At 47.7% G+C, this 140,600-nt stretch overlaps 5 protein-coding genes across 6 annotated transcripts; 4 read left to right on the top strand and 1 right to left on the bottom strand.

Annotated features, from left to right (window-relative positions):
- Positions 1-7,395: 7,395 nt before the first annotated feature.
- Positions 7,396-17,560, top strand: LOC136662394 (prenylcysteine oxidase 1-like). The gene is made up of 6 exons (XM_066639623.1): positions 7,396-7,498; positions 11,264-11,470; positions 12,292-12,466; positions 12,813-13,024; positions 14,383-14,538; positions 16,908-17,560. The coding sequence occupies exons 1-6, from the start codon at positions 7,396-7,398 to the stop codon at positions 17,558-17,560; spliced, it is 1,506 nt and encodes a 501-aa protein (XP_066495720.1).
- Positions 17,561-21,995: 4,435 nt separating this feature from the next.
- On the top strand, positions 21,996-35,321 carry LOC136662262 (prenylcysteine oxidase 1-like). The gene is made up of 6 exons (XM_066639408.1): positions 21,996-22,107; positions 28,082-28,288; positions 28,780-28,954; positions 29,547-29,758; positions 31,222-31,377; positions 32,145-35,321. The coding sequence occupies exons 1-6, from the start codon at positions 21,999-22,001 to the stop codon at positions 32,795-32,797; spliced, it is 1,512 nt and encodes a 503-aa protein (XP_066495505.1). The 5' UTR covers positions 21,996-21,998; the 3' UTR covers positions 32,798-35,321.
- Positions 35,322-35,940: 619 nt separating this feature from the next.
- On the bottom strand, positions 35,941-42,391 carry SNRPG (small nuclear ribonucleoprotein polypeptide G). The gene is made up of 4 exons (XM_066639604.1): positions 42,271-42,391; positions 38,873-38,895; positions 37,732-37,856; positions 35,941-36,095 (listed from the first exon to the last, which is right to left on the bottom strand). Exons 1-4 carry the CDS (start codon positions 42,300-42,302, stop codon positions 36,045-36,047), a joined length of 231 nt encoding a protein of 76 aa, XP_066495701.1. The 5' UTR covers positions 42,303-42,391; the 3' UTR covers positions 35,941-36,044.
- A 3,601-nt stretch (positions 42,392-45,992) lies between these two features.
- GMCL1 (germ cell-less 1, spermatogenesis associated) lies at positions 45,993-73,217 on the top strand. Of its 2 annotated transcripts, none has more exons than XM_066639388.1 (14): positions 45,993-46,126; positions 49,496-49,619; positions 54,010-54,106; positions 55,517-55,614; positions 57,705-57,817; positions 58,619-58,684; positions 58,815-58,899; positions 59,121-59,211; positions 61,655-61,795; positions 62,833-62,902; positions 68,166-68,241; positions 69,444-69,589; positions 70,155-70,242; positions 71,619-73,217. In XM_066639388.1, exons 3-14 carry the CDS (start codon positions 54,028-54,030, stop codon positions 71,745-71,747), a joined length of 1,182 nt encoding a protein of 393 aa, XP_066495485.1. In that variant the 5' UTR covers positions 45,993-46,126; positions 49,496-49,619; positions 54,010-54,027; the 3' UTR covers positions 71,748-73,217. The 2 variants fall into 2 exon arrangements, with proteins under 2 accessions (XP_066495485.1, XP_066495484.1); XM_066639387.1 differs by lacking the exon at positions 45,993-46,126 and adding an exon at positions 53,135-53,276 and having other exon boundaries at positions 49,537-49,619.
- Positions 73,218-74,424: 1,207 nt separating this feature from the next.
- PROM2 (prominin 2) lies at positions 74,425-125,478 on the top strand. The gene is made up of 25 exons (XM_066639622.1): positions 74,425-74,470; positions 83,461-83,694; positions 84,953-85,147; positions 87,553-87,602; positions 88,182-88,384; positions 88,978-89,098; positions 102,206-102,269; positions 102,888-102,977; positions 103,360-103,559; positions 105,114-105,188; positions 105,297-105,360; positions 106,402-106,561; positions 107,579-107,731; positions 108,030-108,153; positions 112,482-112,573; positions 113,260-113,344; positions 114,646-114,792; positions 115,127-115,198; positions 116,060-116,152; positions 116,870-116,923; positions 118,096-118,176; positions 119,030-119,098; positions 120,909-120,998; positions 124,381-124,487; positions 125,415-125,478. The coding sequence occupies exons 1-25, from the start codon at positions 74,425-74,427 to the stop codon at positions 125,476-125,478; spliced, it is 2,733 nt and encodes a 910-aa protein (XP_066495719.1).
- Positions 125,479-140,600: the final 15,122 nt, after the last annotated feature.

Raw genomic sequence — 140,600 nt, 5'->3', positions numbered from 1 at the left:
GCATGACAAGCAGAAACACTCTATGAAGGTCAGTTGATTGTGAGTTGCCATTTAGTTTGGTTGTGTTTTCTGTAGAGTGCTGAAAAAATGCTAAGTTTAGAAGTTAAACAACGTGTCAATTTGAAATTTTTAGTAAAATTGCACAAAACACCAACAGAATGTTTTCAAATGCTTACTACAGCCTATGGCAATGACTGCCTGTCTCGTGCGCGTTTGTTTGAGTGGCACAAAAGAGTCAGCGAGGGACATGAGAATGTCGAAGATGATGAACACCCTGAACAACCTTTCACTTCAAGAACCGAAGAAAATGTAGAAAAAAATCAGTCAGATTGTTTGATATCAAGGGTGTAATTTTGGAAGAAGGGGTTCCAGAAGGCACAACCAGCATTAATACAAGGAAGTTTTGAAAAAGCTGAGAGAAAGAGTTGGAAAAAAATGGCCGCAACTGTGGAAAAATTGTTTCGTTCTTCACCAGGACAATGCGCCTGCTCACACAGCACTTTCTGTGAAGCAGTTTTTGACTGATAATCACTTTAGTACACTTGAACATCCTCCATATTTTCCCGATTTAGCACCATGCAACTTTTATCTTTTCCCAAAAGTTAAATCAGTGCTTAAATGGACACATTTTGAGTCAGTTGATGCTGTAAAGAAGAAAACACAAGATATGTTGAAACAACTGACAGAAATTGATTTGCTCCATGCCTTCGACCAGTGGAAAACAATACTACAGTGATGTATTAGTGAAAATGGGGAGTATATTGAAGGGGACAAACATTAAATTTGTAATACCAATAAATAAAGGTGAGTTACTTAATCGGCCTCATAAGAACAGCCCAACTGGATCAGGCCATAGGCCCATCTAGTCCAGCTTCCTGTATCTCACAGCGGCCCACCAAATGCCCCAGGGAGCGCACCAGATAACAAGAGACCTGCAAGGCTTCCTGGGAATTGTAGTTAAGAACATAAGAACAGCCCCACTGGATCAGGCCATAGGCCCATCTAGTCCAGCTTCCTGTATCTCACAGCGGCCCACCAAATGCCCCAGGGAGCACACCCGATAACAAGAGACCTCATTCTGGTGCCCTCCCTTGCATCTGGCATTCTGACATAGCTCATTTCTAAAATCAGGAAGTTGCACATACACATCATGGCTTGTAACCCGTAATGGATTTTTCCTGCAGAAACTTGTCCAATCCCCTTTTAAAGGCGTCCAGGCTAGACGCCATCACCACATCCTGTGGCAAGGAGTTCCACAGACCAACCACACGCTGAGTAAAGAAATATTTTCTTTTGTCTGTTCTAACTCCCAACACTCAATTTTAGTGCATGTCCCCTGGTTCTGGTGTGATGTGAGATTGTAGAGAGCTTCTCTCTATCCACTCTGTTCATCCCCTGCATAATTTTGTATGTCTCAATCATGTCCCCCCTCAGGCGCCTCTTTTCTAGGCTTAAGAGGCCCAAAAGCCTTAGCCATTCCTCATAAGGAAGGTGCCCCAGCCGTATGTTCAAAGCCTGAATGCCCAATCCTATCTAGTTTCCAGTGCCTATGCCAGTGATGGCTAACCTATGGCACACATGCCACAGAGGGCACGCAGAACGTTTTTGGTGCGCACTCGAAGCCATCGCCCCAGCTGCCAGGCTCAAGCTTCTGCCTGCCGCTCCTGGAAGGCAAGGAGGGAGGGGCTAGGCCAAGCTTGGAAAAAGAACAGATAGCAGGGGGAAGAGCCAGGCCCCCAGGGAGGAGTCACCCCCAGCAACCCAATGGGAGCGCTTCCTTCCTCCCTCTGTCTGGGGTAAGGCGGGGCATGGGGTAAGGCAGGCTCAGCAAAGCTGCTGCTGCTGCTGCAGGCTTTGAGGCACCAGCCCTGCATGAAGAAGGTCTCATTAAAGTCATTGGGGCTTGCTCCAAGGAAAGCGTGGCTGGGGTTGCAGCCTCAGAGCCCAATCCTACTGTAGGATTGCATGTCTACTCAGAAGGAAGTCCCATTAGAGTCATTGGGGCTTGCTCCCAGGAAAGCTCCTTGCTTAACTGAGGAGTTAAGTCAGAGAGAATTTGTTTCAGAGAATTTCAGAATTCAGAGAATTGTTTCAGTTAAGTCAGAGAATTTGTTTCAGACCTCATTGATAAATTAAAGATCAATAAGTCACCAGGCCCTGATGGCATCCACCCAAGAGTTAATAAGGAATTGAAGAATGAAGTTGCATTTCTCTTGACTAAGGTATGCAACTTGTCCCTCAAAATGGCCACGGTGCCAGAAGATTGGAGGATAGCAAATGTCACGCCTATCTTTAAAAAGGGAAAGAGGGGGGACCCAGGAAACTATAGGCCGGTCAGCCTAACATCCATACCGGGTAAGATGGTGGAATGCCTCATCAAAGATAGGATCTCAAAACACATAGACGAACAGGCCTTGCTGAGGGAGAGTCAGCATGGCTTCTGTAAGGGTAAGTCTTGCCTCACGAACCTTATAGAATTCTTTGAAAAGGTCAACAGGTATGTGGATGTGGGAGAACCCATGGACATTATATATCTGGACTTTGACACGGTCCCTCACCAAAGGCTACTGAAAAAAACTCCACAGTCAGGGAAATAGAGGACAGGTCCTCTCGTGGATTGAGAACTGGTTGGAGGCCAGGAAGCAGAGAGTGGGTGTCAATGGGCAATTTTCACAATGGAGAGAGGTGAAAAGCGGTGTGCCCCAAGGATCTGTCCTGGGACCGGTGCTTTTCAACCTCTTCATAAATGACCTGGAGACAGGGGTGAGCAGTGAGGTTGCAAAGTTTGCAGACGACACCAAACTTTTCCGAGTGGTGAAGACCAGAAGTGATTGTGAGGAACTCCAGAAGGATCTCTCCAGACCAGCAGAATGGGCAGCAAAATGGCAGATGCGCTTCAATGTCAGTAAGTGTAAAGTCATGCACACTGGGGCAAAAAATCAAAACTTTAGATGTAGGCTGATGGGTTCTGAGCTGTCTGTGACAGATCAGGAGAGAGATCTTGGGGTGGTGGTGGACAGGTCGATGAAAGTGTCGACCCAATGTGCGGCGGCAGTGAAGAAGACCAATTCTATGCTTGGGATCATTAGGAAGGGTATTGAGAACAAAACGGCTAATATTATAATGCCGTTGTACAAATTGATGGTAAGGCCACACCTGGAGTATTGTGTCCAGTTCTGGTCGCCGCATCTCAAAAAAGACATAGTGGAAATGGAAAAGGTGCAAAAGAGAGCAAGTAAGATGATTACTGGGCTGGGGCACCTTCCTTATGAGGAAAGGCTAGTGCGTTTGGGCCTCTTCAGCCTAGAAAAGAGACGCCTCGGGGGGACATGATTGAGACATACAAAATTATGCAGGGGATGGACAGAGTGGATAGGGAGATGCTCTTTACACTCTCACATAATGCCAGAACCAGGGGACATCCACTAAAATTGAGTGTTGGGAGAGTTAGAACAGACAAAAGAAAATATTTCTTTACTCAGCGTGTGGTTGGTCTGTGGAACTCCTTGCCACAGGATGTGGTGATGGCGTCTCTCCTGGACGCCTTTAAAAGGGGATTGGACAAGTTTCTGGAGGAAAAATCCATTATGGGGTACAAGCCATGATGTGCATGCGCAACCTCCTGATTTTAGAAATGAGCTATGTCAGAATGCCAATGCAAGGGAGGGCACCAGAATGCAGGTCTCTTGTTACCTGCTGTGCACCCTGGGGCATTTGGTGGGCTGCTGTGAGATACAGGAAGCTGGACTAGATGGGCCTATGGCCTGATCCAGTGGGGCTGTTCTTATGTTCTTAAGTGTGGCATGGATTACAGCCTGAGAGCCCACTTCTGTGCATGTCTACTCAGGAGTCAGTCTTATTAAAGTCATTGGGGCTTGCTCCCAGGAAAGCATGGCTGGGATTGCAGCCTCAGAGCCCAAGCCCATGCATGTCTACTCAGAAGGCAGTCCCATTAGAGTCATTGGGGCTTGCTCCCAGGAAAGCATGGCTGGGATTGCAGCCTCAGAGCCCAAGCCCATGCATGTCTACTCAGAAGGCAGTCCCATTAGAGTCATTGGGGCTTGCTCCCAGGAAAGTGTGGCTTGGATTGCAGCCTGAGAGCCCACTTCTATGCATGTCTACTCAGGAGTCCCAGAGTTTCAACTCTGCGTTTGAAGCCCCAGAAAGCCTTGCGAGGCAGCTCTGGAGGCCTGGCGGGGTGTTGACTGCGAGGGGCAGCGGCGGGCGGCTCTCTGTGGGGGTTGCCTCTGCGCCCGGCCCCCTCCTGTGCCCCCAGGCTTCCTCGGCCAGAGCGGGGATGAACTGACAGCGCCAGGGCTTGGCGTGTGCTGGCTGCGGGCTGAGTGGTCGGCTGTTGGGGGCTGCCTTGGTCTTGGTGGGTCTTCGGGCGGGGTGGTCACGGGAGCGCCTGTCCCCACCATGAACTAGCAGCAGCAGCAGCAGCAGTTGGCCATCCGGGCAGAGATCCAGTGCTTAGATCTGGGAGCATCAAAGCTGGGTCGCTGCTCCTCAGTCGCTCTTGGTCTCTCTGTCCTGGACATGTTCACTGGCTGCCTGGAGGCTTTATCCCCGAAAACTGGGCATCAGGTGGAAGCTTCAGGCTGCAGTCCTGTCCACACTTGCCTGGGAGTAAACCCCACTGACTATAATGGGGCATACTTCTGAGTAGACAGGCCCTGAGAGCCCAATCCTACCCAACCTTCCAGCACCAGTGCATCCCAAGGTGATGGACCAAATGTTCCCATACATTAAGGAGGCTTCTGTGACTGCCCCCCCCCCACAGGAAGCAGTGCATACTTCATTGGCACAGCAGCAGCAGCACTGAAAAATTGGATAGGATTGGGCCCCAAGTCTGTAGTTGTCCTCATTCCACCCCCACCTCTCTTTCACTTGGGCATGAATCTGGTGCAGGCTTTCTCAGAAGTAAGCCTTTTTTCAATGTAAACTGAATTCTGAGTAAAGTGTCACAGGATCCCTCTGCACATTCCCTGTTCAGTTGTGCCTGCTGCCCTATTCCTTTGCTGTTGTATTTATACAGGGGTTGGTAATAAGTATTAATAAGTATTTATGCAGCACTTCAAAAATGCTGCCCTGGCATTGTCTTGTCCATACCTGCAGTAACTCTCAGGTAGGTCAGTATTATTATCCTCCTGTTGCAGATAGTTGACATCTCTTAGCCACTACACTACACTTGCTAAGGTTCATTTCTCTCTAGTGAGTGGAAATGCCTTTCTTATTCAGTGTAACTTTGGTAACTTCCTTATTTTTAACCTTGTCTAATTGGATCCTGGGCAATCCAGTCATCTTTTAAAGTAGGGGAGAGCAACTGTGTGTTGGAGGAATCTCTTAAACCTGGTTTCCTCCGTTGGGGGGGGGGAGCAGAGTCGCTTCAGTAGCAGAACCCCCCTTTGCTGGGAACCAACCCCAGGGAGCCTCCCACACTGACTCCCTGGCTGACTGCTAGTCAAGAAAAACACAAACAACATTGGCTGGTTGAAGTTGCAAGAACAGATTCATTTACTCACGGTTCATTGGAAGTAAGGTTACAGCATCTGATTTAAGAATCAGAGGTACACTGACTTAGATAACAAGGCCCTATAGCTGCCTCGTCCTGCATGCCATGTGGTCAAGATGGCGGCGCCAGCAGATCCCTGCTGCATGCCATCTTGTCTGTTCAGTTGTGGTGAGGAAGAGGTAAGAGGGGGGAGGAGAGTGTGCTCAGGGGTTATATAGGGTCTGGATCACGCCCCTCCCACATAGGTCATCCAAGGTGGACAGGTAAACTGCAAAGGACACTGGGCTATGGCTTAACCCTTTTTAGGATGGTCTCCTGCCACCCCTTTAGAGCATACAGAGTTGCACCAATTCCAACACTGTGTACCCTCTTTACCTTCATGAAACACTTGAGAAGATAGAAGGGATGACAAAGGACAGCACAGTTAGTTCTGAAAATGAAATCCTTAAAGTGTGGCATTCTCTGCCAAATAATTTTAAGTCAATGAAAGCACTTGGGATTGCTTTGTTTGGATCATCTTATGCTTGTGAGCAGCTGTTTTCAGCTTTGAATGATATCAAATCTGACACCAGAAACAGACTAACAGAAGACCTGAGTGGTGCTGCATATGTTGCTCTCAAACTTACAAAGTATGAGCCAAGGTTGGACGAATTATCAGCATGCATACAACTGCAAAAATCACATTAATGGTTCAAAAGCAGGCCAAATGCAAACTCTGACCTTTCAATAAAAAGTTGTATCATTAAAAGCTCTGTTATTGTGTTTTTCTTTAAAGACAAAAGATGTTAATGTATGAGTTGTTTTTTCTAAAGTAAAATCTCAGTATTCAGGTTAAATTGCCCTGTTGGCACTTCACAATACATAAGTGGGTTTTGGGTTGAAGTTTGGGCACTCGGTCTCTAAAAGGTTCGCCATCACTGGCATATGCAGTGCATCCTGTGGTGGGGAGGCACTCACGGAAGCCTCCTGAAGGTATGGGAACATTTGTTCCCTTACCTCAGGGCTGCACTGAGGCTACACCATTGCTGAAAAGTTGACCAGGACTGGGTCCTGAATTCAAATTCCGTACAAGAGACAGCTGGGAAGAGTCTGAAAATTCTGGCCAAGCAGGTCATGCCTGGGAGCTCGTCTTGTGCAGAGAAACTGTGAGCTTGGGAATAAGATACCCAGATGTGCGACTTCATCAGCTTCGAGGGCCCTCCAGGCTTCAGCAAACGCACATGCGGGACGAAGCTCACTTTGAAGTTCAGTCTAAGGCTGCAGGACAGATTGAGAAAACGCACAAGCCTCGAATTAGGCAGGCTTCAGCGGCTCAGCTTCTGGCATCCCCCGAGGGCCGAGCGGGCTGATTCCCTTGGCACCCCAGACAGTCACCGCAGGCTTCACGCCGTGGCTGCCCTGAGCTGCCCTGCACCCTCCTGGGGAGCTCCAGCAGAAGTGGGGCGGAGAGGACGCAGAGCTCCAGAGCAGCTGCCGAAGGGGCTTCGTGCTCCGCAGCAGGCAGAAGCATCGGAGGCAGCAAAGCCCCGAGAGGCAGCTGGAGCCGGCTCGACATCTGGTCCCCACCATCCCTCTGCCGTTTCCACACGTTCACCCAGGACAAGATTCAGAGACGGCTCCGTCCCTTGGACGTGTTCTTCCGCCTGCACACTGTCCCGGGGGCAGGTGAGGCAGAGCCTCCCTCTGGAGTCCTTTGAGAAGCGCCGCGGCGCCTGCTCGGGCGCCCCGCATGCAGCCAGTGGCGCTTGTGAAGGACGAGGGCGGGGAGGCTCTGCCTCGCCTGCCTCCACGCCCCCCGCACGGCCCTGCACGGAGCGGCTTCCTGCCCGCCCCGGGGCCCCTCCCTCCGCCTCCCAGGACAGCCCTCGCCCAGACACGCCATGCCCGCCCAGACGCCCGCCGCGCTGTTGCTGCTGCTGCTGGCCGTGCGCGAAGGCGGCGCGCCGGGGGCCGAGGAGCCGCTGCGCCCGCCCGCCCGCATCGGTAGGGGCGCGCGGGGCGGGGCTGCTGCTGCTGCTGCCTCCGGGAGGGCCGTCCAGGGACTGGGGCGCGGCAGGGCGCGGGGCCGGAGCATCGCCAGGAAGGGGCCCCGCCCGGCGCCTCCCGCTCCCGCCTGCCCAGCGCGCAGGGCTCCTGTCCCGGCCGCACCGTCTCCGCCCACCCGCGCAGCACTTCAGGAGCCCCCCACATGCAGGTGGCCGGCACAGGCTGACGCCTCCGCTGGAAACACCAGGAGAGCCCCGCGGGACCAGGCCAGAGGCCCAGCCAGTCTCGCAGCGGCCCACCAAATGCCCAGCGGGCGCACAAGGCAGCAGGCACGACCTGCCTCCCGGTGCCCTCAGGTGCGGCTGGCAATCAGAGGCAGCCTGCCTCTCAAACCAGGAGCTTCCGTGACTTGCAACCCGTCATGATCTGCTCCTCCAGAAGTTTGTCCAGTCCCCTTTTAAAGGCATCCAGGCCAAATGCCATCATCACTTCCTGTGGCAAGGAGTTCCACAGACCAACCACACGCTGAGTAAAGAAATATTTTCTTCTCTCTGTCCTAACTCTCCCAACACTCAACTTTTGTGGCTGTCCCCTGGTTCTGGTGTTGTGTGAGAGGGAAAAGAGCATCACTCTAGCCACCCCCTGCATAATTTTGTACATCTTAATCATGTCCTCCCTCAGGTGCTTCTTTTCTAGACTGAAGAGCCCAAACGCTGCAACCTTTCCTCATAAGGAAGGTGCCCCAGCCCAGTAATCATCTTACTTGCTCTCTTTTGCACCTTTTCCATTTCCACTATGTCTTTTTTGAGATGTGGCGACCAGAACTGGACACAATACTCCAGGTGTGGCCTGACCATCAATTTGTACAACAGCATTACAGTATTAGCTGTCTTATTCTCAATGCCTTTCCTAATGATCCCAAGCATGGAATTAGCCCTCTTCACTGCCATCACACATTGGATCAACACTTTCATCAAGCTGTCCACCAGCACCCCAAGATCCCTATCCTAATCCATCACAGACAGCTCAGAACCCATTAGCCTATATGTGAAGTTTTGACTCATTGCCCCAAAGTGCATTACTTTACACTTACTTACACTGAAACGCATCTGCCATTTTGCTGCCCAGTCTCCCAGTTTGGAGAGATCCTTCTGGAGCTCCTCAAAATTTCTTCTGGACACCACCACTCAGAAAAGTTTGGACTCGTCCACAAACTTGGCCACCTCACCCTGTCACCAGGTCATTTATGAACAGGTTGAAAAGCACCAGTCCCAGGACAGATCCTTGGGGCACACCGCTTTTCACCTCTCTCCATTGTGAAAATTGCCCATTGACATCCACTCTCTGCTTCCTGGACCTCAACCAGTTCCTAATCCAGGAGAGGACTTGCCCTCTAATTCCCTGACTGTGGAGTTTTCTCAGTAGCCTTTGGTGAGGGACTGTGTCGAACACCTTCTGAAAGTCCAGATATATAATGTCCACAGGTTCTCCCACATCCACATGCCTTTTCAAAGAATTTTAAAAGTTTTGTGAGGCAAGACTTACCCTTATAGAAGCCAGGCTGATTCTCCCTCAACAAGGCCTGTTCCTCTATGTGTTTTGAGATTCTATCTTTGATGAGGCATTCCACCATCTTACCTGGAACAGATGTTAGGCTGACTGGCCTATAGTTTCCCGGGTCCCCCCTCCTTCCCTTTTTAAAGATCAGTGTGATCTTTTGCTATCCTCCAGTCCTCTGGCACTGTGGCAGTTTCAAGGGATAAGTTTCATATTTGAGGCTACAATCCTATCCACACTTTCCTGGCAGTAAGTCCCATTGACTATAATGGGACTTATTTCTGAGTAGACATGCATAGCCTTGGGCTCTCAGTCAAGAGATTGGCAACTTCAGTCTTCAGTTCCCTAATAACTCTTGGGTGGATGCCATCAGGGCCTTGTGACTTACTGATTTTTAATTTGTCAATTAGGTCTGTGATGTCTTCTCTTTTAACCTCTATTCAACTTAATTCCTTGGTCAGGATGGGCCGTTCAGGCAGTGGTATCTGCCTGAGGTCTTCTGCCATGAAGACAGATGCAAAGAACTCATTTAATTTTTCTGCCATCTCTAAGTCTCCTCCTGTCTCCCTTCTCCCTCCCTCACTGTCCAGAAGGCCAACTGCTTCTCTGGTGGGTTTCCTGCTTCTAATATATTTGAAGAAGCTTTTATTATTTCCCTTAAAGTTGCTGGCCATGAGTTCCTCATAGTCTGTCTTGGCCTCCCGTATCACCCTCTGACATTTCTTTTGCCACAGTTTATGTTCCTTTTTATTCTCCTCATTTGGGCAAGACTTCCATTTATGGAAGGAAGCTTCCTTGCCCTGAACAGCCTCTCTAACTTAGCTTGTTAGCCTTGCTGGCATCCTCCTAGACTTAGTCGAACCCTTCCTCCTTTGTGGTACACACTTCCGCTGGGCCTCTATTGCCATTTTAAACAGCTTCCACGCTCTCTGGAGAGACTGGACCCTCTTTACCTTCCCTTTCAACTTATTTCTAGCTTGCCTCCTCATTTGAGGGAAACAGGAACATTTGAGCAGGAGTATTTGCTGTTAGTTGGTGCTTTGGGGGTGAGAAGTGTAGAGTCTGCGCTGAGAGCTGCATCTGACCTGTTGAGACAGGTGCGAGTCCAACTTCCCTGTGAAATCTTCCAAGGTGCAGTCTTCCAATCCACACACACACACACACACACACACACACACACACTGGGTAATTTAATGCAGAATGCAATGAAACAAACTGCATTGAAATAGCTGTATTCTATCAAACATATAGTGAAATAAGCAGAAAAGGAAAACTGCCTTATGTCACAAAAAGTGGATTTTCAAAACTCACCACTCAGACTGATTGTTCTGAGAGCCAGTGAGGTGTTCTTATGACACAGCAAGGAACCCATAAGGTGTTAGGAGTCAGCTCTCATTTCCATGTATCAGAGCTAATGCTAGAACTCTTATGCAGGTCCATCATAGGGTTGGCGCAATGAGCTCTTGCACAAGGTGACGCAAACCCTAGTGGCGCTTTTGCACGTAAGGCTGTTTGTGGTTTCCCCCATAGAATGGCACCACATCAGGAATTGCATGGAGGAACTTAATGAGAACTGAGTCACATGCAGATGTAGCTGTTTCCCTGAATGCTTAGGAAAAAGTGATTACCCTGGAAATGGCTCCTGGTGGGTGTGGATTGGATCATTCTTTGTGAAGTGCAGGTGTCTCTGCTCCTCTTCTGCCTCCATGTCATGGGTAGCACAGATAGCTGTACAAAAACTCCACTGCTCGGTTGTTTCTCCTTTCTGTCCTCCTTGCTGTATGTTTCTGTGTTTTAGATCCATATTCTTTTCCCACACAAAACTGTTTGTTACTTAAGAGCCTCATCAGAGGCACATCTTCAAATATCTCTCCTCCCACTTGTGAGTAAGGGTGGTGACAACTGGAGAAATGGCCTTGTCAGCGATGGCTCCCAAATTGTCTCTCAAGGCATGGTCACTCACTTAGACACACCAAGTTCCCATTTATTATTGAGGCTATTCAACCTCTCAGCATGTTGGGTGAGGTTTTGGCCCTCTTGCAAAACCCCTGACAGCTACTGGGAAAAGTCAGTTTTTGTCAAGAGAGTGGGACTGGCATCTGTTCAGAGTTTGATCAAGAAAGCGAAGTGCCAGCTGGCACCTTCTGAGTCTTCCTGCAGAAGTTGAAGTGGTGAAAGGAACCTTTTTGTGCCCATTTGTTGCAGGTGTGATCGGAGCTGGCATCGGGGGCACGGCTGCAGCCTATTTTCTGCGACAGAAGTTTGGCAGGGACGTCCTTATTGATGTGTTTGAAAGAGGAGAGGTGGGGGGCCGCTTGGCCACTTTAAATGTGGATGGACAAGACTATGAAGCAGGTGGAGACGTCATCCACCCTCAGAACCTGCACATGAAGCATTTTGCTAAAGATCTCGGTGAGGTCACAGAGGAGTGTATCGTATCAAATTGAATCCTGCTTTAATATTTTCTTCCTGGCTTGTTCTCTCATAGTTTTTGTACTTGGATTCTTTCTCATGCTACAGTTTATTTGCTGCTCACCACAAATGCATTGCTGTTTTGGAGTTGTTGCTGCTGGCTATTGGGGCACCTTGGAAAGGCTGATTATTATTATTTCTCGTATCACAACTGCCAGTTCTTTAGATGGACTAGTCGGGCCCCACCCGGGGGCCTTGGACGTCATAATAAATAACGTGCAAATAACGTGTGCTGAACCAAGCAGGTGGTTTTTTGAATTTGACCGATAGTCATTTTGTCAATATTCATATGTTTTTGGCTTTGTTTCAGGCGTTTTTGGGACTGCACCTAATATGCCAGTCACCACTGGGATGACGACTGCTGGTGGTGGTGGTTGTTACTGTTATCTAAATTACATGAAACTCAGTTGTAAACTGGTGTTGAGCAATTGATACAAGTCTCAGCCTAAGACCTCAGTATCAACTAGGTGTCGGCACAATATGTATGATGTTCCTACAAGTGCCGTTTTTTTGCAGATCTGATAGTGTTATTTCAGTGCTTTGAAGTTGTTTAAAGTAATTTGCAAAACTTTTCAAGATTGTTCCAAGTTTATTATTGACTTTCCCAGCCGCATTCAGAATGTACAAATTTAAATTTTTAGTTCCGATTTCTTTCTAATAGTCATCAGTGAAACATGTCCGAAAATCAGATCTCTTTCCTCCCTCTCTCTTTCTCTTCTGTCAGCTATCCTTGGTGCTCAGGCTGTGGTCTGTGTTTGCAGGGCTTTCCACTCTTCAGAGACAATTTAGTCCTCTGGGTATTTACAATGGAGATGAGTTTGTCTTTGAGGAGAGCAGCTACTACCTTTGGAATTTAATCAAGCTTTTCTGGAATTATGGACTGAACCCCCTGCGAATGTACATATGGGTACAGGAGATCCTGGACAAGTTTATGAGGTAATGTAGCACACACATTAATAGACAATGCAGCTCAGATTTGAATGCTGTGAGTTCTGAAGACTAAACTGGCAGCCGTTTGCTGAAAATGAATAAGATTTCTTAGAATCTCATAGGATGGAACATTTCAAAAAATGCCAATGCTATAATTAAGAAAATAAAAAGAGCCAGATAGTTCTTAGAGCTTAAAAAGATAAGCTTGGTGATACAAACTACAATCAGGAACTCCAGATCCTCTTTTATTAAATGGGAGTTGCATCAAATATGAGGTATAATATTCATTTTGAGTATATTAACCATGTCCCAAAGGGACAAATTTAAAGATTCTCCTCCCTTTTGGACCAAGGATCTATCACTATCAGTCCCATGACTACGCCTTCAGCACCAACGAAGGTTTGCTTCATGCCCTTGGAGGAGCCAGTTTCATGCAGCTGCTGAATCAGACCATTGAGGAGGCCATGCAGGAGGCTGGATTTTCACAGAAGTTCATCAATGAAACAGTTACTGCCATCATGCGATTCAACTATGGGCAAGGAGCCAGTGTCAGTGGCTTTGTAGGTATGTGATGGGAGTTCCTTTTTTAAAGTTCTTTAAAAGTTCTTTTTTTCTATCTTTGCCCTGTGCTGAATCTTGTATTGGCAACCTTCAGTCTCGAAAGACTATGGTATCGCGCTCTGAAAGGTGGTTCTGGCACAGCGTCTAGTGTGGCTGAAAAGGCCAATCCGGGAGTGACAATCCCTTCCACACCGGGAGCAAGTGCAGTCTGTCCCTGGTCTGTCTCCCTGGCTATGGGCCTTCCTTCTTTACCTCTTAGCCTCAGACTGTTGGCAAAGTGTCTCTTCAAACTGGAAAAGGCCATGCTGCACAGCCTGCCTCCAAGCGGGCCGCTCAGAGGCCAGGGTTTCCCACTTGTTGAGGTCCATCCCTAAGGCCTTCAGATCCCTCTTGCAGATATAGAGTCTCTTGGAGACATCCAAGATCAAAGCACTGGCACCAGCTCGACCTGATCCTCACCAGACGCTCCAGCCTTCCCAGCACCAAGATCACACGCAGTTATCATGGTGCTGCCTGCGACACTGACCACTCCCTGGTGTGCAGCAGAGTGAAACTGCAAACATAGCGACTGTATCACACGAAAAAGGAAGGAAGACCTCGCATTGATACCAGCTGAATCTACGGGAATAGATTATAATATGAAACATATGAAAATACTCTCCCGGTGTAAAAGAGATCAGCCAAACTTGCTTTGGACTTTAAACTAGAGGTGCTTAGCCCAACCATAGTCAGTAGCTACCAAACCTTATCTCTTTCTGTTCTGTGTGAAAGCATCCAGTGTCTCTCTCCAAGTAGCTGCTATCCACATTGTCATTAAAATGGGGTGCAATGTCAATCACTTGTTGCTCATCTGGAGTAACCTACTTATTTATATAGCACAAGTCCATGTAGCGCTGTACATTAAGGAAGGTCTCTGTCCCCATGCAGTCTAGATAATTATATTGCACCTTTCTCTTCTCCATTGGGAAGTGCCCAAGGCAACTTATAGTGGGCTTTTTTTGTGTATTATTGTACTCCAAAAAGAGCTTGAGGGAGTGGGGTCATCCCTCCCGGCTTCTTTTTCTCCTCTTCCTCACAAGGCAGCAGGTGCTTTGTGACTGAGAGGGGAATCACCACTCTGCTGTCTAAGATGATTTCTTGAACACCTGTCCATCCTATTCCAGTAACTGGTTACACTTTAAAATGCTTTTTGCCATCATAGGCTGCAATCCTAACCACACTTTCCTAAGAGTAAGCCCCACTGAACAAAATAGGACTTACTTATGAGTAGACCTGGTTAGAATTGTGCCTACATTCAGTTACCTATGGACTTTTTTCTTTCTTGGATTTTAATTATTTCCATCTTCCTCCCTCCCTGACAGGTGTAATATCTTTACTAGGTGTTGATCCTGGACTTTGGTCAGTAGAAGGTGGGAACAAACTGGTCTGCAGTGGACTTCTTTCTGCCTCTAAAGCACAGCTTATTTCTGGGTCTGTTCTGTCTCTAGAGGAGAAAACACGGCAAAAGGGACGCTCAGGTGAGGTTTCCTTAATCGTCTTTCATCACTCACAGAATTGTAAGATGTGTGTTTAGATCTGCAGGTCTCAGGAATGCTGTGGGTTGTCTTGAAATGTGATAGACATAAGAACAATGAACATGAGTCTGACTTTTCTCTAATTTTGAAAAGCATCAGTAAGAACTTAGCACTAGGAAAACAAAATTGGAGGCCCAAATTCTTGTAGGCATGAATTACGAGAAGTCCTCAAGTCATAGCAGCTGACTTGAAAGTTTTGGGGTCTGAGCGCCCAATCCTATCCGATTTTCCAGTGCCTGTGCAACCATGCCAATGGGGCATTGCATACTGCGGTGGGGAGGCAGTCACAGAGACCTCCTCAAAGTATGGGAACATTTGTTCCCTTATTTCGAGGCTCATTGCAGCTAAGTGCTAAAACATATGCACTCTTTCCAGGAGCAAGTCTCGGTGAACTCCTGGGTGGCTAACATACTGGGGCAATAACATGTCAGTAATTAAAAATAATAATTACTGAAAAGAAACTGCAATGCAAAACAGAGTAAGAGAATCCTGCCGAAGAATGAGACAGACCAACTACAGCGCATGAAGGGCCACCATGTGAAAAAGGGAGCAGATTTATTGTTGTCTGGTCCAGAGGGCAGGACCAGGACAAATGAGTCTAAATAGCAAAGGCGATTTTGAATGAATATTAGAAGAGCTTCTGGATGGTTAGGCAGTGGAACAGTCTGCTGGGGGGGGGGGCTAGACTCCTCATTGCTGGAAGTCTTTAAGAAGAGGCTGGAGACTCACCTCTCAGGGATGATCTAATGAGGATTGTGGGCTTTGACAGGGATGGATTTACTGATCTTGTAGGACTGATTGTAGGACTGATTTTGTGACTCAGCAGGCACCTTAGGGAGGACACCAGGATGAGGTCTCTTGTTATCTGGTGTGCTCCCTGGGGCATTTGGTGGGCCGCTGTGAGATACAGGAAGCTGGACTAGATGGGCCTATGGCCTGATCCAGTGGGGCTGTTCTTATGTTCTTATGTTCTTACCTTCCCACTTCCCAGGCTGCATGTTACATGTCCTTTCCTCATGAGTAGAGGTGTGATTTTTCATTGATAATGAAATAAAAACACATAACAGATTCCTGCATGTCTGTTTTGTTAAAAAAACACACACCCTGAAATCTGCAAAAAATAAATAAATAAAATAAACTGGGAAATATGTAAAAAAAATAAATGCAGTTCGAGTACTCCTTACCTGGAATTCCAAAATACAGAATATTCTGAAATACAGATTTTTTTTAGCACCAACATGACTTTTTTGCCTAAAGAAATAAAATCTCAAACTGTGTTTTATTCACAAAATTTAAAAAATATTCTATAAAATTACCATCCAGCTATGTGTATAAGGAGTATATGGAACATAAATGAATTTTGTGTTTAGACTTGGGCCCTATCCCCAAGTTATGTTTATGCAAGTATTCCAAAATACAGAAAAGTCTGAAATTCAAAGCACTTCTGGTCCCAAGCACTTTGGATAAGAGATGTCCAACTTGTAATGGGGTGCCTGGGTAATGACTGTGGCTGCATCTGCTGACACTATACTACCTAGTACACTTTTAAAATCATTATAATTTATTATTATAATTTATAAAAATGAGCCCGTGGGATGAAAACACATAACACGACTTTCTGCCCTTTTCCTCCTTGGGGGGGGGGGGGGGAAGGAAACGAAATCTGAAAAAAATAAAGAAGTTTAACACCTCTATCCTTGAGGGATGCACACTCAGGCACAGCTGGAAATCTTCCAGTCAGATTGCTAGTTCACTTCTTTGCACTGCAGAGCACAGATCTGAAACCCTAGTCCTGCAAGTTATGTACTTATTCAAGAAAGAGAGGATCTTTTTGGCTGTTAAATCCCAAATTCTATCAGATAACAAACCCAAATCAGAGTGAGACTCCTTTAGCATTATGAACAAAATCAAAACCTGTTATACTAAGCTGGACCATTTTAGGGCCCAGTCCTTTCCAACTTTCCAACACTGTGCTGCTGCAGTGTAGCCTGGAGGTAAGAGAACAAATGTTCCCTTACCTTGAGGAGACCTCTGTGACTGCCTCCCCACCAGAGGATGCGGTGACATCCCACTGACACAGCTGCACTGGTCCTGGAAAACTGGATAGGATTGGGCCCTTAGTCAGTTACATACAGTGACGGGGACGAGTCCTCCAGGCTCCCAAAGAGGGGTTTTCCCCAGTCCAACCTGCTATGCTGCCTTGATGGAAACTGAGACCTTATGCCCTCAGAGCACCTGCTCCATCCTTTTGCAGTGGCTAAAGTGGCAATGCAAGAATTCCTTTTTTATAACATTGCTTTTTTTTTTTCCAGGAGATCCAGTAAAGCAGTATGACGTGACCTACCATTCAAAATCTGGATTAACCACAGAACTATATGACATTGTTCTGATTGCAACCCCCCTGCAACCTGAGATTGCACACATCGCTTTCCACAATTTCAGCCCACCCATCCAAGAGTTCTCCAGGCACTATCACCAGACCGTGACAACCCTTGTCCATGGGCACATTAATGCAACTTTTTTTGGCTACCGGGATCCTTCCCAATTTGAACCGAGCAGCATCTTCACAATGGAGAACCCCAAATTATTCATCAATGGCATCATTATCGTCTTCCCAGTTAAAAAGTCTGCACGGAAGCCACCTTTGGGTCCTCCTGTTTGGAGAGTGTTCTCACACAATTCTCTGACCAAGGAGCAGTTAAATTTGCTTTTCTCCTCTTATGACTTCATAGAAGAGAAGAACTGGCTGGCCTACCCCAAGTACAACTCCCAAGAAAGCGTTCCTCCCATCATTCTTCATGATCAAATGTACTACCTCAATGGCATAGAGTGGCTTGCCAGCGCTATGGAAATGAGTGCGATTGCAGCCAAGAATGCTGTCCTTCTGGCTCACCACCACTGGTACAAAAACCTGGACAGAGTAGATCAGGAAGGTCTGCATGACAGACTCCAAGCAGAGCTCTAGAGTTGGAATTTATGTTTCTGTGAACTATTGGGGGCGGCATTAAAGGAAAACTTATAATGGTGTCAGTGGTCGTATCTGTGTCCTTGAAGTAACAAGCAACAATTTAAAAAGAATAGTGGCGGCAGCCAGAACACTTTTCTGGATGTTTGCTTGTAACCCTTAATGGAGAGTCCCCATATTGAGTGTAGGAATAAATGAGGCAAAGCTTGAGTATGTCCTATATGCTGCCTGCCAGCTTCTTTCTAAATTAATGACTTGCCATAGTAAAGCCTGGCTGATTCAGGCAAAAGAGGATTCTTCAAGTCCAGCATTCTGCTTCCCAAAATGGCCCATTAGACAGGACAGAAAGGCACACCCCTCTCCCCTCTTCGTTCTGCTGAAACCTTTACACCGAGGCAGGCTGTGGCTTAACCTAGAGGTAGCAAGCAGTTATCATTACGAGTAACCCCTGTTAGACCTACCCTGTGATAATTTATCCAATCCCCTTTGAAAGTCATAGCCACTCTTTGTGATGACCAGTTCCAGAGACTCACTATGCACTATGTGAAGAACTACAAGAGCCAGTTTGGAGCCAGAAAACAAGTTTCCTCTCATGGACTCAAGGAGTCCATGTTTTTCAGTTTTCTTTCAAAGAAACCCAGGCCTCTCTTGGTTGTTTGCTTTCTTACATTGCCCCAGAACGGGGGTGTCCAAACATTTTGGCAGGAGGACCACATCAGCTCTCTGACACTGTGTTGGGGGCCAAGGAAAAAAAGACTTAATTTACATTTGAAATTTGAATAAATTTACATAATTTTTACATATTAGAGATACAACTTATATGAACGAATGAAGGTCTTGCAGTAGCTCAAGGCCTATAAAAGGCCTTGCACAAAGCAAGGCCGGCCTTTCCTTCACTGCCACTGCTGCGTCACAGACGTGAGACAGCAAGTAGTGGAGGGAGCCCTCGTCCCACAGCTTAGGTGAGAGGTCGAACAGTCATCCTCACACTGAGAGCAGTTGGGTCTGGCCAGCACGGGCTTCAGCAAATCTCTGGAGGGCCAGAGGCTCATTGGAGATTGGGGGCTCCCCGCGGGCCGGATTGGAAGCCCCCAAGGGCTGCAAATTACCCCCGGGCCAGGGTTTGGGCACCCCTGCCCCAGAGCAATGTCTTTCTTGCTCATCTGTTCTTACAGTCAGTCCAGGCATGTCCAGCCAGCATGCCATGGCCCACTGGTGTGCTGTGAATGGTTCATAAGGCATGGTGACCTTTGACCCCAGAATGTAACGCACATATAAAGGCCACTGGATAGCCCAGTACAAAGCATAGCAACACATAAGATGGTAAAAAGCTGCTTGGTGTTAAGAAAGAATCATTTTTGCGAGTCTGACTGAAAGAAGCTGGCTGAAGCCTCAGCTCAGAGTGTTTACACTTTGTAGCTCAAGGGATAGCAGGTGCTAGGCAGCTACTGAAGAGGAATGAGCTCACTCCTTGGCAAGGGATAAAGGCATTCACTGATTTATACATGTACCTACTAGGAAAATTCTGTAGCTTTCATACTTTATGCTTTTAGAGCAAAAGCACACATATATGAGACCAAGTGACCCTTGATACCAAACCGTACCCAAAGTAAAAGGTCACAATAGTCATATAAAATTAAGCCATAGAAACCAAATTGCTTATTTTTAGTAAAGTTTTTAAAACCCTCTTTAATAAAAGGAATCAAAAGCTGCTTTGCTGTGTTACAGAAAAACTTGGCTTTGCAAACTGGGCCCCACGATGTTTACTTTAAGCAACAGGTGTAAAGGTGACAGGAGACTAGGCCACTTGTACCAGGCCTCTCTAATGAGGGATGAGTAAGTGCCTAATATTCATGCCAAGAACCAACTTGTGACTTATCTTGCTTTCTACCTAAGCTTGAATATTTGTATCATACTGCACTCTACCAGCGTCCAGAAACTTTTTACTTGTCTGAGTTTAAAGATGAAATCCCACCTATTTCCATCTTTAATGCAAAGTGTAACCTGAAATAATACCTATGAAGTGAATTGTACCTTATCTGTGACCTCTTAGGTGTTAGCCCCATCTCTGATGTAAAATTTCAGCCAATGGGAAGTCTAGATTTGGGACAAAGGACCAGAAATTGTATAAAAGTTGAAATCACTATTGAGAGGTGCCCATGCTTTGAGACAAAAAAGTCCTGTGGGCCCATTGCTTGCAATGCAATAAAAACCTGCAAACTATCACTCCTGAGTACCGAGTCTTTTGAGTTGCTTTCTTTCAACCTTGCAACAATTCACAGGTGTGCTGCAGTTTTGCAGAGGATGATTTATTATTTCCAGTAGGCCTCCTTGCAAGGATTCAGCACCCATGGCTTTGACTCAGCATGGGTGCCCACTTGGTGCTGGAGGGCCTCACTTGTCCTCCCAGACATGACCAGCCATGTCCGGGACTGGAGGTCAAGTGAGGCCCTCCAGCAGGGTTGGTACTGCATTCAGTCCCATTTGACCAAGTGAACCTTTCCTTGTGCAAGGAAGAAAGGAGCCTCAAGGGGGAGAGTCTGGAGATGCTCCTGGGAAATCAGGTCCTGCCCTCTCTTTGAGAAGAAGCCAACACAAGGGGGGGCCTGATGGGTCTCTGGACACCACCAGGTGTGAAGTCCTCAGACCAGAGGAAAGTGCTGCATTGCTGTCCTGCTGTCCCTCCCCTGAGGAGGCTCCGAGGCAGGAATATCTTCCTGGGCTCTCCAGCAAAAAAAATGGGAGCCTGGAGAAGCAGAGTGTGGTTCTTAAGGCCTCTGCAGAAGGGCAGACCTGGTGTCCCATGAAGGGGTAAAGGCTGATTTCAGAGATGAGCTCTGGCCTGTGGCTGCAGCCAGGGCTTAGGAGAAGGGGGTAATTTGCACCCAGACCCAGGGTTAAAAAAGGGGCCCAGGAGACAAAGGAGAGGCCCAGAAATTCCCTGGGATCTGACATTTTCCTGTCTGCCCAGACCTGTTGCCAGCATGGGATGCTGGGGACACGACCACGATTGTGGGGCTGCAGTTACTGGCAAGCCATGTGTGCTGGGCCCAGAAATGTAGACATGACACCCCTTAACACTGTGTCAGATCTGGGAGGAGACTGGCCTGCCACAGAAGCTCCTTGACTTGTGGATCTGCTTCCCATGAAGGAGTGTGGAGGAGCCCTGGGACACAGCTGCAGGGCTACAGCTGCTGCAGAGACACGTTTTGGTGCAAACAGGACACTTTCCATTCAAGTCTGAGCCTAAATATGATGTTGCTCATTTTCTGCATGATTTTCTATATTTCAAATATTTTGGAGACTGTTTGGTTTTCCGTATTACTGTCTCCAGCTGCCGATGGGTGGGCAGACCAGGCTCCAAAGGCTTTTCCAGCTGCCTCCCCCCTCCCCACCCCCATTCTGCTCACCCTCCTCCACTTTGTTTCACCACCCCTGTGCAGAGGGTCCCAAAAGAAGCCTCGTGCCCCCTGATCAAACCCCTCTCGGAACTGGAGGCTTTCAGGCAGGCCATTGGGGCAATCTGGGCCCCGCGATGCCCTTCATGGTGCCAGGCAAGCAGCAGCCTGCACGCCTCGTAGACGGGCGGCGATGGGCCAAAGCTGGGGAGCCAACTGCACCTGTCAGGGTCCCCTTCTGCGGTGGCGTAGCTGGAGGGGGGCGAAGCACTCAGCCTGGCAGGGAGCCAGCAGGGTGGGCGAGCGGCCCCTCCCTTCGGAGCCATTGCCGGCGGGGGGGGGGCAAAACGGAGCCGTACGGGGGAATGGCTCCGAAGGGAGGGGTCGCTCGCCCACCCTGCTGGCTCCCTGCCAGGCTGAGTGCTCCGCCCCCTCCAGCTACGCCACCGCCTTCTGGGCAGCCCCCTCCAGCTGCACAGAAGCCACACGTGCTTCTTTCCTGCTGCGGCTCCATCCAGGCGAAGAGGCGACCCGCAGCCGGCCAGCTGCAGCCCAGGCGTCCCTTCCGGGGAGCGAGCCGGCCGGCCGGCCGGCACAGCGGCACTTGCTTCCGCGGCTGGGACTGCGCCGCCCCTCCCCGAGGCTGAGCCGGACACCCCGGCGCTGCGCAGCGCGCTCCTCCCCGGGCTGGCTCGGAGGGGTCGGTGCGCTCCTCCCGGCAGGGCTGCAGCGGCGCCGGAGCGGGACCTCTTGCGCACCCACAGGCCGCTCGCAGCCCAAGCCTCTGCCTGTCTACTCAGAAGTAAGTCCCATTAGAGTCAATGGGGCTTCCTCCCGGGAAAGTGTGGCCAGGACTGGGTGGGCTGTCACGGGAGCCGCCTGGGGGGCCCCTGCCGGGTCCGTCTGGGAGGCGAGCCTCTCTGCTCAGGGGCAGTCTATCTGCGGGCGGGACGGCCCTCCCCCTGCCGCCCCGGCAGCCGGGCCCACCCCCAGCGGGGCTCGGGAGGCGGTGCTCGGCGCTCCTCCGCCCAGACGCCGCCATGCCCGCGAAGGCGCTCCGTCTGCTGCTGGCGCCGCTGCTGCTGCTGGCCGTGCGCGGAGGCGGCGCGCCGGGGCCCGAGGAGCTGCTGCGCCCGCCCGCCCGCATAGGTAGGTGGGCCGGGGCTGGGCGCCCCCCGCCGCCTCCTCCTCCTCCTCTCCGGGGCGGCTCCTGCTGCGGGGCCTCCTCCGCCTTCCGTGGCCTGCGCCGGAGGGAGGCGGGCGGGCTCTGCTGGGACCCCTGCCTCGCTGCCCCTCCGGAGCCCTGGAGCAGGCGGCCCCCCAGTGCTGCCCGTCCCGGCGGGTACACCTGGGCACCCCAGCGGTGGCGTAGCTGGAGGGGGGCGGAGCACTCAGCCTGGCAGAGAGCAGGGTGGGCGACCGGCCCCTCCCTTCGGAGCCATTCCCGGCGAGGTGGGGCAGAACGGAGCCGTACGGCTCCGAAGGGAGGGGCCGTTCGCCCACCTCCCTGCCAGGCGGAGTGCCCCGCCCCCCTCCAGCTGCGCCGCTGCTCTCCAGTTGACTTCTGGCCCCCGTGGCCAAGCTCTGCTGGGCGGGTAGACCTGGGCTCCCGTTCCAGTCAGTGGCTCCAAGGACAGGCAGGAGCCCAGCTCCACCAGCTGGGTAGACCTGGACTCCCATTCCAGCCTATTTCACCCACATCCTGCCCAGTAGGCGTCTCCTGGTACCCAGTTTTGCCCCCCAGCCCAGCGGGTTCCATTCTTTGCTGGCAGACAATTTGGGTGGGCACACACCCATGACACCCCCTTGGATCCACCCCTGGCTGGAGCAGTCCTCCAAAGGAGACCCTGCAGCAGGCACCTGGCACTCCTTCCATCTCTGACCTGCTGCTGGGGAAAGGCCTGCCTGCCTGCCTGGGGAGTCTCTGCTTCTGGGCACGCTTCAGATCCTTTTGGCTGGAACGGCTCCAGTGCACCGAGGCCCTTGAACACTCCGACTCCTGGGTGGCACATCTGCTGTCTCCCTCTTTCAAGCCCTGATCCCACACTAACGTCTTTGGGAGTTGACCCAGTGGAAAACACGTGCCAGTAGCCCTGTGTAGGGTGTTCTGCACATGCACATACATACACCTGAGGCAGCATTTCAGTTGTGCGTGATTTTAAGAACCCTCGTCATGAATGTGCCCATCTTGTGGCCCATCACACGCTCACATCTCTGCTGTGGCAGGAGCATTTGCTGCTAGGTGCACTTTGGGGGTGAGAAGTCTGTGCTGAGAGCTGCATCTGACCTGTTGAGACAGGTCCAAGTCCAGCTTCCCTGTGAAAACTTCCAAGGACGTTGCTTCCATGTTCCTGCCTGGCAACTGACAGCTTTAGGCAAGTACATACATGTGAGGCAGTTTGTGGTTTTCCCCATAGGATGTTGCCTACGTTAGGAGTTGCATGGAGAAATTCAGTAAGAACTGAGCCACATGTAGATGGAGCCACTTCCCTGAACTGATTAGAAGTGACTACCCTGAAATGGTGGAAATGGCTGCTGGTGGATATGGGTTCTTTGAAAAGCACAGGTGTCTCTGCCTGTCATTTCGTTCTTCATGGAGTGGGTAGCACGGAGGGATTACTGTATATACTGATGTGTAAGTCAAATTCATACCTTAAAATGGTCTCTGAAACAATGGGTTGACTTATACGCACGTCAGTGCAGTAAGGCCTACTTCAGTACAATCTGGCTTATCTCCTCAAAAAAGTCATCTAAAAAGGCTGTTTTGCAAGAGCCTTCGCCAAGGGAGGTGTGAGAGGTGGCAGCAAGAAATAGGGCCTTCTTAGTAGTGGTATCAACTATGGAACTCCCTCTCTCTTGATTTATGAACTGCTTCCTCCATGGTGACCTTCTAGTGAGGCCTGAAGACTTGGTTTAGGGAAGCTTCTGAGCTTCTGAGCCTTTTAAGTGACATCACACTTTCTATAGGCTTGGTCTTTCTTTTATAAGGTGGTGGCCGCTGCTCTTATGTTCTATTGTAATAGTGTTTTATTTTACAGTTATTATTTAAGATTATTCACTGCAGGCACTCACCTTTAAGTCAACCCCACAGATAAGTTGAGGGCAGGTTTTGAGCCAACAATCATGGAATTTTCTATGACGCTCGGATAAGTCAGGGGTTAAACTTAGGGGGGGTGTCTGACTATAGTTTTGTCTGATTTTACCCAAGGCCAGATCCTGAAAAATAACCTACCACTAATTGTTACCTAAGAACTGTAGTCTCTGATTTATTAAAAACATAGTTAAAGATCATAAGATACATTTTTATTCTTTTTAAAATTCTGGTCTTCACCACCTTTTTGTAAACACTATCAGAGTAAGTGCACTGTAAACAACATACCAGTAAAACAGTGGTTCCCAACCTGGTATTCATGTACTCCCAGGGACACTCAACAGGACCTTTAGGGGTAATTGTAAAAGAATGAAATAATGGCAGAAAAAGGCAGGCCGTGCTCCAGAATGCCTTGCAAGGACCAGCAAGGCAGGAAGGGAGGTAGCTAGTTGGCTGTGAAAGCCCCACCAATGGCTAGTTTTTGGTCATCAATTCATCTATGAACTAGTGATTGAAAACCAGCACAGTAAAAAAAGCTGAAACATAATATGAAAAGTGATCAATCATCCAGAATTTTTCAGCACACTTCTGGTACAAAACAGTGCAAAGGCAGAGTCTTCTGTTCTTCAGACAGATGGAAAGAGAAAATATGTGATGAATACATGGTCTGGGCTTTCATATGGAGGAGATGAGGGCTTGTCTTACTAATTACAAACATTTTGCTAATAAGAAGGATACAGTTTATGGAAATGGGCTGCCAAGGGATATGCCAGTGAAAACCTTGGGAACCACTGCAGGAGATCCATGAATCAAATCCACCTTTAAGGTGTCTGGTGTGTTAAGCCAGAAGCTCTACATACAGCATATAACACATAACTGTGAGAGTGCAATTCAGTTCACAGCGGAGAGATGAGATATTTGCAACGCTTTTTACTCAGAAGCAGACCCACTGCTTTCCATGGGTGTTATTCTTAAGTAACGGTGCACTGAATTGTAGCCTAGAAAGGAGGGTCCCATCCTGGTGTTTTCAAAAACAGACCTGCTTTGCAAGCATTTGCCAAGCAGAACCAGAACCAGGCTGCAGCAGAAGGAAAGAGAATAGAAGGTTAACTTTGGCTGGAATGTCCCTGGAAAGGAACTATAGCAACTAAGGAGGGGCCTGCTTGAGCTGAGCAACAGCTCAGCTGAGAAAGGAAACTGTTCAGAGTTGAAAGGCTCTGCCCTCTGATTGACCTGGAGATCAGGGGAAGTGAGAATTGGAGCTTGATTACTTGGCAAAAATTTCACAAACTATATGTGAGTATCTACGGTAAGTTATACTTACCGTATAAGATTAAGTTAAGATTCTTTTAATTGTTTGATAGTCTTTCATTTATTGCCTAATTTGCTTTCTTAATTGTGCTTTTATGTTCTTCACTTTTGCATCTTTAAGCCACTTTGAGTACCTTTGGGGAGAAAGGCAAGACAAAAGTACCATAACCCAGTGGTTCTTAAACTTTTTAGCACCCGGACCCACTTTTTAGATTAACAGTCTGTTGGAACCCAGTGGAAGTGATGTGATGGCTGGAAGTGACATCATCCAGCAGGAAAATTTTCATGGAATCATAGAGTTGGAAGGGGTCAAATAGGTCCCTGCCTTAGGCAGGAAATCTTCTTAGAGCAAAATACCCCATACAGAGTATCAAATTACATTAAGTAAATTAAAAGCTTACAATAAGTTTAAAAATTACTTAAAAATTTTAAAACCCTGTGAATGCTCCCAAGCAGCTACTGATCTGTTTAAAAACAAATTCCCAAACATCCCAATGACTGCAATCCTTTCCATACTTACCCATAGAATATTCTAGATATTATAGCCATAGAATATTATAGTCATAGAATATTGACTATTGTTGTTAAAAGCATATCCATAGTAGCCTGTTAAAAGTGCAGACCTGTAATGTTTCTCCAAATGCAGTCACATGCCATGGTAGCATTAAGTCTAACACAGTATATTAAAAATAAAATACACATTGCCATGAATGGTATTGTCGTACCCCTGCCCCGAAGGGCAGAGCCAGTTGGTAGACAGGGGTGCGTTCTGTCCAGTGCGGCTGAGACCAAATAAGCAAAACACTGAAAGGTGGAAGGCTATGAAGGCTGTTTATTCTTCCAGCAAGGCATGCCTTCGGCTCCTGGGAGCTGCAGCTCAAATCCAAAAGGCACCCTTCAGTCGGGTGGGACACATTTTTATACATTCCAGTTGTAATTCAAACAAAGCGTCTCCAAAAAGGGAAGTTCTCTGGTACTTTTCCACTTTGTCCTTCTCATGCTCTTGCCCCCCTCCTCACTTTCTCAAGGGAAGTAGCCTTGTCTCCTTTTGACGGTTCCAACTATGTTTGCTTTTCTAATTTTATCTAGTGTCTGCTGTCATCTAAAGTTCACCTCTTACATATGTCTGGCTTGTGGTTAGCTAGGCACTTTGTTAACTTGTCAGCAAAAGATTTGCCATTGATAAGATTACTTTGACATTCTAGCATAGCAGTAAGTTTTAAGCTTTCCCCTAAATTCATGCTTTCCCTCTCTTTATGTCTTTCTACACCCCCCTCTCTCCATTACTCTGTATTGATGGTTGCTACAGGTTCTTTCTTTGAAAGGAGAGAGGGGTCTGAGACAGGCATCAGTATAAAGATATATGACCAGGACAAGGGAGATGGAAGAGTAGTAAGTTTTTTCTAGGATTGGGGCCCTTTCCTTGTGTTGTTGTTTAGTGTTTTGGAAGGTGATTGATACCTCCTGAAGCCTTAGTTGAGTCATGGGTGAAAAAAAGCTTTCAGGAGAAAAGGAGGGATGCAAAAGGGAGGGCTTGTGAGTTAATGTTTGCCCTTTGGATTTTCATCCTACCCTCTGAACTTTTGGAGTGACAAGGGCTGCAGATTTGGCTGACTTTTGACCAGGGGTTTTGCAGTAACTGGCAAGTAGGAGTTAGTTTTAAGAAATTCCTTTTACTGGTTCTGTGCCTGTTTCAATGTTCTGTTATGAAACCTTTTTCTCCTCTGTAGAACAGGGATGTGCAGTGGGTGGGGAGGCAGGTGAGGCAGTACCTCCTGGAGTCCTTTGAAAAGTGACACTGCTGTGGGAGGTACTCAAGCACTCCCACCCCATGTGCTTTGCAAGCAGGGTGCTTTGATTTTTTAAAAAATTGTTTTTGAGTGCAGTATATTGCTGGAACTCTCAGGGTTACGCTCAGCTTATATCAGTAACTTAGAATATATTTGGTCATAAAGACGCTTGGATGTGGTTTCAGTTACCAAGGGGCACTCACAGTTTGAGAAGCGCTGCTCTAGACAGACAAATAGAACAGGCCTCTTTGGCTTCTAACGACTGCTAGGTGAAGTAGGGGAGGGGGATGGAGACTGGGCTGAGAAGTGGGAGGTGCCATGTGGGAGCCCCAGCAAGAAAGGCAGCTGTTTACCTTCTTCTGAAGCACTGGACACTGAATTTTTCCCTGCTGTGACCCACCTCACTTTCCCACGCCAGGCCTGGGACACGCTCCCTAGGCCTCCACAGGCCTCCTTCCGCTTGTGAATTAGGGTCATGGCAACTGGAGAAAGGACCTTGTCAGTGGTGGCTCCCAAATTGTGGAGCTCTCTCCCAAACCTCGCTCACTCATTGAGGCACACCAGGTTAACATTTACCAGTGAGGCCATTCACCCTCTCAGCACATTGGGTGAGAATTGAAGACTCAAGCTGCAATTCTATTCACACTTTCCTGGGAGTAAGACCCATTGACTCTAATGGAACTTACCTCTGAATAGACATGCATAGGGTTGGGCTTCAAGTCAGTTTCTTTCAAAACCCCTGACAGGTACTGGGGAAAAAATCAGTCATTGAAAGACTGGGCCTGGGAAGGAGAGGGCATCTGTCCGTATTCTGATGGAGAAACTTGGAGCTCTAGTCATTAGTGTAAGCAAAGAGCCAACTGGCACCTTCTGAGTCTTCCTGCAGAAGTTAAAGTGGTGAAAGGAACTTTTTTGTGCCCATTTGTTGCAGGTGTGATCGGAGCTGGCATCGGGGGCACGGCTGCAGCCTATTTTCTGCGACAGAGGTTTGGCAAGGATGTCCTCATTGATGTGTTTGAAAGAGGAGAGGTGGGGGGCCGCTTGGCCACTTTAAACCTGGAAGGACAAGACTATGAAGCAGGGGGGTCCATCCTCCACCCCCTGAACCTGCACATGAAGCATTTTGTCAAAGATCTAGGTAAGGTCCTGGCTTGCCTAGCCACAGAGGAGTGTATCAAATCAAATTCTGCTTTACTGTTTTCTTCCCTGCCTGTACTCTGGTAGTTCTTGTGCTTTGATTATTTTTCATGCAACAGTTTATTTTCTGTTGGTGTTCTGGAGTTGTTCCTGCTGGCTGTTGGGGCTCTGCAAATTCTAAGTATCATCATTATTATCTTTTGCATATCACAACTGCCTGTTCTTTAGCTGGACTTGGCGTTAATTACTATCTGGTGTATTATGCATCAGAACTTTATCAGTTTATTATTTTGTTATTAAATACAAACGTTATCAGTTTATTATTATCATAATTGACTTTCACAACCATGCTTGGAATTTGGAAATTTAATTTTATATTTCAGAACTCTCTCTAATACTCTTCAGTGGAACATGTCAGAAAATCGGATCCCTTTCCTCCCCATTTCTTTCTCTTCTGTCAGCTGTTCTCACGCTGTCTTCTTGTGTTTTCAGGCCTTTCCACTCCTCAGGGCCAAGGTGGTCTCCTGGGCATTTATAATGGAGATGAGTTTGTCTATGAGGAGAGTGGCTGGTACATTTGGAATTGGCTCAAGCTTCTCTGGAATTACGGACTGAACCCTCTGCGAATGTACATGTGGGTAGAGGAGAGCCTGGACAAGTTTATGAGGTAAGAAAGCACACACACAAACAGACATCGCAGCTGGAATTTGAATGCTTTGAGTGTCTGGGGCTGGTAAGGTCTAAATTGGCAGGCATTTGCGAAATAGAAACTTTGAAATGTTCCATCACATGGTACTCCTAGAAACTTTATTACTATGGCATGGAAAATTTAAAAATTCTCATTGAGCATGTGAGGTGACTGGGTGAAAATATTTGTAATGTAATCTCCAAGCTTAGCCTGCAATCTTTTTTAGGGCAGAGCTCTCAGAAGTGGTTCGTGACTTTGCTGTCACCACCTTGTACAGTACAAGGTGTGTGTGTGTGTGTGTGTGTGTGTGTGTGTGTATAACGAACTAGAATCAGGAACTCCAAATCCTCTTTCACCAAATGGTAGTTGAATTTCTTTAAAAACAATTTTAGGTGAGGAAGAATCCTACAGAAACGTCTAAAACATGTAATGTTTACATATACATCCATTTCTTATATATAAAGGAATAGCAAATAGGACATTTAGAACACAAGGTATAATATTCATTTTGAGTATATTAACCTTGCCCCGAAGGGACAAATTTAAAGATTCTCCTCCCTTTTGGACCAAGGATCTATCGCTATCAGTCCCATGACTATGCCTTCAGCACCAACGAAGGTTTGCTTCATGCCCTTGGAGGAGCCAGTTTCATGCAGCTGCTGAATCAGACCATTGAGGAGGCCATGCAGAAGGCTGGATTCTCTCAGAAGTTCATCAATGAACTAGTTATTCCAGTCATGAGAGTCAACTATGGGCAAGGAGCCAACGTCAATGGCTTTGTAGGTATGTGCTGGGAGTTAAAGTTCTTTTTTTCTATCTTTGCCCTGTGCTGAATCTATAGGAATAAATTATAATGTTAAATATATGGAAATAGCCTCCCAGTGTTATGGATATCAGTGAAACCTGCTTTGAGCTTTAGACTAGGGGTGTAAGACCCAGTGTGGGAGATGAGAAGATGAAGAGGGTGAATTTCCAACCTAGCAGGAGGTGGTGGTGGTGACCTTTTGCCTTGCTGGCTTTTCCACATTGACAAGGGATTCAGCTGGGGGAAGAAAGTGGATGAAGACAGAGGAAGCACATGCAATTGTTCATGCATGTGCAACTTAGGGGAGAGAAATTGGGCAGAGAAACTGGGGGGAGAAACTGAACAGGTTGCCAAAGCTTTGCCAAAAAGATGGGTTTGAAGGAGGGCTTGGAGGAAGCATCTTTCAAGGGTTCCGGGGCAACAAGGGAAAAAAGTCTTGCCAAGTCTTGACAGTCTTGCCAAGACTGTCAGAGAGCTGCCTCCTACCCATTGTCAGCTCAGTCAATAGAACAGTGGTCCCCAATCTTTAGGAGACTGCGGAGCATTGAAGCAAAAATTGAAATTGTTGTGGACCACACCAGCCCTTATCCCATCCTTCTGTCCCCCACAATACATTTGTAATTTAGAGAAGTTTAATGGGCTTCCGTGGGCTGAGAGCCATACTGGAACTGCCCTGCCGTGCCTGCTTCGGCGAGTCAGCAAGAGAGCGTGTGCTCTTGCACCTGCCGACTGGCTCGTTCTGCGTTCATCTGGCCCCTGTGCTGCTTAGAGCTTGTGCACTTCCATCCAGGGAGGCCCCTCTTCCCCCTCCCTGGATAGCCTTGCACAGAGTCTGAGCAACGCTGCAGTGTGGGGCCAGCTTTGCAGCCGGACGAACCTGGAAGCGCCGACCGGCAACTGCAGAAATGCACACATCTCGGCAAGGGAGCACACCAGCAGTCCGTGCGCTCCTGCAGCTACTGGCTGGCTCTTTTGCAGCATGCCAACCAAGGCCTCCTTCGCTGCCAATCCACCCGAGATTGCGCTGGAGCTGTTGCAGGTGGACTGGGTGGCCCTGGAAGTGATTGGCATGCAGGCATGGCAGAAGGGGGCAGGCTGGGCCATGTTGTGACACCATGCCCTGGGGGTGACGATCACTTCAGGTGTCACACACCCCCTTGTGATGCCTCTGATCAGAAGCACTTATTAAAATTGACGAAGGCTGATCTTTTTGTGTGTGAGAAAGACCTTGCTGACCATCTGTTGTCTGCAAACCAGTGGTTGGGAACCACTGCTATAGAAATTATCACTTTGCTGTTTACCGTTTTGCCTTGAACACCTGTGCATAATATTCCAGCAACCAGTTAACAACTTAAAATGCTTTTCTCAGGCTGTTCATTCAAGCATGGACTTTTTTCTTTCTTGGACTTTAATTATTTCCATTTTCCTCCCTCCCTAACAGGTGCAGTATCTTTAGCAGGTGCTGATCGTGGACTTTGGTCAATAGAAGGTGGGAACAAACTGGTCTGCAATGGCCTTCTTTATGCCTCTAAAGCACAGCTTATTTCTGGGTCTGTTCTGTCTCTAGAGGAGAAAACACGGCAAAAGGGACGCTCAGGTGAGGTTTCCTTAATCCTCTCCCTCTTGCATCACTCATAGAACTGTGAGATGCTTGTTGAGATCTGCAGGTCCCAGTATGGGCTGAGAGTTGTCTTGACAGGAAAAAGGAGCAGATTTCTTTTTGGTCTACCCAGAGGGCAAGACTAGGCCAGATGAGTGTATTTGGCAGTGGAGATTTTGACTGAATGTTAGAAGAGCTTTCTGATGTTTTGGTAGTGGAACAGGCTGAAGGTCTTTAAGAGGCTGGGCACCCCTGTAGCGGTGATTCAGCAGGCACCTCCCAAGGATGCAAATTATAGAGCCTTCCCCCAAGCGGGAAGCGCTCCCAGGTGCAGCTAGAAACTCCTCCAGTCTAATTGCCTGTTCAATTGAAGTGCCCACTCAGACTGCAGGTCATTGATCTGACACTCTTGCAAGTGACTTGCCCATTCAAGAGAGGATCTTTTTGGTGGTTAAATTCCATCTTCTATCAGAACCAAACCAAAGTAAGATCCCTTTAGCTATATGAACAAATCATACATACATATTTATGTAAATCAAACTCCTTTATACCAATCTGGACCATTTAACTCAGTAATTTGTGCAATGAGGGCCACCAGCACTGCAGGCTCTCAGAGAGGGGTCTTTTCCAGCCCAACTTTGCAGTGGTGCCTGGACAGAACCAGAGACCTTGCGCCTTCAGAGCACCTGCTCCATCCTTCCTTAGGGGGCTAAAGTAGCAATGCCAGAATTCCTTCTTTCTAATGCCCCCTTTTTTTCTTTAAGGAGAACCTGCAAAGCACTATGAGGTGACCTACCATTCAAAATCTGGATTAACCACAGATTTGTATGATATTGTTCTTATTGCTACCCCCTTGCAACGTAAAATTGCAAACATAACGTTCCAGAATTTCAACCCACCTATCCCAGAGTTCTCCAGGCACTATCACCAGACTGTGACGACCCTTGTCCATGGACGCCTCAATGCAACCTTTTTTGGCTACCAAGACCCTTCCCAGTTTGAGCTGAGCAGCATCTTCACAATGGAGAACCCCAAATTATTCATCAACAGCATCGGTGTGGTCTCCCCAGTTAAAAGGACTGCGTCGAAGACAGCTTTGGGTCCTTCTGTTTGGAAAGTGTTCTCGCCTGAGTCTCTCACCAAGGAGGAGTTGCGTTTGCTTTTCTCCTCCTATGATTCTGTATTAGAGAAGAAGTGGCTGGCCTACCCACGGTACAGCCCCCCAGAAAAGAGCCCTCCCATCATTCTTCATGATCGAATGTACTACCTCAATGGCATAGAGTGGACTGCTAGCGCTATGGAAATGAGTGTGATTGCAGCCAAGAATGCTGTCCTTCTGGCTCACCACCGCTGGTACAGAAAACTGGACAAAGTAGATCAGGAAGGTCTGCATGACAGACTCAAAACAGAGCTCTAGAGTTCCATGTGTCTGAAGATGTTGCTGAGATTGGGGATAGTATTAAAGAAGAACTTGTAATGGTGTGAGGTGTTGTATTTGTGTCCTTAAAGTAAAAACAGTGGCAGCAGCTGGAGCATGTTTCTGGCTGTGTGTTTGTAATTTTTAATGCAATTCCCCATAAATGAAGTGTAAACCTAGCTCATTTCAGGCCAAAAAAGTTCACTGAGTTCAGCATCCTACTTCCCCAAGCTGCCACTGAAAAGCCCAAACAGGGACAAAGGCATACCCCTCTTCTGCCATTGTTTTCCTGAAATATCTATGCAGAGGCAGGCTGCTGTTTAACGGAGAGGAAGCAGGTAGCCATCACGAGGGGTAGCCCCTGCTTGACATGCCCTGTGTGAATTGGATAAATTCAAAGTCATCACCAGATCTTGTGGCAACCAGTTCCAGAGACTAACTATGCACTGTGTGAAGAATTACCTCTGTAACCCCTCCTAAATCTCCATCACTGGGCTGGAGTGATCTTTCCTGGTTCTGGTATCACAAGGCATTTCTCCCCCCCCCCCCCCCACGATGCTCAATATAGTCCTCTGTCACACTTTTCCCTAAACCAGTGGTCTTCAACCTTTTTGTGCAGCAACCCTAACATAAAATATGAGACTGGACCCACTTTTGATGCTGCCCCCTCCTGGGACACAATTGGCCCACTTCCATCCCATCACCACCCTGTCCCCTCCCAGCACTGTTTATTGTAACAAAATACAGTCAGTTCTCTTTATATGCAAATTTGCTATCTGCAAAGGACAGAATTGCCACCTCCTCATTATCTGCAAGTCTATTATTATCTTTGAATACTATGGTGGTGCACTTGGTGTGAAGGAAGGGGCTTAGAACAGCTATGAACAAGCAGGCAGGCCTCATGAGCAGGAGACAATGCCAAGCAGGAGAGAGAGGAAGAGAGAGTATAGCCAATGAGGAGTTGGTAATTGTGTCCAGCCAATTATACTCCTCTGTTTTTAGAAAGTTGTCTGAATTGGCCAATTTTCCACATTTGAAAGGGCTTTGGGATTGGCCTGTGGAGAATCATCGGATACATTTGTCCACTTCCAGACTTGTCCTATCACGTTGGGCACCATCTCAGGAACTCCAGCTGAACCTTCACAACCCTGGCAATCATGAGTGGCTGATAAGTCTTTGGAAAGCTACCTGAGGGCTGCTGTGGTTCTGGGGCAAGCCCAGGGAAGGAGCCAAGAGATGGGGGAAGGATAGGTGAAGCCTATCAGCCTCCCCACTGCTGAACTTAAAAGCCTCATTGTTGGGTCAGCAACCTTCAACAAGGGATAGTCAGCACAGAAGAGGATGCATCATGTGTTGGAGACGTTGATGAGCCCTCACTATCACCCAGTCCCATAGACTTCACATTAAGATTCAGGTAGAGTGTATGGTGAAGGGCCCCTGGAACGTAAACTCATTTTTCCCATAGACTCAATGATTTGGTATCTGCTAATTCAGCACCCACTAGATTTTCCAGGAACCAAACCCTAGCAGATATTCAGAATTGACTATTCTTTTTATAGAGAACAAAAAAGTTGCCATGAAGTCTGGCACTAGTAGAAGCTATTTTAGCACAATTGCTAAGAACCTGAGCAGGACTGGGACACAAGATCCTGGGACCTGAAGGGGGATACCAGACTCTCCCCCTTTACCTGCTGGTGCTCTAGTCCAGTGGTCTTTAAAGTTTTTCATTCCCTTCAGTTGCCATGACTCCACAACTGAGGTTTTGTTACCCCAATGGGGTCCCAACCCAGAAGCTGAAGAATACTGTCTTCAGCTAGTCCCAGTGTAGCCGTTCCTCATGTGAAAGTATGCCAGCCCCTCTTTTTGGCTTTTCACCTTCCCTTCTTCAAATATGACCAGAACTGTCCCTACATTACAGTTTTAAATTCTTCAAATGTTGTCAACATTTTTTATTGAGCTGCCCTCCATGGCCCAGGATCTTTCCACATTCATCACCAACTGCTCTTGTTGTTTGGAAGCAGAAGATAATTTTTCTTTCAAGGAGTCAGTGATTTCCCAGTTGTCCTGCTGCCATTCCAGGCCTCTAGCAGCTGTTTTGCTTTCTAACCTGACTCCTCCAGAACATAGTTTAGAGATACTGGCAAGGCAAGGCCATGATGGAGAAGTTCTCTTTGTAACAAGATTAGCTACCTCAGTGACCAGCAGAGGGAGGAGGTTTTTGTGAGAAGCAAGCTCCCGAGCCTTCTAGAATCTGCTTTGTGTATAGGTGTATGACCCCCACAAAGACAACATGCTTTGGATTCTACAGATGGTTGAGGAATTGGCCAGGCATTCCCTGGTACCTGCCCCCAGTGCGGCAGGTACCATCTGCTGGCAAGAGCACTGAAGGTGTTTAAGCTTTCTTTTGTCAACGCTTCACTTGTATAGACCCCATTCATTTACCTAATGCACAAACGGTACATTAACAGGATTTTACTCATTTCTTCTTTGGTTTATCAATAAATCCAATTCTTTCTAAGACACATATTAGTCTCTCTCCTTAACTACCAGGTTCTGCTGTTGAGATGTTTTATATCTTAATGTGAATCAGTAAAAAGGCATCCAACCGTATGTGCTGATACCCCCTCCGGCAGATACCTAAATTATGGATAAAAGTGAACCTTATACTTACTGTGGTGCTGGGTATTGTTTCTCCCTTCTCTTCCTCTGCAGTGCTCTTTGTTTGCAGCCTTTCCTGTTACAGAATCCGAGAAGCAGTCAGCCAGAACACTAACAGGAAGTAGAGTGCTTCCTGCTTCCTGTTAGTATTCCAGCTGACTGCTTTTTGTGTTCCTCCTCTGTAACAGGAAAGGCTGCAAACAAAGAGCACTGTAAAGGAGACGGATAAGTAATGGGTGGGTGGGGAAAACTGTAGGGAAGTGAAAGGACAGATACAGGATCTGTGGATACAGGGAGATGTCATACTTATTGACACTGGACCACATTTTCCACTTCACCCAGTTCGTAGTAAGTGAACAAATAACTGTGCAGTGAAGCATATGGGATAGGTACTTCATTGCCAAACAACTGTCTGAAAGAGTTCTGCAATGAAAAGTCAACTGTAGAAACAAAATGCTATGTTGAAATAACTTCCAAAAGCAATATACACAAATTTTACACGTTTATTTTTTAGAAAACATTATGCAAGGAACATACACCAGTAGAAACCATAACAAGACATCCACACTGTAGCAGGATCACACTCTGTTTATACTCGTTCCAAGGCTTCCAGCATAATGATGCTGTTTCCTCGTATTACCTAGAAATTAAAATACTGAATTTAACATGCAATCACTTATTACTAAGAGACCCAAAGAGGAATTGGCAGTGGGGATGCTACATGGTCACCATTTCCAAGATCATGAAAAACACCAACCACACTCAGTGTTAAGTATTATCCACAAGACATTCTCAAAACTTGTCCCGGGGAAATGGAACACCACAATGCTCAAGACATAAAGACAAGGAATATAGGCCACTGATTCCTGTCATAAGGCTTCAAATAAGAACCATTGTAGCACTGTAGTTTCCAAATCCAATGCCTCTTTGCCTTCTGGACTCATTCCCTACTCTCCACCCTTGAAGCAGTACAGAAAATAAAAAGAGCCTGGAATATAATCTACAGAGAAATGGGAAGCAGCACACGGGATCAGAATCTCTATGAAAGGCTTCCGCACAGATCACAGAGAGATAAGATTAGCAAGGGGAATGTTTCTGCTTTGCCACATAGCATCTGTTGGCTCTTCCTTGGGGCAACCCCAGTTTATGATACTATAAAATCAAGGAAGCCATCGCTTGTGAAAGAGGAAACATAAGAACTTCAACTTGTTTGTGTCTTTGGTAAGAAACATTTCTGTCCATCTTAAATCTCTGCTTTAATGCATCAGCCTGCAGTGTGATACTTTGTGGGTCCAAGTCTGTAAATCCACACTTGTCTTCTGAAAGCTCACTGGACTGAACAGGACTTACTTCTGAATAGGCATGCATAAGATTGAGTGTACCCACACAGTGCAATGTACCAAAAAGGGCCCAATCCTATCCAACTTTCCAGCGTTGATGCAGTCACAATGCCGCCCTGAGAAAAGGGAACAAATGTTCCCTTACACTAAGGAGGCCTCCATGACTCCCCTCCAGGAAGATTCAGCATGCGTTCCATTGGCATGGCTGCATCAGCAGTGGAAAGTTGGATAGGATTGGGCCCTTAGTATGTAGACCAGAACACCTTTTAGAGTTCTACATTTTGTAGTTTTACCATGGTATAAAAGGATGTTCACAGCCTGAGTGCAAGGGACATCTAACACCACCCAAGAGACAGGTGCTAACAGTTTAAAAGTTCTGGACAATTGGGTCATGCCTGTGAGCTCACCATTAACCATAGAAACTGTGAGCTTGGGAATAAGACATTCAGTTGTACCACAAGTCACTGCCCTTCCTTAGCTTAGTGGACCCTCTGGGATTGAACAAAATGTGTACCTACAACAAAGCTAATTTTGAAATACAGTTTAATACTGCAGTACAGATTTTTTAAGACACCTAGAATTAGTCAGGGTTAAGCAAGTCAGATTCTGGCATCCCCAGAGGGCCCAAGCTGGCTTAAGTCCATTGGAATCACCAGACTCTGTTCCCTGATGTAATCAATCTATGTAATGTAATCATTCTATGGCTGCCCTTAGTAACTATCTTGTGCCCTTGTTGTAACTACACCCTCCTAATTAACTTCAACAGAAATGAGGTGGAAGAGAATGCTAGCCAGGGATATATCTTTTAATCTAGCTTGTGCAGGAGCTTAGTGCTATGAGAAAGGAGATGCTGTAGCAGACAAAGCATCAGAGCCCCAAGCAACAAAGCACTGAGGAAGATAGCTTGAGTCATTCTAAAAATTAAACTCTGCTTACCACCATCCCTATGTTGTTCTGCTGTCCACCGGGTGCCATTTCCACACATTCATCTATTACAAGATTCATAAATGGGTCAAAGCCTCTTAATATCCCTTGGACGTGTCGGCCACCATTCAATTTTACTGTAAGACACAGTAAGCAAGTCAGTTTGTTGGCTCTCACTAGAATTAAAGCATTAAGATACTAAATTAAATTAAAACTTCAGTTCTGCAAAGTATTGCAATATTGATCACGGTCATTAAACTAAATTCCCATAAACATTGTAATCACTGGAGATACATCACTGGTATGTTTTCCTGCTGCTTCTTAATGCACCTCTTTCCCAATTGGACAAACTCCTACAAAGGAACAGATTCACACCCCACTTTGGATCAATCTCCAAGATATCTAAATATCTAAAACCATCCACAAGAGATTCCACTTGCAAAAACAACCAGTATGTTATTCAAGTGGACAACTCTGCTCTTCAGCATGTGAACAGGATACCAACCAATTTCCAAAAAGGAGGATCTTGTTTATTGAAGTCATGAAAATATTCCAGTGTTCTCCTGTACAGAAACTTAGCATCTTCTTTATACAGAGGAACTCACAAGAGGGAGTGGAAGGGATGCTACTCTATGAGGTCTTGCAGCAACAGCCCTGAACTATTTGTTTGTACATTTCAGGTTTTTCTTGCAAGAACAAACATGAATACAGTATAGTGCAATCTAACATATGCTGCATTTCACATTATGTATATTTTCTCTACGCTCCAATTTTTTCATGTCACAAAGTGTTCAACTTCACAAAGAATGGTACTCAGCAATTTAGGCCATCATTAAAGCAGCAGCAAGTTATCTAGGGAACAACTCACATTCGTTCTGCTTTCATGCTACTCAACCCACTCAAAAACATTCTAACATGAGGAGAAAGACTGTGCACATGAAGTACATAATGTAGGGGGAAATGGGCTGCATTTTCTTAATTCAAGTATTTGTTGCAGTAGCAGAGAATGGGGGTTGGGTAGGGAGCAACAAGCAGTCTGCCACTTGACTACTCACCTGGGTCAACAGGTATTTGCAAAAGTCAAATTGCATAGTGCCAATAAAACGTTCACACCAATATTAACAATGAAGAGAAAAATAACTGCTTTACTTACATGACAGCTTCTTGTCCATAAATCTGAAAATTAAGAGAGAAAAACATGCCGCTAGGCATTACTATATATACAAAGTGAATCTTTTCAAAAGTGAGAAAAAATGTGCCTCAACTACTAGAATTTGGAAATACAAACAGGGCCAAGCACTGCCTACAATCTGCAAAGAAATCAAACACAAGATACTAGACTTGGTGAGTCTCTAATGCATCATAAGAACATAAGAGGTCTACTAAATCAGGTCAAAGGCCCATCTAGTCCAGCTTCCTGCATTTCACAGCAGCACACCATCTTGGTGAGCATACAAGACAACAAGATACCTGCATCCTGTTGCCACTCTATTGTGTTTGGTATTCTGACATGGGTTACATCTAAAACCAGGAGGCTGCACATATCCATTATGGCTTGCAACTTGTGATGGACTTTTCTTCTAGAAATCTGTCCAATCTCCTTTTAAAGAAATCTAGGTCAGGTACCATCACCACATCATGTGGCAAGAGTGAAGGAGTTCCACAGACTGATTACAGGTTGGCTAAAGAAGTATTTCCTTTTGTCTTTCTAACACTCCTGTCTTCCAGGGCACCTGCCACAAAAAATCACAGGAAGAACTGAAGCATTTGTAGTACACTATCCCTACCCAAAGAGGGGTGCAAACACAAGAATTCCATGCCTTTCAAATGTACATCTTGTGTAAGAAGCAATGTCATGCTGAAATCTTTTTTTTTTAAATTCTTGCTTCCTTCACTAGGAAGGATGCTTTCTAAGTCCAATATCTTTTCCCCTTACTGATGGAGGAAGTTGGAAAATATCCTACGGACATCGAAAGAGGGCAGAAGGGGTGAAGAAGAGGTCAAAGGTTACAACTGTCTTGTAGCATGGGATCTAGTGCAGGGATCTTCAACCTGTTAGTCGGGGCCCCAAAAGGGACACAAAGCCTCATTTTGGGAGAGGGATCACAGCATCCATTCAATGTCTGTACAATAGTGGAATTGGATCCAATCCAATTATGGTCCTGCCTTATCAAAACTGAGTTCTCTATGTAATCCTGCACAGCCTCTTCTTACTGTCTTGCCCCGCAGCTGCTAAGGCCAGCCCTGCTCAGGTTGCTACCTCACAGGGTTGTTGTGAATACACAGGAGGTATGGAGGGAAAACAGGGCAGGTGATGACAGGGGGTGGGCAGCAATGGGGGGCAGATCAGGTTCCAGAAGGGGAATAGGATTGGTCGTGAGTTCCCAACCTCATACTTCTATTACTTATTTACTGGGGTTGTGAATCATAGAGTTGGGACCTAATAGGCCATGTAATCCAAACCCCTGCCTTAGGCAGGAAATCCTCATAGAACATCTCCAACAGGTGCTTGTCAAGCCTCTGCTTGAATATCTCCAGTGAGGGAGAGTCCACCACCTCTCAGCAATCCGTTCCACTGCCGAACTGCCCTGATCGCTAGGAATGTTTTCCTGATGTCTAATCAAAATCTCCTCTCTTGCAGTTTGTAACCTTTGGTTCTAGTTCTACTTTCAGAGACAGCTGAGAATAAATTATTCCCTTCTTCCATATGACAGCCCTTTAGGTTTTTGAAGAGAGCTCTCATATCCCCTCTCAGCCTTCTCTTCTCCAGGCTGAACATGCCAAGTTTTGGTGGGTCACTGAGAGATACAGGAAGCTGGACTGGATGGGCCTTGGCCTGATCCAGCAGGGTTCTTCTTGTGTTCTTATGATGTATGGTGGGTGGGGAGGCAGATGAGGTAGAGTCTCCCTACTGGAGCACTTCAAAAAGCACCGCCACCATGTTAGGAGTCCTTCCAAGCAAGGCAGTGGAGCTTCTCGAAGGACTTTCGTGGGGAGGCTTAGCCTTCCCTCCCTCACCCCACATGGTGTTGTTGCCTTTCGAAGGACTCCAGTGGGGAGGCTCTGCCTCACCTCCCTCACCCCACATGGGGGTGTTGCCTTTTGAAAGACTCCAGTGGGGAGGCTCAGTCTCCCTTCCCTCACCCCTCATGGGGGTAGTGCCTCCCGAAGTCTCAGAGCAAAGATGGGAGAACTGGAATGTTTGGTGACAAGGGAAAACATTGACCTAGTGGGCATAACGAAAACCTGGTGGAATGCAGAATCAGTGGGATACTGCAATCCTGGGCTATAAACTCTACAGGAGGGACAGGCAGGGGCGTGTTGGAGATGGGGTGGCCATTTATGTTAAGGAAGGGAAAGAATCCAGCAAAGTAGAGATTGAAGGTGGGTCCAACTCCACCGTAGAATCTCTGTGAGCTAAATTACCAGGCCTGTGGAACGATGTAATACTGGGGGTGTACTATCGTCCTCCAGACCAGAAACCGGAAGGGGACCTTGAAATGAGGTAACAGATCAGGGAGGTGACAAGGAGGGGCAGGGTTGTAATCATGGGGGACTTCAATTATCCTCATACAGACTGGGTCAATTTGTGTTCCAGTCACGAAAAGGAGACCGGACCCCTTGACATGCTAAATGACTGCACCTTAGAGCAGCTAATCATGGAGCCCACCAGAGGACAGATGACTCTGGATTTAATATTGTGCGGTACACAGGACCTGGTTAGAGATGTCAATGTTACGGAGCCATTGGGGAACAGCGATCATGCTGCGATCCGTTTCGACATGCACATCGGGGGAAGAATACCAGGCAAATCTCTCACAAAAACCCTTGACTTCCGATGGGCGGACTTCCCTCAAATGAGGAGGGTGGTTAGAAGGAGGTTGAAAGGGTGTGTAAAAAGAGTCCAATCTCTCCAGAGTGCATGGAGGCTGCTTAAAACAACAGTAATAGAGGCCCAGCAGAAGTGTATACCACAAAGAAAGACGGGTTCCACTAAATCCAGGAGGGTGCCTGCATGGCTAACCAGCCAAGTTAGAGAGGCTGTAAAGAGCAATACCCTGATTTTAGAATGGGCTATGTCAGAATGCCAGATGCAAGGGAGGGCACCAGGATGCAGGTCTCTTGTTATCTGGTGTGCTCCCTGGGGCATTTGGTGGGCCGCTGTGAGATACAGGAAGCTGGACTAGATGGGCCTATGGCCTGACCTAGCTGGACTATTCTTATGTTCTTATGAAGGACTCTAGTGGGGAGGCTTAGCCTCACCTCCCTCACCCCACATGGGGGTGGTGCCTTTCGAAGGAGGCTCTGCCTCACCTGCCCCCCCACCGCATGTCCCTGCTACAACCACCCCTGCAGTATGGGCCAGGGCCAGTGCGTGCGCACTCAGGAGTGCAGCGCCCTCCTCCCGTTCTATCTCACGCGCAGTGCATGACGGGAGCGGAGAGCCCTCACGGCGGTTGGATACCCAGGCCGCGCTCCCCCCATTGCGGGTCCAGGCTGCGCTGCGCTTCGCTCTCCCCTCCGAGGCCCTGCCCTGCCGGGCCCACTCACTTCTTCAGCTCCGGGGGGTGCGCCTTGCTCATGGCGTCGCCTCACAAGCCCAACAGCAGCAGCCTCGCGCCCAGCACCTCGCTCTCGTTAGCGGCGTCGCCCCGATATGGCGTCCTCCCTTCGCGACCCGCTCCTGCCAATCAGGAGGCGCGCCAGGCGCATGCGCAGTTGAAGGCGCGCGCTTGTTCGCCTAACGGGGTTCGCCCCACAGGCGCGAGATCGCTATGGTAACGGCGGTTGTCCTGAGACGCATGCGCAGTATGGCGCTTTTGGGAATGCTGCCCAGCTCCCTAGTGGTGTCTACCGCGCATGCGCATTAGCTCAGTCGCCTGCAGTTTGTGTTGGATTGGGTTTAGGAGGGATGTGAGGTGGGGGTAGGCCCTTCCCACTGGAGTCCTTTGAGGGTTCACCCTAACACCCCACCTCACATCCCTGGAGCTTACTCCCAGGAAACTGCACATAGGACCTTAGGCTACATTCCTTTGCACACTGACTTGGGAGTAAGCCCCATTGACTATAATGAGACTTACTTCTGAGTAGACATGCATGAGGCTGAGGCTGTTAAACAATTTTAAGGCCATCATCCCATACATACACCTGGGAGTAAATTCTACACATTGGACAGACTACTCCAGACTTGTTCTCTTCATTGAGTTCTGAGTCGGAAGATATTTTGAACAGCTGTGAAGTGCAGTGCTGGCTGTTTTAATATGCGATGTTTGATTGAGGGCTCAGTCCCTGCACAGCTTTCCAGCACCAATGCAAGGAAAGGGAACAAACACCCCCTTACCTCGAAGAGGCTTCCATGACTGCTCTCTCCCACCTCAGGAGGCAGTGTACACCCCAATGACATGAACATGAACATAAGAAGATCCCTGCTTTGTCCCTATCAGGACAAAGGCCCATCTAGTCCAGCTTCCTGTATCTCACAGTGGCCCACCAAATGCCCCAGGGAGCACACAAGACAACAGACACAATCTGCGACCTGGTGCCCTCCCCTGCACCTGGCAATCAGAGGGAGCCTGCCTCCAAAACCAAGAGCTTGCACATAGCTACTATGACTTGTAACCCATAATGAATTTTTCCTCCAGAAATTTTCCTCCAGAAACATGGTTGCAGCAGCACTGGAAACTTGGATAGGATAGGTCTTTAATGTTTTGTCATCTATGAGATGTAAAGCTGTACCTGTTGAAATTCCCTCTTGTACACAATTGTTAAAGTTCCAGAGGCCCTAGGCTGGCCAGCTCTGGTCCAAGCCTATACCTGTCACCTTGGAAATAAGCCCTGCTAGACTGAAGTGGGCCTTCCTTCCAGGGAAGTGCATGCAGAGTCATAGGTGGAAATGTCAACATGTTTGCATCCAGGTGCCCCTAACCCTGGGTTAAGACAGTGTCTTGTGGCATATATACATCCACTTGCTATGGTGACGTCCTCAATTAGACCCCAATCCTATACCTGTCTACTCAGAAGTAACTCCCATGGAGCCCATGGAGCTTACTCCCAGGAAAGTGTGCATAGTATTGCAGCCTCAGTAATTTGCTTTGTGGTTCAAAAAAAGAATCCCCCCCCCAAACCCATTTAAAACCTGAATTCGCAACCATTAAGGACAGATATGCATTACAGTGGTGTCACTAAGGGGGGCTGTGTGGTGTACCAGGTGACACCACACTGGCCATAAATTTTAAAATTTTGGTATTTTGAATAATGTTTGAAAAAAAATTGATATTCATTTTTCACTATGTAATGTTAAAGTTAAAGTTAAAGTGGCAGCAACTGTTACCCTGCACATGCCCAATCTCGTCTGATCTCAGAAGCTAAGCAGGGTCAGGCCTGGTTAGAACTTGGATGGGAGACTGCTTGGGAATACCGGGTGCTGTAGGCTTATACCATAGTCTTTCGAGACTGAAGGTTGCCAACCAACCAATGTTAAAGTTAATGTCTTAGGCCCAATCCTTTCCAACTTTCCAGCACCGGTGCAGCAGCAATGCAGGGAACAAATGTTCCCATACCTTGAGGAGGCCTCTGTGACTGCCTCCCCACCACAGGATGCAGTGCACGCCCCATTGGCGCAGCTGCACCAGCTCTGGAAAATTGTATAGAATTGGGCTATTAATCCCTTGTTTGACTTTTTTACCTGTTACAATACTTTGTACTTGATTATAAAGCTTTGTAAGTTGCCTTGGGCATTTGCTTCGGCATGGGAAGGTGATGTATAAAGTTCTTAATTAAATAAAATAAATAATACCATCATGTTATATATAATTCAATGCGTAATTTCATGCAGAATGCAGTGGAACAAACCACATTGCAATATCTCTCTCCAAAGTTCTATTCCAGTGTTTCTCATACTGTGGGTCAGGAAATGCTACAGGTCTGTACTTTTAACAGGCTACTATTTGTATGCTTTCAACAATGATATTCAATGGGGCTTACTCTCAGGTAAGTGTGGATAGACCGCAGCTTTTGGGAGGTTTGGGAAACTTTTCTAAAACAGATCAGCAACAGCTTGGGAGGGTTGGAGGTTTGGGAGGAGTCTTTATAATAGTAGAATAAATATTATTTATATATAGATAAATATAATAAAAATTTAATAAATATAATAAAACTAACATTTTTAAACTTATGCTTATTGTAAACTTTTACTTAGTTTATTTGATTTTGTTGTAGGGGTGCTAAACATTTCCTGCTTGATGATGGAAAAGGTGCAAAAGAGGGCGACTAAGATGATTACGGGGCTGGGGCACCTTCCTTATGAGGAAAGGCTATGGAGTTTGGGCCTCTTCAGCCTAGAAAAGAGACGCCTGAGGGGGGACATGATTGAGACATACAAATTTATGCAGGGGATGGACAGAGTGGATAGGGAGATGCTCTTTACACTCTCACATAATACCAGAACCAGGGGACATCCACTAAAATTGAGTGTTGGGCGGGTTAGGACAGACAAAAGAAAATATTTCTTTACTCAGCGTGTGGTTGGTCTGTGGAACTCCTTGCCACAGGATGTGGTGCTGGCGTCTAGCCTAGACGCCTTTAAAAGGGGATTGGACAAGTTTCTGGAGGAAAAATCCATTATGGGGTACAAGCCATGATATGTATGTGCAACCTCTTGATTTTAGAAATGGGTTAAGTCAGAATGCCAGATGCAAGGGAGGGCACCAGGATGAGGTCTCTTGTTATCTGGTGAGCTCCCTGGGACATTTGGTGGGCCGCTGTGAGATACAGGAAGCTGGACTAGATGGGCCTATGGCCTGATCCAGTGGGGCTGTTCTTATGATCTCACACCCAGGCCATGACATCACTCCGAGGTTAATGACATCACTTCCGGTGCATGTACAAAGTTTGAGAAAGTTTTGTTCTACTCCCTCAAGCGCTGCGGGCGGGGCGAAAGTACACGGCCCCGCCCACTGCATGGGAGGAGGTCTATCGCCTTGGGGGTGACGCAGGCGCAGGGACGCCGTCGCTGCTTTGTTCGGCGCCTCCTTCGCTGGCCGCTGCGCGAGTCGACTCCGTCACGTGACTTTCCAACGGGCTCTCGCGGCGCATGCGCGTTCGCCCGCCCGAGTGTGGCGATGGCGGCGCCGTCCTTCTCAGCGGCGTCTGCGGGTCCCTCATGAGTCGGCGGCCCGGCGGCCATGGGGGGCCTGCTGAGCAGCGGCCGGGCGTGGGCGGGAGGCGCCCCCCGCGGGGCGGCGGCGACGACGACACCGTCGGGCGGTGGGGGCCCGGCGACGGCGGTGGTGGCGCTGAGGGGCGGCGGGGCGGCGAAGAGGAAGCGGGTTGGCGAGTGCGGGAGCGACAGCGACAGCGAGGACGCCGAGGGCGAGCGGGAGGAGCGGCTGCTCAACACCCCCCGCAGGTACTACGAGGCTGGCGCGGTAGACTGCCCTGGGGCGGGAGGCTCCACTGGCAGGCAGGCAGGCAGGCAGGCTCGGGGATGGGAGGCGCCCCCTCGCCCCGCTCCTCGCCCCGCTCCTCGCCCCCGGCTCTGGCCGCCTCTGGAGACCACCCGCAGGCCTCTGCCATGGGCCTCCTCGGAAGCAGGTGCCTGGTGTTCAATGAGGCCAGGGCTGTGGTCCTGCCCACGCCTTCTTGGGAGTAAGCCCCATTGACTGCAGTGGGCTTGCTCCTTGGAGTAGGCATGCATAGGATTGGGCTCTAAGAGCCCAATCCTATTCACGTTTGCTCAGAAGCAAGTCCCGTTATGTCCAGTGGGTCTTGCTCCCGCGCAAGCATGAATAGGATTGCAGCCTAACTTATCAGGTAAGAGTGCGTAGGAGTGGTTCCCCAGCTCTTTTGACTGGTCGCTCCCTTGCCCTAGTGGGCCATTGGCTGTGACTTCTCATTAATGCTGCAGTCCTATACATTGTATAGGGTGGCGGGTTTTTTGTGAAGCTCCCTGGCTGGTTTCCACCAGGGATATGCAGTGAGTGGGAAGCAGGTGAGGCTGAGCCTCCCTGCTGGTGTCTGAAAAATGCAGCTGTTGTGTGAAGCGCACAAGCACTCAAGTGCTTGTGTGCCTCACATGGTGGCGGCACTTTTCCAAGGTCTCTGGCGTGGACACCATGCCTCACCTTCCTCCCTACCCACTGCAAGTCCCTGATTTCCCCAGATCTCCAGGGAGCCATGGCTCACAGTTTGGACCACTGGTGAGTAGGATTGCAACCTGAACCTGCTACAGAGGGCCAAAAAGCGGCCCAGGCCTCTCTCCTAGCGCACCAGGAACTGGTCTCTTAGTTCCGGCGCGCACAGTACTTAATGCTCATGGCAAAGCAACCTGTGTGATCCCTGAAAGCAATGGTGTAGCTAGAGGGGTTGCAATTCACTAAGTTTTTCAGGGAGCCTCACCTCAAATGGTCCCTCCACCTCCTCTTCAGAACCATTCTGGGCAGTGGGTGCAAAATGGAGGCACCCTAAGCATATGACGCACCACCAGAAATGGCTCCAAAGGGGAGTCGGAGGGGCCACATATGCTGCGGTGAGGCTGCCCAGCAAATCTTAGTGCCTTGAGCCCCCAAATCAATGGATTGGCCTTCACGGTGCTATAAAGCACCCTTATTTCCCAACTGTACTTTTCATCATAACAGCATATCCAACACTTCAGTGATTAAAAAACAAGCTCTTGTAACCTTGCAGTTGTTTTGCTAAGGACCTCTGCTTAAGTCCTCCTGCTGTTTTTGCAAGTGGATTTGAAGCCTAGTCCAGTGTTTCTCAACGTTTGGCCCCCACCATACCACTTTGCACGAACCACCTATTAGAAGTACCACCAGAAGTAACTTGCAATGATGTCATCGCCAGTTACTTCCAGATTGGGAGGCCAGATGCGACCCAACAAACACTGGTAAGAGGCTCAGGGCAGATAGGAGGGCTTTTTTCAAGCAAATGTGATGCACATGGGAGCTCTGCCTGCCAAGCCTCCTACCACTGCTTGTCACAGTGTGTTGCTGGTCTTGCTGCCAGGCCGGGGGGGAGGGGTCTGGGGTTCCCACATGTACCACAGGACATCACTTCAAGTACCACTGGTTGTACATGTATGGTACAAGCACCACTGGTTGAGAAATGCTGCTCTAAGTCTGCTTGCTGGGTCATGTAATGCCTTGTCCTCCTTGATTTCAAAGGCAAGGGAATGGTTAATCTTTTTTTGGGAAAGGTGTGCTAGGCAATCATAATTTACCTACAATCAATACTTCCAGAGGTGTCATGTGTGACATGTCAGGTTTGATTGCAATGCTAGACACCTTTATCTGGGAGTAAGCCCCACTGAACACTGCAGACATATTTTTGAGTAGACTTGTGTAGGATTGCCTTGTTACAGCACAATCCTAGGCATGTCTACTTGAAAGGAAGTCCCATTGTGTTCAGTGGGGCTAATTCCCAGGAAACTGCATGGGATTTCAACCTTAGTGTTCATCCATCCAGGGTTCATTGTTGGTGAATGCACAAGATGTATTCTTTCTTGAATTCTAGCAACTTATGGGAACAGTTTTTGACAAGGCAAAAATAGGGACAAGGGCCAGAAAGGAGCAACTGTCCTGATAAATGTGGGCACTTGAAGCATGATTAACAAAAGTGAGCTGTTGAGTAGGAGGAAAGGAGTTTGCAGGACATGTGATAAATTCTTAAGTTCTCTGCATTTATCTAACCCTTAAAGTAAGAGTGTGCGTGTGTGTGTGTGTATTATAAAAGTAACTAGTGGACATCACCATGTCTTTTGGCAATGAATTCCATAAATTAACTACACGTTGTGTGAAAAAGCATTTCCTTTTATTTGCGCTCAGCCTACAGCCAGTTAAATTTGAAGAAAAAATATTCTGAGAGGTGAAGATAAATATATTTCCCTTGTGGCAGCAAATTCCACAAGTTTATTGTGTGTTGGGTATGTATCACAGGGCAAGGGGTGGCTACTTGTAGTGTTTCAATGGCTGTCGGCTCAGAGGCAATGTGGTGTGGATGAGAGAGTGTAATGTAGGCAAAGTATTAATGGCACAAGTAACAGCTTGTTTACTTGGAAGTGTCTCTGTGATCAGTGGCAGTTAGCCACAGGAAACGGTTATAGATTGCAGCTTTCCCTGGAAAGTTTGCCAGTGTATATCTCAGTCCATATACAAACTTGACATTGGCCTTTAGCAAGTCATTGTTGGCTTCGAAGGTCTTCTCTGCAGTATGGGATAATAATAGTGGCCTACCTTACAGTGCTGTTCAACTTGGTTAATGCATGGGAAGTGCTCTAAATCTCACCTGTGTTACATTAATGTGGCTTCAGGACCCTCCAGCTGTGCCAGGTTGCTCCTGTGAGAGAGCTGCCAGTGATCAGAAATATTAGGGTGATACTGGCTGAACTAGGATATGTCCTGCTGTGGTTGCTTTCTGAGTGATTTTGGAGGAGCATAAGCAGAATAACTCAGTTTGCAATTAATTAGGTTGCAATTTCACACGGATTTACTAACTAGAGAGTAAATTCCATTTGACACAATGGGACTGACTTCTGAGTAAGCATGTGTAAGATTATGCTGTTAAACCAGTAAAGAGGTTTAAACCTGGCTGGATAATTGTGGTCTTTTTATGTGGGGTGGGTGTTCCCAAAATGGTAGTAAATAAAACCTGGTTTGAAACTTGAAAGCAGTAAAATCTTTAAAGTAATGCATGCCACCCGCAAGCTTTTAATATATGTTTAATAAATGTTTGTGTCAGAATTCAACACTTATGTTTGTCTTTTTTCTTAATCTAGGAAAAAACTAAAAAGTACATCTAAGTATATTTATCAGACACTGTTTTTGAATGGTGAAAACAGTGATATAAAAATTTGTGCTCTGGGAGAAGAATGGAACTTGCACAAGATATACTTGTGTCAGGTAAGAATAAACAACTTTTTCAAGCAAATCTTGACGTTTCTGTTAGCAATTGCATTCAAAATTTTGGAACACTTAAGAGTCGGCAGTAGAAATATCTTCTGCCTGTGGTTCAGTTTTCAAGTTAATATAAATTCACACGGTATAAATATTTGAACGTAACAAAAAGTGGTTCTAGTTGGAAGAGGCACACCCTCATACTGACCAGATATTACATTTTTAAAGTTAAACATACCTTTTTAAAGACCAGATATTTAACATATATTTTTACAACACCTATGACACACACTGACATAGATGTGTGGCAGTGGTGCATGCTGAAGTGTATCTAAATGAGCAAAGACTTGTTTGGAACTGTCATGCTTTCTCTTTAATTTTCCGTTCTTGCACAAAAAAGTGTCTACAACACTGTTTCTATATATAGGTGTGGCCTCCATATCTGCAGATCCAGCTCAAGACGGGTCCAGTGGACCCACACTGAGCCAGATTCAGGTCCCACTTGACCCTCCAAAGGCTTTCCGGAAGGCTTTCTGAAGCCCGCAGAGGTATTGTGCATCTACCCGCTGCCTCTGCAGGCTTCAGAATGGCCTGTAGAGGCAATAAAAGCCACTTCAGGTTTCCTCAGGAAATCCAAAGTGACATTTTCGTGCCTTTTAAAGCATTCTGAGGCCTGGGGAAGCTCCCAGAGGGAACCTAGTTTCCCTGGGTCTCGGAATGCCTTAAAAGGCATAAAAAGTCACTTTCGGTTTCCCTCGGAAACCGGAAGTGACTTTTTTCGCATCTTCGGGTCATTCTGAAGCCTGCAGAGGCAGTGGGTGGATGTGTACTGCCTGACATGTACTGCCTTTAAGCCCTCCATTTGGGACCAGAACTGTGCTTCCGGAGCATAAGGGGCCAGAAATCACAAATTTGCTTATCTGTGATTTTCAGTGTCTGCGGGGGCTCCGACAATGGATACCCTGTGGATACCAAGGCCCCACCTGTAGATAAAAATTGCAAACTCCATAACTGGCTGCATACAGTCTTCTAATTAATAGACAACTCTTTGATCATTGTAGCTATTTTTAGGAAGGAGCCTCTTGCATCCCAGTTAATGAACTGTTTGAGCGTCTCCAGATGTGAGACTCATTGTAGATTATCAAAATGCATATGTTCTTCTGGGTTCCACTGTACCTATAGCAAAGGAGAAGAGGACTCACCAAGGGAGCAAGAACGTCAGATTATCGCTGTCCATTAACAGTTTTCTAATATGCTTCTCTGATTGAATATTGTCTGTGTCAAATATACTTTTTTCCAATTCTCAATTTCATTCCAAAAGCTGCTAGGAAATGCTCAAACTCTAAAATACATTTTTTTAAACAGAGGACAAAATGGGATGGGGAGGCCATCAGGTCTTTCCCAACGAGGGACAATAGGTCTTCACTTAACAGCATTAAGAAAATGAGCTGTAAGCTAGGAAGTCCGAGGCAGCATTCACTGTAAGGTGTACAGCTGAGCACCTCTGAGCCTAGCTCTGCAGAGCTCAGCAACCTGGAAGATCAGCAATGATATCAATACCGAGCATCTGGAGATGGCTAGTGACCCAGGAAGGTGCTGCACAGCTGAAGGAGTCTGCATGCTGGCATGGGTCCCTTAGAATAGGGATGTCCAGACTTTTTGGCATGAGGGCCACATCATCTCTCTGACATTGTGTTGGGGACTTGGGGAAAAAAGAATTAATTTACTTTTAAAATTTGAATAAATTTACATAAATGAATATATTAGAGATGGAACTTATATGAGTGAATGAAGGTCTTGCAATAGCTCAAGGCCTATAAAAGGCCTTGCACAAAACAAAGCCGGCCTTTCCTTTACTGCTGCTGTTACATCACAGACATGAAACAGCAAGCAGTGGGGGTAGCCCTCGGCCCACAACTCATACAAGAAGTCGTAGAGTCGCCCTCATACTGAGAACAGTTACGTTGGGCCAGCATGAACTCCAGCAAGTCTCCAGCAAGCTCATTGGAGACTGGGAACTCCCCATGGGCCGGATTGGGTTGGGGTTTGGGCAACCCTGCCTTAGAAGGAATATAGGTCTTGGGTCCTGATCTCATCCATGTACTTTCTAATAGGCCTAAACCATTCTTTCCTCACTCTGTAATACAGGAATAATAATATTGGGCCATTGTATTATGCTGTCAGAATTGCTGAGAGAATGTGCAGGAGATCCTTTGCGCACTTTATTAGAAAGTACCCTGTGAGGGAAGGGAGTCTTCTCCTTGGCTCTGGGAACAGTGGAACCTGGAATACCAAAGATTGTATAACACAAACTTATTCCTGATCTCTTTCCATACAAGGCTCTGCCAGGAGGAGTCCCCTTCCATTAGCAAATCTTGGCTTCAACCCCCTACACCTCTAGCTGGGATTTCTCAAAATTGGTCTGAGAAGATCCTGTGCTGTGTTTTGAGAACTGCTCCTTACCAGAGTGGAAAAAGCTGACCTAGAGGGCCCAGTGGTTCGAGTGAGGCCGCAGCTTCAGATACTGTATTCGTATTTTGTCTGAGCAAGCATCCCAGGAGTTTAGAGAATTTAATGAAGAGTCCTCCATACATTTTTGTAGTGGCTTCTCTGCGCTAGGGTAGAGTGTGCATGTCAGTAGGTGTAGAATTTATTACTGTTCAACTTGCTAGCCTTCCTCCCCCCTCAGTCTAACTAGCATTCAGCTATTATAGCTACAATACGGTTTTGATGTCTGGCTGCAGTGTACCAGCTGACAGTTTCAGTAACGCTACTTGTAAGTTTCTGACTTGTGAATGCTGTCCAGGATGGTTGGTTGTTACAGTTAGATCAGCTTTGTTTTTTTCTGACAGCAAAGCATTAGTTGTCAGGAAGCAGGTCTGCCAGTTTAAAAAAAAAATAACAGCAGCAATGTTAATGTGAATTAGGTTGTGGTTCTCGGTAAAATATGTGGTTGTTTTGACAATACTTTGTGTAAATTGGCTGACTGCAGTTCTGTAACTGACTGTCTTATGCAGTCATTATCTGTCATTGACTGTCTTTGACTGTCATTCACTGTCTTATGCAGTCAAGATCTTATGCAGAGCATTAGATGATTTGTGCCTGTTGGAAAAGGGACAGTTAAGATTCTTGTTGGTATTGTTGCTTCCATGGCTAATTCTTGAAAATGTCAGTACCTGCTCTGGTTTTGTGTTGAACACTTGGTGTTCTCTGCTAGTAACAGTTTTTTACTACATGTTTCTGAAGTATGCCTTATGTAAATAGTGTGATAGTTGTATTCTGAATATGTCTGATGTTTTAGAACGGCGTGTTTTTATGTATGGAAATTAACATTTGTTATTATGCTCTTATTGTACATTTCATGGCAGTGCACAGGTGTATATCACCAGTGAATTACATATGCTTCAAACTGCCTGAATAAATTAGATTTATAACTTGTTACCATTGGTAAAAAAAAGTTTGGTTAACTGTACAGGGGATCTACTACTGTACAAATAGACTTTATTTTTTTAATCTCTCAGGTTAACTTCAGTGAGTGATAGCGTCTCATAATTGGGTCATCTTCTGCTGTGATCGAAAGTTCTAGTAAAGCAGAATTTTTCACCTCATTGGATGGAAAACTAACTATTTCTAGTTTTATATGAATTACACTTTAATGAAAAGGTATACATAAATGGTGTACGTGTATGTGTCTATTAATTTACCTACACCTAACTGTATGTATTCATATAGCGATGTATGTGTATCTGTAGTACAAGACCACTCTTGTAAATTAATATGTATGTCTTGCATGTAGTCCCTTCTACAATTCCCTTCTAAGTTGATGCCTATAGGAGCTCTTGTGCAAATTTTGTGTAACTGAGGGGCCAATCCTGTCCCAACTTTCCAGCGCTGATGCAGAAGTGCTGACAGGGCATGCACTGCATCCTGTGGTGGAGGGGCAATCATGGAGGCCTCCTCAAGTTAAGGGAACATTTTTTTCCCTTGCCTTGGGGCTGCATGGCAGTTGCATTGGCACTGGAAAGTTGTATAGAATTGTGTCTTGAGTTTGACACTATATACTCTGGGTGCTTGTTACATGTTCTCTATAATGTTAGTTTTCTATGTTAGGTTTCTTGGGTACCTGAAATACAGATGCTCATTTTAACCCATTTCTGCCCAGCTCACAGGTATACAAATTTTATCCCTGTTGCGTAAATGCAACATTGGGAAGAAGTGGCTTAAGCAAGAATTTAATAGTGTATTTGAAATTTGTTTAGAAGTAGAACTCCACTATCATACTGTTCCTGTTGAAAATTTGGCACAGTTATTGAGTGCCCTGTTTAACATGTCATGTATGCTTTATCTGTTTTTAAAAAAATAAAATTGTATTAAATATTCGGTCTCCTTTTTGCAGTCTGGCTACTTTTCAAGTATGTTCAGCGGTTCATGGAAGGAGTCAGGAATGGATACAATAGAATTGGAAATTCCTGATCAAAATATTGATATTGAAGGTAAGCAAAGGATCATTAGCTTTCCTGAGCTAAGTGTTTGGAGAAATCATTGAGTACTTGTAAGGTCAGCAAAGACAATGTATATGGGAGATAACTTGGGAGAAATATCGCAGCATCTTTGGTGGCAATCCTGTATAAACTTACCTGAGAATAAGCCCCGTGAAACGCAGTGGGATGTATTTTTCGAATAAACGCTTATAGGATTGTGCTGTTAGTTGATTCCAAAATGTTACACCTGAACAAAATTTTGTAGTTTGTAAAATTCACTCGAGCAATGGTTCTCACACATTTAGCACTGGGACCCAACCCACCTTTTAGAATGAGAATCTGTCAGGGCCCACTGGAAGTGATGTCATGACCAAAAGCGACATCATCAAGGAGGAAAATTTTTTAACAATCCTAGACTGCAATTCTATCCACACTTACCCAGGAATAAGTCCCACTGACTATCATTGTTAAAAGACTATACATAGTAGCTTGTTAAAAAGTACAGGACTGTAGCATTTCCCCAAATGCAATCACATATCATGGTAGCATCAAGTCTAATATATTAAAAATAAAATATTAAAAATAAAAATATAAAATGTCTGATTGTGGATGAAACACACTAAAGTGCTGCCAATAGTCATAGGCGCACTAGGAACCATCTCTGCAAATTTTGACAACTATTTGCAACAACTAAATGCACCAGCAGTTACACTCACTGAGTTGCAAAGAGCTGCTGTTATTGGAACTGTGTCAATTGTCCGTCGATGCCTGCAATGATCTTAGGCCTTTGGTTGAGGCACGACCTTCGCAGGCAATAACAGGGGTACTGTAATTTTTATTTGTGTGTTCTTATTTCGCCTCCAGTTATCTCTGTGATTGTTCTTAATCTGAATAAAAATGTTATATAAAAATAAAATATTGAAATGAATGGGGGCCCACCTGAAATTGGCTCGCGACCCACTTGGTGGGTCCCGACCCACAGTTTGAGAAACAGTGCATTAGAGAATAGATTTCTCTAGCTGGAGGCTGTATTAACCAAAAAGAGGGGCACTACTGGAACTTAAAAAAAATAATAATTCCATGAACAGTCATACAGATCTAAGCTGTACAACATGCTTACTATAGTATTGGTTACAAATGAGGATAAAGTATTATGAAAAGTACCTTTTCTGTCTAGTCTTCTAACCGTGTGGCCTGTAGCTCCTGCTTCATTCTGCTTGTTATGTTTTTTTGAAAATTTCACTGTTGCTATTTTTACATTTGTAGGTTTTACTGTATGTTAGTTTTTTTTATATGTTGCTTTGTACTCCTGTGTTTGATGGGAAAGTGATTCATTTTATAAAATATGCATTGTATATGTAATGCCAGAATTCTTATGTTCTGATTTGATGGTGATCTGTTTTGTGATGTTTGTTTTTTTAGCTTTACAGAAAGCATTTGGCTCACTTTATCGAGATGAAGTGTTAATAAATCCTAGCCAAGTCATTGCCCTCCTAGCAGCAGCCAGCATGCTGCAGTTGGTAAGTGGAGATGATTGATTTCATTGAAGAGAAAGTCGTACACCCTTCATTTGATAAATAATAGGATATTCATAAAATGCTACACTTGTCAGTATTCAGATCTCCTGTTAATTGTCTCCAACCAGAGCATGTGCTTTATTGTTTATAAGGTTCTGGGTTCAGTCCTTTTCATCTCTGTTTTAAGAAATTTTTGGAGAACAGTGCTTGGGAGCATGTCTGTTTGTAAGACCTTGGAGAACTATTGCCAGCAAGAATCTAACAGTATAAGCCAGTGGTTCCCAGATGTTTTAGCACCAGGACCCACTTTTAAAAATGACACTCTATCAGGACTTACCAGAAGAGGTAGAGATATATATTCCCTTCTCTTCCTGGTGCATAAGAATGGTGAGGTGGGGACCCTCCTAACCTTTGGGGTATCAGTGGGTTCCTTCTCATCCTTCATTTCAGGGTGGAGACTCTGGTTTCTACTCTACTGGCAGTCTTCCCCAACAGCTTATTCACCTCCATGGACTTCCAGGATGTTGATCCTCCTGTATCCTTCAGATCCAAGCATTGCGGGTTCTTCCACTTTGCATTCAAGGCCCATTACTACCAGTGCAGTTCACTTCCATTTGGCAGTCTACTACATCCAGAATGTTCACCAAAGTTCATATCATTGTGGTGGCACACCTTGGGTAGGGGTATCCAGGTCAGTTCGTACAAGCCCAGACATTCCTTTAGCTTCCAGCAGACCGTCCTCTAGCAGGTTCTCTCCGACCACCTGGATGCATTTCAGCCACCTCCACATGGTACTCCAAGGTTTCAACTGCTTCCCTTGCCTTAGATCAGGGGTGGGCAAACTTTCAACTTTAGGGATCCTGGATCATTAACAATTGTATAAAAGAGGGTGTTTCAGCAGGTGCAATTTGTCATCTCCATTTGTTATAGGTCCAGGATCCCTAAAGTTGAAAGTGTGCCCACCCCTGCCTTAGATGACAATGTAGTGTTCCATCAGTAGGAACTGGCTCTAGTGAAGAAGTGCCTCCTATCCAGCCCCCCTGCCTTTCTTCCCCACCCAACCTACTGGGTAGGTGAGAGAGCATCCCTGAGTTGCTCCAGTGTCAGGCAAACACATAGGAGAATTTTCCACACTAACAGCCAAAAGATTCCTCTCATTGTTACAAACACTCTATTTATTTTATTTATTCGATTTATATTCTGCCTTTCTCCCCGAAGGGCACCCAAGGCGGCTAACAATCAGGTTAAAATACAAGACAACAAATAAACATTAAAAATACAAAACACTTAAAAACAATTAAAGCAAGATAAAATACATAGATAAAATACATAGCAGCAGATTGAAAGCACGCAGTAAAAGATAAATTTCTAAAACAGCCCTTAAAGATACTCTCCGTATCTGTGCCAAGCAGGGAGTTGAACCAGTCCCAAACATTCAGAGGTGTTTAAGAGTTTACGGATTGAATTGGAATATAAAATATCTTGGTTGCCCAGAACTGAAACTGAACCCCAACACAAAAACTGCCTAGCTTCCAGTGACAGTATGATTTTGTTTTCCTGTTTTTATCCCATTACGGTTTTTGTTTGGAAAACCTTACATTTGAAATAAACAGTTACATTAATGTTTTTCTACATACAGAATATCAGTGTATTTGATTGTAATGTATCCAAGCTGTTCAGAAATGGTAAGAGCTATCGAGGAACCAATCATATCCAGCTTTCCAGCAGCAATGCAGCCCCGAGGTAAGGAAACAAATGCACCTCTGGAGGCAGCGCTGAAAAGTTGGATAGGATTGGGCCCTGAATCACTCTTAAAGCTAGTGTCTGGACAGGAACTAGAAAACTGAAAACTAATTATCCGTAACTAATTAAAACTAATTATTGACCTACCTTTTTAATGGTTTGGCTCCCTGGTGCATGACCTCTTCTTGTTGTGCCTGGAAAATGGCTGTACCTCCAGCAACTAATCTTCTCCAAACAAGTGACAACTATCTATATATCACTGTGTTGACTTCTGACCAGCCAGGTTTTGAGGAATAGCTCATGAAATGTATAGATTTGAAGATTGGTTGCGCATTATTGTGTGTTTGCAGGATGGCTTGATACAGCAGTGTGGTGAGACAATGAAGGAAACGATTAATGTGAAAACGGTGTGCAGTTACTATAATTCTGCAGGAACATATGGATTAGATTCTGTGAAGAAAAAGTAAGTATCATTTAATGTATACCCCTGCTAACTGGGCAAGAGGCACTTTTTCAAGTAGGTGTTCCTCTTTTATTAGCAGGAGGAGAGTAACTGACCCTCCTCACCCCAGCAGTGTCTTTTCTAGTGGCTGACTGTTGCTGGTGTTCTTTTGCATCTTTTTAGATTGTGAGCCCTTTTGGGACAGGGAGCCATCAGTTATTGGATCCTCTTTGTAAACCGCTTTGTGAACATTTGTTGAAAAGCGGTATATAAATAATACTAATACTACTTTGGAATGAGTTTTATCTAAGGTAGAGAGATTCCTAATATCTGTGTAATTGAGCCTGACCTTTATTGAGGACAGTGTCTAACATAGTCCTTCACAAACGTTCTTGCATTTTGTTCCAGCTTTATGTGACTTTACAAGTGCCTGCATGCATATGTGGAAAGGAAGGGGTTTTAGAAATGTGAGGTATTGTAGAACTGAAGGTCGTCGAGAAGAATAATAGGTTATTTCTACCTGAGGCAGTGTAGTTGGGACAGTTGAATATCATAGGCAAGAGTGATGGGGAACAAGAGGATGGTGGAATGAGGACGTAGGAGGCACAAGCAATAGACTAAAAGTGCTGTGGGAACAAGAGCAGCAGGATAGGCGGGTTTTGGAGTGTGCAGGGCTTCATAGTAAAGGATGATATATGGTAATCCTGGTGCTATGACTGCTTTGGGTGACAACGTCTCATTTAGGGAGAAGCAGGCTGTTTAAAATATCCTTAGAGTAACTTTCTGCACACCTTTATAAAAGCTGATTTATTTTAAATCTAGGTGCCTTGAATGGCTCTTGAACAACCTGATGACACACCAGAGTGTGGAACTCTTCAAAGAACTCAGGTATTTAAATTTCAGATAGGCTAACACTTTCTCCTAGTTTACCAATTAATCTAACAGGATGCACATTTGAATAAGTTTGTGGCTGTAAACTGAGTTTGTTGCCTTCACATATCCCTGTTCTTTATTCCAGCATAAACCTCATGAAACAGCTGATCGGTTCCTCTAACCTGTTTGTGATGCAAGTAGAAATGGACGTGTATACTGCTCTCAAGAAGGTACTAACCAAAGACCCAGCAATCCCATGTTTGAAACAAGGGTAGATTGAGACCAGGGCTGATCTAATCATACTTACTAAGATGCCTTTGTACTTGGATACAAGCCAGCAGATGGCATCATCCAGCCAGGGTTTGGGGTTGTGCCTATCTTATTTAGTAAATCTTGTAACATTTCCCACCAATAATTGAAGGTGTAACTTATTGCACTTTGCTTTATCTAGTGGATGTTCCTTCAACTAGTGCCTTCTTGGAATGGATCACTAAAACAGCTTTTAAGTGAAGCAGATGTCTGGTTTTCCAAGCGCCAAAAAGGTACATGTGGTGTTGCAAGGATTGAGAGAGAATTTGTGTTAAAAAAAATAACAAACCTCCTTTCCGTGCAGGATATGCTTGAAGTTGACACTTCATAAATGGCCTGAGACAAACTTGTTGCCCTACAACACAATCCCGTGCATGCTTGCTTAGAACTAAGTCCCATTGTGTTCAATGGGACTTACTCATAGGAAAACATGCATAGGATTGCAGCCTTAGGGCCCGATCCTGAACATTGTATGCCAGCTCACTGTCGGTGCACAGTGTCGCAAACATGCCGTAAGGCATGCCTGCAACACTTACTGCCCGGCCAGCATAGGTGCTGGCTCAGCATGAGCCCTGCTGAGCCAGCGCTGGGCAGAGGATGGGTGACCACTGTCCAGTGCTTCAAGTTAGCACCGGGTGGCGGAGAGGTGAGTGGGGTCATGAGGGGAGACGTTGTGGGATGGGGAGAAAGTGTGGCAGGGGAGGGAGGGGTGGCTTGGGACCGGCAGAGATGAACTTCGACAGAGCCAAAGCCCCGCGTGGACCCTCTCGGCCCAACATGGGACTGGCTAAATAGCTAGCAAAGAGTCAAGTAGTTCCATTGCAGGCTGCTTACCTTATTCAGGGGAAGAGGAAAAATGTCCCCTTCCCTCAAGGAGGTGTTGGGAGCCGCCGCCGGCTACCTGGTTTGCTTAGAATGCCTCAGCAGCCATTTTGGTGCTGCTGCAGCCCTGAACTCCAGGCAGCTCAGGTTAGGCTGCCAGTTCCTAATCTGTTCTTTCCAAACTCAGTTTGTGCTTCTCAGGCATTTAAGTGATTGCTTTTACGCCATTTCTTGTAATGCGAATGAACAAACAAGCTCCCTTTAAGTATGAAGGGAGAAGTCTGAAAACTATTTGCCAACTTCAGTAAACTGCAGTTTCTCAGTGTGTCTAAGCACAGAGAACTTGAGGTTTGTTCTCAAACCATTTGATTTGATTCTGGTTTGTAAGCTAAACTTGTGAATTAACTTGATTTGAAAAAATCAGCTTCCTCATAATCGCCTGTAATGGGAAATTGCGGTTTGTTGTGCAAAGGAGGGAAAGGGTGCAGGGAGAACATGTCAAGGATGCTCATTCAAGCATGTTTATTTTCCAGCACAACAAACTAGTTGGTGTGACACCTGTGTGCATTCTATGAGTAGGTGTGACTTTGAACAAATGGGATCTAATTGTGTTAGTGTATCAATGAAAACATAACTTCCCTTCAGATTGGGAAGAAAGCAGAATGCAATGCCAGCTTTGTGGTACTGAACAATAATACACTGATCAACAATACATTGTTTAGTATGTAAATCACCAAAGATCCACAGATATTGTCTTCATTTACTCGCCAAGCATCAGTCTATTCCTCCACCCCACCCATGCTCTCCAGACTGCCCCCCAGCATGTACTTGCCAAACTGTCTCCAAAACATGCTTCAACATCCTCTACTAAGTCTAGTAAACTGTGATCCATAACTTATTCCCGTGGGAATATATTAAAAATGTCTCTGATTACATGAAGAATCTGAGCAACTGTACCCTATTTGAAATTGAGGAGAAACTTATAGAATGATGGCAGTACTGCTCCACAAACCTGAGTCTCTGCACAATAACATTTCTGAATTTTCCCAAAGCTCTTAAAAGCAGCTCTTTACTATTAATACAGTTAAAATACTGTATATTTCATACTCTTTTGCCATAGGTGGGTTCTCCATTTCTTGCTCCTACCCAGACACAGTGCTTAATTTGCACCATGACATAATCCAACAAGATTTGGTTTCTCATCACAAGGCTAAAAAGGCTAGTGAGCATGATCCCTAGTGAGCACAAAAACATCCACTCCAGGTTTTTTATGCCAGCTTCGCTCTTCTCCAAAGCAACGAAGTGATCGGTATGTGTGTTCTCTCTCTTTCTCGTCTTTAGTCAGCCAACACCAAGGCATTGGTGCAAACGAGGGCTTTTCCCTCCTGACTGGGATGGAAAACTTTGCCAGTCTGCTGTTCTTGTACTGACTGAGGCAACACAATTGTGTGACAGAAGAGAGGGAATTTTGCCAGCACATACCAAAAAGCCCGATGTCTTTGCACTCCAAGCATGCAGGGAGTGCTGTTAAGCTCAACAGTCTCTGTGAGCACACAAATGAAGCAAGAGCTCTCAGTTCTATTGAAAGAGAAAAACCCCTCTTTCATTCTCTCCCAATAATTTAAGGTGAACTTGCAGCACTTTGCCCCTTAAGAAAAAGGTGGTTTTTTCTTCTGTAGCTGGGATTTTGCAAGAGAACCCACTCTTCTTTTCTCCCAAAAATCTCGTCCTGGGTTTTGCAACTCAAATCCAGCACAAGTGAGAGGAATTTTCGCTTGCTTATCAGCCCAGGTGAGTAGATGACCAAGTTTGTTACTCTGTTCACAAACATCATATTGTGTTGTGACCCTGCAGATTTTGAGGGTGGCATCTCATTCTTGGAATCTGAACAAGGAAGTGCATTTTTGACAGTTTTCAGACATCTGAGGCTGCAATACATAGTCAGCGATTTGGCATCAGCAAGGATTGTGGAGCGAGATAATCTGATACCTGCAGGTAAGAATTGTTTTGCTCATCTTTTTGTTGCCTTCTGTTTCACCTGCTGGGGTCAGAACTGAGTCTGTGGGCACTTTGAGAGGTTTAAGCACCTGTTCAGATCCAGTTTATTGATGTGGAGAGCAGTTTCACATCCAGCTAGGTTGGGATGGGAGTTAGACTTTTGGTAGAAAGTGTTCCTATGTTTGTTGTAAGTCACTTTGGTCATTGCATTTTGCAGTGAAAAGGCAGGAAACAAATATCTAAAATAAATTTATTACTGGATCCCAAGAATGCCAGCTAGGTAGGATGTGAGAATTTAGGTCCTCACTATACTGCTCCTCAAATTTAGTGACACGTGAAAATGACTGCAGATAGAAAGCAAGGGACCCGGAGTCCAGTTCTATTATGTGTGGCGACTGTCAGAAGCAAAAGGTGATCCTTTGTTGTAGTAATCTTTTCATGTCTTCCATGTGTATTTTGGAGTGACACTTATCCTTACTAAATGAAAGCATAAGCTCTCTGCTGGCAGAATTGCTCAGTGGCAGTGTACTATTGTTTTAGTTTGGTTTATCACTCAAAGTCTCAAAACAGATTTATGTATAGGTGGCTTTTTCCCATAATGTGTAGTGTTCAGAACACTGAAGTTGTATATCTTTATCACTTTTGGAGCTCTCATTTTGGAACAGATCCCAGCTTTAGATTGCCATCTTCCCCCTGATCTCAGCTCTTGCCAGGTCTCCTGGCTCTCAGCCTCACATTTGTCTTCCTTACTACTAAATCTTGCTCCTTTTACATGTTCATTAAATCCTCCTTCTGTTATGCTGGCAGGAAAAAAACAGCCTCCACAAAGTGCCAAAACGTTCACCTTTGATATGAACCATAGGATCGAGTAATGTGGCAGCCTCTAAAACAGTGGGGTCCTGCAGCCTCTGGTGGTGGTAAATGAGACTGTGATCTAGTAAACGATGATGAGTAATGCTTAAATCTGTTGAAAGTGCTGCTTAACGTATGTGCCCTGTCCATAAAAGACCCACTTTGATCTCTTTAAATTTTAGAATGGCTGTCCTCTGTTTACAAACAGCAGTGGTTTGCCATGCTCAGAGCAGAACAAGACAATGATATTGGGTATGTATAGTCGACCCCCTTCCCTGTAATTCTGTTAGTGTCCTCCCTTCTCTGATACAGACATCTCAGTATGCTCATTTCAAGGCAAAAGTGAAAAGTGTAACTTAAAAGCCCTCTAAATTCTGTTGTTATACTTTTTGAGATTGTTGTTATTTGCAAAGACCCAGAAACGTTTGACTTGGCTAACTGTTGTCTTATGCCAGCACCACCTCCTTGCTCCATTGTCCTCTGCATTCCTTTGACAGTGTTGGGGAAGCAACAAGAGGAATTCCTACTGCTTTTTTTCTCCATGGTCTAGTAAAAAGCAATCTAGTGCCCATGTCGCCCCTTAAATATTCTGCATGTTCCAGAGGAACTTGGGGGAAGGGGTTGAGTGTCACTTTGGTTTAGATGGTGCTTTATAGGGTCTCTGCTGCTGCTACCTCTGCCTTCTGCACAGCCAGCACAGAATGAGAGACCAACTCTTCTGCAATTCCTGGAGAACTTGGGTGAGGGGCTGTTGTTATTGGCATCCTGGCGACTGAGTTTATGAACACAGGATCTGTGTTCCTGGCATGGGTAAAATTTTTATATTTAATCAAAAAAGCAGTGGTCTTCATTCTTTTTCACAACCCCAATTAATATCCCACCCACCCCTTCTGCAACCTTATCAACTTACTTCCTACTCCCATTAAGCCCTCCCAGCACTGTTCATTGTAACCAAATATTCTTATTAGAGAGCAGCAAAAGTTACCATGAAGTCTGGCACTAGTGAAAGCTGTTTTAGCACAATTGCTAAGAACCTGAGCAGGACTGGGACACAGTCTTCTAGTACCTGAAGAGGTCTACCGTATGCCATCCCATTTACCTGCTGGTGCCCTAGTCCAGTGAACTTCAAACTTTTTCATTCCCATAAGTTGCTGCAACCCCACAACTGAGGCTTGACCCCAAGGTTTAAGAACTCTGAAGTAATGTTGGCTTTTGCAGTGTGACTTGTATTCAAGCCTTTTCACATCTTTGTGGGATACAGAGGTAATTCACTTGAAAGCAGAAACTCATTAATTTTTGGTATTGGCCTAGGCCTCAGAAGGAGCTGGCAGTGTTGTGTTTTGTATAGAGAGCTGTTTGCAGTGACTCTGTGGGAATCAAAATTAGACCTTCCAGTTCATTTTATAATCCCCACATGACCTCTTGCGGGGGAAGTGTAGCTGTTCAGCATGGCATGGTGGTTTCCCTTGATGTGCTCAAATCTGGATGCTTTGCAGTGTTAAGCTGGCCATTCACTCCATTCATTATGAAGAGTTGTACTGAATCATGCTGCTGTTGGGTCTGGTTATGAAAATATTCCAATATTAAGTATCTTGGCAGCTCACACCATACACACGTTTACCCAGAAGCAAGTCTCTCTGAGTTGTATGGTGGTTACCCTCAAGTAAGTGTGCATAAGAAAGTTACCTAAAGATTGCAGCTTTAAGCATTGGCTTTCCCTGAGAGAGCAGAAAGTGGACCCTTGAACTGCTTTTAGAGTCCAACCTGACATTTGTTATCTCTTAATACTTGTCTATATTGTGACAGCCAGTACAGTTATAAAGATGACTTTAATCTTGAATCAGTGTGTGTAAACTATAGCTCAATGGTGGGTGCCTGTTTAGTATCCAAAACCCTGGCATTTCCACTTAGCTCTACTACTGGAGACTTGCACAAGACGCAGTCCCTCCTTGACAAAAGTGAGCCAGTTCTGTTTTTACAATATATGTCCAGAAACACTAAAATATCACAAATGACTGTTCCTGTAACTGTAGCCAAGTGTCTGGGTCAGCTTCCTATACTTCTTAGTAACCCAAACTTTGCCGGTCCCCTCCATCAGGCTTCCTCAGGCCCATTTTCACACAGATATATCGGTAGTTCTGCCACCATCACCTGTCTGCACTACTTGCAAACTTGGCCCCAGGAGAATGAGCCAACACCCCCTTTAAATAGAAACTTTCATTCCCCAGATTAACTGAACTTGAACTAAGGCTTCTGAACTGTGGGCTTTAGCATAGCTTTGGATTCACCCAACCGATCAAGAACTCAACTTTTTAAAGATTTATTTAGAATAATAGCATTACATAAGGAGAGCAACAGTTCCCAAAAGATAAAACATACAAGGGATAATACAAGAATGAAACGAACAAAAGCTCTAACTTTATCTATCTACTGTACTTATCCGCTAACAGAAATTCCAGCTTTGTGGGCTAAATTGATGCTCAGTTTAGGAAAATCCAGACTCTGGGAGGCGAATGGCAAGAAGGCAGGGAGAGAGTGGCTACCCAATGCTCCCCTCATATAGCTCAGGTGACCTGATAAAAAAGATAGAACTTGATTGCCACCTGGAACCTTCCAGAAAAAAGTTAGTTTAATCTCATTACTCTGCTAGATGTTTCAGCTTCACCCTTATTTTGCCTTCTCCTGGTACCTTAGGATAAACAAGAAAAAAGGAATTGCTTCCAGCTTTAACCCTTTAATCACTTCTCTAAACCCTTGTCCAATCCTGTTTATCTCTACAGCAGTTCTTCGCAGAAAATGTTGGGGGGGGGAGGCATTATGTATTGATGGGAATCCTCCTTGAAGCTGACTGTGTTTGAGGATGGCTGTTCTCAGACTGCAGATAACAAGGAAGGAAGTCCACAGCCTCCTGACTCAAGTTGAACATTGAACCACCCTGCCTCTTCAGTGGCAGAGAGTGATGACAGTGAAGATCCTTGTTCTGTGTTGGACTCTTTGGGGGGGGGGGGTCAGAAATCGTCCATACAATCTAAGCATAAACAGAAATTCTGATCAGGCTTCCATATGGCAGAAGGTATTCTGAAAAGGCTTTTTATTTTAGAGACACCAACTTAGAGTGTTTTCCCCTTTTATTGTCTTGTGTTCTGTTAAGGTGGTTAGTGCAGTAATTTGTTTCATCTTATTCACCTTTGATCTAGTTCTCAATTGGTTAAGGAGCTGCTAACTTTTCCTTACTGCAGCATTGCTGGACACAAGGATTTAAGCAGCTTTATTCATAGGACTTGCAAGACAATGGATTGGTGTGACTAAGTGATCATAACTCATCTTAGATCCAGTAGAGCAGATGATTCTTCAGGCCCAGTTTGGAGGCTACTGGTCCTACCTTGCCTTCCTAGTTGGATCTGTCTTCTTAATTTCTGCGATAGTATTCTGTGCCAGGGTTTCACAAACTGGGGGTCGTTATGGGTGGGTCGCAGAGCTGCAACTAACAAGCTGATAGATGAACAAAATGCATTGAACCCTGTGGAAGGTAAAACTGAGCAATACAGCATGTTTACTCGTGAGTGATGAACTTGCCTTAGTCCATTGCGAAGGGCAGATCAAGAAGAATCCAACAGCACCAGAGTGGTCCTGATCTGATGAACACAGTCCCCCAAAAACACTCAAGAAGGAAGTCCCTTTCTCTAAGCCGAATAATGTATTGAGCCCTATGGAAAGCAAAACTAAGCCACACATTTGCACTGATTCACAAGTAAGCAAATGTGCCTTGGCTCATGTGGAAGGACAGGCGAAGGGTAGTGCAAGGCTACCAGAATGGTCCTGATCCTGCCCATGGGGATTTGAGCAAGTGCTCCAGAAGGCATCCCCCCATCGTAGTACAGTAAAAAAAGGCTTGAGCTGGTAAAAAAAAGCTAGATGGATTTTGATGGTGTGTAATTTTTAAAATTGGGTTCCAGTGATCATAGTCTTGAAAGTACTGCTTGATTGGAAAGGGTTGTTCTCTTTTATCAATTCCTCTCCCCCACAGTGGAGTCTCATTTCCTCTCTTCATCCTTCTAGGTTTTTAATGCTGTTTAGAGGGAAGCATTGAATCTCAATCCAGCCCAAACAAAAAACATGCTAGATGTAAAATTGATTTTGTTCCAACTCACACTGACCTGACTTAAATATAAGAACTTTAATTGAACTGGGCATTGGGTAGGGCTGATAATCTTATGTTTCTTGGGGAGCGGGAGGGGTTGAGGTTTTTGCAGACCACAGGGAGAATTCACTTGGTGGAACAGATGTGGCTGAGGGAAAACCCACACAGACATGGGGAGAATATACAATGAGGATCATCCCAAACTTGGTTTAGCAGTTTCACATTTAAGTTCCTAAAGAGCCCACTTGTGTGTTCCATCCAGGACCAGTGCCTTGTTAACTTCCAGTTTGTCAAGCAGCTCTAGAACTACATTTCATCACCTCTATTTGACTTAATTCTTTGGACACTCTTGCCCCCAAAACTGGTTCAGGAATAGGCAATATCTTCCACAGTGAAGACCAAAGAAGAACCGTAGCTTGCAAGTCACGAGAAGTTGTGGTTCTGCTTTACTTTTCACTGGTTAGACCTCACCTGGAGTATTGTGCCCAATTCTGGGCACCCCACTAAGAAAGATGCAGCCAAACTGGAGCAGGTTCAGAGGAGAGCAATGAGGATGATCAGGGGGCTGGAGGACAAGCCCTACGAAGAGAGGTAGAGGGAACTTAGCATTTTCATTCTGGAGAAGAGAAGGCTGAGAGGGGATACAAAAGCTCTCTTCAGATACATAAAGGGCTGTCATATGGAAGGAAATAATTTATGCTCAACTGTCTGAAAGTAGAACTAGAACCAAAGGGTACAAACTGCAAGAGAGGAAATTTTGATTAGACATTAGGAAAAAGTTCCTGACAGGGTGGTTCGGCAGTGGAACAGATTGCTGAGAGGTGGTGGACTCTCCCTCACTGGAGATCTTCAGGCAGAGGCTTGACAAGCACCTGTTGGAGATGCTCTCAGAGGAGTTCCTGCCTAAGGCATGGGGTTGGACTAAATGACCTATTAGGCCCCTTCCAACTCTATGATTCTATGAATTCATTTAGCTCCCCCCACTTCTGACAGCCGACCGTCATCCCAGTCAGCTGCCTGTTTCTAGTCTGCACTGGAAAGAATCTGGACTGAGGCACAGCCCTAAATTGCTGAATATGCTGAAATTCTGCATCTCATGTTAGACTTGATTTATGAACATAAAGATCCAACGATTTAGTTAATTGTATGATTAAAAGAAGTTCATGCTGCTTCTTCATCAGCCTATGTGCGTAGACTATTTTGGCTGTGACAAATCAAGTTGCCTGGGGTGCACGACGAGTAAACTAGTCTACATTATACCCCAGTGTAATGTAATATCCAATTAACAATGTAATGGGGGTATAACGTTCAACTTGACTCTTGTTTTTCTTGGCAAAATTTCATTGTGTAAAAGGCTCTTTTTATGTTCTTAAGGCCTCAGGAAATCAATAAGGAAGAGCTTGAAGGAAGCAGTATGCGTTGTGGCAGAAAACTTGCCAAGGATGGTGATGTAAGTATGCATATTCCTGTCTTTTTCAAAACAGGTTGTTTGTTGACAGTATTAATCAGCCATTGTAGTATAGAGAGGATGCTCATAAGCAGACCATCTTCATTCTGAAAGGGTTGAATGTGAGCAGACATGGTTGAAGGGTGTCTCTTGCATCTGCTTGTCAACCATAGCAGTTGCCTAAACAGGGTGCAACTAGTACACAGTACAGTAAGGATGAAGAAGCAGTGGGGGGGACAGGACAAAGTGAAGAGCTGGCCTGAAGGGAAAAGGGCACTGATGGGAAAAGGTCTGTCTGCATAGAGGCTTCACCCACTCTCTGAAAATGCGCAAAGCACCCAGATTTGCTGCACTGCGTTGGGAAGCCAACCCAAAGCCTGGGAAAGCCTAACGGGGAGAGTGAACCCTCAGTTTAATGGATTAGTGGGGGAAAGGGTTGGCCATTAAATCTGAATGCGTTGAAGGAGATGTGTGTGCACATGACATACATGAACTAGTTTATCGAAGCAGAAAATGTCTGCTTACAAAATCACTTGAATTGAGCGTTCACTGTATTGCCAAATGGTTTTTATTCCCAGATTTTAACGCTCGGGAAGGAAACATGGAAGATGGGCTTGTGATACAGTGGCAAGGTTTAAGTGCAGTCAGGGTCTGTGGTGTGAAGGGGAGGACGTGGTGCTCTCCCAGAACCTCTGAGAAGGGGCCCTGGGAAGCCTAGCCCAAGGGGCTGGGGCAGGATATCCCTGCCTCTGGTACACAATGGTGGGGAGGGGGGGTCGTGGCTTCCCTATTAGAATTGGAGGACCAGCCCCCCAGCCCTCACATCTGAAGGCTGGAGGGGCTGGTCCCCGAAGTCTGATAGGGTAGAGTTGGACATGCCATTGCACGTCCACTGCAGGACATGCCATTCCATTCGGAAGCTGATTCCAAAGCTAATAGCTTAACATACCTGTATTGGGAAAAGGTTTTCATTCCCAAATTTTGATGTTCAAGAAGCAAACGCGGAAGGAGACTGGAGATATTGATAAAAGCAGCGTATGTAAGTTTCATTACCGAGAAAACCTCCAGTTGCTGATGGAAAAGCATGTCAGGTCCGTGCCATCTTCCAGACTTGCAATGCAGAGTTGGTCAGCATCAAACTTTAACTGCAAAACCCAGACTAAGATTAGAATGTGAATCTGAATATTTACCTTCATTCTCCGTAGTATTGTTGGCGATGGACAGGTTTCAACTTTGGCTTTGATCTGCTGGTCACATACACCAACCGTTATATAATCTTCAAGCGCAACACACTGAATCAGCCCTGCAGTGGCTCAGTGAGTTTACAGCCCCGGAGGAACATTGCCTTCAGGTGGGTGTGGAGCTGCTTTTTGTCCATGATACTTTGTCCCACCTGGGATTCTGTTTCTTCATCACACTAAACCAGCAATTTTCAACCTTTTCATCTCACAGCACACTGACAAGCAGCCAAGGCACTAAAATTGTCAAGGCACACCATCAGGTTTTTGAAAATTGATAAGGCACACCATGTTACCAGCGGGGGGCTCTCATCCCCCATTGGCTCTACTAATAAATGACCTTCCTCCAAATTCCTGTGGCACACCTGTGGACCACACATGGCACATCAATGTGCCACAGCACAGTTGGTTGAAAATGGCTGTACTAGACTGTTGTGCCACAGTGTGCCACAAGCATGGGAACTGACATTGCTGTTTGTCTCTGTAAATATCTGCGTTCGCTTGAAGATACTGTGGGCTCAGTAGTGTGGTCTGCAGGGTAGGAAAGATGTTCTTCCAATGGCAAAAAGGTCCCTTTTTTCTCCATCACTTCTCACCCTCTAGAAAAGTTGCTCTTTAGTTTTTGAACAGGTTGTGGCCTGCTTGCTGTGTCTGCTGCAATGTCTCCTCTGTCCTCAGGTTGCGCCTGGCCTCTTTTGATGGCTCTGGTAAACTGATCTGTAGCAGAACTGCAGGCTACCAGATACTGACTCTTGAAAAGGATCAGGTAAGTTTGAAAGTACTCTAGGTTCTATCGAGACAGGAGTGTGTGAAAGTGGTGAGTGGGCTTCCTTTGAAAAGTTAGTAGGGTTTGTGGATAACAGCAGGACAAAAATGAGAAAAGCAATCACTCAACTTCCAGCACTGGCAGTTGTGAAGCCATTTCTTAGGGTGCTGGTCCTTCGCATTTTTGAATTGCCTTCAAGGCAGAGGTGCTGAAGCTGTCTGTGGTTGCTGCAATGCCTGCTGACAGCTGATCCAGAAGCCTTTTCTTGTGGGACATCAACAGAACATCTGAGAACAAGGCTTGGATATTGGTTAATGGGTGACATAGTTACATAGTTGAAAGTTTTTACTTCCACCCTAATCTTTTGTAGTAGTATTCTTCTTGTAAACTTACGAATTTTGTAAGCTGTCTTGGGTGTCCCTGTAATTGGGAGGAAAGGCAGGGTATAAATGTGTTACATTAACAAATCACTCCAAGAGTGTCTGGGCTTTCCAAGATCCACTTGACCAGGCAGCGAACAGCTGGCTGTTCTTCCCAGAGGAGAATTGGCTGCTCTGGAGGGGTGGGTTTGTACTGTATGCAGATGGGTTGAGTGGGAGACTCCTGACAAGATAAGGCATGGCATGGCAGAGATACTTGAGTGGGCGTGTGGTCCAGAAGGAAAGATGAAGTTGGGTGACCCAGACAGCAGCATTGGGATCAGGGAAGAGGTGGATGAGGCCCAACTTGCCCTGGCCAACTTGTCTCTTGTCCTGTGAATGCAAAGCTCGCTTTCCATGCAACTTAAAGGTGACACATATGGGAACATTCAGCCTAAGACATACTTCAAAGTAAATGGGTCTCAGTGGACAGAGTTGTTTCTTTGGGGCCCTAGTCTGAAGCGGCTGGTGTCTTTTGCAGAGTAGCAGTTGTCTCCTGGCACTAGACAGAATCTTGCCTCTCCTGTCGTAAACCATGTGGCTGCTTGTAGTCCACTCCTCCTCTGTAGCAGGATTACCAACAGGTGTCTGGACAGGAGCTTAGTGGTTTTGCAGCAGAGCCCAGGGGCAGAAGCAGCCAGTGGCAAGGGGGGCATCCGGCTTCCTGTTGCCAACCCAGCATGTTGCTCAGGCAAACCCAGGAATACTGGCTGTGGATCCAAGGCAAGGAAGGTCGGGTTCAGAGGATCAAGAAACCTGATTAATGACGACACTTTCCGCCTTCCCCAAATATCCAGGACTTGAGTGTGCAAAGTTCTTAGAAACATTGAGCTGAGCAGCAGTCCCCAAGCTATGTGTGAAATTGTTTTTGATAATGTCAGTTTGCAGCCAATTTTGAGTTGGGAGGACGAATGCATTCTTTGTCCACCCCCAAACCCAGCTTTGTTTGCTTTTCAGGAACAGGTAGTGATGAACCTGGACAGCCGACTGCTGGTTTTCCCCCTGTATATCTGCTGCAATTTCCTTTATACATCCCCAGAGAAGAAAACGGAAAATGATGGGCAGCCAGATAACCCAGAAAGCTGAAAGTCAGCTTGGACTCCTTACTTTGCAGCAGCTTTAATACAAGTGCTCTCCAGTGCCCAGAGAGGCCAATTCATAAAAAGGACCTTCTACGCTGCAGCAGATAAAATGGAGTCTCCACTCCACACCTGTACATTCCTATGCATATCTGAGAAGAAACCAGACTAATTGTGGCAGACGTGTGTTTGTATGTGAATCTACAAAGAGATGCCTGGAGGAGATGCTACACCTGTGAGTTGCTACAAGCCCCCCTGCTGTTTACAGACATTTTAAAATGCAGCTTGCAAAACTGGGCATGCTCATGGTAACTGCAGACAGGTTTCTCCCTGACGGCCTCTGTTTTGTTTTTCAGGCTGAACTCCAAATGTTAAGGGTCAGTCCCTGCCTTGAAAATATTCCACTGCGTGTGGAATGTTGGGGGTGGTATTCAATTAAGCATTTGAGTCTTGCAATAATTTTCTGATGTGTTTGATCTTTTTATTCATATATTTACTTGTTTGTTCAAATTCATTTTCAAGATATTTTTTAAACATTGGAAGTGTTTTTACATGTTGTGGAATGCGCAGAAGAAATAGATGAGTTTCAAACCATATGCTGCAGGCCTACGGAAGCCCCCGTCTTTCTGTTTTAAGAACACTTCCCATATGTTGTTAAGCGCAGATCGTTCCCCAGCATTGAGGTGAATGGACAAGTCCCTGCTTGTGAGGTTGCACACCCAGCCTCTGAGAAGGGAAGGCACATGGGACCATGTGGTTTGGCCCACCGTGACTTTTCTTGCCACAGTTGCTCTGTTCTAGGGAAGAGCCAGCCTTGCTCTGACATAGTGAACCTTGTCTGCTCATGGGAGGCCTCTTGGGGCTGTTCTCACTTGGATAACAGTGTGCTTTGCTCAGAGCTTGAGCTCATTAGGAACTGTTTTGGTAATTGAGAAGTCTTCGAGATGCATCTTACTCATGTTCTGCTTGTCTACTGGTTCAGCTGGGACTGTGCCAGAAGCAGAGATGTGCTGGGTGTGTGGCGTGTAACTGTGCGCAGTTTCACTAGCAGACCTACACTGGGAGCGCAACACATCCTGAATAAGCTCAGGAATCTGTGACCTGGGAGTGCCTTCTTAGTTCTGTGTGTGTCTGAACACTTCTTGCATCACTTGAGCCAGGTTGCAGGCTCCATACAGGAGCTGGGAATGGGTTGGAGATTTTTTTAAAATCCTGAGTTGGTTTTTGTTTTTGTTTTTTTAATTCTGGGTTAGAGCTTAATTTTTTTAAAGACTTTATCTGTGAAAGGTGGGATGCAAACTATGAGAAAGTTTGTACTTATGTTTTAGGTTTTTTGTTGCTCAGAATTTGTCTTTTATGTTTTGGTTAGTCGCCTATTGTAGCATCAGGTAAAAATATACCCTTTGTATGCTATGATAAAAAAATCTGTTCAGCAAATGGTGAATAAACCATCTTTGGCTAGAATTGATAGCCTGGTGCCAGTATCCTCTCTACTGCTTCTTTGGAGTGATATTCTGACTTCTCAACATGAGCGATGTCTTTGAAACTTGAGGGACAGATAATATAAAATGTCCCTCAGGCAACCGGAATGAACTTCTCTGTCAAGCGTTTTCTCTGGCCCACCCTCAATCCAGATTGTTGCCTGAAGATAGAATCACAGAGTTGAAAGGGACCTAGAAGGTTGCGTCCAACATAAGAAGAGCCCACTGGGTCAGGCCAAGGCCCATCTAGTCCAGCTTCTTGTGTCTCACAGTGGCTCACTGGATGCCTCAAGGAGTGCGCATGACACCTGCATCCTGTTGCCACTCCCTTGCACCTAGCAGTCTGAAGTAGCCTAAATCCTGGAGGTTGCATAAATCCATCAGGGCTTGTAGCCTGTGATGGACATTCCTCCATCACTCTGTCTTGTTCCTTTTTAAAGGCTTCTGGGCCAGGTGCCATCACACTGTCTTGCTGCAAGGATTTCCGCAGATTAATGACATACTGGGTAAAGAAATATTTTAGTGGATGTCCCTTGATTCTGTGTCATTTGAGAAGGAAAAAGATCTTCCCTCTGAGGGAATACAGTAGCTCTCCTTAGCCACAGACTTGGTATCTGCAGATTTGACTCAGTGCAGATCAGGACCTAGAGGGCTTCCTGGATGCAACTGAAAGTTTCTTCCAGTTGCATCTGGGAGGTCTGAGGCACAGTGAGGAAGTGCACAGCCTCCCCATGCCTCAGAAGGCCTCCCAGAGGCTATTGGAAGGCCCTCCACGTTTGCTGGGAAGGCCCTCTTGTGAATATTGTCCCCCCACAGATACAGTTCACAAACAATACAAAATAATTCAGGGTAAACATCACATGACCCTACCTGTAGTTTGAGAAGGGATGAGGGCTGCAACCAAACTGGTCTGTGTCAGGAATGTTGTCCTCAGTTCAGTTGGGGGAGTAAGCAAGATATGCAGATAATAAATAATGGTGCTCCCAGTTTTAAATGCTTGTGCTTCACATACCAGATTCCTTGCAACATCCCCAGGAGGTAGGGTGTTGTTTCGTACTGGAGGTAACATTCGAACCAGACCCCCTAATGTGCAGGGGGCAAGGAAGGAGACCTTTCAACTTCGTGCAATGCAGGAACGACCAGGAGTCACAACAGAACACAGTTTCAGTGGCCCTGCAATACCCTGAGCCCACCTATTGCGCCATGGCGGGATCCCGCCGCCCGCCCGGGGATCTACAGGTGGTTGAGGGTCAATTCGTGAGATGCTCCACTTACCCCGCTTCGGCAGTAACCACAGGGACCGGTGGCTGTCTTGGCAAAGCCTGTTTATTCAAGTCAAACACTTAACATTCATCAGGCCCCAGTTCCTTCACAGAGACCTGCACCTTGCTCACAGGCAAGGTACAAACGCCACAGATTGGGCATACAAAAGTCCACGGCTTATAGGTAAGTCCACAATCTCCAGGTAAGAAGCTGGAGCTCTAGCAGGATCTTTGATGTCACCGCCAGGATTTATGGGGTGCTCCTGGGGCTTTTTGGGGGCTAGCCCCCCAGAGGGCTGTCACACAGTGTTGATAGTACTCCAGCCCAGGTTGCCGGATTGCTGCTCTGCCCAGTGTTTCCCACTGCCCAGGTGCTGTGAGGCTCTCAGGGTTCCTAGGTGGTTCCACATTCCCCCAGACCTCTGGACAGCCCCTTCCTTGAGGATCCTTCCCTGAGGGTCTGGGTTGACCTTCGAAATGGAGGGGCAACTCCTGCCCCTCCAAGGCAAGGGTCCAGTAAAGGTAAGGTAATGGGTTTGCCTAGGCATTCCCCTGCCACTCCTGTGGAGCCCAAGCCCCAGGAAGAGGGACCTCTCCCTCTGGCTGCTGGGCTCCTTATGAACCCAGCAGCCACCCCAGCTGGGTCCACCCCTTCTGGCCATGTGATCTTGGGCCCTACTCCCAAGGAGGTCCTCTGCCTGTGGGCTGTATCCAGGTAGTACTTGCCTGGCTTCCCTACTCCCGAGGAGCCCTTTACTCCTGAGGAGCCCTTTGCTTTCAAGTAGGCCTGCGTTGCCAGGGCCCGGCCCTGGTGACACTACCCTTTAGCGGCAGTTGGCTGTTAGTGAAGTGATATGAAGCTGGCACACATGTGACCTGAGGGCAGAACATGTCTTCGGCAGGGAGCTCCTGACTAAGGAATGATCTGGAAATATGACTTGGAGGGGTATCTCAGAACTGTTCCCCCCACCCTTGGCAGGACAAAGTGAAAGTATCTAGTGGGGGGGCGGGCTGTGAGGATGAGGTGCTTCTGAGAAGAAAGGACCAATGGCTAGCTTCCTTCCTTCCTCCAGCTCCACACTTACTTGCTGCCCTGCTCCATTCGCCTCTCCCTTCCAGAATGATCTCTTTCATTAGTCTTCTGACTGCCACCTCACAATCTGCAGGTTAGCCATAGATATGGCAATAAGTAAATGTGCAGTGTCACCAACCTGTGGCCCTCTCCAAACTGGACCTCAGTATAGTTAGGAGCTCCTCTTGTGAAGATTTGGTTCTCTCTCTCTCTCTCTCTCTCTCTCTCTCTCTCTCTCTCTCTCTCTCTCTGTCTGTCTTCTTGAGTGCCAGGTAGGAATCTCATGAGATTCGCAGAAGGATCCTAACTGGAAGGTTCCGGAGCAACACAACCATTACCTTGATGACAATGGCAGAAAAGCACAGAGATAGTTATGGGCTCCTACTCTTACCAAGGAAGGCCAATACCTTTCAGGGCACACAGAGGGCACCCAGCCCACCCAAGACCACTGGAAACGTGTCCATTCTCATAGCCTGTGGGGGGATCAGATAGAATTGTGGTCTAACTGCATTAAGGTTGCTTGGCCCACATGCTTGGGAAGGAGAGAGTTTGGATGGGAGCCACAACCCTTGGAATGGCTGCTGGTCCCTGTTGAGCATGGTTGGCACACTGTCATCTTTGATCATAGTCTACTGTCCACCACCTCACAATCATCAGGGTTGCCATAGAGATGGCAATAGATAAGTACGCTATGTCACCAGCCTGCGGCCAACTCCTGACTGAAGTTCTGGACAGCCAGGAGCAGAGGAGTTTGCTTCTTCAGGACCTTCTTTGAAGGTTGACTTCAAGTGTGCCAGGCAGTGAAGTCCCTAACCCTAAGTCTTGGATCAAGTCTCAAGTCTCTACCCTCAAGCTGAGTCTCAAGTCCTTGCACTAATTCCCAAGTCCAAGTCTCTAGAGCAGCATTCTCCAAACTGTCCACATTCAGTTTGGAGACTGCTGTGTCCTGGAAAACCCCTCCCCATCCTGACTGGCACTTTCATGGTGCTGCAGTGGAACAGTTTTTCCCACTCCTTTGCTATATAGAGATGCTCTGGGCAGTGACATCTATTGCCCAGTGTCTCAGCAGGATGTGCTGGCAGATGCGACTGCTTGGAGCATCCCTGTACAGCAGGGATGCCCAAACCCACTTGCAGCCCTCCCAATCCAGCCCACAGGGAGTCTGCAGTCTCCAATGAGCCTCTGGCCCTCCAAAGACTGGCTAGAGTCTGCACTGGCCCAACGCAATTGCTCTCAGTGTGAGGGAAACTGTTCAACCTCTCGTGTGAGCTGTGGGACGAGGGCTCCCTCCGCTGCGTGCTGTTTCACATCTGTGATGCAGCAGTGGCAGTGAAGGAAAGGCTTTGTGCAAGGCCTTTTATGGGCCTTGAGCTATTGCAAGACCTTCATTCTTTCATGTAAGTTCCATCTCTTTTATGTATATTTATTCAAACTTTTAATGTAAATTTTTTCCCCTGGCCCCCGACAGTGTCAGAGAGATGATGTGGCTTTCTGGTCAAAAAGTTTGGACACCCCTGCTGTACAGCAATAAAATGTGTGTGTTCTTGCTGACTTTTTTATTGCCACCTATCAGCTGGGCAGCAAGGAGCCAGTCACCCAGAAGTACCTGATCCCACCACCCAACTGATTGGCGGTGATAAAAGAATTTGGGTCAGAGACTTGAGACTCTAGAGCAGGGCTCTCCAGATTTCAGCCCATGCTGGATCTGGCTCCTTGCATCATCTGCCCCCGCCCCCCCGTGAGCAACGTTTACTGTTCCACCACAGCGCCGCATCTTTTTCCATTGTACACATAGTGGCTCTGAGCCAAAAATGGGTTCAAGTCCTGAGTCCCTGGCTCCAAGTCCTTAGCTGAATCCAAATCTTGACAGAAGTGCAACTTAGGACCAAGTTGTGAGACTCAAGTGAGTCACTGATGTCAGAGAACTCAGCCACCTACAGGTGCAGAAGGATCCTAAGAAGTGCTGTCATGTGACAGGGTGCTCAGAACCCCTTAGCAGGAGCTGCTGCAAAGGTTGAACTTTCCACCCTGTCACACAACAGCACTTCTAAGGGGAACCCACAGGCCTGTCTTTAGTTCTCTTCCAACAAACAGAACTAAGAACCAAAAACTTGGGGCCCTCAGGAACCCGAAGGCTGGATCTGCTGGGTGGATTTATTCTCACTGTTTGTGGCTAAACAAAATTAAGCTTTCACGCTCATGAATGTTTTAAACTAAGCAATCTCCAGGCCAACCATTTTAAAGACTGGGGAGCCTGTTGTTTCGGTGCTTCAGTTTATTCATGAAAATTTAAGCACCCTGTTCTCTCACGCTCTTGTCAACTAGAGGATCTGGAGCACCATCGCAACTGATGCGAGTGGCAAGGTAACGTTTCTGGGCTGCATTGTTATCATGACACATGACTGTCAATCGAGTTGACATGAGGGGGATGCTTCTTACGACAGTGAAGCTGTCCCAGTGAGACCCTGATTTTGCCCACTCTGCCAAAGTACCAGTGGCTCATTGGCTTAATAAAAGACATAGTAACTTATGCATTTTAAGGAGCATTCAGAGACACTGAGAGCACTGATATGCATCATCATCTTATGCTCCCCAATTAATTGAGTTGGTTTAGCTACATGAGACACCTTACCCTGAGTCAGGCTCAGGCATGCCAAGCAGTGATTGAGCTTGTGGCTTGTTCTGACCTGACACTGACTGACCATTGGACAGCACTGCTGCGCTTCATCAACCAGGCCTGCAGAGAGGACAGAGTGCCAGCTGCACAGGAGGTAGGGCACTGGATGGATCCTGACTGCTGGGAACCCTTGTTGGAAACATACATGACTGTGCCTTAAAACAAAATAATAAAAGCGCTTCTGGCCAAAAGCACTATTTTCATTTGTTTCATGGGTATCCTGCCCACCCCCAGGGAGCTCAGGCACTGCATGTGGTTCTGCGGCTCCTTCACTGCCTTGTCCTGATGAGAATGCTGTGAAGTTGGTCAAGTTGGGGGCAAATGTGGCTGGCTTAAGGTCTCTCAGGGAATGGGGAGCAGGAATTTGAGCCCAGACCTACCCTGAACCATGACACCCCTCTGGCTCCTTAACCTCTACATTGCACTGGCCAAAAGGCAGCTGATGGACTGAAAAGTCCTGAATTCAAATTGTGCCTTTTCAGTGAACTCACCAGGTGGTTTTAGACAAATCAGCAGCCTGCCTTGGGGAGGTTTTTGTGGGAAGCGTAGCTAGAGGGGGTACAGAGCACTAAGTTTTTCAGGGAGCCTCACTGTGATGTGCAAGTGGCCCCTCCCCTCCTCCTCAGAGCCATTCTGGGTGGTGGGGGTCTTGCGCCTTTGTTCAGAATGGCTCCGAAGGGGAGGGGCCGCTTGCATGTGGTGAGGCTTCCTGCAAAATTTAGTGCTTTGCACCCCCTGTAGCTATGCTACTGGCTGAAACCACCCTGAAGGGCCCCTAGTGGCATAGCACACTGCCCCAGCACCCAGACCAGTGACATCATGACCTTTCATGCCCTGGAAGGGGGTCTGTTCAGTGCTGCAGTTTTGTGCCCCCATTCCTTCTCTTGTGGAGGCTGCCCAGGAGAATGAACAGGGGGCACGAACAGCACCTCCTCCAAAACGAGGGTGGAACCAGAGGGGCAGTCATGCACCACTCCTTGGCACAGTGCCTGGAGCAGGTGCCCCCTAGTCATGCCACTGAATGCATAATACTAATGATTATTTATTGGCCCCAGCGCCACTTTGTGTATCAATTGCTTATTGATGTCACTGAAAGCTAGTCTGGAAAGATGTCTTTGAGGCAAAATGAGGTGGTCAAATCCTGAGGTGTAAAGTGGACTGTACCACTGCGAGCTGTGGTGGGGGTTTGCTATTTTTGAGTTCTCCCTCCTTTCAGGGAGTTTTGTCTGAGTTTTGTCTCCCTTTCAGGGAGTTTTGTCTATGCAGCACTCCAGGGTGAAGGGCCGTAACTCAACACGCTCCGTGCAGCTTCTGCTTGCACAGAAAGTTTTGTGCACAACGGGACACAAATGCTGCAAAAGGTGATCTCTCCCACCTGCACTCAGCCAAGTGGTGCTATCCATTCCACCAGTCCATTCAGTATCACGTGACCAACAGCAAAATCCCAATACAGGTAGATTATCCTTTATCTGGACATCTGAAATCCGGACTGTTCTGAAACCCAGACATTTTTGTCCAACACTTGCCTTCTGTAGTGCGAACACTAGAGCAGTGTTTCTCAAACTGTGGATCGGAACCAACCGGGTGGGTTGCAAGCCAATTTCAGGTGGGTCCTCATTCATTTCAATATTTTATTTTTAATATATTAGACTTGGATGCTGCCACGGTATGTGACTGCATTTGGGGAAATATTACAGATCTGTACTTTTAACATGCTACTGTGTATATGCTTTTAACAATGATAGTCAGTAGGACTTACTCCTGGGTGTGTGTGGGTAGGATTGCATCCTAGGATTGTTACAAATTTCCCTGCTCGATGATGTCACTTCTGGTCATGACATCACTTCCTGTGGGTCTTGTCAGATTCTCATTCTAAAAAAGTGTGAGAACCACTGCACTAGAGGGTCTTGTGTTCATTCCCACATACAGTGCAGGTACAGGCTGCATGTTCTATTCTCTGCCCTGTGGTGTGTCCCTGCATAGACATTGTTGAAAAATGTCCAAATCCAGACAAAACTGAAATCCAGACACCTTTCTGTCCCAAGTAGTCTAGATTTTAGTCGTAGTAGATTTTAGTAGTAATAGTAATTCCAACACTATGGAATTCCCTTCCCCTTGACTTAAGAACTGCTCCCTCTCTTGAAACTTTTTGGCGAGGCCTGAAGGACCGTTCTGTTTAGACAAGCCTTCTGAGTTCCTGGCCTTTTAAACATCTTTTAAACATCTGGTTACAGGCCTGATCCTTTTCTAATTTGCTGCTCTATGCTCTTTTACCTGACTACTTTTTTATCTGACTACTGTTTTTATGATATGGTATGTTTTTGTCTGTTTTTAAATTATATTTTTTAAATTTGTTTTAACTTTGTTTGTAAGCCACCTTGAGTCCCTTCAGGGAGAAAGGTGGGGTAAAAATAAAGTTAATAATAATAGTGAGGCATGGTGACTCTTGACCCTAGACTAAAAAGTCACTGGATAAGTATAAGCAAAGAAAGAATCATTTTAAAAGTCTGACTAAAGCATGGAAACACACAGAATGGTAAAGAGTTGCTTGATTTTATTAAAAGCAATAAGGCTAGTCTGACTAAAGATGCTTGGGCCTCAGAGTCTGGAATGTAACTCAGATAAGCAAATACTAGTTTCGACCTTGGCAGAGACAGAGATGTCTTGGCAAAAACATTCACTTACTAATTAAATGCCTGTATCCCTGTAGCTTTTACTGTAATGCTTTAGGAGCAAAAGTATACATATGGAGACCAAGTGACCCTTGATACCAAACCAAAGTACGTACCCAAAGTAAAAGGTCACAATAGTTATATAGAATTAAGATATAGTAGTCATTAGAAGTAGGTCTTAAGGAACCAAAGGGCTGCTTGATTTTAGAAAAGTCTTAAGAAAAGACAAATAAGCTTTTAGTTTTGCAGAGAGGCTTCACAGGTGTTTGGATTAACACAAGGCAAAGGAATGCAGAAGAGATAAGATGGGCTGCTTGTACCAGGTCATCCTAATGAGGGATGAGTAAGTTCTGCCAAGAAAATATCTTATGGAGTCGGCCTTCACACCTGTCTTTGTGTTATACTGCTCTCTTTTAATGATGTTGATAAAAGGACCTGTCAAGGCAGTCCTAATTGGATTGATGGATGTAAAGAAGGGTCAATACTGGATAAAAATGATATTATAGCACTCCCTGCTGGCTTTTGAAAACTTTGTAATTCAATATGTTTAATTGTTTAATTTTACCTTTTATGGGAACTGTAACCTGAAACAAGCCTATCAGGTGTCTCTAAAATTATCTATAGCCTATTAAGCGTCATCCCCATCTATGATGTCAAACTTCAGCCAATGGGAAGTCTAAATTTTCAAACCAAGAACCCAGAATGCTATAAAGGGTCCAGTTAATATTGGGAAATTGCTCTCAATGCTTTGGACATGAGTCCTTTGAGATGCCCATTGCTAGCCTGCAAAAGATCACCCCTGAGTACTGAGTCTTGCTTTCTTGAACCCTGCAACAATAGATTTTAGAAATGGGCTATGTGATTTTAGAAATGGGCTATGTCAGATGCAAGCAAGGGAGGGCACCAGGATGCAGGTCTCTTGTTATCTAGTGTGCTCCCTGGGGCATTTGGTGGGCCACTGTGAGATGCAGGAAGCTGGACTAGATGGGCCTATGGCCTGATCCAGTGGGGCTGTTCTTATGTAGTCCAGATAAGGGACACTCAACCTGTAGTAAAGTTTAGTTCCGAGTTTTGAACACAACTTGTAAAAATTGAACCCACCCTTAATTGTGAAACATGAAAAAGCACATGTGCTCTCACGATGGCACATTTTTCAGGGCAGTGCGATTCCTCTCTCAGTTGCTGCTGCTCACCAGTGGAGGGTGGCAGAGAACCACGGCTGGGGGTTGGCACCACCAGCGCAGGTCTTTTAAGGTTGCTTCCAAAAAAGGGCTGGTTGGGTGGAAATCAAAGTGCTTCTTTCCGTGCCACAGAAATAGCAGAGCAGCCAGGCAGAAACACACTGAAGTTGATGACTCCAGAGATACCTGTTTAATGTTTCAAAGCAAAGCAAGAGGAGAATCTGAGCAACAGCACAGCGTCATGCAGGAGAGCTGAGGCAGGGGCCATTTGCAGGGAGCAGGTGGCTGGTCTGAGGGGCCCAAGGGCTCCAGCCACACCATGCTTTATGTACCAGATTAATTAGCACAGGAAGCAACTCTTGGTAGGTCTGCACTGTCAGCCCACTTCCTTTGAAGTTCCTTTAGTCAAGGATGCTGAATTCCAAACCTATTTTTGATTCTGATATGATCTAGCTGTAGAGTGGAAGGAACCCCTGGACCCCCTAAAAGGATATCCATGTGGGGATTTTCTACAGATGCTGAAGTATCAGTGGCAGAGCTGGGCAGGAACACAAGAGCCCTGACCCCTTGCTGGGAGGTTCCAGGGAGGGATCTTGATGCAGGGCCCATGAGATGGGGGTGCAGGGGATAAACTGTACCCAGGCCCAGTGTCCAAAAGGGGCCCAGGAGCCAAAGGAGGGGGCCTGAAAATTTCTTAGGATCTTGCCTCTTCCAATCTCACCAGGGCCCACGAAAGGAGGGTGCATTCTACCTGGCCCCAGGGTCTAAAGGAGGGCCTGGGAGCTAAAGGAGGAGAGCTGGAAATTTCCTGGGATCTCAGAAAATGTTTGCAGATATTGTGTGAAGACAAAGCATTCGTATTTTATGCAAGCCTACTTATATTGTAATTTGTAGAAATTATGATCCAACGGAGAAGGGAAGGGGCACAAAAATGCACCCCTGATAAAATTCCTTGCAGAGGCCCTGTCTTGGTGGGACATGCCTCTCTTTTCACAGGAGGGGAAGTCTTGGCTCCCTCTTCTGTGGCAGAAGCCACAGCATAAGAACAGCCCCACTGGATCAGGCCCATCTAGTCCAGCTTCCTGCATCTCACAGCGGCCCACCAAATGTCCCAGGGAGCACACCAGATAACAAGAGACCTGCATCCTGGTGCCCTCCCTTGCATCTGGCGTTCTGACATAGCCCATTTCTAAAATCAGGAGGTTGCACATACACCTCATGGCTTGTACCCCGTAATGGATTTTTCCTCTAGAAACTTGTCCAATCCCCTTTTAAAGGCGTCCAGGCCAGATGCCGTCACCACATCCTGTGGCAAGGAGTTCCACAGACCAACCACACGCTGAGTAAAGAAATATTTTCTCTTGTCTGTTCACAGCAGACAATGGGCCCCGGCTGACTGCCAATGGCCAGGACACTTTCGTGTCAAAGGCACTGATCGGCCCTCAGATTGGCAAGGGCGGCTTCATCTTGGAGTGCGGCAGGCTCTTGGTTCACTGGAACTTCACTGACAAGTCTGTGCTGGCCTTCAGGAATGCTGGAGAAAATGCTGCATTTTCTCACTTCACTGCTGCCCTGCCAGGTTTCCGTTTTGAAGCTGCTGCTGGGCTGGGTGACCCCAGTTTTGCCTGTCTGAGCAAAGTTTCCCTTGCTTGTTTAGGGTCACTCTGGAAACATGTGGCTAACTTTGTCCCCTAATTTAAGTATAGCATCTAATCCTCACGGCCACAGGTTTGAGGGTCTGTCCTTCATGCACACAAGCCTGGTGATCAGTGGGTTTCTTGTTTTCTGCCATTCTCTGCTTAGCCTGTCTGCTGGTCAAGAGAACGGTGTTGAACTTGGGAGATCTTCAGAACTGAATAGGCTTCCTGGGCCAAACACTGCTGCAGAGCTGCTGACCCTGAGTAATGCATTTGCAATGGGGAGCGTTTCTTGGGCACAGGTGACCCTTCCAAGTGCTGGGCGTTGTCAGGCTATCACTGGACCCAGAGGACTGGAAGGAGGAACTGGCCCCCCACCGGTGACCTCCGTGCTACCAGTCCTGACTTTGGCCTGGCTCCTTGCAGCTTCGTGCTGCAGCTGCTGTGCACCCAAAAGCTTCTAACTTGCTGCATGTCAGACTGGAGATTTGACTGGTCCTTGCTTTTCAGTAGAGCAATCCCTTTCAGCAAAGCGGTGGAGGTCTATGCGATCATCTCCATCACCCACCATCTCACACGAGAGGCCATAGGGCGGTGGCCAGCTCCTTTTGCCATGCCCGTGTTGTGCTGCCCTGCTGATTCCCAGGCCGCCCCCTCACCGCCTCCTTTGCTGATGCCCATGTGTGTGGGGCTGCTGACTCACCAGCAGGGTAGATAAGATAAGATTCGGGGACCAGCCCTGGAGAGGCTCCTGGGAAAAAGAGCCTGTTCCTCTCCCCCCTCCACCCACCATGGCTGCCCCGCCCTACCCCGTCCCACAGGCTGGAAAGAGGGGAGCAGCTGGAGCCAGAGGCCTGTGTCATCAGCAGCAGGCATCAAACTGGTCTGGCAGGTTTCTCCTTTTCTCTCCCTCCTTCTTCCTCTGGAGGTACTTGCAGCTGCAGACAGGAAGGGGAGAAGAGCCAAGAGGCCTGGCCATGCCCCTGCTGCATCTCCTCTGCTGGGCAAGCGGGGATCCGGAGCACTGAGGGGCAACTCAGGGGTATCGGAGACCTCCAACCTCTCCCCTTGCCGGCCCAAGGGAAGGCAGAGGTCCCACTTTCTACTGGAGCGCTGGCCCCTACCACTCCCTCGCTGCTCTCAGCACTCCTGGAGCAGAACCAATGCAGGCCACCCGGTCAGGAGGAGCCTGGAGCTCTGGGGTTGAATCCTTGCTTTTCTGGCTCTCAGCCTGTGCCTTTGTCCTCCCGGGTCCGGTCCGGCCTCAGCAGTGCTCGTCGGGGACTCCGTCGATCCTCCACTTTGCTGATGTGGGGGCCGACCAGCGGATTCCCTCCCACCACCGCACCCCTGGATCTCTGAAGCCCCTGTATGGCCTTGTCCAGAGCTACCTGGATGTGGTGCAGCAGAACTCTTTCCCCAGAGGTAAGTCAACTTCATCCCAAAAGTTGGCAGCCAGGCAGGATTGCCAACTGCCCAGGAAAGAGCATGAACTGCTCTGGTGCCGTTGAGAGCAGCTGAGTGAGCAGGCAGGGGTGCCAGAACTAGCAGCAGGTGAAGCTTTTCATAGCAGTAAAGCAAGAATTTGTCTCTGGTGAGTGTCTTGGCCTACAGGTACAGGAGCAGCAGCGGCTGGTTAAAAACAGCGGGCCCTCCAGTGCAAAGGGAGGACGTGGCTTCCTTTAGGGAGACGTGTTGGACCATGGCAAGGACAGTGCTGCCCAAACTCCATCTTTTGGCCCTTGTCAGCTCCCCTCCTCCTGCTGTGAACTGCGGAGGTCACACTCAAACGCCCACCCAGCCCTTCGTGGCAGGTCCCTGTTTAGGTGATGGCTCAGGGATTCTCTCTCCACCCCTCTTTTCAGACCCCGCAATTCGCAGCACTCCCAGCATTTTCCATGCCTTGTCCAGGACCCCCACTCCAATCCTTGCCGCCTCCCGAATCTTATGAGGCTTCCTGGTGTTTGAATAGTAGGGGAGATGGAGCAGGAATATTTCCAATAAGTGAATCATATTTGAGGATGGATGTTGTTAGAGAAATAAAATATCTCCCATGTTAGGTTCTATGGATTTATGTACGTGCAATTTGCACCCAGACCTGGGGTGAAAATTGGGAGGTTTGGGTGGGGCCGAGGCATAGACCCTCCTGCACTGTGGCCTGTGACTCTAGCAATGCTTCTCCTCCCCCCCCCCCAATGTGGAGCTCTATGGCCAATAGATCAGCGCAGTGGTCTTCAATCTTTTACATGCCACGACCCCAATAAATAAAGAAATAAAGCATGAGACGGGGGATCCACCGTTGGTCCTGCCCCCCTCCCGAGACCCTGCCTGCCACTCCTGCCTCCACCACCACCCATTCTCCGCTCCTATTACGCCCTCCTAGCACTGTTCACTGTAACCAATTATTCTTATCAGCGAGCAGAAAAAGTTAACACATAGCCTGGCACTAGTGAAAGCCATTTTAGCAGTTGCCCAGAAGCTGAGCAGGACTGGGACACCATCTCCTGGTACCTGAAAGGGAACACCAGATGCCTTCCCCTTTACCTAACGGTGCTCGAGTCAAGTGGTCTTCAACCTATTCTTTTCCTGTAAGTTGCAGCAATTCCACAACTGAGGCTGTGTGACCCCATTGGGGTCCTGACCCCAAGAACACTGGATTGGTGCAAGACATCCTGTTTCCTTCAGGTGTCAAAGGGGCAGAATTATGTTGCTCTGTTGAGCCAAAGAAGGGAACAGGAAGCAGGAGCATGACATGATTGCATGCTGTCCTCACAGGCCCCCATGGGTACCTTCGCCTTGTATGCTGCTCAGGAGAGAGTCTTCTCTGTTTCCTTGCTCTGCTCCCCCCCCCCTCCTGGAGGAGCTTACCTTGGGATTGGTCAGTGGGGCAACCGCAGTGCTCAGGCCACCTGACAATAGGAGGCAGGAAGGCAGGGTCCTCCCAGGTACCTTGGAGAGGCCAGTGCCTGGCCCACCCTTGGCCCACCCCTGCAGAGAGGCCCATCCCTGCAGTTGGGCAGGGGCTCAGGTTGGTGACCTGTCCTGACTTCCACCATTCCAGTGATGATGGGTGGTGCCTTCCCTTGGCCTGGGCAGAAGGTTTCTGCCTTCTCTGCCCCCCTGTCCTGGGTCATTGCCCCCCCCCGACCCCTCTCCTTTGTCTCTTGCAGCCCCCCTCTCCTTGGCTGTGTTTCCTCCTCCTCCCGCTTCTTGCCACCCCTTCAGTCCTGGCCCAGCCACTTTTATGGACCAGTACCAGTAATCCAGCCCCTTCCAGGAGCACTTTGCAGCAGCTCAGGAAGCTCTGTGATTATTAATAAATATTTTTATACTGCTTTTCAACAACAAGTAGTTCACAAAGTGGTTTATACAACAAAACAGATCAAGAAATGGCTCCCTGTCCCCAAAGGGCTCACAGTCTCAAAAGAGATGGAGACCCCAGCATCAGGCACTGGAAAAGGCTCCAGGCTGGGGGAAGAGCCGGGGCACAATCAGTAGAAACAATTTGTGTGATGATGATGGTAAAATAAGCAGCAGCCAAAATAAGGACTAATTGTTCTATTGCCTCTATTATTGTTGTTTGCCTCTCTGGTTCCTGGAGCTGCTGGCCTGGATGTCCACAGTGTGCCCATTTTAAGAAAGCAGTTCCAACTCAGAGGTCTCAAGCTATTCCGGGGCCCTACTAGCATCTCCAGGGCAGCTCTTAGGCATGACCTGGAGGATGAGGCTGAGATGCCCAACCCATCCTGGAGGGCTGGCAAGCCACAGGCAGGGGCACTGCTGTGAAACTCCTTGAATATAGTCTGTGAGTCATTCACCTTGCTCCACAGAACTGTTGCGGGATGCCTTGAAGGATCCACCGACCGCCACCACTTCTCAGGTGAGAAAAGGGAGAAGAGGCAGTTCCCGGGTGAGGGTGGGTGGAGGCAGCCACATTGCAACCCTGGGATCCAGGCTGGAGTTTGTTTGGTCGCCCAGACCTTTCCTTTTAGGCCTGCCTGCTGCTGATGGTGCTTTGAAAGCCTGCGTTTCTTGGGGAGGATTTTGGAGGCGTGGACTTGTGCTGGGGGTCACTGGCTTTAGGGGCAGAAGGAGTTTGTAGGCAGAAGGGTGGGGAGTGCAAGATGTTGGGCTGTGTGAGAGCACTGAAGTTCTGGGCATGGGGGATCCTCGTGCAGTTTCTAGCTCCCCTAAGCCTATTCTGGGGAGACCTGGGTGCCCTCCTCTTTCATTATTGGTTTCGCGTTTGTGAAACGTCCGCGCAGCACACACAATGTGTGGACAACTTTCCCTTCCTCCTTCACTCAGCCCTTTGTACTGGTGGGGGTTTTGCCAGGAAAACAAGGTTCATCACTTGGGAACCCCTGAAGCTTGTTTGGGGTGGGATGGGATGGGTGATACTTGGGAGGGGGAAGGAGAGACCTGTGCCTGTCCTCTGTCCTCTGTCCTTCTCCTCCAGATCCTCCATTACCAAGCAGGATACATCGTCTGTGCCGCCATTGCTGCAGTCTATTTCGTGGCAGTGCCCGTGATTGGGCTGAGCATCTGCTGCTGCCACCGGCGCAGGTGCTGCGGGGGGCGCATCAAGGCTTACCGCCGTTCCCTCCTCTGCCAGCGCAACTTCTTCATGCTCTGCCTCCTGCTCACCACTGTGGTCATCCTGTAAGTAAGAGGTGGGGTTGACGTACAGGGGCATAGAGGGATACAGTGGGAGGCAGCTTGTGGGAGGGCAGGGGGTAGAGGATGAAGACCTCTGCGGAGGGGGAGGAGCTTGCATTGGTGCCCAGCATCTGCACTGGCGCCCAACCACCATTTGTGCACCTAAATGGCTGAGGTGTACACAAGGATGAACACCACAAACCTATGTGTGTCTGCTCAGAAGCAAGTCCCACTGAATTGCTGCAGGGTGTGGTGATGGCATCTGGTCTAGATGCCTTGAAAAGGGGATCGGACAGATTTCTAGAAGAAAAGTCCAGCACAGCTTACAAGTCACGATGGGGATGTGGTGCAGCGTCCTGGTTGGAGAAATAGGCTACTTCGGAAGGCCAGGTGCAAGGGACTGGCAACGGGATGCAGGTCTCTTGCAGTCTTGTGTGCTCCCTGAGGCATCGAGTGGGCCACTTTGAGATGCAGGAAGCTGGACCAGAAGGGCCTTGGCCTGATTCAGTGGGGCTCTTCTGATGTGCATATCAGTCTCGCCTGAGAGCAGGAGCAAAAGTCAGTCCTTGTTCTGTGCTTGTCCCACTTTCTTGCAGGGGTGGCATCATCTGTGCCTTTGCTGCCAACCAGAAAGTGAGAGAAGAGATGGAACCTGGTGCCCGGGATGCGATGAACACCCTGCAGGCCTTGAGGCACCACATGGATGGGATTCCCCAGGTAAGTGAATGCCTCTTTCTCTGTCTGGCCCTGTGCTGTGGTGGACACAAAGTCAGTGCTGCTGGGACATGCTTCCACTTGCCAGCAAGACAGCAATGGGCATGGACTCCTGGTTCTGTGTGGTGCCTCTAAGGATCCTGTGCCCTCAGGGTTCTCCAAAGCAGTGGCGTCACTAGGATTTGCGTCACCTGGTACGGGAGGCCTGCGTGTCACCCCATGCAGAGGGCTGGGCAACGCCCCAGGTGGTGGGCGTGGTGATGTACCATTGCCCCGCCCCCACTGGTTTTTTGGCTGTACCTTTTGTTAGAACACAGATATTTCAATGTGGTTTGTTTCATTGCATTCTGCATGAAATTATGCATTGTTTGATATATAACATGGTGGTCTTATTCCTCCAAGCTCTGACTTTAGTGATTTTGAAAATCTGTAGAGTCTCACACACCCACCCCGTGTCAACTTACTAACACCGTATTGCAGCAGTTCCCAAACGTTTAGCACCGGGACCCACTTTTTAGAATGACAATCTGTCCAGGACCCATTGGAAGTGATGTCACGGCCAGAAGTGACCTCATCAAACAAATTAAAATAAATAATTATAAATAATCAAATTAAAATAAAATAAATAATTAAATAAGGGGGAGCCAGTCCTGTTCCACCAAGTGAATCTACTCTGAAGTAAGTCCTATTGTGGTCAATGGGGCTTACTCTCAGGAAAGTGTGGGTAGGATTGCAGCTTGTGAGCCCAATCCTATGCATGTCTACTCAGAAGTAAGTCCCATAGTGGTGAATGGGGCTAACTCTCAGGAAAGTGTGGGTAGAATTGCAGCCTATGAGCATGTAAGTCCCATAGTGGTCAATGGAGCTTACTCTGTAGCCTGCCTACAATACCCCACCCCCCAAAAAAAAAAGAATCAGTGAGATTTCCAGCCCTCCCAGTGCCCAGTTTAAAGTTCTTCTATTTCAAGCACATCAAGATAAAGACCCTCCTGGCTTTGCAAGTGCAAAATAGAAAACTTCCCCTTACCATTCAAGCCTCTTTTTTTGTCCTTTTTAGTGGGGTGGGGGGTGGGGTGGAGGCTGCCTTCTGGAGCATTTGTTGCACTCCAACTCCATCGGATCGGGACCATTCTGGTATCCTCACATTCCCCTTTGCCTGGCCTGATCACAAGCCAAGGCCTGTGATCACTGCCTACTTGCGAGTAAACGCGATGCGACCATGAGGCTGTTTCGCTTTCCATATGGCTCAATGCATTCGCTGCTGGGAGGACCTCCTTCTCGGGTGTTTTTTTTGGGCTGCATTCATTGGATTGGGACCGTTCTGATGTTGTTTGGAGTCCTCTCCGCCTGCCCTTTCCGACAGACTAAGGCAAGTTCACCTACTCATGAGTAAACACAGCCACATGGCTTCGTTTTGGGCTCGATAGACTCAGGAGGGACCTCCTTCTCAGGTGTTTTTTGGGGGCTGCAGTCATTGGATTGGGACCATTCCAGTGTCGTTGGATTCCTCTCTGCCTGCCCTTTCCAACGGACTAAGGCATGTTTGCCTACTCACGAGTAAACGCGCGCTATGGCTCACTTTCACTTTCCATAGGGCTCCACGCATTTTTTCTTTCTGGGTTTTTGGCCATAACTTTTGAACGAAAGGAGCGATTTCAATTCTGTTTTTTGAATTGCACTCTGCTGGCCATTCCACATCCAACGGTATATGGCATGATGGGGTAGCTCTAAATGCCGCAATTTTAGCGCGTCACCCCCCGGCGCGTCACCCGGTGCGGCCTGCAACCTCTCCACCCTCCTAGCGATGCCACTGCTCCACAGCACTCATCATTTTTGTGTACCTTCACAAAATGCCCCCTCCCCCATGATGACATACTCCACTCCACTGTGGGAGTGGAGTAAGGGCTGCTGCTTTCTCCCCAGTTCCCTGAGCATGGGAATTTTGTGGGGCAACCCTAGTTAGGCTTGGATTTTGGGGGGGAAGGAGGATTTTTTGTGCAGTACTTGCTCTATTTCCACATGTGCAAGCAAAATAGATGTGGGGGAAACTGAAGGTGTCCTGCTCCTACAAGGCAACAGATGTGGTACTCCACATATCAGGTCCCCATATAGAGGGGGAGCTCTATAGTCAAAGGTGCCTGTAGATATATCAACTGGCCATTAAGGAGCTTTAACATTTGCCTGTCAAAAATCTCAGGCATAAGTTTAAGGTAACCCCAGAGCAATACACTGTAGGACTCTTGCAGGCAATTGTGTCTCTACCCTCAGTTAACAGAGACACATTTCCTTTGTCTCTGGAATTTCTCTTGGGGTGGAGCAGAAGACTGCCATGTTCCTGATGTGCTGCAATGTTCCTGATGTGCTGCCTTGGCTTGGTCAAACATCATATTGGCTGCACCTCTTTGTGTGATATCCAGTGGTCATAATCCAAGGCTTTCTGGAGTGAGGGTTCCATCCTGCAGTTGTCAGTGTGAGTGGCACGAGGGTGAATGCCCTGGTCTGTTGAGAACTGGAGGTGACGATTTTGATTGGTCAGTAAATCTGTCACAGTGGAGACGGATTTGAGAGCAGAGGTGAATTTCAAGCACAAGTGAGTCAGTCGCTGGTGTGGATGTGGAGGAGCCCTCGGAACTGGTAGAAGGATGTAAATAGCTTGCCTCTGCAGAAGATACGCCTGCTTCTCGGTCACCTTCCTGTCTAGTGGTTGCTGCACAGCAGAGCTTCTCCAAGGCCTGGGTGCTAATGTGAGCTGGCAGGCAGGGGTCCTCCGAGACACAAATCCAGGGCATTCTGAAAGTGGCGTGAGCATCTCTTGCAGCTGGCTGCTGGCATGTCCCCTGGCAAACAGAGAGCAGAGAAAAGGCCAAGGAACTTCAGGAACCAGGGGCTGCTCTAGGGCGAGATGGGGGGGGGGGGGTGATCTGTGGAGAAAAGTGGCTGATGTGCAGGGGGGGGTGAGCCTCTGCTCAAGGGTTCTTCATAGTATAGGAACTTACCACTGATTGTGTTTTTCAAGGGGATGTTTAAACCTTATAGAAGTGTGCAGATCACTGGAGAAAGACTCTCTCACCCTGCCCAGATACAGCAAGCTTATTGAAATAATGGAACTTCTCATGAGTAACTTTGCATAATTTTATTTTTCCAGTAAAAAGATGCATCACATTCTGGAAATTCACCAGCTATCTGTTTCCAAAGAAACTTTGCTGCACTAGGCCAGCCGAATCTACTCCCTACATCACACACAACAGCCCCCCCCAGATATCAGCACAGCCTCTTGGACAGCTTTGTCTTCACAAAGACCTGGGACAGACATGAGAAATTGCTCTTTCTGTCAATGGTGCCATGAGAAATGAGAAGCGTAAATGTGTAAAAATCAAATGTGGAGCAGAGATTTTCTTGCACTGTCAACTGGTCAGTTCTCAGTGAGCCGGTTGCCTGCATGCGGGCTGCAAACAGGTTCAGCAAAAAAACCCTTTAGGGTATCCAATCTGGTCAAACTTGCTCTTGGTCGTCTTCTGGAACTTGGATTTGGAGACATCAGCAAAAGCGATCTCCAAGAACAACTTTCCTTTGTCCCAGGTCTTTGTGACAACAACTCTGGCCGAGAGGCTGGGTTGAAGGGGCTGTGTGCGAAGGCTGACACCAGGCCTGTGAAAAGAAGGCTGTTACTGATGAGATTTGCTGGGCTTGTGAAGCAAAGCTTCTTTGAAGTCATACATTCATATCGCAAATATGAGGCGTCTTTCCCCATGAAGATGCAGTCATGCAAATATACCTGTGAATAGTCTTGCTGACTTCTGTGAGTCTTTATCGTCTCCATCTGGGTCATGGAAAGAGTGTCTGACAGGTGTGTCACAGCCATGGCCGGGGTTCACCCCTCCTCCCCAGCTCACCCCTTCCTTCCGTGTGTTGAGGGCCCTCTTGAACTTATTGCACCGAGGAAGAAGATGTTGCATCCGGAAGAGAGGCCGAGATGGATGGTTTAATTGGTCAAGGATTTTACATGCTTGAGGGGGGCCTTGTTACGTCATGAGGCCTCCCCCTGCTTATAGTCTTTAGGTTGAGCCATGGTGCTGTCACGGCAGAGGGGTGATGTCTTCCCCCGGAGTTGCAAGCATGCCACCCTGCAGCTGGGGGTCCACAATGGTTGGATTGGTGCTGGTGGCAGCCCCTTGGTTGGGGCTCCCCAACACGGGGGGCCAGGATGTCCAATGACCTGACGAGGCTCCTGCAACCTCCAAGAAGGCCAGGAATCTTCCCCTCCTAGAGCCAGGGGCCAGGCATCCCTGGTAAAGGCTTCTTGGCTCCTTTCAGGGCCAGGTAAGGGCAGCAGGATGGACCCAGCGCCTCTTTCGCCTCGCAGCTGACCCAGCCCGCCAGACCCTTTCCAGCTCTGTGACCTGGCTGAGATCTCGTGAGATCTCAGGCCCTACTCCCCGGGAGACCTCCTGCCTGGGGGCCAGATCAGGCCATACTTGCTCTGCTCCCCTACTCCTGAGGAGCCCCTTACTCTTGAGGAGGCATGGGTCACTGGGGACGGGGTCAGGCCCAGGTCAGTGCTACTAGATGTGCCTTTCAGACACCCACTTGGCAAACCCGTGCCAAGGACCAGGTGCCTAGACCTTGCTCTGCCAAACCCACACGTGCTGCGAGTTTGGAGTGCTGAGATCTGGTGATACTCCTGTTCCAGAGCAGGAAGAACAGGACGGGCAGGGCTTTGGAGGAAGTCCACAGGCTGGGCAGTGCCCACAGCTGACTTGGGGAGGGATGCTGGGAAGGGGAGCAGGAGTGGCTTTCCTGGGAGGAGGGGCAGGTTACAAAGGGTGGCTCTCCAGTCCCTGCTGAAGAAGTAAGGAAAAGGGGAGCAAGTGATCTCCAGTCCTGGGTGCTACCTGGCACAGCAGTTGGAGTGTGGGTGCTGGTGGGTCAAAAGCACAAGTGCAGCAGGGCAGATGAATGAGCCAGGGATGAAAGACAGCGGAGGGTCTGGGTGATCTGGCTTCTTATCATGGGACCTTCTCTGGGCTGAGCTCATCAAGGAGCCTTCTTTTCAGGATTGATGGCCATTGATGACTCATTCCCTGCCTTACATGGATGCCACTGTCGTTTGGCACCTCACCAAGCATGCAGCAAAGCATGTGTGACAAGCCCTGGCAGCCACTTGCTTCATGAATATGAGCTGCTTGATTGTGCTTGGCCATGAGGTTGGTGAGGAGAGCTGGGGAGGGAGACCCCCTGCTTGTGTGTCCCTAACACTTCGCTCACCCCAAGTTAGGAAACTCCCAGGATGTGGCTGTTGTTCACAGGGACAAATGTGCTGTGCGAGCAAGGTGCGGCCCGCCATGGAATTTTCTAGGGAGTCAGGCAAGGCTTCTTCGAAGCTAGCCTGCTGGAAGGTGGGTGATTCCTCTGACGAATCAAGTGGCTGGGCCTGCAGGATGTGAGTCCATCAGTCCTGTTCCAGCTCTCATTCCTGGCTTGGCTCATGCCTTCCAGGCAGACACCCAGTGCCATATACACTTGCAGATGTGCTTGTCACACTTCAAGTGTGCAAATAAAAAAAAAATAAAGGGTAATAAAACAGCAGCAACTTCCATTTGAAATATGCAGCTAGTAGCTAGAAATAAGAACAAAAGAACAGCCCCACTGGATCAGGCCATAGGCCCATCTAGTCCAGCTTCCTGTATCTCACAGCAGCCCACCAAATGCCCCAGGGAGCACACCTGATAACAAGTGATCTGCATCCTGGTGCCCTCCCTTGCATTTGACACAGCCCATTTCTAAAATCAGGAGGTTGCACATACACATCATGGCTTGTACCCCATAATGGATTTTTCCTCCAGAAACTCGTCCAATCCCCTTTTAAAGGCGTCTAGGCTAGACGCCAGCACCACATCCTGTGGCAAGGAGTTCCACAGACCGACCACATACTGAGTAAAGAAATATTTTCTTTTGTTTGTCCTAACCTTCCCATCACTCAGTTTTAGTGGAAAATAAACTTTTTGAATTCTAAACTCCTGCACTGTTTAGCAGGAGCGAAAAGTGAACCATTTCAGGGAAGAGCTGGAAGTTAAGGTGGTGGTGGTGGTGGTGGGGGAATTGTAATTTAAATTCCACTGAAAGAACTAAATTTGAACAGTTGTTTCTGGTCTATTTGAAGTTTTAAAGCAGGTTATTTTTCCTGAGCAACTGATCAATCACTGGAGACACAGGGATATCTGAAATATCAGATTTCTGATAGGCAAACACATTTTGGTCATCTTTGCTCAAAAGTGCACCTTTGTCCACCTGGGTGCCCTAAATCTGAGGGTTTCCACATTGTCATTCAAACTTGGCTCTGACCCCAAATTTGGGAAGATAAATTAAGCTAGCAGCAGAAACGGGGGGGGGGGGGAGAGAGAATTCTGTACTTTAGATGAAACTAGAGACATGTGCACCAATCCAGTTAAAGGTGCTTACTGGAGCTGTTCAGGCACTCCTGTTTCGTGAGAAGCTCCCATGTAGGTGGGGTAACTTTGCAAATGAATGACTATCACTTTTGTAAGCTATTCTGACTTGCAGTGAAGTGGCAAACGTGCTTTAATTACTGCCCCAGCCACCTGGCAGCCAATTCCATGGATCTTTTCCACCACATCAGCAGCAGCATCCACCTCTGTCCTGGAGGATCCACCTGATTGACTGCCCTACTCATGTGTTTGGGTCATTAAATGTTGTCCCAGAAGCAAAGGAGCAGCTCAGAGTAAAGCTTCTCCTGCCCTGCTTGGGTGACATGTAAAAGTCTCTGTAGTCACCACAACCAAGGGCCAAGTTAGATGCATGCTTAATCCTGCAACTTCACCTTTTGTGAAATTAGATATAGACAGCAAATTGGGGGATGCATGAAACCAATGTGGAAGGGGGAGGGGGTCTCAGTGGTCTGCACGTTGCAGTTTTGATCCTGATCGCACCAAGAGGGCTAGGATGGGGTTCATGCATGGGGAAGGAAGCAAAGGAAGCATGCAAAGGAAGGTTTATTTCATTCAAAAATAATGTTCAAGGTGGGCTTGAACATTATTTTTGAATGAAATAAACCTTCCTTTGAAAACCAATGGGGATATGTTTGGGATCCAAACTGTGGTGGGGAAAACTACTAAAACCTCCTTTCCCCCACCACAGGGCTGACCCACGCATGAGGTCAACTGAAGGGGTCACCTCTGGCAATGGTAGCCCTTTCCCTCCTTCCCCCCCATTGGAAAAGGAAGAGCGGGTAGAATAGCAAGTGCAGAGGAGAGGAGAGTGTTGGGCAAGAGTGCCAGAGGCAGTTCAGCTGCCCAAGTTAGTGGATTCGGCTGCCCACCCCAAATCAGATCTTAGTGCAAACACATAATGTGACTCTGTGTGTGTTTTTTTCTTAAATTAGTGCACTGGAGGGCACCCAACATGGTGTGAAATTATGACAGGGAGGTGGGGGGGGGCTTTATTTCTTTTAATCTGCCATTGTTCCCACCCCATCCTAGCCCTCTTGGATGGCTGTTTTAATTAGGGGAAAACGCTTATGTTGGTTTTCAGTGGAAGGGTGGATTTTTTCAGTGGTACCTACACAAGCCTAGCACCCCCACCCCCCCGGCAGTCCCCTACCTTCTTGCCACAGTTTCAGGCTCTCTCTCTCTGGTCCCTTCCAGCTGGTTCCAGTATTGAGACAACAAGCAAAAGCAAAGAGCCATGCTGTGGGTTTGCCAAGCCCATACCACAAACCCAAAAATGATTGATTTGGTCCCATTTGCCATATTGTATTGCCACATGTATTTCTCACAATTCCACTTTCGTCACTAGAAAGTGTGCGTTTTCCCTGCACACCTTCTCTCTGGATTTGTCTTTCAAGACGAGGGCTTTGGTTATGTATTTCTTCCGTTTTGGGCCCTTCTGGGACTGAAACTACTGGGGCGCCAGGACTGGGCTCCATGGCCTGACTGCTGGCACTGGTGGATTGTCTGCTCCCTGCCCTCATTTCCCTGGTGCAAACAATCTGCTGCCTGTAATTGCTCCATGTGCCCTCTGCAGTTCTACCTCTGTTTGCTCTCTTCTGGTCCAGCCTCCAGCACTGTGGCTTTTGCATTTGTTGGAAGACTTTCCAAGGGTCACCTCTACTTGCTTTCGGTTCCATAGTGCTTAGTTCTGACCTCTTAAAAAAAGTTCTGTTTTATTATTTTGAGTCTTAGAGAAGAATCAGAACAGACCAGTGCTTACTTGTCCCAGTATCAGCTCAGGCCCACACCCTGCAGGCTCATTACATACATTGTCAATTGCGGTAATTAACAAGTCAACCGGGAAGGCAACCAATCAGTCCCCTGCCCTTTGGAGTGACTCCTCAAATATCTGCTCCTGAATCTTTCTTGTTATCATTGAGCCCCAATTTAATTTGTGCCCAGGGCTTAACCTGATCACCTTTCGGTGCTAGCCTGTGCCCTGCCTGGAACGTTTGCCCTGAGAATGGATGAAAGGTCACTGGAGCAGGTGCAGAGTGCATTTTCTCAGCAGTAACTGCTGTGAGCCCCTCCGGACCAGAGATCTGTGGGGAAAGCTTCCCAACAAGAGAGAGACATCCCAACACAGACCTGAGCTCAGGATCAAACCGATCATTTTGAGACTAGCACTATGCCCACTTTTCTGCCCCCTTTTTCATGTAATTAGCCATGGGGGCTCCAATCTTGGTGTGGGGGAAGGGAGGGGGTTTAAACTGTGATTTGAAATTCCTGGTATCTTTCTTTCTCACAAAGCAGCTGTGGCCCAAGAAAGATCAGGGGAGAGTCTCACCCACGTTGCAGCCCCATCCCAATCCCAATGCACAGCTGCTTTGTGGAACAGAATCTCAGTAATTCCCATGTCATGCATCATTTGGTTCAGAGTCTTTCTCTAGAAATTAAGCACTGACGAGTCTCACAGTTAAGGGACTGGAGCTGTGTTTCCCTTGGGTTCCTCCTGCCCTTCTACACCAAGATGGGTCCTGAGGGAGGCTTCCTCTCTGCTTCTCTCTGGATGAGGAAGAGGACAGAGCAGAACAGTGGTGTCACTAGGATTTCCGCCACCTGCTGTGGGAGGCCAGCGCGTCACCCCTTGATGAACTTCCTCTCATGCAGTGGGCAGAGCATTGACCCAGGTGGTGGGCATGGTGATGTACCTTTGCCCCATCTCGCTGGTTTTTTGGCTATAGCGTTTAATAGAACACAGATTTTCTATGTGGCTTTTTTCATTGCATTTTGCTGTAAATTACATATTGAATGGCATATAACATGATGGTATTATTCCTAGAAATCGCAATTTTAGCAATTTGGTCTCTAGTGTGCGTTACCCCTCCGCCGTGCGCTTCACCCAGTGCAGCTCACATCCCCTGCACCCTTCTAGTGACACCACTGGAGCAGAACCTCTGAGAGCAGTGGACCTCTTCACCCCCTGACCTGCCCCTCTGCTCTCCTCCCCATTTTCTCTTCTGCTCCACCCCCCTCTTCCCTTTCCAGTGGGTGCAGGTGAGTGGCCCCAATGGCCTTGGTCAGTCTCATTGTGGGGGGGGGGGAGGTGTCTACTTGGCACAATTTGTGTGAACATCATGGGAGGAAGGCACAGTTTACCAGGGAAACATTCCAGTGGGGCTGCCCTGTCTTGTGGCATGGGAGAGATGGAGGGCCAAACCTGATGTTTCTGCAAATGTCTTCTGACTTGGCACATTTCGAACTGGAAACCCCACCTTTTTGTGAAAAGCAGACTGTAGGAGGGCAATCCGAGAAAACAACTGCTTCACAGGCAAATTCGTACTTTTGAGGGCAAGTGCTGGTCTTTGGAGAGTGAACCTCCCTCTTCCCACCCACCCCCATTCCAAAGAAGATCACCCCCCGCCCACCCCACAGCAGCTGTTTTTAATGAAAAAGTGGAGCTCCTGGTTGGACGTGGGATGCCTTGTGTTTGCAGACACATACAGTTCAATCCTAACAGATTTGTCAAGGCACAAGCTAGCGTGAACCGTAGTGCCACTTGCAGGCCATAGAAACTCATGGCATCTGAAAGCTGTGAGTCTCTAAGGTACCATGAGGCTCATTGTTTTCAACAAGGAAGAGACCCATCTGTCCAGTGGCATAGCCGGAGGGGGCGGAGCACTTAGTTCAGCAGGACAGGCAAGCGGCCCCTCCCTTCAGAGCCATTCCCGGTGGGGGGAGCAAAATGGAGCCGTCCAGTTATGCCACTGCAATAGACTTGAGGTCCAGACCAGAGAAAGGGGGGGGGAGGTGCCCATTTGGGAGTTCCCACTTTTAAAAATATTTTTAATAAGACATTAAGAGCCATCATTGGGGTCTTGATTTGGATCAGTGTGGAGTATAGGCTCTCTGTGGTCCTGCATGGGGCCACAGTCATCTTCAGAGGAGCAATTTGGCTCAGGAAAAGGATGTAGGTGAAGGATTAGTCCTCTCCCCCCCCCCCAGTGTGGTGGCCCCTGAATCTGAAACCCATCCTGCAGGTGTTAACATTTTCCAACAGTAGAAGCAGATTCTGACCGTGAAAGCCCAAAATCTCATCTTGTCCATTTATTCCAAGATTCGCATCTACCTTGCCTGTCAGCTCCCTCCAGGAATCCTGTAGTTGGAATTTTGTTAGTGGTTGAGCTTCCCAGTTCCTTCCCAGGACTACTGACCTGATCTAGTTATGCTGTCTGTTTGGGGATGTTAAAATTGACCTCACTGTGGTGAGTTGGGTGACATCAATGCTCTTGCATCTAAATGAATTATCATACATGCAGATGAACAAATGTGTTTGTTTCCTTTGCCTCTCTGAAAGCTTGTCTGAGCAGGGTGCTGCAAGTACACTTGTGGACCATGCTGGTGGCCAGGATTTCCCTCAAGGAGACGTGCACACAGGGCGGTGTTTCCATAGCTTTACTCAAGCCAAAGGGTGAAAGGATTCAGGACTCCTGGGAGGCAGAGAGGTTATTTATTCAACCAGATGCGCTTGGGGAAGCCACAATCTAGCAGAACAAGAATGTCAAGAGCAAGGACGTAGGGAGAAGTTTTGACTTGGAAATGAAGCCAGCTAAAGACCATTATCCATTTGCCCAGTGGGGGAGAGCTCTTTGCTCCCAGAGGTGGCAGTCCTTCTGGCTTCTGCAGCAGATATTCATGCTCATCTTGTTGTCTTTTTTCAAACAAAGCTCAGCAATTATGTTACACTCTCTGGGAGATTCTTCAACATGCATTTTTCACAGCTTAGTGTTGTTACATAAGAACATAATTGTGGTGTTTAGCTGATCTACTTCATACCGTTCAGATTTAGAACTACTTAGCACAGTGTTGGATTAGGACTGAGGGAGACTTGGGTTCAGGTTCCCATTCAGCCGTGAGGGCACTGGGACGCAGGTTGTGTCTATTGTCTTGTGTGCTCCCTGGGGCATTTGGTGGGCCACTGTGAGATACAGGAAGCTGGACTAGATAGCCTATGGCCTGATCCAGCGGGACTCTACTTATGTTCTTATGAAGCTTACTGGGCCACTTTAAGCGACCTAATTTCAGGTGGGTCCCCATGCATTTCAATATTTTATTTTTAATATGTAGTAGACTTTATGCTACCATGGTCTGTAACTGCATTTGGGGAAATACTAGAGACCTGTACTTTTAACAAGCTACTGTGTATATTCTTTTAACAATGACAGTCAATGGGACTTACTCCTGGGTAAGTGTGGGTAGGATTGCAGTCTAGGATTGCTAAAAATCTTCCTGCTTGATGATGTCACTTCCGGTCATGACACCACTTCCAGTGGATCCTGACAGATTCTCATTCTAAAAAGTGGGTCCCGGTGCGAGAACCACTGATCTATTGGATTTTTTGTGCAAACTACAACATCAAAACAGTTAACAATTGGTGAGAGCATAAACCAGAAAAAGTGACAGAAAATGAGAAAGTGAAGATCTTGTGGATTTTTGAATACAAACTGATAAGGTTTTGACTCACATAATACCAGAACCAGGGGACATCCACTAAAATTGAGTGTTGGGCGGGTTAGGACAGACAAAAGAAAATATTTCTTTACTCAGCGTGTGGTTGGTCTGTGGAACTCCTTGCCACAGGATGTGGTGCTGGCGTCTAGCCTAGATGCCTTTAAAAGGGGATTGGACAAGTTTCTGGAGGAAAAATCCATTATGGGGTACAAGCCATGATGTGTATGCGCAACCTCTTGATTTTAGAAATGGGTTATGTCAGAATGCCAGATGCAGGGGAGGGCACCAGGATGAGGTCTCTTGTTATCTGGTGTGCTCCCCGGGGCATTTGGTGGGCCGCTGTGAGATACAGGAAGCTGGACTAGATGGGCCTGTGGCCTGATCCAGTAGGGCTGTTCTTATGTTCTTATGACTCACAATACACCAGACATTGCAGTAATAGAAAAAAAATAAAGTGACCATCTTCAACATAGCAATACCAGGCGATAGTAGGATTGATGAAAAAAAATAAGAAAAATTCAGTCAATATCAGGATCTAAAAATTGAAATCCAAAGATTATGGCACAAACTAGCAGTGGTCAACCCAGTGGTGATTGGCACATTGGGTGCAGTTCCAAAAACACTGGAATCACATTTAAAGCATCTGAACACTGGCAAAATTACTATTGGTCAAATTCAAAACCACCCTGCTTGGTTTGGCAGACATTATGTGAGGCAAAATCAGGAGCCGGAGTCCCTGAGGCAGTTCGCGACTGTACACAGTCACGTTCTGGCAACTCCTGCGACGCCGCTGGAACCAACCGTATTGGCCTCTGCCTTTCCATTGGACCATTCCAGCGACGTGGAGAGGGGGGATTTGCTGCATGGGAAACAGTCTATCCTTCATACCTTCTTTACCCAGGCTTCGTGCACTGGAGAGGACACTCCAACTTCGCCATCCACACTAGACGCTGTTCCAGAACCACCATTCAGAGCGTGATACCATAGTCTTTTGAGACTGAAGGTTGCCAACAACAATTTGCAAATACATTATGGTATCCTTGGCCCCTGGATGGGGCCCAACTAGTAATTAATGCCAAGTTCAGCTAAAGAACTGACAGCTGTGATATGAGAAATAATAATAACAGTGATTGCACTCCTCTTTCTTTCATAGGGAGTTCAGCTGACCATGGAAGAGTTCACCATTCCCAAACAGCAAATCCTCCGTGATCTGACCAGTGAGTGGCCTTCCTTTCCTGTTGTCCCTTTTGTTTTGGGGTCCCCTCACACATAGTCTTTTTTAGGTACACACTGCAAGTATTTTAAGTTTGCAGCTGCAAAATATAATGTGGAAGTGCAACAAACACACATTTGCAGACACTGGGCAGTTTCCTCCTCCGGATTGTACGCTGGGGGCAGACCTGAGTTTACTTCTGTGTAATGTGTGAAATGGCCCTGGATGACTCAGGTAGGGCTAATAGTTGCTACTTGCTTGGGAAACAGGTATCTTGGGACACCTGACTGTTCTCCCCATTTAGCCAATGTTGCTTCTCAAATTCTGCCTTCCATTCCCTGGTGATGTGCCAGCTTCTGCCTAAGGACAGAAAACAAAGACAAGGCAGAAGGGAGAAGAGTGTTGGACTAGAGTAGCGGTGACTCTCTAGCCCACCACTCTCTTCTTCACATTTTTTCTTCCCCTCTTCCTTTTCCAATCTGGAGAGTGGGAGGAAGAGCAGTGGGGTGAACAGACAGGTGGAGGTGAGCACCCCTCCCCCATCTGCTGCCTGAGGCAACACTCTCATCCTGGCCTGGATCCTCCTGGAGTGTCTGACGGGTGCTGATTCTGTGCTTTGCAGATGTCAGCTGGAGCATTGGCAGCACAATTCACTTCCTTCTCAAAGAGACTGTCTACTCTGTCATGACTGCCCTGAAGGACCGAGCACAAGGTATGTCTCCGTTTTGCTCCCACCGCCTGGAATGGCTCCGAAGGGGAGGGGCTGCTTGCACACTGTAGTGAGGCTCCCTGAAAGACTCCCTGCTTTGCACGCCCACTGGCTACACCACTGCTTGTGCCACTTTTGGCTATATTAAAACCCCTAGTCCCTTTCTCCTGTGCCCCATGGTTAGTATCTCTTGCTTTTGCCAGGAGGTCTGGAACATTTGTCAGGATTCCAGGGGCTGCTGGCTAGTTCCTGGAATTGTAGTGCAGTCATTATTCCCATCCATTGAAAATTACAGCCCTTGGGAATTCATTCATGTAGCTGAGGGTGAGTTCGCTGGAGTGCTTGAGAAGAGGGTACGGAAACCAGTGTGGTCTCTCTTTTTAAGACCTGCAGAACTCGCTGTACCATTTGCAGACTGTCAAAGAGACTGTCCAGGCACTAACCCAGTACCAGGACAAGCTGCAATCCACTCTGAAGGACCGGAAGCAAAGCATCATCACACTTCTGGAAGACCCCCACTGCACCCATTGTGATAGTGCCTTAAGCGTTGCTCAGAATTTGGACCTGGGCGCTGACTATCGGAAAGTAAGTTCGCCAAGTGGCTGGCTGCTCTCTAGTGGCTAGAGGTCTTCTTCTAAAGCCTTCCCCGCTCACATTTGGTATATTTCTAGTGTGACTTATGAAAGAAACACCATCGTATTGCTTCATTGATACAAATATCAAATGGAAATTGTTTGCTGAGAAGTTGATCCTAGTCATGTTAGTCACTGTTGTTCCCTTCCTTGCCATGATCCAATCAATATTTTTCAACAAGAACAGTCATTTCCACCCTATGTATTGCTGCTATATCTTTCCTAACATAATCTCTGTCTCCTTCAGTCATCTTCAGTCCTCTAAAACATGCAAACAGTGAAACATCCTCTTGAACCCAGTTATTCCAATCATAAACTCTACTGTTACACATATTGGTCTTGAGCAGGGGTGCTCAATAGGTGGATCGCGATCTACCGGTAGATCGCGAGGCAACATGATTAGATCGCGGAGCCCTGTCTCTCCAAACTGTTAATATGTCAGTTTCGTCTAGCGACTAGAGGAAACTGACATATTTAGCTGACACTAAACTGACACTGAAACTGACACTTTAGCTGCTCTTCAGGCATGCAGCAACACAACTGACAAAACTGACTAGACTCCAGCAGGGGCTCCATACATTAAAGGGGGTGTCTGTCAGACGCTTCCTTCCCCCCTGGTAGATCTCCGGGCCTTACTGGGTTTCAAAGTAGCTCTCGAGCCAAAAAAGTGTGAGCACCCCTGGTCTTGAGTCTCATCACCCTTCCTTGATCTCGTAACCTGTTCTGGCAAGTGTCCTTTGCTGTGCCAGTTAACCTTCCTGCCAGTGGGCCTGGATAGTGTGCTGTCACAACATGCTTTTCTGCACATTTGTGTTAGTCTTCCCAGGAAGAGGATGTGCTCTGCTGGTGCAGAGACCCAATAGGATTGGGCCAAAGTTTTCCTAAGAAAGAAGAAGGTTTTAGACTTGTCACGTTGCACTTTCATTTTTGTCCTTCCTTGGCTGTATTAAAGCGGTCACATTTCCTTTCCATTTATGGCTCCTCCAAGAACACTGGCCAGGAAGGAGGTGGTGGAAGAGCCCCCACTGCCCAGGCTTTGCAGAATCACTTCATAAGAAACAAGCTGTCAAGTCACACAACAAGGACTTCTACTATTTCTGGAGATTTTTTTTGTCCATGGCATGACATCATCACGCCAAGGAGGCCCTGTTGAAATTCCAGGCTGGCTTTTGGCCATCACCTGGAAATTAATGCTGGCTGTGGAAGACTTCAGGACAATCTTGAAGAGTAAGGGTGACCCTTACTTGACAGTGACTGATTGCTGGATGCAATTTGGGCAACAGTCCCACTTCACATGAATTTTAGCAGCAGTTTATACATAAAATTGCAAATTTGGTTATAGATATATGTATTATCTGCGATCAAGAGAGTGGCAAGTGCTGGGAAGCTCTGATCTGTCCCTGGGTATGGGGGGAAATAACTGACCCTTTGTTCATTAATGCAAATGCACATACATTTTTTTGGTTGTTTCCAGCTCCTCATACTGGTTTCTGATTTCTTCCCTCAGGGACCTTCCGTAGAAAGAGTTATGAAGGCCTTACATGGGCTCCCCAAGGCCAACTTCTCAGAAATGATTCGCCGGGTAAGGAACAATCGAGGCACGTGGGTGGGAGAGAAGGGACCCCTGCACCTTCTTTCACTTGGACCCATGTGGGGATGCAATGTGCAAATGTTGGTTCTGCACTCCTAGGCCAACAGCAGTTTCAACTCCATCCCAGAACTTGCTGTGCTGAAGATGGCTGAGGTCATTCGAGGTGAGTCAGACCCTTCCAGGGCCACTCTTGGGCTGCGTAAAGTGGAGGACTTAACAACTCCGGTATTATCACAGCCTCACCCCAAACACATTTTTAGTGGCAGGACCCAGCCCGGGAACTCTCAAAGGAGGGTGTAACAAACATCACCCCTGGGGTAGGGAAGGACCAAGGGAGACCCCCAAACCAGCCAGGACTCAACCCTCCACTGCCTACACCACCTTCCACAACCCCCAAGAGCAATGCTTATTTATTTTTGCTCATTCCAAGCCCCAGGTCCCATCATACATGTCCCTGGTCAATCACTGCACCCAATGTTTTATATGAAAGATTTTTATTAAAGCTTAAGGGAGCTTCAATTGCTCCATAAAAACATATCTACATGCAACACAATAGCTTTAAAAACAAGAAAGATCTTACCTAAAAAGAGGTTAAAACTACCATCTTACAAGTCTCAGTATTGCTTCCAATATAATAGCTGTAAGCTCCCTTCCCCCCGCTCTCTGTTTTCAGGCACCCAAGCCCAGGTTTTATTCTTTAAGTTATTAATACCCTACGCCTGGTTAACCAACACCCAACCTAAACCATCTTAAAGGGAAAGGGACTTGCCCCACCCTGTGACAGAGGGCCCTGGTTGCAGTAGCCACCGGAGTAATGTGTAATGTGTGGCCTACAAGCAGGGTGATAAGATGCCCTCTTTTTCCAGGACATGTCCTCTTTTTAGCCTCGTGTCCTAGAAAAGAACTTTTATGTCCTCCTTTCCCCTGCAAGCAGCCCCTGCAGGCAGCACATAGACTTCTTGTAATTAATAAATTATAAGTAATATAGTTTTAAATTTAATAATAAATAGAGCGTTTAAATTAACCACGTGAAATCAATGTACAAGTGTTTTTATTTCTTATTTTGTCCTGTCCTACCTTTTTTTTGGATGGCCTACATTTTGGGGTGCCTTGTCCACTTCTGCGGCTATGACATCTGGTCATCCTGCCTCCAAGGCCATAACTTCACCCCACTCCCTGTGCCAGCTCAGCATTTGTCTTCCAGACCTAAAGAAGGAAATTGAGAAGACCGCAAAGAGGGTTCAGTCCATTGCTGACAGCTTCCCAATCTTGGATCGCACCCGATCCATGCATAGCGCTCTGCTGAAGGCAGAGGACCTCAGCTACCCTTACTTCAAGGAGGTGAAGCACTACGAGAGATACAGGTAGGAGGAAGTGTCTCATTTTTTGATTACGCCTGCTCTCAGCACTTGTGGATTTCAATATCCACGGATGTGGAGCCTGTGGCTGGAGGGCTTCAGAGGGCCTCCAGAGGCTTCTGATCATGTTCGGGAGGTGTTCTGAGGAGGCTGGGAGCCTCGTGCAACCTCCGGAGGGCCAGGTGTGGGTCCCAGGGAGTTGCTTTGATGCCACCCCCCCTGCAGATTCACTTATCCATGGAACTTGGTATCTGCCGGGGGGGGGGGGAGCCTGGAACAGATCCCCTGCAGATACCGAAGGCCCACTGTATGATTACTCAGTTTACATCGCCCAGGGAGATTGTCCACTGATTGCTTCGCACCCCCTCTTTTATGACGGCAACAGTTCTGTGAAGTAGGTTAGGACAGGAGAGAGTTACTAACGCCTTCGCTTCCAGTGAGCTTCATGATTGCATGGGTGTTTGAACCAGAATCCCAGCCCAGCACTCAAGGCCCACCCATGAGGCTGACTCGCTTTCAGGCAGTAGATTGGCTGGGGGAGCCCACCTCCATCTCCTCACTTGCTTCCCCTCCAGTGGAGGTGGAGAGGAAGAAGAAGCAGGCAGGAGAGGAGAGTGGGGGAGGGCTACACTGTCAAAGCCTCTCCTTGGATTAGAAAAGTAAGGTGGGGATAGAGTGGAAGAGCATGTGAGGAGGAGAGGAGGCTGATGGACTGGACAGCCTGGAAAGTCTAGCCCACCACTCTCCTCTCCTCCTCACATCCTCTTCTCCTCCACCCTCTTTTTCTTTTCCAATCAGGGAGTGGGAACAGCAGAGGCTGTGCACCCCCAGGTAAGTGGGGGCAGCATTTCATACCTTCCTCAGGCACCTGGACTGGCCTGCTACCACCTTCTGAGCTGGCCTTGGGAGAGACCCCACGTGCCTCGAAAGCTCAGTGCCAGCTGCACTCAGTGCTCTGGTGTGTCTCCTGAGCTGCCCCAGGCCTGGCTAATGTTCCCCCCACCCCCCTTCATGCCCCCTCAGGTGGATTGCAGCTGTCATTGCCTGTACTGTCGTCCTGCTGATTGTCATGTGCAACATCTTGGGACTCTCCTTTGGTGCCTACGGGCTGGCTGTGCGGGAGGATCCGAGCGACTACGAAAGCAGGGGAGAAGCTGGAGCCAAGTTACTCATGGCGTAAGACCTCCTCGTGTGCCTGAATCCAGGAAAGCCATTGGGGCCTCACAGCCGATTCCAGAGACCGTTCCTTGGAAGCTCAGGAGGGAGCCCCATTGGGAGTCCTCACTGATACTGGCAGGGAGGGAGTACAGGTGGCCAGTCAACTGTGGGGACATGCATGTCCTGGAGTTGAGCAGGCAGTCCAGGGGGCTCATCCCCTGCCCTCACCTCTTTCTGTCTCAGGTGGGGAGGGAGGTGCAAAGGGAGTTGGGGATCAGGCCTCTCCTCTGACGTGCTCCTTTCCTCCTGGGTTCAGTGGTGTAGGCCTCAGCTTCCTCTTCTCCTGGCTGCTGATGCTCTTGGTCTTTGGCACCTTCTTGGTTGGGGGAAATGTCCAGACGTTGGTGTGCAAGCATTGGGCCAACCAGGAAATCTACACGGTGAGTGCGCACAGGTGGGAAAACTGAGAAAGGTCCAGGAATCGCAGGCAGACAGTTCTGCCCTATGATTTGGTCCAGCCTGGGCCACTCAGGCCTAACGGAGGTGGTCCCTGATCAAGGTGTTCAGGAGAGGAGAAAATCACTGCAAAGCAGCTGCATGGGGTCTGCCGCTTTCCTCAGGAAAGAGGTGCCAGGGAGGGAGGTTAGCACATCCCCCCCCCCCCCCGGTATTTCCCAGTCTTAGTCCCATACTCCTTAAAGCTTCTCTTAGCTTTGCAGTTTAGAGCAGACAGGTGCATCTGCTGTGCCTGGCTTTTTGTCCTCCTGTAGGGCTCACAGCAAACTTTGGAGTGATTCAGATTGGGCTGAAATGACACAGAGGGGACAGAGCTGAGCTCCCCTCCCAGCACTACATCCAAAATCCACTTCTGCTTGTTTTGGCAGGGCTGTTGCAGAAGCTTGCTGGTCTTTCTTGGTTCCAATCATTCTGCTGCTCTTAATGGCACCCCAAATCTGCCCCCCCCTTAGGTGATCATCTCACTCTTCTTCATAATGGGAGGGAGGTCCTGCCTTCTCCTGTCAGTGTCTGTTTGGTCTTCCTCCCCTCCTCAGTTCTCTCTGCAAAGGCCTGTCTGATGATCTCATGTCTCAAGCATTTATTTTTGTATGCAGACACCTGTTTGTTTGGAATCATGGTGGTGGGGGAGAATAAGAGTTCAACTCTCCTCATGAATGAATCCAGAGTGCTGCATTTTCACAGCTGGGACCAAACTGGGGGGAGGAGTAGTGGGACTGCCAGGCAGGTCTACTGCAGCAGTTCTCAAACCTTTCGGTCTCTGGAGCCCTTTACACTCCTAAATGGAGTCTCAGGGAGTCTCTCTGGCACAGGCGTAGAGTCTTGGGGAACCCTAGAACCCCAGTGCAGACTGGGATGGGGTGAGATGGTGGCAATTTACAGTGTGCTGGTGGAAGCCCTGAAGATGTCTCAGGGAGCTCCAGGGCTCCTCGGAGCACACATTGAGATTGCTGGTCTGCGTTATCCTGGCATATTAGTGTCCCCAAAACCATGTTTACCCAAATAATAGGAATGTGGAGCTGGAGGTTAGGCAGTTGCCAATCCCCCCCCCCCGGAACCCCATGTTGGCCTTCCCAGTGACTCAGGATCCCCATTTCCATTGAGCGGGTCTTTGCCCAGCAGCCCAGCCTCTCTCTGCTTTGCCTTTCTCTGTGTGTTGTCCAGGATACATTGTCTGCCACACTGTGCAGGACTGAATCAATTAGACTCTCTCCCTTTGGCCTCTTTCATTCATTCACCCTCAGGCACAACAGGCACAGAGAGACCTCGCCAGTGAATTAATTAAATCGCATCAAATAACAATTAACACTTGATCTCCATTTAGTGCAGAAGTGGCAGTCTCCTTTCCAGCCTACTGCACTGTGGGCAGAGGAGGGAGGGGGCAGGCAGCAGGGTGAGTTTCTCAAAACTCAAGTTGGGGGGGGGGGGAGAGAGAGAGAGAGAGAGAGAGGGCCACTTTGCACCTGCTGGAAAATGAGCCAGGCTGCTGCTGAAATCAGAGCGTCCTTTGCACCTGGAAAAGTACAAAAGCTCACCAATGGGGAACATCAGAAGCTGTCTTTTGCAGTGCCAGGGCCTTGGTCCATCTGGCTCAGAATGCTTGACACTGGCTGGCAGCAGGACTTTTTGGGATTGCAGGTGAGTCTTTTCCAGCCCTCCCAGCAGATGCTGCCAGATTTTGAACCCGGGACCTCTTCAGTGGTCTTTCAGTGAGTGATGCTCCACAGATGCATTGGTTCCCTATTTGTTCTGAACATGATTAAAAGTGCTGGTTTTATATTAAAGCCCTAAACAGCCTAGGACCAAGCTGCCTCCAGAACTGCCTTTTCATGTATGGCCTTGCCCACGTTTCAAGATCAGTTCTGGAGATCCCGCAAGCAGAGGCAAGAGACAGGCTTTCTCAGTGGGGGCACCAAGACTTTGGAATTCCTTCCTTTACAGGACTGGACCTTCTCCCCCCCCCCATGTCGCCCCCCCGTACAATTCTCCCCCAGCTGACCAAACTGGATGCTAGGCACAGTTCCTTCCCTCCCACCCTTGGAGGAGAGAAGAGAAAAAACCACTCCCACCTACCCTTTGCTTGCTCATGGGTGGGGGACTACCCTGCCACCCACCAATTCAGCCTGGTCCCAGGAGGTCCCATTCACTGGTTTCCTCTTGAGTCCTGGCAGCTAGAATTGGTCTGGAAGAAGGTGCAGTCTCATGGTGATCTCAGTTCAGTGGAACTTGGACTCACATTTAGAGTGACAAAGTCAGAGTCCCTACACCACTCTGCATTTCCTGGCCATTTGGCTTGGCTACTGTGATTTGTGGGGCAACTCCCTGCCAGGCTGAATCACCCCACAAGGCCTCACATGTTCCATTTGGCCATGCCCTCTGTCAAGCTCCATTGTTGTGTATTTAGGCATTTACCAAGAACGTTTTCATATTTCCACAAACTTCCTTCATTTGGCAATCTGCTGTTCCTACAGAGGAGCTCTGCTTATACATTATGGCACCTTGTAGAGTTTTGCCTGACAATGACTCACGACGGTTCATGGAAAAATGCAGTGAGTTGGCGTTGGAAAATATGCAGATGAGGTACAGTGGAGGAAGACAGGCACCTGTGCGTGGCCCCTGCACCCCTGGCAGGAGGCACCACTGAGATCTCTATCAAAGCCAGGTCAGGGCTGTGCTGGGAACCAGCCCTGAAGTGTGTGTTCCCCTGCCCAGTGATCTGGCAGCCAAGAGGTGGAGCAGATTTCTGAGCTGGTGGAGGCAGATTTCATTCCATAAAACAGGCTAGGGAGTGGTCAAAGGGGGCTGGGAGAGTGGCTTTCTGGGACTTGTCCTACAGCACTTTGGTGCTGCTTTTGGCACTTTTTCAACGGACCTTGAATGAGAAAAAGTGTCAGGCTCAGTAGGAGGAAAACTGAGAAATTTGCCTAGGGGCACATGGGTTCCCCTAGGCCAGTGATGGTGAACCTTTTAGAGACCTTTTAGTGCCCAAACTGCAACCCAAAACCCACTTATTTATCCCAAAGTGCCAACACAGCAATTTAACCTGAATACTGAGGTTTTAGTTTAGAAAAAACAACTCATACATTAACATCTTTTATCTACCAGTAACCCATAATGAACTTTTCCTCTAGAAATTTGTCCAATCCCTTCTTAAAGGCATCTAGGCAAGTTGCCATCACTGCTTCCTGTGGCAAAGAGTTCCACAGACTAATTACATGCTGGGTAAGGAAATATTGGCAGGGAAGGGGTGGCTGCAAGATCTTACCGATGCTCATTTTCTCAAACAAGAAAAAAAATTTTTTTAAAGCCCCACCCACAGAAGTGGGGTCTAAGGCTGCAATCCCAGACACTCTTTCCTAGGAGTAAGCCTCATTGACTCTAATGAGGCTTACTTCTGAGTAGGCATGCACAGGAGCAGGCTCCAAGGCTGTAATCCCAGCCACTCTGTCCTGGGAGTAAGTCTCATCAATTCTAATAGGGCTGGTTGGATGACTGCACCATGCTGTATTTCATGCTCACAGCTATGTGAAATTGTGCAGGCACTTCTTTTCCAATAGGATTGGAGAAGCAATTCTGTGGTTTACCTTTAAGATAATATAAAAATTAGTTTTGTGTGATGTTCTTACAGATAAGGCAGAAATGGCCAACCACAATGGCGTGCCACAGGTTCACCAACACTGCCCTAGGCAAATAGGCCATCAGTCTTTCGAAAGGCTGCCTGTGAGATGGTATGTGGTCATGTTACATTAAAACCACAGGCAAGTTACCTGGGAGTAAGTCCTATCAAACCCACTTCTAGTCAAGGTACCTGGGGTAGCATTCTAAGGTGCCATTTACGTTGATCTGGGGTATGTTGTAACATTCCATTTGTTATGTATTAGTGTTTGTGGGGCTCCCCAAGCCCTGGCCAGGGTTGGAGGGGGGCTCCTCTCTTGCTGGACTCTCAAGGTTCACTGTGACCTCATATTGCTGGTCTGGCAATTCTCAAGTGTTGGCCCAAGTGTTTGTCTGTGAGGATCCTGGTGCAAGCTCTAGTGTGCCTGCTCAGTGAATTATTTGACGCGAGTCTTTTCTGGATCTGACCTTGCTGCCTGTTCTCCTGTCTCATTTTCCTCCAGCTGTGCTCTTGGGCCAACATAGCCAGGTTTTCTCTGAGCTGTCCGGACTGGAAAGGAATTTCTTCGGGCAGGAGTCCTCCCTGCACTGTATGAATCAGACTGAACTGGTGCCTTGCTTCTTTTTGCATTTCTAGTTCATCGACACCCCCGGCAATCTCCCTCCTTCCATGAACCTCTCCCAGCTCCTTGGCCTGAAGAAGAATCTGAACATCACGACTGCATACCAGTGAGTATCTTGCTGCTCAGGAGAGATGCCCTGATTCTGAGTTTCCTTCCTACCTAAGCAGTTCCTCAAATGCAAGGACAAGATTTTCAGTCCATTCCTAAGTAACTTTCCAGCGCTGATGCAGTGGTGCCAATGGGGTGCACGCTGTATCCCATGGGGGGCACCCACAGAGGCCGCCTCAAGGTAAGGGAACATTTGTTTCCTTATTTTAGAACTGTACTGCAGCTGCATTGGTGCTGGAAAGTCAGTTAGGATTGGACTGCTTAGATCTCAGGGAGCAGAAATGAAGGCATCTCTGAGCAACTCCAGTCTGCCCAGTGTTCTGATGTTTCACAAGGCAGTATTTTGGATTTGGAAGAACAAATGTGACATAGCTGAGGAAGAAGCCAGCACAGGAGGCTGACTTCAGCTGCGGTGTTCCTTGGAGGGGGGGGCAGTTGTGGCTTGTGGGGACTCCGGTGGGCTGGCAACAGCAAAGAGGCAGATTCGACACCTCTGACTTTCTTCTTCCTTCTTGTCTTTTTTTCTGTGTGGCACCTGAAGGAGGCACCTGTATTTTTAAACGGTTTTGTGCCCAACAGCTTGGAACTTGAGTGAATGAGTAGAGCTCTAGAGCACACCAAGAGTGCTCTGGGACAGTGCAGGGTGATGGAAGACAGACTTGATGCCTCGTCTTCTTGTTCCAGGCAATGCAAGAATGGTGCAGGCCTCTGGGAAGTACTGGAGCTTGAAGACAGTTACAGCCTCAATGACCACCTCAGTGTGGCCCAGGTGAGGAGTGTCTTCGGCAGATTCTGCAGCTCTTCATCTCCAGCTCACGCTGCTCTGGCTCAGGCAGGAACTCCAGACAGCCTCCATGTGATCAGCAGCCTCCAGGGCTCCCTGTTGTGGGAGAGTTGCCTTGCAGCCTGTCTCTGCCCACCTGCCTGCTTACCCAGGCCATCCTTTATTCTCTCTGCTGCGCAACAACTAAGCCAGACACAGCTGAGGCAAAGAAATGAGTGGCTGGCTGGCACAGCAGCGTCAGAGCCTCCTACCCTAAAGTGGAGTCAAAAAGCAGGTTTGGTGCTATAGGCTGGGGGGGGGGGCGGTCTAGCGTTGAATGTATATTTTACCCGAACTCTGTTATTGAGATGCATTCTGCAGATTGTCCCAATCGCCAGGAGGTTGCAACTGTTACGCCACTTGCTTCAAGTTGTGCAACAGCAGACTGATTTGGGTGGGTCCCAGAATTGGAATTTTTGTTCAGTGTAAAAAAAAAAGAGAGAGAGAGAATTTTCTTTACAACATTAAAAATACATAACACTGTTTCTGTCGGACTAAACGGTAACTTTTTTGCACATGAAGGGAGAAAAAGGGGTTGGCCGTTTCTCATGTAAGCACCTGCGGTTGATGAGCTCTGACCACAGGGTCTGATTTTAGTGTAATCTTTGCGCAATCTCTAAATGTAATTTCAGGTCCAGTGGGGCAACTCCCAGGAGGTTCAGGCTCAAATTTTGCTTGTCATGAAGGTTCTTTCCTTCACTTTTTTGAAAACCCAAAGCAGGGTTCTGAGCTGGCTGCAAGTCTGGGCAAAGGGAAGGGCTGCTAGTTCTTCTGCTCCAAGCTGAATTGATGTCCCTAGCATGTCTGTCTGCGGACTTTGACGCAGGCAGGGCTGTTCTTGTGCTGTTGTGTGTGGAGATACACCAGTGTGCCGCAAGGATAGGAGTGGTCTGTAAATATCACATTAAAACAAAGACCCAAAAAACAGCAGCAACCCAAAGAGCAAGTGTGAGGCAGATTTTGAGACAGAGCGTCACTCCTTCCATTATCGCTATATTTGATGTCTGTGTGGAGCAGGAGTAATTTATATTTTAGAATCACAGCTGGTGTTTGAAGGGACCTGTAGGCCACCCAGGACAGGCCCCTGCTACAGCCTCCCTGGCTGCTGCATGAGAGTCTCTAATCAGGGAGAGCCTTCCACCACTGCTCAAGGCAACCATGTCTTGGCTCTGCAAGGGAATCTTTGGGTATTCCTGTTCTTGAAGCCGTGTTCAGGAGTGACCCTCCTCTTCTGCCTTTTGCTCCAGTACACTGCAGAGTTCCAGAAGCAGCTTGGCAGTTTTAACATCCGCTTTGAAGACGTCACTCTGTTGAACGCAGAGGGGAAGCGAGACCTGGACACCTTCCGGGACAGTGGGATTGACCTGATCGAGTACGCCGACTTCCTGGCAGAGGTGAGACAATGGATGGGAAGGACCACCGCAGAGGTGGAAAGCACACTCCTCTGCCACACCCTCTTGCAGTTGCTTATAACCAGGACCCATTCACACAACTCTTTTCATACATGTGTGGAAATGGCCAGGAGTCTCTACTCTGAACTTCCTTAGGTGGCCTTAGGTGGTCTGCTCTCTCTGAGACTGGCCTCTGCCATCAGCAATACAGGAATAACACAGAACCACCTTACAAGGCTGTTGTAGAGACTACTGGCTTAAATGTATGTGAAGAGCTTTGGGCCCTGAACAATGATGCTGTGGAAACACTAAGCCCTGCTGCTTGTTTGTTCTCTAGATACGCAATCCTGTGGTGAAGACAGATGTTAAAGGCTTGGCTGAGAACCTGGAGACATTGATCAAGGTTCAGGTAGGAAAAGCCAGTGAGCTTCTCACTGGGTAGTACTGGGAGGAGAGCCAGAGGGCTGTTGCTGCCCTGAATGGCTCCAATGATAGCAAGTGGGAGGGATTGCTCACACGGCATGTTGTGGCGCCTTCTTCAACAGTGGGTTGCTTCCTGACTCCCACCAGCCATTTTTGAGCCTCCAGGCTCTTTAGCTCTTCTATAGAAACAAGCAGAACTCTCAGGGATTTGTAGCCAAGGGTGTGCAATGCCCCTGAGGTTGGATGAGCACTCAAAAAAAGTGTTCACAAATCTCAGTGGCTTTTGAGGCAGGCAGGCGCATGAGTGCTTATGTCATAAGTGCTTATGCGCATGAGTGCTTATGAGGCAGGAGGTCTGGTCTAGAGGGTAGAGCCTCCGTTAGCCCGAAGGTAACATCAGAAGATCGCCAGTTCGAGGACACCGGCAGCTCCCTGAACGGCTGAGAATGGCCAGACCTTGAAGCAACTGACAAGCCCAGCTGAGTGATTCCACCTGCTCTGGGTGTGAGCAAGAAGCGTCTTGCCTGCCCTCCATGTGAGAGATGGAGCTGCTTGTCAGCCTGCGTGGGAGAACTGGAGGCCAGAAGTGAGACCAAAACCAGGAAGATCCATTCTGAAATGTTGTTGCTTCTTGAAAGAGAGAACCTCTATGATTGTAAAAATCCCCTTGAGGGATTTAGAAACGCCTGCCTATGTAAACCGCCTTGAATAAAGTCAGAGGAGTAATCCAATGACCAGAAAGGCGGTATATAAATACCTAGTTATTATTATGTCTATGCATGTGGACCCTCAATCTTCAATTCCTCCCTGGTTTCGCAGCCAACTGTGGTTTTGGTGTTCCTTGCAGAGTGACAGAAGTCTGTCAGATCAACTGGCTGGTGAAGCCCAGAAGCTCCGAGAAATTCAGAGGACAACAGTCCTTGCCATTGAAGGCCTGGTGGTGAGTAAAGTGTCACAGCAGAGAACCACTCTGTGCTGCAGCTATGGATTTCCTGCGTTTTGAGGATATGAGGCAGGGATATGGTAGAGCCCCTGGCAGAACTGCTAAAGGAGCAAAGGCTGCTTCTGTGGAGGACCTCAGACCCATCACCTGAGGGAACCTTTACATTTGCTTCAGATTTCCCTTTAGGTGAATATTCATTGGGTGATTGTTGACTTACTTGAGGTCTGTTTTAACTTTCACAAGTCTAGTGAAAGGCCCTCAGTCCTTGTTACTGAGGGCCTGTCATGTGCCAAAGTGTCAAATAAAAACACAGGATGTGTGGAAATCCTTGGAGGCATATAATTATTCGAAGCTCCTTCAGCATCCTTTGAAATTCCTCGGATGTTGGGCCTGAGAAGGTTCTCTTCCCCTCTCCCACACCTGCCCTAAAAAAATTCCTTGAGATATTGCCTCAAGCAGTGTGTTGCTTGACAGCCTCAATCTTGACGTTATGCCTTTGGCTGCACCAGGTGCACGGCAGACCCTTAAATTACCAAAAACCCCTGAGTACTGTGTGTGCAGAGACCCAAATCGCAAACTGTCAAGGCGGCCTCAGGTGGAAGAGACATTTCTGGAAGTCCCTGCGTGGAGGGGAGGGGAGGGGAGAGGAGATTGTCCCCCTGTGCCTGTGGAGAGTGGTCTGTCAGGTGTGGTTCTCTCTTCATTTTCTCGCAGGCAAAGCTGAAAGAAAGTGTCCAGTTCTTATCGACCCTGGCACCAGGCTTTCAGGTATTCTTAATGCAGTTTATTCCATACCTGGCATCTCTCTGTGGGGCTGCTATCTGCTCCACCCCAGCACATTCCCTCTCTCATTTTTGATGGATGGATATTTTACTTCTTCACTCCCTGAATCAGAAAGGAAGAGGAGGATAGTATGGACAGGTGGAGGAGACAGGTGGAGGTGGGCAGATAGGCAGAGAGAGATCCCAGGATATTAAGGGAGAGGTCTTGCAAGTGTGAACAGGAAAACGTCCATTTAGTTTTTATAAAGGCTGCTTGACAAGTGACTTCCTCCTGCAGAGGGGTTCAAACACGGACAAGTCAATGCTCCTGGGGAAAGAACCTCTGGAATACAAAAACCACAAAAAACAACCCTGCTTTCTGTGCTCCTTGTGTGTAGCAAATGTGATGTCCCTGTAAATGAAACACTTCTGGGCTTCCCAGCAGCACCCAAGGAGCACAGAAAGGAGGGGAATGATCTACTTTGTGCTCTAATGAGCAGGAAGCAGGTAATTGTAGCTTGCACTGGAGGCAGAGTGGAGGGAGGTGCAGCAGCGGGTTCGAGGCGAAAGGCACCCCAAATGCACCGCTCCCTCAGACCCCTTGGAAGCTGCCACAGATGGGCCAGCAGTGCCTGTGTGGCAATGCCGTGCGTTGACTCTGGGATCTTCTGCAAACATATCAGACACTCTTCCACCGAGCTGCGGACTCTACAGTGGACCTGTGACTGGTCTGTAGCCCCGGAGAAGCTGCAGAAAGAGACCCTGGATAGGGCACTTCCTCCTCCTGCAGACCCCTCCCCCTTCTGTTCACAATGACACAAATGGCCTCTGAGGCCCGGACTGGACACAGCGGGGTTTGCAGTTTGGCCGCCATCTCAAAACTCCCTGTCCTCTCCCAGTAATGTAACCAAATTCCAGAATTGCTCTCATTGCATCATACATTGCCCTCCCTCACTGGAGTGGGAGCAAGGCAGGACACAGTGTGGTGACGTCCCAGCACATGTTTCTTTCACTGTTCTTCAAGGGAGGAGAAGGGGGACCTTGACATGAGGTTGACACATCTGTCAAAAGCCCTGGAGTCTTTGTCACTTTCGCTTGGTTCCAGCCCTCCAAATCTTATCATCTATCAGCAAAACTCCAGTCTCTAACCGTCTTCTTCCTCTTCTGGTTCCCCACCAGGCTCGAATAAACAGCACCGAGGCGCGAGTTGGCCTTGTAGAGACAGTTCTTCCCATACAGACGCAGAAGATCCTGAGACAAGTGAGTAGAGAAAGTGGCTGGGATTATTCTGGGTACCTACAGACATAACTGAGGGCAAGACAAAGTTGAAAACCCAAAGAAACAGTTTTTAGACCTTGCCCCAGGACAGAACTGTGCACCCATGTTTAGAGTGCAGCGAGCGAGCTGTTCAGTTGCCTCCTCTGTTTCTAGAGGGCTTCTTCTGCCTGCTTCACACAATCTGGTTCTCCTGGGCACTGTCTCGTTGCATGTGCCCAGTCAGGGGAACCATCTTTTGTCTAGCACTGGGGTGCCCAAACCCAGCCCTGGGGCCACTTGCGGCCCTTGAGGCCTCTCAATGCAGCCCTCAGGGAGCCCCCAGTCTCCAATGAGCCTCTGGCCCTCCGGAGATTTGTTGGAGCCTGCACTGGCCCAACACAACTGCTCTCAGCGTGAGGGCGACTGTTTGACCTCTCATGTGAGCTGTGGGACGAGGGCTCCCTCCACTGCTTGCTGTTTCACATCTGTGATGCAATAGTGGCAGCATAGGAAAGGCCAGCCTTGCTTTGTGTAAGGCCTTTTATAGGCCTTGAGCTATTGCAAGACCTTCATTCATTCATTCATATAAGTTCATCTTTAATCTATTCATTTATGTAAACTTATGTAAATTTATTTGAATTTTAAATGTAAATTAATTCTTTTTTTCCCTGGCCCCGACATAGTGTCAGAGAGCTGATGTGGCTCTCCTGCCAAAAACTTTCGACACCCCTGGTCTATCAGATGTTGCATTGCATGGGGGACACCCAGCCAGCAGGATGGAGAGAGGTGGGGATTTTAATTACTTTCTTGGAAAGGCAGAGTTGCCCTTCAGCCGGCCTCTTCTTTTTTCCCATAGGAGCTGGATTGCTTTGTACAGAAAGAAGTGGGGTACATCTCTCAGTACTTGAATTGGCTGAGGAGAGTGGTAAGTGCTGGCTTCCAAACAGCATCTGTTGGTGCCAGTGGAATGCAAGGCACTGCACAGAATGGGCTTTATCCTGTGCATCAGAAGGGGAAGTAGAGGAGGAGATGACCTGTGATCAGTTAATAAGACCTATCATTTGTAGAGCACTGTCTGAGTGTGCAAAGTGACGGATGCTGTCCTTAAACAAAAAACCTGTAACCCAGTGGTTCAAAGTCTCCCAGAGTCTGAGAACCACTGCAGTTGTTTGCGAGGGTGGGAAATGACAGCAACATGATCGCCAGTTTTACGCTACCACCAAGGACACAGGGGCTGTTTTTCAAGCTTACTTGAGTCCCTTCCAGCCTCCCTGGGGTGCGGAGAGCCCACACAGCTTGTAAGCAGTAAAAAATGCGATTGCGACCCAGTTCTGTGTTGCAATTGCAAAACCATAAGTGGGTCGTGATCACTTTTTAAACTGTTTACAAGCCATGGGGAGCCCTGCAGAGGGCTCTGCAGAGCTCCCAGCACCCCAGGGAGGTATACAGGTAAGCTTAAAAACAGCCCAGTGGCGGCATGATCCTGTGGATTGCACCACTACCTTCCCCCTTCCCCCCGCCCCTTTGGGGGCCAGAGGCTGAGGTCCTCAGTTGCGACGTCCCAGTTTGAGAACCTCAGTTGTAATCTAAGTAAACATTATTATCCCCCTTTGATGGTTGGGAAGACTGAGGCTGACAGAGAGTGGCTTGCCTAGGACCACCTAGTGAGTCAGCGGCAGTGGCAGCGTTCGAACGGGGAAGGTCCTGGTTTGCAGCTCAGGCTTTTAATTAAATTAGCTCACCAACAGATCAGTTCCATTGTGCTTTAAAAAAATAATTGCCTTGCCCAGCCCTTCCATGAGGCTGACTGAGGCAGGCGCCTTGGCAGATTGGCAGGGGCAGCATGGCCGGGAACGCCACCCAACGGGTCTGCCTCCTGTGCACTATTTAAAAAATCCCCTGACTGTGTTCCTTGCACAGTTTTGTCAGAAATGTGGGACTTCCAGTTTTATTGAAAGGGACGCTTTAACCCACCACTCTCCTCCTCCTCTCTGCCCTCCCTTGTCAGCCCCACTTCTCTTTCATATCCAGCGTGGAAAGTGAGAGGGCAGGAAGCCCTGGAAGGAACTGCAGCTCAGGGCAGGCAGAGGGGAAGGTCACCAAAGGGGCCAGACAGATGAGGCAGAAAAGACTTTGCTGAAGGAACCTGGAGGCCATTGGGGATTGTGGGAGTCTGCAGAGGAGATGAAGCCAGAGACCAAAGTGTGGAATTGATATTATTATTATTATTATTAATAACAGTATTTATATACCGCTTTTCAACTAAAAGTTCACAAAGCGGTTTACAGAAAAAATCAGATAAACTAAATGGCTCCCAAAAGGGCTCACAATCTAAAAAGATGCAACACCAGCAGACAGCCACTAAAACAGACACTGCTGGGGTGAGGTGGGCCAGTTACTCTCCCCCTGCTAAAAAAAAAGAGGAGCATCCACTTGAAAAAGTACCTCTTACTCAATTAGCAGAGGATAATCCTGCCTTTCAGTCATGAAAATGACATTCAAGGCAGTTTCTCAGAATGCAAACAGCCAGCCAGGCACACACCGTGGCAAAGAGTGAAGCTCTGGAAAATGGGGTCATTTGGAGTTCTTGCTTGCTCAGTCCAGAGGAGTGGCAGAGGCTTCAAGGGTGATAGGAATTCTCCCCACCTGTCTTCTGTCCCTGGTGGTGTCCCTGGCCCCATCTTGTGCTTCACCAGCATTCGTGTACTAAGAGGCCCTTCTCCTTTCTCTTCCAGCTAACTGAGGACATTGCTTCCTGCCAGCCTTTCTCCACTGCTATGGACAACGGCCGGGTGATTCTGTGTGACCGTATTGCCGATCCCTGGGTGAGCGCTCCCGGGCAAGCCTCTCCTTCCCAAAGTCACACCAGCCGCTTGTGCTTTGCTTGCTATAGGATATGCATTTCCAAATTGATTTTAAGAAACTCTCCCCCCACTCAGTTTTTATTCAGTTTTCAAAGGACAGAAATTATATGCTTTGGCACAGTGGCATAGCTAGAGGGGGGTGCAAAGCACTAAGATTTGCAGGGAGCCTCACTGCAGTGTGCAAGGGGCTTCTCCCCTTTGGAGTCATTCCAGGCAGTGGGACAAAAATGAAGGCATATGCGTCCGCTTTGCTTCCCCTGCCCAGAAGGGCTCTGAAGGAAGGGGACTGCCTGCACGCCACAGTGAGGCTCCCTGCAAAACTTAGTGCTTTGCACCCCCTCTAGCTACACCACTCCTTTGTCCCACAAAACACATCAGTGATCACCACCAGCAGCAGCAGAATCGCCAGACACAATTTATCTAGGGTTTCATCTGCTAATCCAAAGAGAATATGCCTCTAACCCAACAAGAAGAAAGATTTCTAACTCAGTTTTTTTGGCTCCGTGGCACTTGATTGCAGACACATTCAGTTTCAAACTGAAGCCAGTCAAACTAATCAATAAAGACAAAGTATTCATAATAGATAAAAAATAATCCAAATTTTTCACGAGCAGCCATACTCTTGTCCAATTTAATAATACTAATACAGGTATTTATATACCGCCTTTCTTGGTCATCAGATTTCTCCTCAGGCTTTATTCAAGGCAGTTTTCAAAGGCAGGCTGTTCTAAATCCCCGTAGGGATTTTTACAATTGAAGAAAGGTTCTATCTTTCAAGAACCACAACATTTCAGATGGATCTTTCTGATCTGGTATCACATTCTGGCCTCCAGTTTCCTCCCATGCAAGCTGACAAGCAACTCCTTCATCTCTCACATGGAGGGCAGCCAAGACGCTTCTTCGCTCACACCAAAGAGCAGGTGGAATAACTCGGCTTGGCTTGTCAGCTGCTTCAAGGTCTCACCATTCACGGTGCCAGTGGCCTCGAACTGGCAACCTGCGGATGTTATCTTCAGGCAAACGGAGGCTCTACCCTCTAGGCCAGACCTCCTGCTGCAATTTAAGTATCACATATAGATGTAGCAGGAACAGAATTCAAATTAAATGGAGCTAGAGCTCAACCCGAAACTGCAGTCTTATTGACACTGCGGTCCTCTGCACACTCTCCTGGGAGTGACTTAAGCTGCACAGCTGACCAGCATGCCACCCTGGGACATACTGGTCGACGTGCTGCCCCGTCCATCCCAGAAGTAGCCAATCCACTTGGAGAGAGGCTGCCTGCTGCTTCTGCTTTGGAAGAAGTGGCTGACCTTGCTCCAAGCAGCGTGTGCCTGTGCCAAGATTGGCGGGGGAGGTTCTCCTGCCTGTCCCCGCAGTCATTCTTGGTGTGGTTGTGCACTACTCAGAGTAAGGCCGGCCACTTTTTCCAAAGCAGAAGAAGCGGGCAGCCGTGCTCCAATTAACTCAGCTGTGGGCAAGGGGGCAGGACCACGGCAACTTGATCACCACAACAGAGGTGGTATTTCTGCCCCGCACAGTGTGCCGTCTAGGGTTACAGCATCCCAGTGACACCCCCCAGCTGCGCAACTAAATGACGCCCCCCCCAAAGGGAGATGTGGTGCGCTGGGCTGCTAACGCCCAACACCCTTTGCTAATTCACGGTAGTGTTTCTATCTGTGCCAACTTCCCAGGTCTGAGCCCCCAGGTGCTCCAGACACCCGTTCTGCAAACAGCCTCTGCTGCTCCTCTGAAAGGGAGAGTTGACTGTTTCAGGAATTCCTTGGGACGCTTTCAAACTCCGCAGAGCCTTGCCCTCCACTTCCTCCAACAGTTCTGTCCATTCCCCCAGCTGCTTCTCAGGCCTCAGTCTTCCCAGAACATCTCCGTGATGCTGCACTCCCCCTTCAAATCCCTGGACCCTCCTTTCATGCCTCACCTACAGACTGAGCAAAGCCAGGTGACAGCGGAGGCTCGCAGTAATCCCTGTCCCCTCCCCCACAGTAGAATTTAGGCTGTAAGCTGCTTGGATCAGGGATGTGTCCATGTGACTTATCTTTTTCTGGGAAAAGCGTAACAGGCTTTAAAATAGATCATCTGCTGTCACGATGCCCTTAGAGAGGCCAGTCTGTCTGCAAAGGTGCTGATGGCAGATGCTGGGTAGCAGATTTGAAGGGGGGAACTCATCTCTGTCTCCCCACTCACCTTCCCCCCTCTTCCTCCTTCCAGGGTCAGGACTGGAAAGGGAAGAGAGGTGCTGAGTGGAAGAGACAGTGTGGGGGAGGAGTGGAGAATGGTCAGTGGACACTTTTAGTTCAGAAAAAGACAACAGGCGTGGATGGAGGCTGATAACATCCTGAATTGTGGACAGAGAGAATTTTTTCCTCTGGTCGTTCTAGAATTTTTGGTCATCCCATAAAACTGATTGACAGGGCAGACAAATGGAAGGGCTTCTGTACACCACGTTTACAGCACAATCCTAGGAATGCCTACTCAGAAGTAAGTTCCATTGTGTTTAGGGGACCTGACTCCCAGAAACGTATGCACAGAACAGGGACGTGTGGTGGGTGGGGAGGCAGGTGAGGCAGAGCCTCCCTTCTGGAGTCTTTTGAAAAGTGCCACTGCCACCATGTGAGGTGCTCAAGCACACTCAACCCATGTGCAAAAGTGCATGGGTTAAGTGTGCTTGAGCACCTCACATGGTGGCAGTGGCGGCGGTGCTTTTCAGAGGACTCCAGTGGGGAGGCTGTGCGGCCAAGAGTGTTTCCCACGGGAGGGAGTTCCACAGCCTGGAACGCCTTGTTTCAAGTACCTGTCAGCCTTGCCTCAGACGGTGGTGGGATGCAAAGCCAGTCAGAGCCATGTGGGAATACCCACATGCCCTTTGGGAATACCCAGTTGGTTTCCTGAAACACCAGGAAGAGGAAGAGGTTTCCATTCGCTTTCCTTATCTTTATAGTGTGGCCAGGAAAGAGGACCTGGGTGAGAACTGTGTGGATGGGAGGACGACGAGCCTCAAAGACCGGGGCCATGGGGGCAGGTTTAGTCCCCACCCCAGTGGGATTCCTTTTGCTTCCTCCCACAGAAAGAAATGATATTTGCTTATTTCTTGTGGGCTTTGGAAAGTTAATTCATTGAAGGCCAACCTGTCCTCTACCCCAACCTTGTGTGGCCCTGCTCTCCCTTGCAGAGCTCTTTTGTGGGAGAAAGGCACCTTGTGTCTGTGCACCCCCAGGGGTCTTTGTGACACATGAGCCATCCCTGACAGCTGCCTTTTGCTAGTCATGTTGAAGTCTCTCAGTGGAAAGCAGCCCTGGTCAGATGGATGTCTCTGTGCTTTTTCCAGAACGCCTTCTGGTTCAGCCTCGGGGGCTGCACCTTCCTCCTCATCCCCAGCATCATCTTTGCCATGAAGATCGCCAAGCACTTCCGTCCCATCAGGCACCGATTGATGTAAGTTGCGTGGTAAATGGCAATGGTGGCTTCTCTCCAGGGTGAGACTGAGACCTCTGACTTCTGAATCAGTGGTTCAGATGCCGCCCTCCTCTGTCTGCTGATGCACCAGTCTCTGTTCCTCCTGGCTTGGAAAAGAGAAGGGGGAAGGAGTGGAAGAGGAAATGAGGAGGAAGAGAGGAGAGTCTGGCTCCAACACTCTAGCCCTCCACACTTTCACCTCCACTTGGTCCCTCTCTTTCTTTTCCAATCCAGAGAGTGGGAGGAGCAGAGGTCAGGAGGCAACCTGATCAGGTAAGGGAGGCAGCCTTTGGCCTGCCACCACTGGCAGGTGCTGGCAGGTCTTTGGTTGACCCTGATTGGGACTGGATGGATCCTGCCTGCTCTGATCCAAAGGGGCAATTTTGATGCTCTTCTGTTAAATGAGTGCCAAATGCATGATGTAATTTATGCTTACAATATATCAGTTTGCTAAAAAACAAACAAACAAAAAAACACCTTTTCTAGGCTTCTCCCAACAAAATTAGATAATTCAAATACAAAAATACAAAAAACCCTGAGAGAGAATCAAGTGAAACAGTAATGGAAAATAAATTCTTGCAGCTCGTGTCATTTTTCTGTTTCTTGCTGTACCCTAAAATGAATAACCAGGCCTGTTAGTGTTCATGCTCGTTCTGACATTCTGCCACAGGACCTCTTGTCGCATGTGCTTTGTGCTTTCATGTATAAGTGTGTGATCTCACCCAATGAGTAAGTCTAGTTTAGCCGCAGAGCCCACAACCCTGGAAAGAAAGAGGAAACAGCTCTCCTGAGTGGTGAAAGTTGACACCTGTTCCTGAAGGAGATAGCTTGACTTCTCTCTCTCTCTCTCTCTCTCTCTCTCTCTCTCTCTCTCTCTCTCTCTCATTTTGCCCCTTCTGTGCCTAGTTCTACTGGATCAGAGGAGACCTATCCCTTCCACATTCCACGTGTGACGTCTCTGCGGCTGTAGGAGCTCTCTGTGCCAAGATCTCCAGGTGAGGGTGACATGATTGGCTGGGCACGCGTGTTCCTTGGACAGGCCATCCATGCACTTGTCCCTTCCTCTGGCTGCCAGAGGGTCACTAAACCAACAACCTCACTCCCACAGTGTTGCAGGGTCCTATGGGCACCATGAGTTATGTGGGAATGGCAGGGTCCAGCAAGGGTCCTTGGCAGCCTCCTGGTTTTATACTGTTGGATGCTTCCCTGCAGAGTATTCAGAAGATGGGCATTTAATCGTTGATACTCTTCTTGAGGCCTCCAGGAACTGGGAGGTGCATGTAGTTCTCATATGGAACAAAATAGCCATTTATACACTGCAAACAGTACGGAGTGCTGGGCTAACGTGCACTGGAACAGGCAGGCTGATGGGCCTGCGTTGCATCCAATGTAAGTTTGGGGCTGGCTGAGGCTTGGCCCGAGGCAAGGGGAAAGTTTTCCCCTTACCCCAGGGAGAGTTGCAGCGGCCCCAATGGGTCTACTTGGATCTGCGCCACCTAAAGAGGTGGCGCAGATCCAAACAGAACAAGCATCGCCTCCTGCCCACTTATAGGCCCACCTGCCTCTGCCCAGAAATGCCTCCTCCCTACTCCTCCCCACCTCCTCCCGCCCCCTACACCCCCCAGACCTCTGCGCCCCCAGTCAGTTGGAGTACAAATATGAAGAAGAGAATGTATTTCCAAGAAACAGTCTCCCGCATGGGGATGGAGGATGTTCCTTAAATGATTATCAGGTAAAAAGCCGAGGTCAATCAAAAAGCAAGTTGTTCCATCACATTTTTTCACCCACTATCTGTGGTTGAAGGAAGGGAGGCATCACTCAGTGGAGGTACTTTGGTTTCTAAAGAAGCCCGCCACAGACAGTGGGCAAAACATAAAGGTACAACTTGTTGTTTTTTCATTGACCTTGTTTTTTAACCTGATAACTGTTTATGTAATTATGAACTTTGGCTGGGAAAGCCTTAGGGTCTGTGTTCGCATGGGGACAAGTGTTCTGGGTTTTAGAGACAGCCTCTCTCCGAATGCCAGGGGCAAGCGAGTGGCAGCAGGAGACAGGTTTATGGTTGCCTTGAGTGCTTCCAGAGGCATCTGGTGGGCCACTGTGGACTGGATGGGCCCTTGGCCTGCCCCTGGGCTGGGGAACCTTCCTTATGAGGAAAGGCTATGACGTTTGGGTTTGGGACAGACTACACTTGCTCCCAGTGTGGAAGGGATTGTCACTCCCAAATTGGCCTTTTCAGCCACACTAGACGCTGTTCCAGAACCACCATTCAGAGCGCGATACCAGAGTCTTTTGAGACTGAAGGTTGCCAACAGAATGACGTTTGGGCCTCTTCAGCCTAGAAAAGAGACGCCTGACGGGGGACATGATTGAGACATACAAAATTATGCATGGGAAGGATAAAGTGGATAGGGAGATGCTCTTTACTCTCTCACATAACACCAGAACCAGGGGGCATCCACTAAAATTGAGTGTTGGGAGGGTTAGGACAGAAAAAGAAAATATTTCTTTACTCAGCGTGTGGTTGGTCTGTGGAACTCCTTGCTGCAAGATGTGGTGATGGCATCTGGCCTGGATGCCTTTAAAAGGGGATTGGACAAGTTTCTGGAGGAAAAATCCATTACGGGTTACAAGCCGTGATGTGTCTGTGCAACCTCCTGATTTTAGAAATGGGCTACGTCAGAATGCCAATGCAAGGGAGGGCACCAGGATGCAGGTCTCTTGTTACCTGGTGTGCTCCCTGGGGCATTTGGTGGGCTGCTGTGAGATACAGGAAGCTGGTTTAGATGGGCTTATGGCCTGATCCAGTGGGGCTGTTCTTATGTTCTGATCTAGCAGGGATCTTCTTATGTTAAGAGTTCACTTCTGAGTCATATCTAGGGCCTATAAGAGGCAGCACAGCAGCCCCATTTCTGCGAGGAAAAGAAAAAAGAATGTTCCTGTATCTCAACAAACCCTTCAAAAGAAACTTCAGAAGAATCTCTTGGGGAACTGGAGTTCTACATTAGACCTTCCAAATTGGGGGAGAGGGAGACCACTCACTCCTTAGGACTTGGGCCCATCACATTGTGACTGTAAGGGGTACAGCTTGTGAAAATCCAGTCAGAAAAGCTTAGATGGAGTTTCCAATTCAGACCAATCTTCCTTGAAAAGACCAAGTGCTGAACCATCAGTCAGTCCCGAAAAGATTTCCTTCCCTCTTCCCAGGGGTACTCTGGCCAGATCCCTCCAAAGTATGCACACAGGCTTCTGTTTGATAAAGTAACAGATGGAAAAGGAAGAAGAAAATAATTTTGCTCCTTGGGTAACTGGCAGAAATACCCAGAACTCTCCTGATTGGCTGTCGTGCTGGCTGTTTTCCAAAATGGTGTTGGGGCCTGTAAAATGACAGTAGCAATGTCAAGCAAACTGGGGAAAATCTCAGCTCACGTTTGCCAGTCTGTGACCCCAGCGCCTGGGGCTGGGGGCTGGGGATAAGAATAGGCCCTCAGTTTGGCTGTACTTGTCATAAGAGGCGACTGAACAGCCACCGGGTAGATGGGACTCGTCAGCCTGGGAAGGCAGCTCATCTGAGAGAAGGAGAACTCTGATCCCAAACCTCCACTGCCTTGTGGCTACATCCAGTTGTGGAAAAGGCTTCAGGAGTCAACCTCGAGGCAAAATCCGGAGCCGGAGTCCCTGAGGCAGTTCATGGCTGAACACAGTCACGTTCTGGCAACTCCTGCGAGGCCACTGGAACCAACCGTATTGGCCTCTGCCTTTCCATTGGACCATTTCAGCGACGTGGAGAGGGGGGATCTGCTGCATGGGTAACAGCCTATCCTCCATACCTGCTTTACCCAGGCTTCGCGCACTGGAGAGGACACTCTGTTCCAGAGCCACCATTCAGAGCGTGACACCATGGTCTTCCGAGACTGAAGGATGCCAACATGAGACCCCAGCGCCTTACATAAGCTTGCTTGGGATTATCCAGGCTGACTGCACAGGGAGTCTCACCCCAACTGCTAATCATGCTTTTCAGTTGCAGGAAGAAGGATTCAGAAGAGCCCTCGGACCCTCTCAGCTCCAGCACTCGTGGGTCGTGGCCTGAATGAGTCCCTGTGCACAGAGTGGACCATGAGCTGAAGAGGTTCCTCTCTGGCTCAGAACTGCTCCTTGCCTCACCATGTCTTCTGATTTTCTTCGAAGTCCCCCTTCCTGGTACTTTTCCCTCGAGGCCTTTTCTACATGAAGGCCAGCAGTTTGTGCCTCCACATGTCATCCTAGTTCAGGAGTTAGCCAGGTCGTGCATCTGGACCAGATGAGTCCAGTATCTGAGTCCAGATCCATCACAGGACCTGCCTGGCCAGGCCAACCCCTGGACCCTCCATACCGCTGGCATCCCTGAATAAGCCATTAGGGGAACAGGCAGAGTTGCTGGCAGCTTGGGGGGGGAGGAGTGGGTCCAGGGCAGACCTTTGCCCTGGCACCAGCTCAGTTCCTCCTGTTTCTGATGAAGCCTGGTTGCACCCAAGTCTTCTGTGACCAACTCAGCCCTGTCAAGAGGTACATTTTAAACTCCATAGCCTGTGTTTGCCACCAGGCAAATATAGAAAATGTGGGCAGGAGAGATTTGCACATGGTGAGAATGGTGACTGTGCTTCTCAGGGTGAGTGTTGGAGCTGATTTTTGCTGAAGCTGGAGGAGTGGTCGTGAGGAGACACACACCCTTCTCCCCTCTCCTAGTCATCACCAGGCAACGTACTGTCGTTTCACACATTAAGGGTATGGCTCTCTGAAGCTGCAGGCAGCATGTCAAAGAACCTGGGTGGAAAATGCTTGGCGGAGGATGTGCTTGGGAACTGTGCATGCCGAGGGGTTCAGCTGAGGGTGTGGGAGATAATGCTGGGTGGGTGGGGAGTTGGAGGGATGCCGGTTCCCGGGCTGTGTGGCTTGCAAATATATTTTGAATTCTGCCTGTCCTTTTGCTCCCACTTGCTCAAGGGCCTCTTCAGGTGTGCGGAGTCTCTTCTGCAGATTGCACTTTGTGTGTAAGAAAAAGTGTGCAAAAAATTGTTATGTGCAACTATGATTGCTTGCACATCCATGTTGCTGCATGTACATGTGATGTGTGAATGCTGGGAACATGGCCAGTCTGGGGCATCCAAGAACAGTGCAATACACAAAGCTCCACAGGTGGGCTTGCATGCATGCATTTTCCTGTGTGGGAGTGTCATCTTCCATGTGCTGCTACACTATCTGTGCAGCAGAGTCTTCTTATGGGAGCCATTCTGCACATTGCATGGTAGCCAAACCAGGTTTGCCATCTTTAACAGGGAGGAGTTGCAACTAATCCTGGTTGTCTGATCAGGATACCTGCCCGACACACATTTGCAAATAGGTGCTTGTTGTATTCCCATTTTACACTGTTAAGTGTACTACAAAAGTACTTATCCTGGTGCCTCCCCGGCTGTGGAGAGATGATTGGAGTAAAAAAAAACTAGTGTACAGAGTGCCTCTTCTAGCAAGAATGCTCCTCATGTCACACTAGTGAGATGTATCTTTGATGCTGCTTTTACTGGTGCTGTAAATAGAGGAATGCTATGAAAAGTAAATGTAGCATTTCCCCCTTTGGATGTGTGGCTCTTCACAGGGTGAGGAGTATCACACAGAGAGAAAAGAAACACTGTAGACCATGTATGAGGAGCCTCAAAGTTTGTGAGCTTCTGGGACAGTGATCCAGTCCAGCTTGTGTATGAATAATTGCTGTCACTTGCCCTGAACTCTTTAAGGAGGGTGACCAGTTAATAAATAGATGCAGCCTTTAAAAGACGTGGCCTATCAAAAATGTCTCATCCAATTGTTCTCAAGTTTGCTTCCTTGGCAAATGCAGGAGATGGATCACCAGGGTGAGAAGTGTCTCCCAGCTGGATCTAAACCGGGGCAAATCAGGACAGAGATTTTGGAAAAGTGGTGGGCAGCTCCACAAAGTCAGAAAGTTAAAAGCAGTGGATAAAAGGGAAATATTGGGCCAGGGAAAGGGGTTTAATGAAAACAGCCAAAATTGTCATCCCTATATGTGAATTTATGGGGGCTTTCACATTGAGAATACTGTGCACGGTTCTGCTCACGTCCTGTCACCAAAAATGGTGGCAGTGCTGGAAAAGGCCAGATAAAAGCAACCAAAATGATCAGAAGATTGGAGCAGTTTCACCAGGAGGGGAAGGCTCAAGTCTGAGGTTGGTAACCTTTTCAGGCCAAGGGGCCGGATGTTGAAGGTTGATGTCAGCACGTCATTGCCAAACCTCCAGGTTGCCGAGGTGCTGGAAGTGGCTGTGTGGAGCTCAACGTGGGAGGCCAAACCTCCCACCCAATTTGCCACTTGTGACAGGGCATGGCAGAGCCGCCTGCCTGGGCTCACAGAGTTCAAGACATAATGTATAAAGCAAACCTTCACAACAAAAACACCAAATAATGATAATTCTTCAGATCAGAAGAGGGAGAAACATCCATACAGCATTTCTGACTCTGTTATCAGCACAGCAGAGATACAGAAGCCTCCCCCGTCTGCCCCCAATGGCTTTGGGAAACCCTCGTTCATGCAGCATCTTTGGCAGTGCGCAGGGTCAGGCGTTTGTGGGGCCCAAGAGACTGTTGAGGGGGGCCACGAGGGATGGGAACTTGAGTCAGGTCACGCAAGTCCAAGTCACAAGAACACATGTCTTGTTGCTGACTTGTGAACACTCAAGTCAGGTCTGACTCTGACTCTGTCACTGACTTGTGTCTGAGGCCACTTAAAGGAGCCCCCACACATGCAGACTGGAGTCTGTCTGTGTCTGGGTGTGCTGGCTTACTTTTTTCCCTGGCGTAAAATACCTTGGGGGGCCATCATTCAGACTGGGAGAACAGCAGGGAAGCTCCAGTCAGGAGGCAGGGAAGGGTTAATGTTTTGGTTTTTCATTGCGAAGGAGGCAGGGGGGTGGAGGCAAGAGCTGTCTTGTCCATCTCTGAAGGAACCAGTGATCATTGGATGAAGGTTTTTTGGACAAGTGAGGGGAGAATGTGGGGGGGGGGGGAGGTGGTTCCTAGTTATCCAGGAGAAAGTCATGGCGTTACTCCAGCAGGCTCATTCAATGACCAGCTGCAATGGGACTACTTCTGAGTAGAGCTGCAAAGGATTGGGTCATTATGGGTAAGCCTCCCAACTGCTGTGCATGGCCCTTCTCTCTTGCCGCTTCTCACGCAGTTTGTCCCACCCCCTCCTGCCAATTTCAGATGGGATGGGGACATCAGGGGAGTGTTAAATGGGAACTCTGAGACACACACACTCTCTGGTAGGATTACATCTGGTGGGGAAAAAAATTACTGATCAGTCAAAGGTTCCAGTTGAGTGCAATGGATGGTAACTTGCTGGAGCTTTATCCAGAAGTATCTGGATTTTTTTTTTAAGTCTGTAAAAGTCCTTTAAGCTCAAGACAGTTAACGACATTTGAATATTTTTGAAAAGGGCACTCAAAGAAATTGACAATTAAAACATAACCTGCCTGTTCGTAGTCAAGGCTAGGAGACGGCAACCCAAATGAAAAGATTTCTCATCGTATCTGAACAGCCTGCCTGAATCCTGCTCTTTGTGTCACGTTTGAGAAATTGGCTATTAATGCCAGTAATTTCAGTAGCACTTTTTGAATGAAAAGTTCATCATTCACTCTCCAGCAGCCCTACTGAAGGAGACTGCTGTTCCCAGCCTCTCTGCCCTTATTTTCGCTAGAACCCCTGCTTACCCCTCTACTCCTCAACCCCATACAGGCTCTCTTCGGCCTCCCCTTGTCTCTGCCCTTTCTCCCTGGCTTCCCTCCACCCCAGAAGCCCCACCCCATGTCTCTCAAACCCCACCTGTTCCAGGAAGCCTGTCCTTGGACGTCATCCCCAACTGAAGCAAACCTAAGCTTTGCCCACATTATTTCTTTGTTACCTCTTCCCTCCTCTTCTCCATTGCCTAACCGTAGATTGTAAACTCCTTGGGGCAAGAAACTGTTTAGCTTAGCTGACTCTATTCTGTAAATGTAGTGGTGATTCCCGTTCTACAGATAGGAATTGGAAACTGAGGGTGAGACAACTGTTTCTGGAAGGCCACTTGGTGAGCTTATAGCCATTTGGGAGCAATTCCAATTCTCCAGGGCTTATTCATGGAAAGCAGGAAACCCTGAAGAGAGAGCACAGTCACTCCAGCTGTGAGCTTCCCTTTCCCTATCCTAATTAGTTAACCATTATTACAGCTATACCTCATATTGCTTCTACGGAGCTCAGAGCAGCATCCATGGTTTCCTCTCTCACAAGAACCCTGTGAGGTTAAGAGATAGAGATTGATACACTTAATGGTTGAATGGAGGTTAGAAACCAGATGCCCTGGCTCTGGTCTGACACTAACCACAATATCTTTCAACATCTCATCTTTGTGGAGAATGTTCTCTTTTAAGGAAAAAAAAAAAAAAGTAGAGGGATAACTGATGATGACTGCTTTTGTTTTATGATGTGTCACAAAACTTTGCAAAATACACTATCCGTGCCCGTCAATAAATCTTGCAGTTTCCAAAATCTCTGCCTTTGGACAACGAGATTTGAAAGGGGAAGACCTCTGCTCTGAAATACGCACTTGTTTATTTTGTGGACCAAAATAGATGCCTCTGATTCTCATACAATCAGCGGCAACTGGAGTCCTTGGGCTGTGTGCATTACTCAGTTCCCCTCCATGTCTGATCCATGCAGACCTTTTTCGTTTGTGGAGCTATAGCTGCCTTTTCTCTGCTCAAAGACAGCCCCACCTCTCTTACCCCTGATGTGCACTGGGGTGGCAGCTGTTGCACCAAAAGCACACATTATTGAGCTGTCCCTTCTCCAGCTGACCAAAGACACCAAGGAAGGATGCAGAGACATTTTTCCCATTTTGACACTGAAGCCCCTCAGGTGAGCAGTCGAAAAGCAGCAAGTCAAAATCCGGCTGAGATGACGGTGAAATGAGTGAAGAACACCCTGAGGTTGCCTGTCCAGTTTTGCGACTGGGGACCTCCAGGCACACAGGGCAAAAAGATAACTGCATCCTGTTACCACTCCCTGCAGTTAGCATTAAGATATACCCTACTTCTAAAATCAGGAGGTTGCACAGACGCATCATGGCTTGTAACCTGTAATGGACTTATCTTCTAGAAATCTGCCCAATCCTCTTTTAAAGGCATCTAGGCCAGGTACCATCCCCACATCCTGTGGCAAGAAGTTCCATTGACTAACTCCATGCTAGGTAAAGAAATATTTCCTTTTTGTCTGTCCTGACTCTCCTGCCAGTCAGTTTTAGTGGATGTCCCCTAATCCTGGTGTTGTCTGAGAGAGAAAAGAACATCCCTCTATCACTCTATCCATTCCCTTGGATCCATTCCCTTGGATCCATTCCCACACCTTCCTTATGAGGAAAGGCTACGGCGTTTGGGCCTCTTCAGCCTAGAAAAGAGACGCTTGAGGGGGGACATGATTGAGACATACAAAATTATGCAGGGGATGGACAGAGTGGATAGGGAGATGCTCTTTACACTCTCACATAATACCAGAACCAGGGGACATCCACTAAAATTGAGTGTTGGGCGGGTTAGGACAGACAAAAGAAAATATTTCTTAACGTGTGGTCAGTCTGTGGAACTCCTTGCCACAGGATGTGGTGCTGACGTCTAGCCTAGACGCCTTTAAAAGGGGATTGGACAAGTTTCTGGAGGAAAAATCCATTATGGGGTACAAGCCATGATGTGTATGTGCAACCTCCTGATTTTAGAAATGGGTTATGTCAGAATGCCAGATGCAGGGGAGGGCACCAGGATGAGGTCTCTTGTTATCTGGTGTGCTCCCTGGGGCATTTGGTGGGCCGCTGTGAGATACAGGAAGCTGGACTAGATGGGCCTCTGGCCTGATCCAGTGGGGCTGTTCTTATGTTCTTATGTCCCCTTCATAATCTTGTACGTCTCAATCAGGTCCCCACGCAGATGCCTTTTTTCTAGACTGAAGAGCCCCAAAGTCTGTTGCCTTTCCTCAAAGGGGAGGTGCCCCAGCCCAGTAGTCATCTTGGTCACTCTCTTCTGCATCTTGGTCACTCTCTTGATAAAACGTTATCCACTTGGACAGATGGTGAGCGATTGGGGGGGGGTGCACCACAAGCAGCATCAGCACAATTTGTAGCAGCACCTGTTCCTCCAGGAGCCAGGCATTTGTGGACCTGGCTCACTGCAGAGTCCTTGGCTAGTGGTCCAGGTTTGCCCATGAATGTTGATATCTCAAGGCCCAGTTCAGCTACTGAGACTTATAAGGAAAACTCACTCCAAGTGGCTTGTGCTCTTTAACGAACCAGCAAGAACAGCATTGATTTCAGGCTGGAAGCGCCTCTCTCGGGTCAGCAGCCTTTGGGGCTCCAGCCACTTAATCTATTTTAGGGGTTGCCTGAAGCTTCCAGCTAGTGGCAGCCAGTGACATTTTGCTGTCTGACCCAGAAAAGCAACTGGCACCCAATCCCTTTCCTCCAATTCCCAAACACACCAAAATGCCTTCCCTTTTCTCTCGGTTTCTGTTAGGCAAGGAAGAGGGAGAGCAGTGTGGGCCCCCTTGGCTGCCCTCCCTCTGCAGGCTGCAAGGGGGTTTTGACTGCCACTGAGAAGCCTCTGTCTGCCACCGGAAGCAACCCAGCTCCCCCTGCTTCATGCCATGGCCAGCCTTTGACCAGGAGGCCTAGAAGGATGCTGATGCCCGGACAAACCAGCCTGCTGCAGTGTTCCCAGAAAGGGTTTGCTCCGCCATCGCATGCCCAGCAGATGCAAAACGGGACGGACGGAAGCAGGAGGAGAACCCACCAGGGAGCAGATGTGGCGGCCTCGGAGATTAAGCCTGGTTGCGTTCAATTTTTCATTTGGTTGGGAGGGATTACTGGGGATTTAACCACCCTACAGGGCTGCCACTGGCAGGCACAGCTAGCGAGTGCTTCTGGGTGGGCTCAGAGCAGGCAGTTAAGAAAGCCACAACACCAGGAAAAGAAATTCCCTTCTACTGAGTCAGACCCTCCGCCTGTCTAGCAGCTGCCTGCCAGCATGGCTGTCCAGGACTTTGAGCTCAGGGCCCTTCCAAGTCCTACCAGGGGTCAGACTGGAACCTTCTGCCTGCAAACCAAGGGCTCCACCACTGAGCTACAGTCATGGCTGGCCAACTTTTGATGAGATTAGCTGAGGCAGCCTCCTCAGGCAGCAAATTGGGTAGGGGGTGTCCGACCCTGACCACCACCTGCCTCTCCCTCATCCTTCTCCTGTTCTGGATTGGAAACAGTGGAAGGCGTAGAGGAGGAATGGAGCAGAGGCTGGAAGGTCTTGGGCCAGCCCTGCCTGCAGTCTCATCCGGGGGAGGGAGGGGAAATGAGGCTGGAGCTAACAAGTGGCAGGGACTAGTAGCTTGTTTCCTTCGGGCTGTCAAAGCAATGACTGACAGAAGATGCATCTAGCAGGAAAGCTTCCCAGAGGCAGCAGAATCTGTTTCCAGAGTTGATGCAGAACTAGATTGAGCCTAAAAATAAATAGGAGCAGCTTGGGAACGCCAGACAGCAGAAAGGTGGTCTGCTCTCTTTCCAGCAATGCTCCGTTGATTCAGGAACAGGGCGGAATCCTGCTGCACCCTCACCTCCACGCTGGTCATTGCCCACTTGCCCGAAGGAAGCCGTCCTCGAGACCAGTCAAGAGCTGTTGCGTGTCCCTTCTCTTCTGCCACTGTGAGGCCATGACAGGAAGGGGTGAGTAATCCCCAGGGAGAGAATACAGTCCCCTTCCTCTGGAAAAGAGCAGTGTCTGCGTTGCCTCTGACAGGCTTGTTTGTTCTTTGATGCCAGCGAGAAATAGGGCAGCACAGAACATTAGCTGGAGAGCCTCGCTAGGGATTAGGCTGCAGACTCTCTGGTGCTGAGAGCACACGGACCGGGCTCTGCTGCCGTCTGTTCACTGCAATTCCGTGACGGAGGCTTTGGGAGGCCCACCTTCTGACCTGCCTGTTGAACAAAGGCTGTGAGCACAGCTGTGGGTAAGATCCAAACGGGGATCTGGGGCTCAGATACAAATCTCTCAACTTCTTCTCAAAACAATTTCAGGAATGTGTGTGACACGTCTCCCCATCAAAGCTGGAAGGTTGATCCACTCTTGACCTGTTATCAGGGCAGGCGGGGGGGGGGGGAGAGTCTGCACCTGCTGGGAAGGAGCCACCAAAAACCCTCAGCGCAACTAAAATGTACAACCTGTGTGCCTGTGCTTCTGAGTCCGGCCACCAAGAAGGCCGTCCACTTATCAGGTCAGCTGCCCAAAGTCCAGAATTCAATTCAGTTTGTCTTTCATCACAAATGGCACACGGGGAGGGGGCACAGTCAGGATTTGGTGTTGTAATTACAAGAGGGGCAAAGTTCTGTAGGCCCCTCCATCCGCCTGCTGGATTTTGTCTTCATTCCACAGTTTCCCACATACTCCTCTAAACTACACATACAGCATTGGTCATGTTCAGTAGTGTAGCTGGGGGGGGGAAATGGTGAGTATAGCAGGCATTGCAACGTGCTGCGTAAGCAGCCTCTCCCGCTCACCACTGGAGCCATTCCATTCCAGGCAGCAACAGCAACATGCAGGAGATGCTGTTTGGTTTGGTGAGCACTGCCATTGCTGCCCAGAATGGCTGCCGCAGCTACACTACTGGTTATGTTACACTCTTATTGCCGTGTACAGTTCAGCCCTTCGGTGATGTGTGCCTTCTGCTGGTTTTGTAGATTTTTGTTAAAACAATTAACACTCAGTGGCATACCTAGAGGGGTTGCAAAACACGGAGTTTTGCAGGGAGTCTCACTGCAGCATGCAAGTGGCCCCTCCCCTTTCAAGTCAGGTGTGCACCTCCGTTTTGCTCCCACCACCTGGAATAGCTCTGAAGGTGGGAGCTGCTTGCACATTGTGGTAAGGCTCCCTACAAAACGTAGCACTTTGCACCCCCTCTAGCTACACCACTGATGCCACTTGATGAAACAAGAGCAGCTTTTCAGTTGATTAAAAAGTGTTCAAAGTAGCCAATTAATCATCTAAACACAGCAGGCCTAATTTTAAATCCTCAGTTTGCAAGATAATCTCTTCAAAGTCTAGTACCAGCAATACTTAACACTTCACTGAATTGTCTTAAAGCATCAAGAATAACTGCTGGCTTTCTCTCGCGCTCTCTCACACACACATGGTTGGCAACCTTCAGTCTCGAAAGACTATGGTCTAAGCCTACAGCACCCGGTATTCCCAGGCGGTCTCCCATCCAAGAACTAACCGAGATCGGGCATGCGCAGGGTAACAGTTGCTACACACACACAGACACACACACAGAGTGTATTTTTTCTGGGCAGTTTAGAATTTCTGACACATTAATTTTGAAAAACACCAAAGAAACAATAGGATTCAAAATGGAAACTACTGTCTGTTCCAGAAACATTGGGAGTAAATCCTATTGAACACGATGACTTACATCTGAGTAGACATACCCAAGATTGCACTGTCAGTTTAGTGCTTTTGTTTCAGCCATTAGTCATGACTTGCTCTGATTGAACCTCATTTGCTGCCAGCAACCTTGACCCATCACCAACTTGTGTGATTTACTTGGTCCTTCGGGGATGACCTGCCATTTAAAATCTGGTGCGGTTGTTGCAAGGTCGAGGGCAAAGTTCAAAAGCAAACTCAGTAAGCAAGAGTGGTGATCGTCTGCAAGGTTTATTTTGTTGCCAGCAACGGACCTCTCAGGGACTCCTGTCAAAGAGAGCAAGGAGAGCTATGTGGGAACTCTTAGAGCTCTCAGAGAAAAGCAATTTTCCAGTGTGTGCTTCTCCCTTATATTCAATTCTGGCTCCTTTGTTTGAGGAGTCTTACATTTCATTGGCTGATGTGTGACATCAGAAATGGAAGCTTTCTCAGGATTGGTTAGTTTCAAGTTACAAGTCAAAATTTACGTTTGAGACATTGTTTCCAACAACCTCTAGATGGCACTCTTTACTCATTTATTACAGAACTGGTGTGCTTCCAAATTCCTTTCTGTCTGGTTTCATCAATCACTGGTTAAACCAAGCCTTTTGGTCTTCCCTCTATTCATTCTCTTTATGTGATCTGTATGGTGGTGTAATTTCATTTATTTAGTACAGGACAAACTAAACTCTTATTGTAAATAGGGATTTTTAAAGAAACCTTTCTCTTTATTTCAATTAAATCTAGCCCCTTCTGCCAGTGTTTACCTCTGACAGAGGTTCACAGGAATGTTTGCTAGTTAGGGGCTTTCTCATATTATCTTGTTCCTGTCCAGTTGTTTCTGCTGATGTCTGTATCTTGGAAAACTCTATTTTAATTAGCAACAGATTTACTGCCTTTGCCAAGGCCTTGTTCCTCATTAAAGTGTCTCTAACCTGTATATAACCCTTAATTTTATGTTCTTGGTGCCAAGAGATATCGGCTTTCCTGATTAATTGGTGCAGGGCATCCTGCTTCCTGCCTCCCTCTAGTTCTCTAATTTCACTTTAATTTGTATATTTCTCTAGTTCCAATTAAAGTGACAGGTGGGGCCTTAAGTCCTTTGAAGTCTTACAGAGAAGTCTTATCTGTGAGATGTTGTTTTTCTCACATTCCAGGTCTATGAGCTGTTCATGAGGCAGACCCTCTAATTAATTTCTTGCTAAGGTTGCCTCTCCAAGGTTGCATCTGAATTACATGGCTTGAGCAGCCTTAATGGTCAAATTTCAATTGCTTTTACTATTCTGTGTATCCAGGCTTTAATCAAACTACAGCTAAAATTCATTACTATGGCTTTTATATGTTGATTACATTTTAAAAAACAATCTCTATAATTATTAAGGCATTAAAACTATTGACAAACATACTAACTTTGTGTTCTTTATATAATACTTTCTAAATAACTCTTTTAACATGAAACGTTGGTGTAAATAGCCCTTGCCAGTCTTTATTTAAGACTGTATTTGGTTTAAAAAGGAAAGCCTGAATGTTTAAAATGCAAAAATGCTTTTCCCCCTTTCAATTCTCTGCTTAGAAGCTTAAATCATCTGTCATGCTACCAATTAGTCTGATAGATGGAAAATCCAGCTTCGTATACTCCCTTTTTACATGAGTTTACTTTATCTGATGTCCTTGACAGCTCTAGCTAGAAACATTCCTTGATTTACAGCCTGCCTGCTGTTTCATTTTGGAGACAGACTAATGCTCTCTGGTACTGAACATATAAGTATTGCTATATAAACACTTTTCTTATTTCTTGATATTTGTTTGTGAAATGCTGAACATATAAACATAACATTTTGTTTTAAACTAATTTAACTATAAACATCCATTAACATTTGGTTCATTAACATTTGCATAAATGATTAGTTTTAGCATAAATGGCTATAAACACTCATAACATGGCATAACATTTGCTTCTGTTAGCATAAGTGGCTTTCATGGCCTTGTCTCATTGTGGCTGCAAATAATGCTCTCTCCCTATCACAACTGGACTCCATCTCTCACCACACAGCCACATGTACTGGGGAGGGGAGCCTGGGGAGGGGAGTGGAACAGGGGCAGTGTATCTCTCTGAGCATGTGAAAAGTGCTTTTTGCCACTCTGGCAATAGGAGGCAGGAGAGCTACTGTTTGGGGTGTGTGATTACCCCCTCTTGTTCCTCCCTGACAATGCCTCTGTCCCAAATGGCCATGAGTTTCAGCACTTCTTTTTCTGGAAAATATGAACTGTACAAAGGAATCTCAGCACTGCCTTTGAAGTCACTCCTCATTCACCCGGATCTTCAGACTGCTCTAGCTGCCTTCCCCTCAAGTCCATCCCCACTTCAGTACTTCTCTGGCTCTGGGGACTGCTCCTTCCCAAAGATATCTCCCTCTCGAGACTTCCTTTGGAGACACATGAGGCCTGCTCCAGCTCACTGATACCACTGGCACTCTCTCACATCTAACATTGCAATTAAAATTATTCAGGCTTAGAGGCCACAGTCTATTAAAAATTTCCATACTAGACGTTTTGCCCACAACTTTGGTGGGCA

Source organism: Tiliqua scincoides, chromosome 11 (genome assembly GCF_035046505.1).
Source record: "Tiliqua scincoides isolate rTilSci1 chromosome 11, rTilSci1.hap2, whole genome shotgun sequence".
NCBI lineage: Eukaryota > Metazoa > Chordata > Lepidosauria > Squamata > Scincidae > Tiliqua > Tiliqua scincoides.
The sequence above is the reverse complement of the archived record's forward strand: the minus strand, read 5'-3'. Positions and strand labels throughout refer to the sequence as shown.

Bases quoted from the DNA above. Each gene is read 5' to 3' on its own strand.
- PROM2 (XM_066639622.1), top strand. From the start codon at position 74,425: ATGGCGGGATCCCGCCGCCCGCCCGGGGATCTACAGGTGGTTGAGG. The intron at 85,148-87,552 runs GTAAGTCAACTT...CTTGCTCCACAG, and splicing joins GCAGAACTCTTTCCCCAGAG to AACTGTTGCGGGATGCCTTG. The intron at 106,562-107,578 runs GTAGGAGGAAGT...ATGCCCCCTCAG, and splicing joins AAGCACTACGAGAGATACAG to GTGGATTGCAGCTGTCATTG.
- GMCL1 (XM_066639388.1), top strand. From the start codon at position 54,028: ATGTTCAGCGGTTCATGGAAGGAGTCAGGAATGGATACAATAGAATTG. The intron at 58,900-59,120 runs GTACTAACCAAA...TGCTTTATCTAG, and splicing joins TGTATACTGCTCTCAAGAAG to TGGATGTTCCTTCAACTAGT. The intron at 69,590-70,154 runs GTGGGTGTGGAG...CTCTGTCCTCAG, and splicing joins CGGAGGAACATTGCCTTCAG to GTTGCGCCTGGCCTCTTTTG.
- LOC136662394 (XM_066639623.1), top strand. From the start codon at position 7,396: ATGCCCGCCCAGACGCCCGCCGCGCTGTTGCTGCTGCTGCTGGCCGTG. The intron at 11,471-12,291 runs GTGAGGTCACAG...CTGTGTTTGCAG, and splicing joins GCATTTTGCTAAAGATCTCG to GGCTTTCCACTCTTCAGAGA. The intron at 14,539-16,907 runs GTGAGGTTTCCT...TTTTTTTTCCAG, and splicing joins ACGGCAAAAGGGACGCTCAG to GAGATCCAGTAAAGCAGTAT.
- SNRPG (XM_066639604.1), bottom strand. From the start codon at position 42,302: ATGAGCAAGGCGCACCCCCCGGAGCTGAAGAA. The intron at 38,896-42,270 runs GTGAGTGGGCCC...CTTAATTTTCAG, and splicing joins CACCCCCCGGAGCTGAAGAA to ATTTATGGACAAGAAGCTGT. The intron at 37,857-38,872 runs GTAAGTAAAGCA...TGTGTCTTACAG, and splicing joins TATGGACAAGAAGCTGTCAT to TAAAATTGAATGGTGGCCGA.
- LOC136662262 (XM_066639408.1), top strand. From the start codon at position 21,999: ATGCCCGCGAAGGCGCTCCGTCTGCTGCTGGCGCCGCTGCTGCTGCTG. The intron at 29,759-31,221 runs GTATGTGCTGGG...CCTCCCTAACAG, and splicing joins CAACGTCAATGGCTTTGTAG to GTGCAGTATCTTTAGCAGGT. The intron at 31,378-32,144 runs GTGAGGTTTCCT...TTTTTCTTTAAG, and splicing joins ACGGCAAAAGGGACGCTCAG to GAGAACCTGCAAAGCACTAT.